This window comes from Andrena cerasifolii, chromosome 9 (genome assembly GCF_050908995.1).
Source record: "Andrena cerasifolii isolate SP2316 chromosome 9, iyAndCera1_principal, whole genome shotgun sequence".
Taxonomy (NCBI): Eukaryota; Metazoa; Arthropoda; class Insecta; order Hymenoptera; family Andrenidae; genus Andrena; species Andrena cerasifolii.
Window position 1 is genome coordinate 13,188,419 of NC_135126.1, and position 103,710 is coordinate 13,292,128.

Genomic DNA, 103,710 nt, shown 5'->3' on the forward strand with positions numbered 1-103,710 from the left:
AAATTTAGAAAATATTGCAGGCGTGATGAGATATTAATGAAATAAGTTTCAGGTTAGGTTGGAATAGCCAGTCGACACATACAGGGTGTCTTTCATGTACTTGGCGTCGAGACGCCACCGCGTCTCTAGATAAACGAATGAACGATTCGAACAGGAGACGCGATATATTGTTAACGGTGATTGGGGCTATCGGGCCTCCACTCTAAAGAAGTTTGCCTCGCGACAAAGTTTGGCCTTTGAAAACGGGTTGGTATAAGGGGTTGCGCGAGGACGTAGTGAGTTTATCGCGTTTGCCGGCAATAACCAGTTAAATTCCACGAAGATCGAGAAGTTCGTTCTCCGGTTTCGGCGACCTGCGCTAATTGCCGTTCTCGAGCGGCGATGATCCATCGCGGAGACGTTAGGAATTCATGACGCACTATAATCCAGAGACAGGAAATGAGTCGACGATCCAGAGAATAATACTTCCTCGAGGTCATTCGCTTAGCAGCGGGATTGGACGGCTCAGAGTTGGGTTGATTAGTAATACAAGAGGCAAGGAAACGAAGCGTTTCGTTTCCCGCTAGCATTTCGCTCTTCGCGTTTCCGAAGCGTCTACATTGTCATCAAGCTAAGCGCCTTAAAGTCTCCTCCGTTATCCCTGATCGTTGTTCGGCGGAATGGTGGCCCTCTTCTTGTATCCTGCCTCAAAGAAACTCTTTTCTCTGCGAGCGATGAACATCATTGGTGCGCTATTGAAGCGAAACTTCTCGATCGTAGGCTTTGCGCGGTCCCCAGGCCCCATTTTCTTAACGATGTCTCAGTTCCTGCGTGAAACTTTTATCTGGTCTTTTACCTTTGACGCCATGGGACTCCAGCAACCTTCCCAATGCTTTAATAGTAATTGACCTTTTACGCGACAGCTTTCGTCGCGTCAGAATCTTCCAAAAACGAGGGAAGCCGGATTTTTGCACAAGGAATTATTAATTTACACTTACTCGCGTTAAGTCAACTGAAAAGAATGTAGGTACAATGTCCATTACAAACGGGGGGGTTGAAAGTACTTTGTCTCAGAGGATTTTTTCCAGTTGACAACGTGTCCGTTTTTGGAAACACCCTTCTTTAAACACCACGTTGGTTCCTCATTTTTATAATTCCGTCTACTCTCCCAACTCAACTTATAGCCCGATCTAGGAGGCCGCAAGTAGGGCAACTGCCCAGAGCGGCAAATTTAGGGGCGACAAAATTAGTAGAAAGAGAAAATTAAAATCTATAAGAACCAATAAAAAAAGTCAAACTTTTTGAAAAAGCGATAAAGAAGTACGTAATACATGTTTGAATTTAGTATCAAACTTATAAATTGTTTTTAATTCCTAATATTACCTAATATTAAAGATCCTAAATATTAATCTTTACAAAAGGCTTTTGTTAATCAACACATGCCTACAAAAAATTTCACTCACTGTCAAAAATGATATTTTAAAATCATAATTCATAATTAAATATAAACGGCGGGAAAAATCATTTTTGACTCAACTATCCAACCAACCCTTGCCAAGACCGACACTTCTTCGACCAGACGCACGCCCTCGTCAGGATCGCAGGGGGGATGTTTATCAAACGGCTGTCAATAATTGCGAAAGATGAAAAGTCAGGCTGGTGTTAGCCCAGGAAGGTTCTCCGGCCGGGCGACAGAAAGCTGGAACGTCACTGCGCCCCATCGAAAAATACGATTGAAAGGGGTACGGGGTTCCTTCGGCACGTGCATACGTTGACAAGGACATATATACATATATATATATATATATATATATATATATATATTTTCTTTTTTATTGCCCGTCCGATCGGGCCCGCAGGGGTGAAGTGGACGAAGAGAATTTCGGTGGGATCTGCGGTTTTGGCACGACCGCGGTCGCGTCTCCCCGCGTTTCACGGCTAAATTGCCGTTTCGCGATTGGCAGGCCGTCAACGATTCGATGCTCCAGCAGATCCGACCACTGTTATCATTATACGTACGCGTACCGGCAGGATGTTTGCGGCTGCCTGGTGCACGACAGTAGACCGCATAAGCCGACGTACGGATTTTTGTCATCGGCAACCGCCAGTGCACATGATCCCCATCTGGAATGACGTTTCGGTTGATGGGTGGCTAAAAGGGGGCGAGCGGTATGCTGCCACGCGATACAGAGATCGACGGAAGCAGATCGGTTACATAGGGTTTCCCGGGTACCACTCTTTTGCTCCTAAGTTTGGGCGTAGCATCGGTGTTAGTGGATCTGGGTTGCAGAGTTCTCTTTCACATTATCGCTACGCAAGTGTTCTATGGTTTTAATCACCCCTAGCAAGACGAATCCCCCAATTCCTGCTCGCCAAACCATCCGATTCTTTCCCACCCGCCTCGAATTACCTCGTCGTAAACGCGAGCGCCCTCTCCCCGACGATCGTCCCTTAACGAGTCACTCTCCCCCGCGGGAAGCAGTTTCGCTATTACGATCGCCTGAAGAGCGATACCCGCGTCCCCTTTAAGAGCAATACTCGCGCCCCTAAAAGATTCATGAAAAGGTCGACGCGCGGCACCGTTCGTCCCTCAGCGAGAGCCGCACCGCGCTATCGCTCTTCCGCGGTCTTGTCTGCGGGGCGACGCGGCGATAAGTCAGCCCCGTGAAGGGAATCGAGCGGCCCTCCAAGGAACGGCGGATCGGGGGAGGCGCAGAATTTAATAACCATAGGTTCTGACGCTGAGAAGGAGGGCTGGGCTACGGTATGGATGTAATCTTGGCGGGGTAACTCGTACGTTAGGAACCGGAGGACACATTCCGCCGTGACTAACAAACGCTGCAGAGCCCCGCGCAAGCCCCGCGACCTGTCTAGCCTCGTCGAACCAGCGACAAGGGGTGGTCGGAGGACCACATAATTCTGATTTTATTGCCGCGGGGGAGATGCGCCTCGCCGGCTGGGTCCTGGCGAACGAGGCGCCGAATTTATGGGCAATTTTTCTTATTAATTTTCCTAAGTTCGACACGCGAACCAGCGGCGCGGAACGACAAAGCCAGGCCGCGCGCGCGCACACCCTCGTCAGCAGCCACCTATTTAGCTGTGTGCGGGGCAACGCGCGTGGAACGCCGCATTCCCCACGACCCTCCGCCACCTTCCTACTCTGAAGGGATTCTACAGGGCGTTCCTAAGCCATTTCGCGAAACTTCGGTGAAGTGTTTTAGTATTCATCGGCAGAGGATCGGCGTAGCTCACTTTGGCACTTGTAAAAGCTCACCGTTCGATGCTGCGCTGCTTTTAGGGTGCTCGTGACTGGGGCAGGGGTATCTGGTACGGCCTGGAGGTACATACACCATGCACGGTGAAATGGTTATGTACTCAAGCAGATCAAGGCTACTGAAAGGTTAATGCTATTATCATTTTCTGTTCCATCGTTTACCACCACTCCGTAGTTAGTAATCCCTTCATAAAAGGAGACCCGAGCCAACCGCCGCGCGGTGGTGGGTTCGATCAGTATTTCCGTTGCGGCAGATAGATTCGCCGCCAGATAGGAAGCAACAGAAACGGAATTGAGCTGGCCGATCTACCCGATGGAGCAGGGTTTCGACTTCAGCCCTGTTATCCCTTTGTTCCCAATAATATCGCGAGACGCAGTGTATCTCGGATCGCACGTGTTGCATCCAGGTCGTCCGTCGACGAGCTGGTATTGCGCTGTCGGCAAGGTCTGCGTCCCCTCATCCATCACCACGAAGAAGAACGTCGGGCTCCAGGATCACGATGGAGGAGGCCTCTAAGCCATTCGAACCTTCTTTTCGACGTCTCGAGCGGTGGTGCGATTTGTATACACATCGCCACGTGGCCCAGAAACAGCCATTCGATCTCACGTGTCCACGTGAAGTTGATGATCGCCGGACATCGTCCCCCACAAATCATCCGAGCCGCGGTTCGCAAAGCTTCCCGCACCCTGTGAGCTACAGGCGTTGCAGCAGTACGACGATCTCTAAAATTAAACCCTGGGATTATGTACAACAGAGCAGCAAATAACTCTAAGTGATTCTATGCTCCACGTTACTGTTTCGAATCGAGTAATCATCCACGTTTCAGCGACGACACCGCGGGGCTGGCTAGTCAGAGGGTGAGTCGCGTTTTAACTTGTATCTAAACGATCCACGTGTAGCAAGTAAAGGAATAAGCAACCCTAACAGATCTTCCTTACACCCCACGGTCTCCCAGCCTATTTTCTTGATAAACTGCCAATGGTATTAGTGGGAAACGTGGGGGCCAGGTAACGATTTCCGGGGTGGCGAGATCTTACGAGGATGGCGTTGAACCAGTGTGGCAGGGGCGGGGTAGTTTTATCGTTGGAAAAGCTGCGAAGCTTGGTTATTATTAATTGCTTCCACTGGGTTTTACAACCTCGGCCCTTTTACGAGCGGCGAACGGGCCCGTTCGTTCGCTTCTCTTCGTACCATCGCGGGGAGCACTCGAAACAGAGCACAGGGACTTCATTTGCATCAGCAAGGTCTGTAAAACGGCTTAATTGCTGATGGCCAGAAAACAACCATCTGCAGATAGGATTTTTAACCGCGGAAAGAGTTTAGAATTCGATGGAGAACGTGTCCTGGTTCCAAGGGTCGACTAATCGATAGATAAGCAGTTTGGCAATCCATTTACGCAGCGTTTAGCTTGAAAATTTTGAGCTTGAAGGGTAAACGAGTCTCTCTTCAAGGATTGTAAACTAGTCGACCCTGTTCGAATGATTTTATCGGAATTAAACCTTCATTTTGTGAAGTTCAGCTGGTGTTTGTTCTGTTGTGTCGTGATCGCTGGGCGGCGAACGACGTTATAAATGTCGACGAAAGTAATTTGCCGTCCGAAAGTTCCGTTTTTCGTAACGAGGGAGCAGGGTCTTCGGCAGGAACAGGCAGAGGAGAGGGAATAAATATCCTGGGAAAGAAGTTCGAAATTGCCAGGCCCTAGGGGAGCACGTAGCCCTGCTCTAGAAACGCTGTCTCTCTGACGGAATATTTCGGATCATTTAACGAATTAACAATTATAATCCCTGATTAGAATTCTCGTCGTTAGCATAAGCGGCAGTGAGCGAATCTAGGAAGTTTCCAAGCAATCGTCCAAACATTCCAAGGGGGGTGTCGCGACTTCGTGCGACTGGTCCGGAATATTAGCCAAAAGCAACCCCCTCGAGTAAGCAGAACGTGGACATTTTCATTGCGTAGAAAATTTATGTTAATTAATTTTACCACTTTCATCTTGAATAGGTACCCTCATTGTTCTGAGGAACTGCGGCGCAGAAAAGAATGACAGAAGCATCTGAAGTGAAATTCGAACACCGGAAGCTCGATTTATCGGGGGACGACCACTATCTGACCTACGGAAATGGGATTTCACCGACCGAGGGTCTACATTACCCGAGGACTCTTTTATCACAGACGAGGTATAGGCACAGACGAGGTATAGGATAGGCTTATCAGCCAATGCAATTTTCTGTCACCGGTTTGAGGGTTCCTAGGACACCCTTACGATTTTAGTGTCGCATGCAACGTTACCGGTGAAGTCTCGAAACAGATTGTAACGCTACGCGTGGTAGGAATAAGAATTCAACACGTGTAAGACCAGGTCATTCGAAACCCGCGATTTACAAATGATTCTGTTATAGTAAGAATAACACAATAAAACAAGAACACATACTCGTTTTTACCTTGCTATTCTATTTGGGTTTGTTTAACACAAAACAAATTTATTTTACAAACAAATTTATGTAAACAACAGTATTATTTGTGAAAGACACAGTTTCATGATGTAACGTGGAAAACCTGGCCAAGGAATTGTAACTTGGTATATTTCAATCAGGTGCTGTCATTTCTAACATGCATAAACTTTCTTTTAAAATTAATATTACACAAAAGAGTTTAGGTGATAAGTCTATCCTATACCTACTTCGTCGATGATTGGATTTATGAAGACTGAAAAGGTATTTACTTGCACATATTTACTTACAATTTAATTTTGCCAAAACCCAATATACTGGACATTAATGAAAAAGAGAAAAAAACTTCGAGTCGAACAGTCTATTTTATTTATCTTTATTTAAATACTTGGAACATGTGTAAAATATGTATATGTATACAGGGTTATCCATTTAACTCAGGACGCGCGCTCGAGAACGGATGCCTTGCGTGGCCTTTTTCAGACTCAGGGGGAAACGACGCAAAAACCCTGCGCATTGGGTTGGTACATCCAAAATCCAATTTCTTCTTTAGGACAGGGACTGACTCAGTACTTACTTGGTCAATTCGTCTGTTCTCGCGTACTCGCTCTGAGTTAAGTGGACAACCCTGTATAATATATACAATATATATATATATATTATAACACAATAATTACAATAGAATGACGACATTCAATCAATTAGGATGTAACTATTGACGAGGTATACGATTTCAATGCCGCAACATTAGTTAGTTTGAGAAACTTAAGTTAGTCTCGAATAATAACCGTGCGAATTCAAATATGTATACGCGCCATTATATCGTCTACGATGCAAAATAATACATGTGTATACATATATATATATATCTTTTAAATATTCATATATGAATATAATAAATATATTTTGAAAGATTTAATAGTTTATACACGAAACCTGAATATAATACAGAGGTACGATGTGACACAGCTTGTTTAACACGTTTAATTAATTTGAACTAGAATAAGGCGTCTGTGACGAAATGCGGTTTGAAGTTCTAGAAATTTTCATTGTACCCTGGAACGTTTACGTATCAGCGCAAATAAACATCCAATAAACTGTAAATATTATACGTAAAATATTATAATACTTATCACACGCATGAAATTCAGTGAAATGCAATTGACATATTTTCCACTTTTAATCGGCGACGGATTTTTTTCGTACAGCAGATAAAAACACCTTACCGAGAAAGAATATCGAGACACTGAGATTTTTAAATTACGCATACAAACTATTCTTCATAATTCTCGTATAAAGTCAACGTTTAACATAATCATTTTGCGCCTGATTTAATAAACAACCAGTCAGTTCCCCAGCGAAATAAACTTATAAAAAACTAGAACTTTACGAAACGTCCGAACAATCGTATTTCAAGAGTTCCTGCTATTGGAAAAATATAAATGTTTGTCTAGGAACTTAGTTTTCATAGTATCTTCGTATCGAACTGAAGAACAGATTTTATGAAACGATTCGCGCAATTATACTTTGATTTCTCTCAAAATAGACCGACAGACGTTTCTTTCATTTATAACAATATGTATCCGGGTGTAACGATCATAACTTCTGCGTTAACGTTAGGAAGAGATAAATATTTTAACGTTATACAATGTGAGGTATAACAGTTTTTAAAAATAATATTTTACGTCAACTTATCTATACATATCCTTGTACACGCTTAAAAATATGGTACCGCTAACAAGTTGTAACAGTAAGAGAAACGAGGTGCCCACCGAAATACCTGCCTTTTCCGAGTAATCTCGAAAAATACGCTTTAGTGAAATCTGATGCTCGATTATAATTGCCTGAAAAATATATGCTTGCTCTAATCTATGCGTACCTATTGTTTACGAGAAAACAATTCATTTTCATCATACTAGGGGCCCAATTACGTTTTCTTTTGCAATTTTTTAAATTTTAATTTGGGATATTTCAAGTAATTTCCTTTTAATTGGCACGTTAATATTTGTTAGTATACATTTAAGAGCCTAACTGTGTCACTGTAAATTAACAACATTAATGTAGTTTTTTTTTAGATAAGGCTGACATACATATATTAGTTGCTAATGAGTGAGAGATACGAGAAAACGTAAATAAGCTATATCTACGTTGTCATTCTGCATGCGGAACCTAATAAAATTAAGAAAATCACCCTCTTAAGGTCGCGTTGTTTTCTTTAACCAAATGTTATACTATGTTTCAGTATTGTAAACGTACATGAAATGACAAATTACATTACAAATTCTTGAGTTCCCAATTAATTATCGCCGTCTCACTGTAAATACGTATATATGTACAAAAAATCCCTAAGGTATCCTTGAAGCGCTCTTGAAAAATTTTGAAAAAAAATTTTCCAGAATGTCATTGAACTCTAAAATCTTGTATCATTTCCTTTTATCTTATTATTCAGAAACATTCTGTATCGGCGTGTGTATCACACGCGAAAAGGTGGTGATTCTTCATGAAGAAAGACAGCAAAATGTAGAATAAATTTTCCTCATTGTAAAATTTAGTTTTGAAAAAATTTGAAATCGTGCAGGACTATCGTATACTATGAGCTTGCATTCAAGTTTTGAGAGTTAACTTTCTCGAAAACTATGTTCCGTATAAAGAAAAATTGTTCTACACCTTCGAATCATTTTCTACACAAGTAATTGCTCTCTTTTCGTTTACGTGTCTAATATAATTTCTCGCGTTACAAGAATAAACATCAATAGCAAATAGCAACGTGCGCTACTGTGTTCGGATGCGTCGAACACTCTACCCTCGCGCTATAAATATACGTTGTTCAAATTTCAAAATGGCATCTTATCTTTCAAGAATTCTATAGCATTAAGTGTTCCACAAAATAAATCGAACTTTTAACATCGTGTCCGATAAAATATAAAAAAGAAAACATATTTTGGGCTCCTAATATCGATTGTCGCGAAGTGAAACGACTGTTTAAACTAATTCTACCGATCGCAGAAATCATCCTGTTCATCCGTTTGTAATTGGATTGCCAGCCCATAGAAACCTGAAATTTCATTTGGCACGAACTGTTATCGGCTTTCGCATTCTTTTTTTTTTCTGTTGCATTCTCTTAAATCCTTTTATCTAACGTGTCTAGCCACCGTGTCTAGTTTTTCTACGGCAATAAAACGCACCCTCCTTGCAGAACTTATTTAAATGCAGTCGGTGTATTCTTGTTACTAAGAGACTCGAAAACTTTAATGTAAATATAAACGAGTTAAATGGTTCTTTGAAAATCGTCAGAATTTATCGTTATGGCCAAAGAGGCCACGTGACACAGAGTGTAATAAGCTTTATGTATTCCGATATGCATCTCCGTAACATGACAAGACCAAAACTGTTACCATCATTTAGTTTTCTTTTCTGGTAACATCGAAATACGACAGTGAAATGTAACACGCGTTTAAGGTTCATTGGAAGGGATACGACGAGAAATTGACGGTAATTCACGTGCTGGAATCACGTCGGAACTGTAGCCACATATTTTGCAGCACAGCGTAACACAGTATTGTAAATGCATATGCATGCTGAACAAATGTACATGTACAGGGTGTCCCAAAATTGAGGGACGTCGCGGAACATGCAATATCCTGAGGCAAAAAGGTATCGAATAGTCCTTTACCGTTTTCAGATTCGAGGATTCATTCTCGAGATATTAGCAGTTGAATGTTAACGGACCAAGTTCCAGGACGCGCAGTTTAAAGCCGAAACAGCTGAGCCCGGAACAGTGACCCCTAGCACGCACTCGCAGGAGGCACGCGTGGATACAGGCCCACGCACACATAGAGCCGGCCGCGCTGGCTCAAACCGTGAAGATAAAACCAGCGCGGTCGACTCTGCTGCATGTGTGAACCTGTATCTACACGCGCCTCCTGCGTGTGCGTGCGAGCGCACACTATCTTGCGCTCAGCAGACAGAGCTTTAAACTGTGCGCCCCGGAACTTGGACCGCTAATATTCAACTGATAATACCATAAACGGTAAAGGACTTTTTGATGTCTTTCAGGATATTGCATGTTCCGGGATGTCCCTGAATTTTGGGACACCCTATATATCAGGAGACAATACTCGCGACGATTTTAATGTTTCGAATATCTGCGTGTTATCTTCGGGTAAAGATCTATAAAATTGTAGTAAAGAACACCTAATAATTTCGAAAATTTAAATCAAAATGTAAACATTACACGTAATCGTGCTGAGATAAAATAATTGTACTAAGTGTATCAATAGCATGTATAGTCTTAAAGCTAACCGAATTATACGCCTTGTCGCGTTAAGATAAACGTATGAACACAACAGTGAGGATGTCACGTATAAAAATAAGAAACAAAGAAATTCTTAATATCAAATTAGAAAAGATTTCTGTTTAATAAAAGAGAATCTAAATTTCTCGATAAATTGACAGCCCTAATAGGCTCTTTGTAGTAGTATTCGATATTTAATGCTAACTCCTGTCGATTTACTTAACGACATATTTTTTATTAGCTCACCATAAACTGATTCTACTCTAAATCATGCTAAATCATAAACTGCTATTTCAGCTGTATATGTTGTGCTTATGAAACAGACCTCATATTTTGTTTCGTTCGTTTTGCATGTTTGTAGGAAGAAATATGTGATTAAAAATATGCCATACGTTTTTGGTTGCATACAGGGTATGGCACTTAAAATGTGAAAAGTTAGTATTTACAAAAATATCGATAATACAAGAAAATCTTATTAGATAGATTTTAAGGATTTCAGGATGGAATTTGTGGAACAAATTCACTGTTTCAAGGTGATTTCAACGTGATTTCAGGGCGATGAAGTTTTGAGTGGTGATAAAGCGTATGTTTTTCAATGTTCGTCAATAATAGTTGTAATAGATAAGTATATCACACATTCGGACGAGTTCAATGAGTATAATCTCTCAAGGTTCGTGAACGTTGCAAGTAGAGAATAAACAATTGTATTGTCCAAATTACGTTTATTTCCGATATTCAGATATTATTCGTTTACTTAGCCATCATCTATTTTATTAAGTGTTTAAGTATTGTTTTCAATGCGAATAGAACACACAAATTATCTAATATCATCTTTCTTCAGAAGGTAATACAATACAGCTTCTTTCTTTAATTCACAACCTTGATTGACTTTGAATAACCATGGTCATTGAGGTCCCCTAATCTGTACCACAATTATGCATATTGAAAAACATGCGATTATGTTTGATAAAAGTCGTTAAAACTTAATCGCGTATTAAGAAGAAAATTGTTTCGCAAAATATGGCCCCTAAAATATTTCGATTTTGCTTAACAGTGCTTTACAATATCATCAACACTTTTGGAGATGTTCTCTCATGGCGCTTTGCAATCCTCACCCTGTGCGTAAAATATGTGATAGATATGTTAAAGACTAAATAGACAAAAGTTCGTCAGAAATGTAGGTGAAACAAAAGTTGAGGTCCTGTTTCCTTCGTTTAGAATCTAAATGTTAGATTGTACTTTGAATGTCTACCAAGAAGACGGTTTTGTTAGAGACAAACATCGTGTGCGCTAAATTGTGCGTTTCCGCCGTTGCTGAACGAAAGGAAAGATTCTGTTCAGTTTCTATTGTTTCTCGGACATGATGCTATGTCATGCACTCAACTCCAGAACGAAATATTAACAATGCGAACCGCATGCGTCGTCGACTTCTATCGACTAATTAAAAGGGAACCAACTAAATGGGCCGGAGAACCTGCATCTTTTGCTAATTGCGAGTAGGTAAATCATTCGATATTCATGATTCGCCTTTGCAAAAATTTGCTGCCATTGTGAAATTATATTGAAAACGAATGGTGGTTTCAATTAGAATTGAGCATTATTCGAATTGTTTCGAATAAATATTCTCGTAAGATAAAATATATATTTTATGCAGACGTATAAATTGGCCGTTATAAAATGCCGTTATTGGAGAATAACGAATAATTTTTAATTCGACTAAAAATTTATTCTAGTCTCTGACTGTTTCCATTATTGACTTTAGCATTTCTAACAAATATACATGTAAAAGAAATCGAATTTGCAAAATCGTCGGGTCCGCGCATGCTTAACTATCTTTCAATATAACTTTTAATTTGTTACTAGGTATATACAACAACATTTGACATTATGATAGATATCTACTGATAAGGCATTTTAACGATTTTAATATTTAATAACCTGCTAACATATTAATTAAAAAAACTATTGGAATTGTCGTCCTGGTTGTCGAATATAAATTGTTGCTGCTTCACGATAATCGAAAGTAACGTTTTGTATCGGGTGCCCTTGCTTCTAAGAACCAGACCAGACATTAACAGTTGTGTCACCAATCGTTGGCCGTTATCTCGAGAAGCGTTCCTCTCATTCTCACGCCGCTTATTAGTCACATTTATTTGACGCTGAGCTTTTTCGGATAACGAATAAATCATTTTTCGAATAAATCTAGCTCGATTAACGCTACAGATTTATTCACAAATAACGGATCATTTTTCGTCGAATAAAATCGTTATTCGTTATTCAAGAATAAATCTTAGGGATTTATTCGTTATTCGAAGTAAACTTTGACCGAATCCGACTAATAATTATTCGTTATTCATATGTAATACATTATCCTACCATGTTATTCGAGTAATTCATAATTATTTAATCGAATAACTTATTCAGAAAGCTTCTCCAAAATTATTGGAACAATGCATCGTTATTCAATTGAATAATTTATTCGGACGACTACGCCAAAATTATTCGAATAATGATAAAAACAACTGCCAACTGTCTGACAACTGTTTTCGCAAATAATAAATGCAAAGTATAGCAATATGGAAATAACAGAAAATGTGGACAACAAATAACGCAAATAATGAATAAATAATTATCCGAATAAAAACGGTTTCGCCTTCTAATGCTGTTCGAATAGATTCTTATTCGATAAAGAACTGATTCGTTGATAACGAATAAAACCTTTTACTCGTTATTCTTATCCGTTCTTCGTCATTCGAATCACATTATATCCGACTCTGGTTTCAATGAAATCTGTTGTGTTATTCTTGTAATCGCGCGATACCTTTGCCCATAGTACGTTAAGATAAACGTTATTATTAATCGAAAAGAAATGATGGAGAGAATTTGAGAAGAGTATCCATCGATCGCGATTTGACCACGCTACAGCAACGGTTTGTTATTCGTGCTGTAGTGTTAAGCGTAAGAAGAGAAGCAATGGCTTTGATGCAGCAGCCTTTAAACAATGTTTAGTTTTTTGGGTTCTCGTACGCGCTCGTGCAACTTTGGGGATCGTTATCATAGAATTGGGGATTGGTGTTTGAGAACGGCGTAACGCCGCTCTTCCGAGCGATGCAGATTTCTCTTACTGATACGACGGACATTTCTGCGAGCGATGCAAGCTCTAAGCAACTTGCTCGTACTTGGCTTTGTTGATGTTGTTGGCTAAGCAACACGCCAAGAAGACGCCTATGAGCGGCAGGAATGCCACGCCGATCGCCGTTCCAGCTACCAGGCCAATGTTGCTGTTTATCAAGTCCAAAACGCGAGTGTAGCAACCCTGAAATTTCGAATTTTGTATATACATAGAAATGGTAACACAGTGCATACAGTTACTCACAAAAGTATCCATCCACCCTATATGTAACATACTTTACATATTAAATCAACTTCACAGTGAAAGTATAACGGAAGAAATTAAAAAAAAAATCATTTACTGTTGTATTTACGATAAGTCAAAGTCACTGAAAAATGACCAAAGTTCGACTATAAAATTATTGAACCTTTTACTCGTAACTCTCCGTTACTACTCGGACTCTTAAAGTAAAGTAATATGTTTTTGACCAAAAAAACGGACGTTTCCAGAATTTGTAATCAACGAATTTATTATTTTGTAATTTATCTGACTTTTGTCAAAATTTTGAATTTGTCTACATTTATATATTTACGATATTGCACCAGAAATATTGCCTTCCATTTAAACAGTACAAAGTATTCTCGGCACAAATGTTTATAAATTTTTAATAACAAATCTTGTCGGTTATTCCTAGTTCTTTAAAGTTCCTTGTTTTGTGTTTTTATGTTGAAAAATTTCTTACCATTTCGCATTAAATCATTTTATGTAGATTTTAAATTACCTCAGTATAAATTTCATTTGTGTCAGTAGTGTCGCAAGTGGCCCTTGACACTTTGCAACAAGACAGAGGAATCTCCTTTTGTGGATACGTATTGAACCAATCGGTGTAGCCCCTATTACCGCAGCACTGCAACTGTAAATTAAATTGATATATTGCTATATTTGGAATAGGCATATAGAAGAATTTCGGAGAAATGTTTTAATCTCTACTGTTAAAATGAAATAGTAATGTGCAATGATTGATGATAAATTACAATTTCAACTTTGAATTTTTATATTATTGCGATTGATGTTTCACGTTAAAAGTCACACATGCAAATCTAACGCAACCATTCGTGTCTGAGAATTCAAAATTGCGATTAGGATATATTTAAACATTCGTGAAACGTAAAGAAGTAGCTTCGTCGATTTCAGAATTTGACGGTGCCTATTATTAATTACTTACAGTAGATTGCATAGTATCAATATGAGTACTCTTCACTTCGTCCTGTCCATAAACAGCCATGCTCTCATTGAGACCCTGATCGAATCTTTCGTCCAAACTGCTACGGTAAGCATAAACGGATGCACCGGCTCCAAGTTCTAATAACGCAACGACTGCTAAGAATGCCCCGTACTGTAAACAGAGTTGTTCCAGAAGTGAGTACTTTCCTTGAAATAAACTTTAATTTTGTCTGCAAACAGAAATTCTCCAATGAGTAATAATTTTTCTTTAAGATAAACTTGACGCGTCTCCTAAGGAAATGCAAAACGTCCTGAAGTTTTCATTTAAATATCAAACACAATCGAGCCTTCCATATCCAAATAAATACCCAGAGTCAGCGGAACGCACTAAGCAGCCTAGGCAAGGCATAGCGACGCTTGATGCCAAGGGCGTCAATGACAGGGGCACATCGCACGCAAAGGACCAATTTTTTAATTTTGATTAAGCGGTTCTTTCAAGATGTCGAGGTATATTGTTTATAAACATCATGAATCAAATCAGTGGTGTTCCGTGCTTTTTTGTGTGAGGTACACCTGACATCGGCCGCAAAAACTGAATTCTTTTTAACTTTTATTAAACGGATCTTCTGAGAAGCCCTGATTCGTTCTCGGGTTGTTCGTTGTCGAGATACATATTAACAGGTGAATATTAGCGGTTCAACTTCGGGGCGGCGAAGTTTAAAGCCGAGACAGCCGCGCGCTCAAAGAGCCGACCGCGCTGGCTCAAACCGCGAAGATGAATCAGCGCGGTCGACTCCACTGTATGTGTGAACCTGTATGTACACGCGCCACATGTGTGTGCGTGCGAGCGTACGCTGTCACGCGCTCAGCTGACACGGCTTTAAATCGCACGCCCCGGAACTTGGGCCGCTAATACTCAAGTGTTAATCTCGTCGAGTTAAAGTCGATATCTCGAGAACGAAGCCTCTGATACCAAAAGGGTAAAGGACTTTTCGATGTCTTTTTGCATCAGGATATTGCATGTTTCAGACAGTCCCAAAATTTCACACTATCAATTTTTTCTGTTCTCGCTTAAAAAAAACAGCTCGACCTGATTTTTCACATGGCTCTGTATTCTACTGTTCTTCAAAATTCTATTTCGTAAATATATTTGATACCTAGTACATTATTGAAATATAAAAAACAGCATAATTTTACGTACCAAATACAAAAGAGCTGGGTGTCCTCGAGCTGTGCAACAGCAAGCAAGCGTTGCCGCCAAAGTCAAAATAGCGCCCAAACTTGCTAGCGCCAATAAGGCCGCTCCTCTGCCCTCCATGCTCATGTCAATGTAGTCTCGAAGTTGAATTCTCATCCAAATGCCGATGCATAGCATTATTATACCAGATACCTAAATAAATTACTCCCAAAAAATATACGAACAAAAACTTACAAAACATTATAATACGAAGGGGGTTTAAACGAAGCCATACAACATTTATTCTTGCTTCTCCCATTAGCCTGAAATTATATGGGTTACGAAGTTTTGAATGACCAATACTACTACGGGCTATGTAAACGACGCAGGTAATTTTTAAACAGTTTTTTCTAAAAAAAATGTTATCGTAAACTTGGAACATATGGTTAAAACACGCATAGATTTCATCCGCACGATGACTATTCAGCTCTGATGACATTTTCTATTTTTTTCGGGGGTTTAAAGGGTAAAAGTTTGGTGAAATTCGCATTACTTTGCTTCGAACCATCGTCATTTTGAAAATTATTTTTCAAATGCAATATACGTGGTTCAAGCGAAAACTACACTTATTTAGATTGTAAATCAATTTTACTTTCCGATTTCTAACCATCCGTTCATTCGATAAGGTGAAAGAAAGGGGGGGGGGGGCACAGGGTCCGATCGCTCAAAATCGATGCAACACTGAACGTTTCCTGGCACGAATATTTATAAACACAAAATGTTTTTTAAAAGTTCAATAAATACTGTTTGTTCGTATACACGCTATTATTTTTCTAACTGTTGAAAAAGCGAAAAAATGTTTCACATAAAAGTTGTTTGATTTGATGGAGGAAACTTAATAGAATATTAGGATTTGCGTTTAAGATATTATTTGCAGAGATTTCGATATCAATGTAATTTTTTTTAAATGGAACTTTATATTTTTATTATTGCCACTTTAGTATGCATATCAAGACACGTTCAACGATGTGTATGAAGCGTATGTGTAAACAATAATTTACCAGACATCTTTATGAATATTGGTGGCAAATTTCAAGTCCGGTTAGTGTATTTTACTCATAACGCGTGATTTACGAAACGAGCAACAATGGAAGTGAGCCACACTGATATGCTTTTATTTATCGGCGCGGCGTGGTACTGCCCGAACCGTGCGATTATAGCGTCTCGCAGCGATTTAGTAATAAAGAAAAGCGTTTCTCCTAACAAGGTAATCTTTAGAGTAAGAGGTGCAGAATATTTAATTATAACGTCATTTACTATTAAAGAGAAAGTGGACAGCCCATATGAAACATCTTTTCGCGTTTTCATTAGTTAGAAAAATAATAGCGTGCATCAGAACAAACCGAACATACTGTATGACACAAAAATTATATTTGCATTTGGGGATTTCAATAAAAGTAGGTACCTACTAAGAAAAATTTGATAACCAAATCTTCACAGAAGATGAAAAATGCGTTTCCAAATAACAAAAAAATTTTAAAAACTTCAATACTTCGAATTATTAACGTTTTCAGTTAGTCACATTTTTCAATCGAATATCAAGTTATTACCTCACGTTCAAATTAATATCGCGTAACAAATTACAGTAGGTAAGGATTGTTATGAGTAACAATACTTCCAGTGTTAAAATCTACTGATGATATTATTATTATTATACGGGAATACCCCCCGAATAAATAATAATAATAATAATATGACAAATCTCAGAAAAGAGCAAAAAACACACATCTCCACTATACTGCTTATTATTACCGAAAAAACATTCGCAAACTATCACTATTTGTGTTTCTATTAATACATACATCCCTCAATTATGTTCTAAACATTTAACAAACACTCCAAAGGATCACCTAGCTTTCTAACAGAAGAAACTCGGTATAAGGTGTGCTCGTATGTTTCCAGAAGTTCAGTAAATAATATTGCGTTACTATCGCGAGAGTTTTCACGGGGAAGAAGGGTGAAATGGCCAACGAAGGGATGAAATTTTGATATCAGTATGACAGCGACGCTATAACGATTTGTGCAACAGTTGGGTGGAAGGTACAGATTCTCGTCCGAGGAATAGGGGATTGCTCGACTCTACGTGTTAAGGGTAGACTACGCCAGATGAACACAGTTCGCTTACCCAGAACACGAAGTTGAACAGCATCAGCAGTGTCTTCATGCAGGCCATCGTGGCCACGGTTTCCAAACGTTTGCTCATCTTTATTCTCCTATGTGTTCCTCTTTTCTGCGGTGTCTGTTAGACTCGAACGAACTGCCGATTAAATTTTGGGGAAAGTACTACGCACTACTCTCCTGTAACGAGTAAGAAGGCGATCGATTTGCAGCGGGATTGCACGAGCTTACGTGTTGCGTGCGTGGCTTGCCCCACCAGTCGGTGCATGCGCGCTGTAGGATCCGCTGGTCCTGTCGGTCAGCTCGTATCAACAAAAAGAACGTGATTTCTCCGTCGATTTTGATAAAACCTATTTACATCGTACTTGCAGAAGCTGGAGCAATTTTTAATTGCCAGCGAACGCTTTATAAATTCATTCAGCCGCAGTAAATTTCCATGTAACACAGTTGTAATCCCATTGGATTAGGATTGTAGTGTAGACGAAGTGGTTGTAAAAAGGGTTGAGGATTTGCGGAGCCGATAGTACTTGTTAAACTGACGATGGCTGAATAGATTGAAGTATGAAGATCGATGGGGTTAGAAGTGATTCTCTTGACCATGGCTTGATACGAGTATTATAATATTATGAAATAAATATAAATATATGCAGTCAATTATTTTTATAATTAACTAGTTTAAACTACTCGGCGTTGCCCCGCTTTTTATATATAGAACATCAGTATTTGTGGAAATGTGAAAGTCAAACATGTATAATATTTTAAAATTAACTGGCGTCTTCATTAATTATTTACATTGATTACGCTTACTTATACAGGATGTTCCAAAGGTAAAGATCAAACTGCACCAGTATGTTCTATGAATAGAAATAAGAAAGAATGTTATATACACATAGGTCCACAAACGCTTTATTATCACGGTACTTTGGAAAAAATTGATTTATATTTCCATTTCAAAATGCCATCCCCCCATTGTAGGGAGATTGAATTTATCTGAATTTCATGTGTACCTTGCTATAGTTCCGTGAATGCATCATTAAGGTCGTCGCTCACTTATCAGTGACCGAGTCAGTTATACAGAATTTAATTGCCTATTTTATTCAAAGTGTTCACAGTTCTTTCACATAGTTATGGTCGAATTTTAACTATTTGTTTGTGTTTGATACTACACTTTGAAAATGGAAATAATTTATCAGTAAAGGAAATGTTACTTGTAACATTATTGCTTAATTTTGAATCAGCCATTTTATTAGTTATTTGATGTGCCTGAATTAATTTATACGTATATATAACTTTCAAGCGCTTACTGAACTACATAAAGTAGTCGATACCGATCGTTATACGTGTAAAAACGACCGAGGGTTATTTTTCAGTGACATTTTTTTAATACAAGGAATCAGTAATCAATCTAACCTGATTATATTGTTTTAGAAATGTACCTTTCTATTTACTTTCTACTGGTTACATCGAAAACCACTGCTAAGGTAACAAAATAGAATGAAACGATTGTTATAAGCTAAGAAATATCCACGCTGCCATTTTATCTTTTATCAAACGTACATATAACGAGTGATTAAATACTTTTGAGCGGTAATGTAAGTCACTGTAGGTATGTACTTACTTTGAAGATTCGAAGAAATACCTTTTTTCTTCTTTTTAGGAAAAGTATAACTGTAGAATTTTATTTAACCTTTTGCGACGTTTTAACGAATGTATAATATTTCATGGAAAGTGAAATTATATTATTACTTATGCGTGATGTAAGGCAATACAGATTAGTGATATAAGAAATGGAGATTAACATAAATTGGATTTCTCTCTGCGTTACGAACGATTGCGTGACGGACATTGTAAAATAATGAAACAACTCGGAATTATGTATTTGAAAATAGATATATTAAAATGACTTTGCTCTGATTAAGAAGAATCATACGTATGTATGACTACATTAATATTTTCAACTTCTTTTTAAACTAAACTAATTAATAATTATAGTATTTAACCCGCAGGGTGCGGACCTCTATCAACTGATACTGACAGAATAAAATTCTTTTTCGGTGATTTTATTTTTTTTTATTATTATTTCGTTTACTTTAAAACTGTTTTTCAGTTTTTACATCAATTAATTATTCTAATTAAGAAGGGAAAAATTACCTACAAAATAGAGTAAAACAGGTTTATCAGAGGTTTGTGCAAAGTATCCTGCTTTGCTGCTTTGATCCTATAATACCTATTATTTATATGTTCAAATCTCTTATACCCGTAAACAAATTTAACACAATTTAACTACATGCAGATTTTACAATCCACTATCCATAATGAATAATTATAAAGGTGTTTAATATAAATGGATTTGTGTTCAGTTAAACAGTGCTACAATGCAGCAAAAATAATTTATACGTACTTCGGAGAGTCACGCATTGCATATATTTCCATTCAGACAATTATTAATTGGTTATCATGTTATACACACCATGAAATCGAATTCAACAAATCCGCACGGTAAATGCATTCGTAAATCTCCTCGCTATTAAAATCTGCAATAATTCCAATAATCTTCACGAAACTAAAAAATGAATTTGTAATCGGTGTCTACTTCTGCGATCTGTAGTAACGATTGGGGGGGACGTGGACGAGTCGATATCCTCCGTGTAATTGAATAAAGCACTTGGCCAAATTACGTCGTTGTCGCCCACGATCGGTGGTTGTTTGGCGCTACCCAATGGTCTTCGTGATCTTCGAGTATCAAGATACCGTCGTAATTTTCTGATTCTTCGATGACACTACCATCCGTGGACACATTGCCCAGCTGTGTTTGATTCTTGAAATTTTCGTGCACCACGAATTCTTCATCCCTTATATAATTATTATTGTTCTCCACTTCGCCCTGAGGCGCCGATAAATCGCTCTCGTTGTTTTGCTCGTCGGTGATTACGTCAGTGGTGTCGTTCTCGTTTATATTGAGCTTGGTAAGGTCCAGGTTGGACCAGGTGACGGAATCGATAACGTCCACGTCTTGCACAGAACTCTCCGAGGAGGTGAATATATCTTTAATATTATCACTGGTAAGTCCGTCCTCCAGCAGCTGATTGGCGATGAAATCAGACACCGAGCTAACGTCCCACTCGACGAGTTCCTCGCTGCTGATGGAAATCCTATCTTCCTGTTCGTTCTTCGTGTCACCAGTGTCCTTCTTGTCGTTCTTGAGGTCGCCGATCGTCTTGAAATAAATACTGTGGTCGTATCTGTACGTCTCCAAGCAGGTGCTGTCCAGGTTGCTGTTCGATTGATAGTTAAAGGTGCCGCAGCAGTTGATTTTGGTTTCCTCTGGGCGGCTCTTTCGCCGGGACTTCTTCAGCGTGTGGAAGCGCGGACTCCACGAGGTGTCATCGATGATCAGCTTGTTCGCGGAGATGCTCCAGCGTGGCTCTTGCCCTCCCTGCATGGTCATCCGCCCTCTGGACAACCTCTGGGACCTGAGACGATTGTAGCCCCTGGCGTACGCAGCCCATCTTTCGATCCTCTGGAAAACGTACTCCGTCTCCTCGGTCCACCATTCGGACAGACCCTTCTGGAGCATGGCGCTCACGTCCTCGGCCATGGCCACGGTTCAGGAGTGAGACACTGCGACGCGAACGACTCCTGCCATCCTCGTTCGAACGGTTCGAATCTGGCCACGAGGAGCCGTTCACGGGGACGAAGGACGCGGATTGAAAAATGGCAAGCAATTGAATTTCCAGGGTGGGCCGCGTTATGATTTATAGGGTGGCTTGGAAGCACCACAGAGACAGAAGCCATAATGGGAAACCGTGTGTAATCCGTGACCGTGGCCTCCTGCGAGCGTACGTCAAATTCGCTTTGCCGCTTCGCCGTCTGTGCAACGTAATATAGATTCAATCTGTATTGATCTCGACCATGGTAGTGGGCGTGAAGAAAATGCTTGGGAACTTAATTGCTCGAGTCGACTTAAACCTGGGGCGTTTGGTGGATTAAAGGTCGCGATACGATGGAAAGTACCTAATTACTTACTCAGACCGTGATGGGTGGATCTCGAATGGTTCTGTAATATTCTGAGGAGGAATAATGAGGTGTATGATTATTCGTGTGTGGGAGCAACAGGGTACGGAGTATCTTTTTACAGCAGGGCGCTCCCTTCCAATCTTCCTCTGGCGCAGCGTGCCTTCCGTTGTCAAGGAGATCGTGCGACGCTACGAAGGCTGCCATGACGGGCTAGCCGGGCTATCGTCTCCGCGGTTAGCGTCGCGTGGCATCCCTGCCAACGCGGACGAGAGTGGGAGAACCCCAAGCTCCCGCGGGAGCGACCTTGGACAGCCCTGTTTTACTGTATTACATAAGTATTATAACATAGGAGAGGGAAGGATGTATTTGTTTCATAATCGAAACGATATAAGCGTTAGGTGAAATATTTTGTTGTATATTTCCTAATATAATAGTACGAAACTTTTTATTGACATTTTTCGGTGAAGAGACAATGCAATTTAAAGAATATCACTATACCTATTGCCTATGTATTGTTAAGGGGACCTTGCGGTCAAAATAGGACCCACCAGGACCCACGAAAATATATATGAAAAAAATCAATTTTCTGATATGTATATGTATTCAGAATATGTATATATTTATTCATATATGATTTTCTAGCTTTTATAAATGATATATATCGTTACTTAAAATTTTGTTTTCTTTGTGTCCGAGTTATTTATTTGTATAGTATTAACTAAGTATTGTATGTGTCGGTGAAAAAAATAAGTATTATTAGCAATAAATGTTTTATTATCAGTAAAATCGAAGCGTCAAGTCGATTGCATTGTAAGATTGCATTGTAAGTTTGTTGCATTTCCGTGTGCAGGTAAAAAACAATTTCAATCATATTTCGTTTCAATTCTAACCGCTATGCGACACAAAAATGGTAATGGATCTGGGTGACAAAAATGACTTCGTCTGCGATTAGATGTTCTATCCATCGTGTACCTCATCCGTAACACGGTAAAGGGTTGCAATTTTTTAACCCCCGACGCAAAAAGGAGAATTGTTATAACTTATAAGTTGGACGCCTATGTATGCATGCGCGTGTGCGCGCGAGTGATCCGATTTTGATGCGTTATTTTTTTTCGTTTTAAAGTGTATATTTACACCAGATCGAAATCAGATATTGCGACGCCTTGTAAGCTTTTTACGCGGCTCAAAGTCACGTAGGCCTGTGGCAAACTTACTTTTGCTCAGAACTATAGGAATAGGTTTCGTAATTCCTAAGTATTGCGTCAGGATAATTAGATTTTGCAAATTGCAAACGGCTCAAATCGCTATACTCTCTATAAAACGCTTCTCCAACTCCAACTGCAATTTCAATTCCGACGCTGAGAAAACGTTCGCTCTAATTATACCCCACTCGCTCCTTGACCGGCCGCCTCGGGTGACCACCGATCTTTCCAGAAGCGTTGCGCTTCGCGAACCCGCTGTTCCCAGGCGGAAACTAGGCATCCGCCTCGGCTCGTGCCGGTTGCTCCTTCCGTCTCCTCGTGGGATCACCACGGGTCCGGTTACGAGACGCGCGCGCAACATACAGGGTCATCCATTTATCTTGCGACCCGCGAGCACGACAAATAATGAAGCCGGCAACACGCACGCATTCTACTACAACCATACGTCGATACTTCCGCCATCTATGAGCTGATGTTGAGAGTTACGATCTTTTAGATGCCAGTAGATGGCGCAGGGCGCTTTTGGCTTTCGTCAGAGGATTTCGGACCCGAGTTTCACGAAATATAAAAATGCTTATAACTGTAAAAATAAGCCTCATTGGACATGTACCAACTTTTCTTATTATCTTGATGAGTAGAACCCACCCCGAAATATTGTCCCACTCTTGCTTCTTTTATTTTCTCCGAGAAATTCTTTCCCCACAAAAACAAATGTATCTGTTTTTGTTTTCTCCAATAAATCTCTCATGGTCTCGCCTACTCCTAGCAAAATGAAAGCTGCCCTTGTTTTCGACTGTGCATGGTGAACCTCAACAAAATACTTGTCAGCATCGCACAGTAACTCCAATAATTTTAATCTGTCCACTGATTCTTCCTCGTCCTTGAGAATAGACGATATTGCCATTCCCGAAGCTGACAGCCCAGAACTAGCTAAATGGGTCTGCATAAAATGCTTCTGTTTTTTTAGACGACTCGTTTAGAGAGGGCATTACATCCGGATTAAAATCGGGCGCCTCTAAACTGCAGTTCCCTTTCCCCTTCTTTGTTTTCGAATCTCTCAAATCTATCGAGTATCGTAGCTAGTGCGTCTCCTGACCTTGTTATACTGTCTTAAAGGGTGGTCAAATACTTCTGCGCGCCACTGTACATATCATTATTTTATTCTTATATTCTTCCGTTTTATTGTGGCTTAATGTGTGCTGCGGAAATCCCCATTACCACAAACATACCTCCGCACGAAAAGTCAATCAAACTGGGAGAATCAATCTTGCAATTCAGAAATTCTCGTACCCAAGGCGCTTCATATGTCGATAAAAGTAGCCTGTATTGTCTTAGAAAGGGAAAAGCGAAGTTAAAACGGTAATACGTTTATTCAAGCTGCCAATCATCAGACACCCTCGTGGAATATTGAATGTTGAACGGTGGTGGCGTCTACGGCCAAGAAAATTGTTTATCAGGCTGCAGCTACGTGAATTAAAATTCAAAGAGCTCAACGTTTCCGCCGGGAATCGGGGGATGACAGAGTTTACGTATAAAAAGCCACGTGGAAACCGTGGACCGCGCATTCTTCTGCCGATTTCCGATCTCAACTATACAGGTGAACAGAATTTTATCTTCACTTTACCTATTTCCCATTCACGGGTCAGGGAACTTAGAGATTTAGAAAAAACTGGGAAATACACTCTGATACTTGGTTTCTCGTACCACACGCAGGTCTGTTAAATTGCAGTACATAATATATGCATTGAAAAGTGTTATCGTTACTTTCCTGGTTTTCCATAGAAATAATTTTTTCAGTTGTCTTTTCGATTATCTGTTAAATAGCGATATGTAGATATGACAGTATTTTATTACTCTTAGGGTTGTTCGTTGAAATTATTTTTTAATTTAGTGTGGATAATTGCTAAGCTTTCTAATTAATTAGCTCATTGTTAACAATAAATTCTTGCTTGCCTTCTAGATATTAATTATTTAGAGAATGATACGTAAGTTAGACAAAGTACTTTGCAATATAGAATTATTAATAATCTTAGGCGTTGGAAAAAGTAAAATTGCAAAATGCAATTAGTAAGGGTCGGATGCGATAAGGGGACTAGCGCTCGAAAATGGGGAACATTATTGTCAAAACGCTAAAAAAGATTTGAAAGTTAAATATTGTTCAACTGTTTTTTAAAAAAATATGATGTTGTAAAGCTCGTCACGACACACATTTTTCCTATTTACACTTTGTTTATCCAATCATTACTGTTCGTGCTAAAAATTATAACAAACAATTTTTCATGAAGAACCTGTTACATCGAATATTATTACTTAAAAAGAGTAAATAAGTACCTTTCATATCTGTATTAAGCATATATTTATCTACTTGAAAATAGAAACCAAGAACTATACATATACTGAAATCATTAATAGTAGGTACCTTTGAGTTCCATTTTTTGGACTTGCATACATATCTACGTAATAGTAAGGTGCCAAAAAGTATTGAATTATCTCGCGCATTCTAAATTTTTTTTCTATACCGAAGAACACAAAAATCATTCATCGTCTTCAAATTTACAAAGGATACTTTTACTCCAATAAAAATGACCCTGGTGTACAGTTGTAAAGTTAACAGTTGACACGTAACAAAGTGGTTTTGTTATCCGAACGAGAAATTTTGTTACCGTCAGGATTCTCCATAAAATTTATCCTGTACTTTACGTCCTTTTCAAACGGGGGCGTTCTATGTATCTCTCGACTGCTATTTCGAATGTATTCATTTGACGAAAATAGTGTTGGTATAAAAAAAATAAATATACTTGAAATAACTGAAATAAATATATTTAAAAATCGTGAGCCACAAAATGTGTCTCGTGTGAAAAGATCCTTGCTGTAAATTAATTAATAATTACCCCAAGTTTTCTGACTAAGTTAACTGAATTGTTTGTCTTCCAGATATGAATTTAACTTCCGCTCTGTCTTGCATGGTGGCCTTCATCTGGTTATTTTGCGGAAAATGCGAAGCGGCTCCAGAACTCGTTAGTAACGTGTATCGCAGATTCCGCAGCCGCCCTTTACCACGAGGGTAATCACTATAACTATTCCTTTGTTTCGCACTGTATTTAACAAAACACTTTACACACACCCTAAAATTTATAAATGTAACAAACCTTAACCCTTAACTGGTATCCTGGGGTCGCTCGTGACCCCAAGCACCCAAAGTTCGATGTACAATTTTCGGTTGTCTAAGTTGGTCAACTGAATTTCTAATTAATTTTAAAATAATAGTTTAACTTTCTACGCTTCTATTATTTTCTACATTACCCAAGAAGAAAATATTCGTAGTGGTTGCTCTACTGTCGACTTTACAAATTTCTATGTCCTTTTTTATTTGGGGTCTGCCACGACCCCAGTATACCAGTCACGTTTGCCAAAAACAGTATACCAGTTAAGGGTTAAATATGCTACAGACATGCAAAAAAAGATGATGTTATATTCTAATTTCCAATATTGTATTCATAAAAAGAAAAGTCCTTTCCTATTTCATAATTTCATTGCAAATTGAACACGTTCTATTCCCATATTTATAGTTCTACATATTTACCGAACGGCCAAACGAGTATCGTACAATTAGTTCGATAGTAAAGTTAGAGTGGAGGGAAAGGCAGTTGAAATTATGAAGCGTTTAACGCATCTGTTATTATTCTATAAACGAATAAAGCAATTTAATTTTGCCATTATTGCTAACGATCCCAGAAAGAATCTGAAATTCTATGGTGTTGAGACTCTCCAACTATATACACACACGCAAATTTACTTACCTATCTTCTAAATGCATTTCGTTTGCAGGTATACTGTGGAGAATCGTTTTGGCGAGGACGATGATTTCGTGGACCTAAACAAACGGCAACGATTCGACGATTACGGGCACATGAGATTTGGAAAACGGGAACAATTCGATGATTACGGTCACATGCGATTCGGCAGGAGTCACGACTAAACAGTGATGATATCGATGACGTAGACGCGATTGTGCAGTGATGTTTAGCTGTCGTTGTCACAAGAGTCGCATTTTATTCTGACTCTAGATGAAATATATTTTACATTGCAAATGTGCGTTTCGTTACTGTGTTCTTTCTTCTCCCATCCACTTTGTCTCTGACCGCGCCTAATTTCCGCAAACAATGTACGTACATCTAAGCGTTCCTTGCTGCGGGAAGCGAGTCATTTTTTGGTTTTTAAATATTTTATAACAATCAGTTGCATTGACCATGTTTAATGTCATGCATAATATAAAAGTAATAAATACATTATACACAAACATTGTAGACGCTATTTTCACACCTGAACAATATTCAAACTTTGTTTTAAATATTTGATATGATAATTCCTTAAGATCTAAAAGACCCCATATTCTTCTTCAATGCATTTATTACTTGTCATTTCAATTACATAAAATTCAAAATTTCTTCCATAACGTCAGTTGCTCTGCAATTTGAACTTATAATAATTGTAGTCACTTATTTAAATGTCAATGGCAACTTGTAGCCAATTGTTGTTTGTCCGTGAAAGAAGAAGTAGGAGGATTTGAAGATTAACTATCTCGAGACGTAATCTCGTGCATTTTATATCTCCTCGATTTCAAATCTGCTATTTTATGGTGAAGGTCCATGTTGTCATCCAAGAAAGTGTGTTGTCCGTGTCTCATTTCCAATTGTTCGAGGCTATAACCAGTGGTTCGTCGATTTAAAAGCCATGGTTCTGGAGGCGGGGGTGGTGGCGGTGATCTTCGTCTTACGGGGTGAGGTAATCGGTAATCAATTTCCATTGTGGTCCTGTAATCCATAGTACGTGCCTCCTCGGGGTCGTATAAAGCATCCACCACTGTCGATTCTTTCTCTTCCTCGGTTCTGTAAAAACATTTCGATTAACAAACCACAGTTAAACGAGATATATTCATTACACTTCTAAAAATGCAATACTTAAGCATGTATTATTTTCATTATGGAGTAATCACTTTAGATCTATAAAATTACGAACGACCACACACCACACAGTTCAACACCTGTCCTATCTGCACGTTCTTTTAGGCTGTACTTCCGAATGGCCCCAGTGGCCGATCGACACGAGGTTTGAGGGAAGAGGTGGGGAGGGTGTGTGGACCCTAAATCTAAAATTGTTGCTTGGGGAATTTATCAGTAAAAATGCACTAAAAACTAAAAAAATTTAGTGCATTTTTAATAAAATCGTTTAACATACATTTTTTTATACGTATTATATTTAAGATTTGCATACGTACACTTCTGATGCAAGAGCCTTCATTTGGAGCAAGGTGCGTTGCGGATAGATCGGTTCGTATAAATGTTTCAGTTCTATCTGGGAGAGCATAGCTTGTGTCTCCGAAACTCCTGTACAAGCAGCTTCTGGACCCAGTCTTCGATACGAGGACTTCTGAAGATTCCCATGAGGTGGGAATATATCTTTGTTATCTCTGGGCTCTGCCAAAGTATGCATTTGCCTGTTAAAATTAGGAATGATTTTTAAGGGGAGTAAGCCAGAGAGTGGAGCACGAAACTGTTATATGTATAATACTATAAATGTTAACTACACGATTTAACCACTTGTTCTCTTTAAAAATTTTTTAAATTATTTTTATGTACTTAAAACTACTAAAACTGTGCTAAAAGAAAATGGAACACGTTAGTAATACTTATATATCTGCTCACTGACAATGAGCTCCAATTATTAAGTCTTTAAACTTCGTAATGCTTTGTATTGTTTTTACATATTAACAGTGGGGAATCGTTTGCTATTACACATACCTACTTGTTTACTTATTTAAATACAGGTCGAGAATCACTTTCCAACTCAACTGTAACTTACAATCCCTGGGAACGCTATAAACAGTTTCGGGAGCGTTGGTGACTTATATGTATACGTTGCTACGTGAAACAGAGAGGGTATTTCACCCTCTTTCGCTCTGATATTAAACAGAGGACTCGTTTTGCTAGGTCGATTATAAGCACCGCAACCAAAATTAATATGTGAAGTGAAATGGGTAAATGTGTTAGTATGCTCACCAATCATGAATTTTAACTTTGTTGTTATAAGTAGCAGGAACGTGAAAAACGATTGGTTCGAGGTCATCGACTTCATCGTCGCAAGATGGAAAAATTGTCTGTAATATGAAGTTTCAAATTTATTAAGGGTGTATTCGCAATTTCAAGGTCCTAAAAATAGATGATTCTTGTGATTTATTTTTTAATAGAAAGAAACACTGTATAACTTGAATGTTTCTACAATGTTTCATTAAGAATGTAACACTTCATCGGGAGAATTCATCAATAAATATGGTACACTCACGGAAGAAATAAATCCTTGCGCAGAAATAAGTCACGATTGCACAGTAATTGATTTTCGAACGAGGCTTTGTTCGCGCGAAAATCGAGTTCGAAGATTCATCGAGCACACGTACGCTAGACCCAAAATCAATTCCAACTTCAAATCCATTTTCTCGAAAACGAAGCTCCATTCAAAGAAACTAATCCTACAATTTCCACTTATTTGTACACGAGCATTCGTTTCATTCGAAGTCGTACTATTTTTATTGATAAATTCTGCTGCTTTCTAGTCAGGTGCACGTGTAGTTAGCACTTTTTTAAAATTGATTTTCTCGAAAACGAAGGCTCATATCAATATATTTTATTCTACATTTTCAATTTGTTTTTGCACAGTGAATAATCCTATGCTCACAATCAGTTAGTAACCTGAACCCACGTCGTTGGTTATCCTGCATAAATATCACAAGTGTACCTTACTTAATACACATAAATATTATTTTATGTAATAGCAATTTTATAATTGCAGACTATCTTCTTATTTGGTATTTGTGATTTTCTTAAATTTTAACTTTAACATGTCCATTTATATTCTTCAATGAAATGTTAAAAAGGGATGAAGCAAATTTAGGTTCAGATTCAAAACATATTCACTTATGTTTATTAGTGGAAGTTATTTTATAAGAATATAACAATATTCTCTATATAAAAATGACTGCTGAAATCTTACATTTATTTTTCCTTTGGCTAGCATTTTGTCTGCTTCTCAAAATCAGTTTCAGTAAAAAAGTATTCAATAACGGTCTGTATTTTAACGATACAGATACTATAGTTCGTCTTTATTCGTGTGAAGGTGATTAGAAAATAAAAAAAGTCTGAATGCGATATTTTCTCTCTTTTCACTATTCATTAATTACTTCAGGACTATTGATAAATAAGTAATATTCCATAGCAGTCTGTAATCTTACTCTATTGGCAGACTTGATAATTAAAATTAATGCCATAAGGAAATTGATTAGAATTGCAATTTACATCGAGTTTGTTTGGGGAAAAAAGATACAAAATATGAACGCTTCTTTGAGAGAACTTATCTTGCAGAAGTGTAGGAAAAGGGTTAGTCGAATAGAATTAAACGATGAAGAAGAGGAAATGTCGGACGCAGAGAACGAAGATATGTTCAATAACTTAGAAGGGAGCGAAATAGTTCAGGAAGAATTACCTTTTGAAGATATTCTCGCCGAAAAACGCCGCACATATAGCATCAAGGAAGAATTCATATTTCTACTTTACAATGATCAGATAAAAACTTTTGTAAAGAAGTAATTAGATTTTCTTCATTGTTCCAATCATATTTAAGTGGTTTCTTTAATATCCTGGTATAAATATAGTAACTGATACTAAAAATTCAATAAACAACTCGCACGTTAATTTAATAATTACGTTGATAAATAAGTAGTCGTGTAATATCATGTTGGACGAAATAGTATTAGCTCTATTAATCTTTAAATATAATTAAATATTTTTCATTTTTCAATTGGTAAACAGAAAAATGAATGACAAAATTAACAAACAGTATTAATAAATTAATAGTGAATGATACACTAGTGAAATAAAATCACTGTAAAATTAACGTACAATAACAAAATTCCATTTTCTGTACAATACTTAAATAGCTCCTATATTATATAACGTGACAATATTTTTAATGTAGTTGGGAAGGAACATTTTTAAGAAAAAAACCCAAGAAAAAAATCGACGATGATTCTGAACAAGATTCCGAAGAAAACGAAAGCATTGAAGGCGTCGAAAATTACGAAGATGCAAATGATTTACCAACGAATGAAAATTATTCCAAGAAATATAATAACAACAAATATAAAACGAATTCCAAAGTGCCTTGGAAATTAACATTGCCCGACGAATTTGCAAATGTAACGTTTATTAATAACAATACATACAGCGGTCGTATCAGTAGAAAAATGATGGAAGGCGATGGCGTATATAGATGGTCAAATGGTGCCCAATATAAAGTAATTATTAAATTTTTTATTTCCTCATCTGTGCATCATAGATTTAGGGGAGGGGGCAATAGAATGATGTTAAGTAATCCAACAGAATCAGTTTGGTTATATACCCGGATAATACGAAAAGCCATCAAAATTACAAGTTCGGGAAATCTAATTTCGAACTTAGGTTCACTTAATTATGGAAAAACGCACATTTATTTATGAAAAATTAATCGTAAACTCTGTGTAAGCTTTGTACTTAAAATGAGAAGCTAGTGTAAATATGCGTTCGTACATGTTTAACCCTTAACTGGTGAGACGGAAATTTTGTTACCTACCCTGATAGCCAGATCTGGGCAGCAGAATCTGACATCAGAACCGTAGTCGTCTGTGTCCGCAGATGGCTGCGTTCTGAGGTGCAGAGCCTGATGTCAGTGCCTGACGTCAGATCGGCAGCAGATTTTGCCGTCTGCTACGGTTCTGACGTCAGACTCTGCGCTCCCATGCCAGAGCCAGACCCTGCTACCAATCTGATGTCAGACTGGAGACAGGTGGTTACCAGGGTATTGTCTGATTTTCGAAAGAAGTCTCCTGAGGCGTGCCCCTCCGCATCGGCCGGCGTATGGCTTGAGGGGAAATCATCAAATCAATGCACGCTACGTATTTCGTGCGACGTTGCTATATTCTGTAGCAGATCGGAGGTCTCTTTCTATCGTCGAGCGTGAAAGTTAAGTAATTTAACAGGGATCATTCGAACAAAATCGCATGCATGGAGGAGGTTTGTTAGAGTGGAACAACGACTGTTGGTACGAGGGCGATTTCAAGAACGGTCTTCGACATGGCAGAGGAACCATGGTGGATGGAGACATACATTACATGTACGCTGGTCAATGGTCTATGGGCCAAAGGCATGGGAAAGGGTAAGCGCCAACAGTACGCGACAGTTACCGGAATATGTATTAGGTAAAGCCAATACAAAGGTAGCAGGACTTACACTGTAATTCTTTTCACTGGTGGATGACCAGCATTCTGTTAACATGTTAGTCACCAGGCACCTCCTTCCCTATCAACTCTTAAACCCTTTAACCGATCCGGACCAAATTTTGCATGATTACGCTCTAGAACCCTGCGGAAAATATAGGCTACCATGAAATCTGGAGGTCACACACCTTCCCCCTTATTTCATCCCCTTGGCACTTTGTGATAATCAAAGTTTTAACCGGGCTTTTACTGGATATTTTAAGATAGACCCCTGTAAAGCGCTAAAGGTCTAAACACACTTATCAGTCCCGTGACGACACAGTGCCGGAGTGTCGGTGATAAGAAAAAGAGGAGCGTAGAGGACCTCTTCTTCTTACCACTAACACGAAACTGACAAGGATCTGATAAGTGTGTTCGGACCTTAACTATTTTGCATCTTTAAATCTGTACTTTCAATAATTCTTATACACGCAGAATAATTCCACACGAACAATATGTTTTCTGCAACAGTTATTGCCGTTACGGTGATAAGAGTTCGTACGACGGTGATTGGATAATGGGGAAAAGGAGTGGTGTCGGATTACAAATTTATTCAAACGGTGCTCGCTACGTGGGCCAATGGAAAAATGGAATTCGTCATGGGATCGGAACTATGGTTTGGGCTAATGGGAATGTTTACCGCGGAGAGTGGAAGTGCGACGCGATGAATGGGTTTGTTAGTCTTCAATTTTAGAGTAGTGTGCTACGAGGAACATGTTTCATTAAAGGAAACAGTGTCAACCAGTGATGAAATATTTCCAGTTACGGAGAATATGTATGGGATGGATTTTTCAATAAAACCTTCACTTGGCCGCAGGAGGCTTCTTACGCGGGTTACTGGCGTAGTGGAAAGCGGCATGGGAAAGGTAAATTTTTATTTCTCTTACATAATGCAACAGTTTATGAGAATTTAAGTAATCATTAGATATTTAATTGTTAATCGATATTTTCCTTAAACAAGTAGGTATGTTATAGTGGAATATTTTATTTAAACGATCCCCAACGTACATGGATCTTATTAAGGGGTGTTTTCCTTCTAACAAGGGAAGATCCCGAATCCGGAAATTCAAAAAATTATGAAACTTTGTGTATATGTAGGGGATTTAAAATATTTTTTTACCAAATGATAGATCTAACTAAAAGAGGTAACTTTTAACTTGAAACTTTTTTTCTATCTCTTAGAGTTCCCGAGTTATAACACAAAATCGGAAAATAGCCGAATTTTAAGGGGTTAATTTTAAAGGGTTAATCAGGAGGAAATTCTCTACATATTCACAAAGTTTCAGAAGTTTTTTAATTTTCGGCTTCGGGATCTTCCCTTGTAAGACCCGAAAATGTTAGACTAATTTTCTAAACTTAGGAAACTGTCTTAGTAATAATCTATAAAGAGTGTTAACGAATTTCTTAACACAGGGGTGTTAAAGTTAAATTCAGTTGGTGGTGCCAGGTATTCCGGGCACTGGAAGGATAACAAAAAGCATGGCCACGGAATAATAATAGGTAAAGTGAACATTTTCGAAGATACACTTAAATTGAGGGTGAAATTGTGTTTTAGTTATTATTTAAAATTATTTTTTTAATAAACTTAAGTGGAAATCGAAGAAAACAGCTAGTTTGCGATTCAAGTAACATATTGCTGGTTAAATTGAAAATACTGCGCGCTAAAATCGGAAACCGTTCTGTATATGACACATGCATATAAACTTATTTTCTTAGAATGACCAGTGCTATGAGCTTTCCTCCTGGAACAGCCTGTATACAAGTCACTTTTATTTTACCCAGGGAATAATGGAGAGAAATTTGAAGCTGACCCATTATTTTTAAACGATATTCTGGTGTCGTACGATATGGCAGGCAATTCTGTAGGAAATGAATCGGACACTAAGAACGGAGATGAATGTGTACGCACAGCGAAAGATATTGAACCATTGTAAGAACGTTTATTTCTATTTTAAAGCTGCTAAGTGTCGTATACTTTGTGAATTCAAACTATTTTCATTTTATTTAAATTAAAATTTATGAATGCATATATTTCAATATGTTAAGCTCGGTTAATATACAAAATGATTTCGGAGGAAATACAAACATCTTGTTAGTGAATTTTAGAGTTGATCTTAAGTGGAAAAATAATTGCATGCATTAAGATGGGGCGTGTGTATATCCGCGTTATAGTAAAAATTTCTATTTCCTCCTCAATTAACCAGCATTTGGATCTTTAAGTGAAAATCGTGTTCTACACGTTCAAAGAACATTCTGTCGATGTTTAGTTTTCTGGAAAAACGGGACCAAATAGGAAAAGCTCCGATAACTCCTATTCTAAAACCAGAACAGTTTCCGTCTCTGTCTTACCACCTGACTCGTTTACTGCATCCAAAAAGCCTGGAACCACCTTTCACACGTTCAGTCCCGTCTGGAAAATGTTACACCTGTGAAAACCAATCTGTTTCCTGTCTGGCACCACATTTGTCTGGTTATCCACTTATATTTCTTATTTCTTACTAACATTTACCCCCTATCTTCTTTCAAGCAGAAAATGTTCGAAATGAAATGATTAATTTGGAGTAGAAACAGGGTGCTCGGCTACACGTGGGAATAAATTTAAGGGGTGATTCTAGACACCATACTAAGACGAAAATCAAAAATAGCGATATTGCGGTTGAGGCTTCGTTTGTTAGTTATGAGCGTTTAAAGATATGCCTAGAAGCAGGCAATCCGCGTGCATGGCTGCACGCGGGTCAAGTCAGCCGAAGGGTTGAGAAGTGGTCGTCAAAGCCACTGTCTCGTGGGGCCACTCACCCCAGAGAAGCTATGCCGAAATTTACCGACAATCGGAATGGCTACACGATTCTGCGAGACTTAATCCAAAATTAAAGGGTTCCTACCTACTCACTGAAATCCATTGTTTTTATTATATCCACTGTTATAATCCATTGTGTTATCGAGACACACGCGCAGAAATCGCACAAAACACAGAATCACACCACCCCCCAAAAAAAGAAAAAATAACTCAACCGCGATATTGTTATTCTTGATTTTCGTCTTATTGTTAGTATGGTGTCTAGAATCCCCCCTTAAATTTATCTCCACGAGTAGCCGAACACCCTGTATATTTCCAGAACCTCCTCGGTTACAGTAATAAATCATGCAGTGGAGAGTGCCATTGAATGTTTTCTTTCAGTCTTCTAATTTCTTGCGTTGGGAATTTCTCTATTAATTTTTAACTTACACATTACAAGGTACTTTGCACAATTGTCACTGTTTTAATGTCTTCCCTATTTTTATTATTTGTACCTGGATTCGTACTTTTGAAAGTATCTACACAACGGAGAATACAAAATCAACTTCGTTTCATTGGAGATACTCACGATTTTTCACAGATACAGTTGTCAGTGACGAGAAAGTTGATACAAAGACAGGTGATCCTGATCCTAATTGGGAGTACGAGGAACGTTGGACGTACAATTGTTTAACGCTACACATGCCCCGTTTGCGACAGATTTACATGGATTATGCTAAGATGTTCACAAGATCGGCTCCAGAATGCAATCTTGCGATGAGCAGATTGAGCTTGTGGCAACTGTGGCGGGACTGTAATATAGACAAAAGGGGATTGAGTCTTATTGAAATTGATAAATATATTGGTAAATATCAATTGTTACTGGATTACTGATAACCTGAAGTACCATATTTTATTATTCATATTTATATTTTTGGTACTGTATCGATATCAAAACAAACAACTCAATTTTTTGTAGACTCAATTTTTAAGTAGAGTTTGTAAATATGATTTAGTGTGGATACATAGGTATACGTATAATGACATTTAATATTATTGTATGTAATATTATGGATACATAAAAGAATAATTTTAGCAAAAGATGAATTCACCCTCGTAAATGACTTGCATCATCCATTCGAAAAAATTGAAATTTGGCAATACCTACTCGCATTGTTAGAGGTTTCTTGGCACTTGTATACTAAATTCAATGACGTGGAAACCGAGGAAATGAATGGAAAACTCGCTGGCGGTTTATATAAATTTCTAAAAAATGATGTATACTCCAATGCTAAAAATCATGTTGGTACGTAATAATATTAGAGTACGTGTGTATCGAATCAAGTCTGAAATTAATTATTTTCGTAAAATACCGCCAAATGAGTAGATATATGTGCATATTTCTTACTTTTAGAAATTTCACGCTGCGATCTTTTTAAAATTATTTAAAATTAGTTATAAACATAAAGTTTTCCACTAAATGATATATATATATATATATATATATATATATATATATATATATTCATAAATAAATTATACTTTTGCAAAACGATTAAGAAATGTTCTTAAACTCGTCCACTTGTAATCTATTGTTAATTAAATTCTGTAATGAAACATTTTATGACAGGCCGTGTATACCAGAATCTGGATTTGTTACCTATGTATTGTGTCTTCAAATTATATAAACAGATTGGATATCCCTGTTCTGCGAAAGATCTTCTTCGAGCTACATGTGTCCTAAAAGGTGCGCTGATTGTTAAATTTATAATGATCTAAATAGTGATTATAATAATCGAAGTAATGATATTCATTTATAACGATTTAAATAATTCAAAGTAAAATAATTCATACTGATTATAAATCATTATAAATTAATTTATTGCTTTTTGTTTATAATGATATGAACTTACAAGTTGTCAAGACAGACTTAATTAATGATTGCGACTCGTCAACTAAACTATAGTTCCTACGACAAATACAGAAATATTTCAAATCTGTAATATTGCCAATTTGCAAGTATTTAAATATTATAAATTTCTTCTGATTTAAAGAAGAAAATCACCAATTATTCTTCTGCAATTTATTTAGATATCGATTGGCCGCGTTAACGTTCCGAGCGTACATGCAAAAAAGAGTGATTCAAATAAGACATACAACTTTAAAGTATTTTATTATTTGTGAACAATTACATTTGTACATTTCACAGTATGCATGCAGAATCGACTTAAGACCTAAACTCTAGAGTAATGGTATTTTTACATTGAGATGTATAAATATTTGAATTATGTAGGTACACAAGATTCACAGTCTTCCTCGATGACTGACGAAGCTGATAAACGTTTCTCCGATGGAATTAATTGCGTAACAATTGGCGAAAAAGTTAGTTATCTGCTGAAAACCGATGAACCTTTTGCGCCACTGCATCGCGCGATCGACATATCGAGGAAATTTGAAAATAATTCGCGTAAGCGTATCGTCATTTGCGAACTATCCTCTAACACTCAATTTTTTTTAATTATTTACTCTCCTCGTTCAAACGATACATCATATATCATAGCTCAAGAATTATCCGCCTTTGGGCATTTGGGAGCACCAAGGATGATAGAAATTATGGCACTAATATGTCATGCAATCAAGGACGCAGATAGTGGCGCAATCACGAATATGGATTACGAGGTATAATCTTACAATTTTAAAGAAATACGATAAAGGTAAAATTTAACGAACATCTTCACTCTCGTTCAGCTTTACATTCAAGTAGTTCATAAAATAATAATCGTTTGGTTGTATGTGCTCCGATTTTTAGAAATGTCTGTAGCGTGATAGGTAAGTACTTGAAGCGTGAATTATGAACTTAGTTTCAGTATTTAATTTGTACTTGTTACAGTAACAATATACGATAAGATTATTCTTTGTTTCTTAAAACCATTGGCTATTGATTTTTCAGGATATTGAATGGTAAATTTGAATAATGAAAAATGAGAGGTAACAATTTGCGATTAGTTGTATCCTATATATTACGCGATACGTGTTAAATGTATTATGATCAGAGTCTCATTTAAAACGGTACTTTCCGAAAATGACGTTTCCCAAAAACATAAGTAATAGGCATAGCATACTTGTTGAAGAAGGTAAAATGCAAATTATGTGGATCCACTGATTTTCGTAGATTTTTTTACTACGTGTCCCTACAAAAGCACCAGTATTCTTATACAGGGTGTTTCAAAAGAGGCCTGCTAGTTTTTAGAACTTATGACTAATTGCATACACTTTTAAATAAGTATGAATTCTTCAAAAATGTACGACGTGATACTTATTACGTATTAATCAGGATTTTTACACGCTAAAAAGATTAGTTTGCTACTTAGGTGACGTGTTTCGTCGTTTTGAAGAAAAAATCAATTTCTCGCAATAGCGAAGAAAATAGTGAAGGGGTAGTTTCTTCAACTTTTTGATCTGAGCTTGTAATTAAAATTTTAAAAATACTTTACTACGCTAGTAAAGTAATCCGTCTAGCTCCTCAAACAAACTCAAATCGTTTGGACCAATTTCGAAAAAGTTGTTCTGTTTTGCAAGGGGTTCGAGTACTTTTAACCCCCACTGAATATTCACTTTTACCTTATCATCACTTTTCAGTCAGTAAAGGGTAAAAGGATACTACTTTTAAAAGGTGCGCTTCTTAATTAAGGGAGTAACAATAATAAACTTCTAAGCAATTATGTATATCCATCATTGACTAAAAATTTACAAGCCTCACAGTTGCAACTATACGACGTCCATCAGAAGATATAATAATTGAGAGTTCTCAGAAAAACTAGAAATAACTACATAGAATTAAACGATACAGCTAACATGACACATCATCCATACTTCATTTTCTATATTTTATTACAGGGCAAAGTTTTAGTAGAATCTTTTCTGTAAGCACAAAAATTTGTAAACACGCCTTCTGAAACGCACTAGGTATTGATAAAAATTTATGACATAAATACTTTCTCTAATTCTTATTTAATGTAGTCCATTACGTAAATAATAGTTTAACAAATAAAAAGTAGCTTAATATCCAATGGTTGTTTGAAGTTACTGCAAAAAGTATGTTACATCTAGCTTAGCTATTCTTCGCCTAAACAAATACAGTTATTGTACATGATATGCGTAGTTTACAATGCAGAATTTCATTGTTGCAGCTAACGTTCCTTGAATTTTACGAAATAATACTAGAAGCGACGAGGCGGTTGCTCTCTCTAAAAGAAATGGCTGACGCAGAAATGCAAGTGACGAAAACCGGGGTGGATGCTGAATCTTTAAAAAACAACAGCCTGGAAGAAGACGAGCCTCCTCAAACCGTTCAACGGCCAGCTCAAAAAGCAAGCAAAGTTAGAAATAAAATTTCAACATAATTTTTCTGTCGGCAGCCTGACTTATTAATTAAACTCCGTAACTACTGTAACTTAATAATTATCGTACTTCGTTGCAAATTAAAATGTCTCATCAATTAATTTTTTTGATTAAAGCAGCAGTAACGAAAGAAGTATGATGTACTAAACTAGAATTATATTAGCGTATTTGTTTTTAAGCGAGAAAAGGTAGAGAAACGCAACATCACTAGATAAGAATGGCGAACGAAACAACGTATAAAGATCCCTCTCCCCTCAATTTAGGGAACATATTTTCTTAATTAAGATCAAATTTATTCATCAACTGCGCGAATAAAAGAATAGAGCTTTTTGCTAAGAGCATCGTTCTATTTGCAACACATACATTCGTGCGTACATAATTAACAAGAAATTAAAATCATTAAAATGCGATAAATAAATTTCATGCATGAACCACCGTTAATTCTCCTTGAAGGCAATACAGTTTTAACGGTCTCCAGCGTAACTTCCAAACATATCCAAGTTCACTCTCCGAGTTTCATAAATAAATCTAACGATAGTTTCACAGAACGAATTCTCAGTGTTTGCCGTTAGTGAACAATCTAAGACAGAGAAATGTAACATTTGAAAAATAAACGCGTGTAACTCTGTTACTTCGAAACACCTGAAGTTTGACTAACGCTACTAGCATTTATGTATAGTACATAGGTACCCGCGAAAAGAGGAAACGAACTTATAATCAGAAAAAAATCAATTGACTGTTCAAAGTTACTATGAAGGGGCTACTCCCGCCATACCGTGAGTTACCAGAGGAATAGCATTCAATTGATTTTGACTCAACCCATAGTAGTAGATATGAAAGAAATTGGTATTCTTAAGGTGAATTCCTCTTACGCCCAAATCGCCCGCGCCAACGACCGTAGGATTTTACGGTTTTTAAACCGTCTTCAAAAGGAGGATGTTACTCAATTCGTCACGTATATTTCATTATGTATGTATGTATGTACGTTCACGCATAACTATCGCATAGGTGCACCGATTTCGATGACTCTCTTTTTATTTGAAAGCGTATGAAGAGCCGGTGGTACCATGCTATTTTTTTTTATTATAGTCTAGATACTGTAGAATTATCTAGAATTCCAGTTTTAATGTATGTTCGCGCATAAACTTTTAACGCGTGGACCGATTTGAATGATTCTTTCGTTGTTATATTATGGAGTATGTTCCCCAATTGGTACCATAATAAATGTTTTTTAACCGACTTCAAACAAAGGTAACTAAAAAATAATAAACTTTTTTAAAAAAATAAAAAAAAACAACTTGAGACGTGCGCTAAAAAGAATAAAATAATTTTTTTTAAGTCGGTGCCAAAATAGAAACAAAATTAAATCAACTTCTAAACCTGTATCAATTATAGTTCATTAGCATACAAACGCCCGGGAATTAGAGGGCGTAAAAATTTAGTGGCACGTCACGCGTCCAGCCGATTTAATTTTGTTTTTATTTTGGCACCGACTTAAAAAAAATTATTTTATTCTTTTTAGCGAACGTTTGAAGTCGGTTAATTTTTACTTTTTTTAAAAAGTTTACTTTTTTATAAATTATATGTTCCTGTTTTCCAGTCGTAATTTATAATTAAAAACCTGTATCTTCCGATAATGGCTCTTTCACAAACTTCTCTCTAATATTTAAAGAGATTTCCATAAGTTTAGGAATATTAACCACGGGCGTTGCGGGCAATTTGGGCATAAGTGGAATTCGCCCAAAGTGTCCAACGCAAACGAAGCTTACTTCGTCTTCGATCTTGGAGTAGGTACAAATAGGAAATCGAATTGAGAAATACGTGACAGTCGGCTCTCATTGCGGCCACGGATAAGACAGACTCAGTCTTCAAGCGAATAATTGCAGAATTGGTGTCGTCGAAACGAACGAAACCATGACGTGTTGTCGCGTAACGATGCGGTGAAACTTGATCGATCTTTGCACGTGTATAGCTGGATACGTTATCGTGAGTATCCCGGGGCTCAGTAAGTCGGAGGAACGAGCAAACGCGACTAGGTCGCTTACAAGGTAGAATCGTTCTGCCTAAAATACAATGGGTACGCGTTACTTCTTGTCCACAGCATCATCGTCTCTTGGCGCCTTACAGAATACATTAACAAACGGACATTGTCGTGAAATTAAAGACTTATTAAAATCTAACATTCCCACGCGTTTCAAAAAGAATAAGAAAAAAGAGAACATTTTTGGAGATTTTAAAGTCTATTGCAACAATATTGTTCAGCCATCACTTTGCGCGTGTCACATTCTCTGTTTCCCTCTTTTTTTTTAATCCATCTACTTTAATTTCCAGCGCACTGTTTTATGATAAACGTCGTTATTCAAGATGCATGGAAAACGACAAGAAGGCGAAGACCCGATAACGTTGGAGCAAATGTTTAAGCGGCTTTCAAAAGCTTACATATAAAAGTACAAAGTTCCATGTTTCCCCACTAAATTGTAACGTACAAGAGGATGTATATACAAAATAATTGCACTCGCGAATTATGGACAATGGGAATAATGCAAGCCGGTGGATGGTACGTCTACTTATTGCGAGAATCGAAAAGCGAACTGAAGCTTCGCGATCGGAACTAAATACGATCAAAGACGAGGACGCTTTAATGAAAGATCTAGAAGTATCGCGTTAGTACGGAACGGCCTAAGCCAGTTCAACAATCTCTATACGTAATTCTAAAATATAAACTATATACCGATGTATGTATACAACTACAGTACAAGACGGTGCAACGCGCTTATACGACGGCAAAGCGCGGCACTGCTGGAATCCTCGATAGCAGACATTTTGCTCAGTCCGCCTGCGTTCAAATAAAAACAGACTAACATTCGATTTTCGTACAAAACAAAGTGTCCGTGTAGCTTCGCTTAGAAATGCTCGCCTTTCTGTACAAATAAAGCAATTTATTCTCAATCGTAGTACGCGCGAAAGACACAAAGAGATGTAAAATATAACGCACGAAGCGGACGTATCGTAAATGTGCAATAGAAAAAATTGTCTAGCGTTTGTTAATGTTAAACTCTCTTCACCTTTTTGGTATTTATGTTCGATACATTTTGTTTTATTACTTGCTATTGATTCATTTACAGATGTGTGTGTCTCTTGAGGCGAACTTGATACGCTATCAATTAAATTGTAAGAAATCATATCATTAATAAATCGACGGTAGAAAAGACTTTGCATAAAAGTATCTACAACCTCTGCTCGAGTCACTCGGTACACGGGACATCTTAGTTTAAGTAACTTGAATGCCATCGAGTGATTGTTACGTTTCACGTCGTTTAATCGGTTATCGGGATACAATGTTGAATGAGCTAACTTCTTTATAATGCAACTAGTATGCGAACAGTAAGTCTCTTTATGAAAATCGATTGGATAATGACTGACAGTACGATTATTAGAACGGGTGCAGCGCGTAATGAGCCCCAGGGCATACAATATCTCTCACGTGAGTAACGTATCGTCTAATTCTTCTATTTTGCCTTCAGGCTGAGATAGAACTTTGCGCAATACTTTGCTGACCACATCCGACAAAGATTCTCTTGCGCCGGCGTCCAGGAAAGCCATGCAACGCTGAAAGACAATGCAATTTCGAAAAATGAATAAACAGAGTTTGGTTTAAGGATATAAATCATTCAACTTATAATCAATATAAAAATGTTACTTGCCAGATGTTCTTCTTCGCCTTGCCTCAGCCTAAGCACCGCTATGAGAGCAAGCTCGCTGTTGGCTTTGACGTAACCATTTTTCTCTTTTGTTCCATTTACCAGCATAGGCAGAAGCGATTTAAGTAATTCCGGTGACATTTTCGCGGGTGGTATGTTACGAGCCAAATGAATGCAAACCCTGGCCAATAATTGCTTCACGTCGTTGCTGTTGTTGTTCATTGACTAAAATCGAATACCACGATGAATCGATTATCGCCACGCCGAATGAATTAATTATTCGTAAAAGAAGGGCAGGATTTTATAAACTTGAGGTTTATATGCGTTTTAAAATACTCGTACCCTCACGAATGGAGATAAGATTTGTTGAGGAATGGGTTGTCCTTCGTTCATGAGATATTGGAACAGATAACCGCAAGCTCGTACACCATTCATGACTATTTGTACTCGATCCGCTGCTAGATACGAAAGTATCACTGAACAAACACGGTCCTTCTCTTTATTATTATACACTGTTGTTGGTGATTCCTTTAGCGCGACGAATAACGTTGAAGAACGTCCATGCCTGAGCATCCAGTCGACATTGGCATCGTTACCTGGAAATTTTTAATTAAACAGTTTGTTCCAACAGTTTGTGTTTGATACAAGAAAGAATAGTTTACATTTACATAATGATAAATGACAAATATGTTGACACTACTCTTTATTGGTATGCGAGTTATACTCATTTAAATGAAAGAAAAATTACGGATGAATTTGAAATAATCGTTGCTACATAAATGATTATATATCATAAAATTCCATTATAATGTTAGGTCCCTAATAAACTTACACAGCACGTGTTCATTAAATGCGATGGCAAGTTGGTCTGGACTAAGCCATCGCACAAGTGCTCCGAAACAACCAGCTACAGCGTTTCTCGTAACGTCTTCGGGGTAACCGAGCATATTACTTAACGTAACGAATACTTGTTTCTTCATGGGCTCTGTCATTTTATCTCCAGCAGGCGTGAGTACGCCTCGCAAAGCTTGTAACATCGTTTCCCTGAACAAAATATTGTTACATTAAAAACTGTTCTTAGGAGCGCACATAAAATGTACACGAAGAATACTGAATCACTCAAGTTACCTAATCGCTGGATCATCGCCAGTTTTTATACCAGTATGGAGTTCCGTGAACAATGGATCGACACGCGTATGGATTACAATGAGATTGCTTAAAGCGTAAGCAGCCTTTAATCTCACTTGTCTATTACTATCGTTCAATGCTCTCAAAAATGTGGTTTGCAATTGTGGCAAGAATTGCTTTAACATCACCCCAACCTACCAAACAACACATGATTAATAATTCTTTGACTGTTCCACCACTGTTTGCTTATACATATTACTCTGGTAATTTAACTTACTTTCCCCAGTAAAATTGCAAGCGTTTCTAAAACTGCTGCTTTAACGCTCCAATTGAAACGATCTCCCAAAATTCGAATCAGTGGCCCAGTAATGTGCACAACGCTCGGTTGTAGGGCTGTCGCGCTGGTTAATTTTATAACTTCTCCAAGTCCTTGTGCCGCTTGCTCCTTCGCCTCTGGCAAACCATTCAGTATGGCTTCCCTGAATATGGGAAGAATCGGCGTAATTCCCTTGGGTAAACAGAATCCAGGTAATAAGTCCTGCCCCTTCAAATCGGACACCGCAAAACGAACGGCTTGCCTAATGTCTTGTACGTGTGCAATCTGTTGGTCAGATGCTAAAGCCTGAAGATAAAAATATAACACGTAAGCGTTAGTGTTCTTCAATGAACATTTGATTTAAAATCAAATCAATTATAATGCAGTAACCATACAACTCTAGTGAATAGAAAAAGTAATTTTACCTTAGTCACAGCTGTAAGCGCTTCCCAACTCATTTGCAGTACATCCTTATCGTCATCCGTAAATAAGTGAATAAGTCCACGCAACAATTGTGGAACGTATTGACTATAATCAGCGCGAGTGTCTCTGCAGAAAGCGCATAACAAAGTCGCAGCGCTTCGGCGTCTAGACGGATCTTCTGCTTTCGTAGCGTCCATCAGCTGATCCATGACTGTTCTAACACCGACCTCATCAGTGATAGATAAAATCACTGCTTGGCAATATTCTAATTCTTGAACCTCGTTCGGCGTTCCCTGAGCACTAGAGAGAGCAGTCAGTAACGCTGGTAAGATCTTGTGAAGGAACCTTGTCAGTGCTTCACCCGCAACGCTAGCCAAAATTGACAATGCTTTTGTATTAACGGGTGGACTGGTTAGTTGAGGTACCAGGTAGGGTAAAACAACGCGAGATTTGATCGCCATTACTTGGCGTAAACCATCCAAAGTATTCTCTGCTTCTGCTTGATCCGGCGAGTTTAATTGTGTTAACATTGCTGGCAGTATGTCATCCAGTGCTCTAACACCTACAGTTGAGTGCAAACCGTCGAAAGTTTTCGCTGCTGCTTGTCGAACCTCTGGCAGTGGATCGCACAAGGCTTTTCTAAAAGCAAATAAATTTTTCTCATTCTCCTTACCACCAATTCGTGTAATAAATTGTAGAGAAACTCACCTCACTGTAGGAACTAAACTGATGACAAAAGTTAACACCATATCCTTGTTCGTGCTTGCCATAATTTCTGACAGTCCAATGCATACACCTTGGCGTTGATCAGCTTGGTCACTTTGCAGACCTTTCTCTAAAATAGGTATAATCTCCGGTAATACCCTTTCGCCCAGCTTTCTAACGAGATCGCCCAAAGTTCGCGCTGCCACTTGTCTTTTATCGTAACTTGTACTAGCCAGACAGCCGAGTAGAAGCGTAAATAGCGTGGGTAATATCTCTCTCAATGTTCGCGGAGTATTCGTTACGACAACTTTCCATACATGAAGCGCAGCTTGGCGCACCATTAATGCAACGTCTGATCTACCCATATACAGTCCAGCTAAAACGCGATTTCTCCTTTCCCCGCCAAGAGCATTAATAATGGCATAGTGCGATTGCTCGGTTCCGAAATTATCATCTTCGCTGGCTGTCTCTGTTGACATCTTGCCCGAGACACCGGAGATTCTATATAGTAAATCTCCAAGTAATTGTACAGACGAATACCTAATACGCCAATTATCATCGAAAAGACCTTTTTCCAATTCGGGTAACAACAGCATAATAGCCGAGTCAGCGTATAGAGTAACGATACGCTGTCCTGCCCTAAGCGCAGTCTCGCGAACATATTCATTCTCATCAGCCAAAGCTTTTAAAATAGGATTAATGATCTGTCCGATGTAAGGTGTGAATTCTGTAGTAAATGCGCTGGGCATGTAAATAAACATCATAATGTAACCGTCTTTAACGTGAGGAGCTATGTCTGTCCTTTCAGCCGTACTAATGATCTCAGGCATAAGTTTATGAAGTTTCTCAACGCCGAGTCCCCTTACAACTTCCGACAGACCCTGTGCAGCTCCTGACCTGTCAACGCTACTTGTTTCAGATGTAAGTGTTTGCATTAACCAAGGAAGCAGATCTTCGAAACTGGATTCACCCATTCCTCTCACCATGGCACCTAACGCTCTCGCAGACACACTCCGTACTTCTGGCACAGGATCCAACAAACTTGTTTTCAAGCCAGGAATGATGGTTGGCAAGTATGGAGTTAAATCCTTCTGATCGGTTAACGAATACATGTTACCAATTATTTGAGCAGCCATTTTTCTGGTTTCAGTCGAACGATCTAAAAACGCCCTTTGCACTACTGGCATAATGAGAGCTAATGACGGAGCATCAATGAAATGTACAAACTGTGTATCCAACAGAGTTTGGAGACATGTCGCCGTCTTGTGGGACGGATCTTGCAAAGCTTTCAGCAAAACTGGTACAATGGCTTGAATCTCTGGATTACGGATTACACTCCCGATAACTTTCAGAGCTACTGCACCAGCCTCTTGGACCTTAGTGTGCGAATCGCTGAGTACTTCGATGAGCTTTGGAACTATACTGGGTAAACAACTGCTTAGTTGTTTTGGTGCGCAATATGCCATTGCACCCAACAGTTCGACGGATCCTTAGAAAATAAAAGAATTATGTAATTTTTATAGCATAGGCGGTACGCTAAGTAACGCATATCAGCTTTTATAAATAACTTACCAGTCTTGGTTCTCCAGGAGTCTTCCTCCAGGGCTGCTAATAAACTCGGTAGAACAAGTTTTACTCCATGAGCAGAAAGCTTACTCATAACTACACGAGCTGTGTCATCGGTAGCCGTTCTGACATACTGACTGGAATCTCCAAAACACAGCAGCAAATGCGGTAATACATGAACGATATAAGGTTCGAACAATCTGCCGAGCATCGTACATAACATTTCAAAAGCGAACAACGCTCCTTCTCGATGCCTATAGTTTTTCTTATCCTGAATGGCATTAGTTAATGTGGTCATAATATCAAGTTGTTTTAACGCGAGTATGCCCATGCCCTTGATTATACCTGCTAAACCGTAAGCCGCGCCTTTACGCTCTCCGTATTTGTCTGATTTTAACAACTGATCCATTAAATTGTCCACAATTTTTGGGGCATCTTCCTTGATAGAAGGTACAAGATGTGGCAAGCAATTGGCAACAGCCTCTTGTACTTGTTGCGACGGAGTGGAGAGGGCAGCGATCAAGCGCATAACTATTGGCTTTATGCGCGGATCATCCTTATCCAAATGTCTAGCCAGTGACCCCATAAGGATAACCACTGACTGTTTAATCGAATCGAAACTGCCAATTTTTGGAGCCTTATCCATAAACTCTTCGAAAACAGGCAACAAAGAAGTTATGTTCGCTTTACCGTGAAGATCAACAACAGCCAGAGCAGCGGTTAACATTTCCGTGCGGACAGTTTGATTTCTATCCCCTAAGCCGGTTGAAACGAAAAACTGCACAAGCTTAAGTACCGTTTCAGCGGTGAGAAGAGGAGCTAGTTGAGCCAATGCAAGTGCAACACCATGACGCGGAACATAAGTATCGATAGGTTGTTCAACCACACGACCAAAATCGTTCAGTTTCGGTGGAATCATAGCTAATTTCTCCTGATAAAGCTGCAATAATTCGTCCAAAAGTGATGGTACCAATTGGGGAATGTTGGTCAAACACTGTGCCAAAGCGCAAGCAGCAGCTTGTTGTACTGGTTCTACAGGATGCGGAATATCTTGGATAAGTTCTTGGGCAAGAACATCTGCATGCGCTACTAAATCTGCTGCGTTCCATAATTCATTAGCCAAAATTTTATTCTCATCGCAAACGTCAAACCTGGCAATCCATATTCTCCTAACAAGGTGACAAAATCCTGAATAATCTTCCTCTTGAGATGGAAAGGCTTGTCTCACGACTGTTAAGGCCCTTAAGGCTGCATCTCTTATCGTGGGTAATGAATTCTGTAAAGCTCCAATTAAGGAACCTATATCTTCGCTAGTTGCTAGCGCAGTACCTGATTGCCCACTACTAGATTGAGCAACATCTAATAAGGTTGCAACTGCATGCGTCTGCACTCTTCCAGTTGTAATCTCCATTAATTCGATTAACAGATCGTACATGTGCTTATGTGGGAGCAATCGAGGATGTCTCACACCTCTCACATCAGAAGGATTTCCTCTTTGTTTAGCGTGCTCCTGTATTATCTGTAGCCCCTGCACGATCATCGTATCATCCTTATAAGTTAATAAAGTTTTCTTTATAAATGGAAAAATGTAACAAAGTGCGGGAGCAGTGAATAATTTTTTTTGTTTGATTGTAGTCGTATATAAAAGATTTAATGTCCTTTTCACGGCAGCATCGGTGTTTTCTTCCTCCCAAGCTTGATCTAAGTCACACTGTGGTTGTAATTGTCTCAGTGTAACATGCGCTACTAAATCACCCAAAATTGGATTGCTGCCTATTTCCACTACTTTCTTTAGACGGATGTAAAGATCAGACATTGCAGGAGCAGCTAATGGCGACGCCAAGTTTTTTAAAATCGGAGGTAAGAGATCCTTCAGATAAAACGAAAGCTCTTGCCCATTCCCATTCATTGCACAGATGACAAGGGATACAGCATTATCTATTCTACATTTCAAGTCGGTCAGTCTTTTACGGATTGCACTTTCCTTTGCGATTTGTGTCTTAAGAATCTCTTCTTGTTTAGGTGTCAATTTCGGCTCTTTTATTTTCCCCTCCCTTTTTTTCTTTTCATACAATTCTCGCCTAAGCTGAAGTTCCTCTTGCTGTTCTTTAAAGGAATACGCTTTACTCTCTCTTTTCATATTCATTGAATTGAGAATATCATTTTCATCGTTTGTTGGCAGCACACTTTTATCATACAACTCTCCGTCTGGACTCAGGTAAGTAAAGTACTCGTCTTTAGTGATTTTTAAGATTTCGGGATCGTTAAGTTTGCTTTTAACATTTGATACTATTGCAGGCAATATAATATCTGGTACAATTGACACCACTCTTGTCAGGGCATTCTCGTAACTGGCAATAGGTTTGAAGTTTTGCACGAGAACTTTTTTTATTTCGTTATTGAAAGAGCATAAAAAATGTTTCGGCACAAGTTTGTAATTCTTTGCGATTTTGAACCATAAATTTGGCACTGCTTTATAGATTATAGGGTGATGAGATGGTATCAATGCATCTCTCGCCATTTGCATAGTAGATAATTCAAACTGACAAGAGCTTGAGCAAATAGCAAGCAGTCCATCTGCGAGGCATCTACCAGTTAATTCACCAGTAGAAGATTCTTCTTTATTTTCTTTATCAGTTTCTGATTTAATCTTTACGTTCTCTAAGAACCTATTGTATTCCATCAGCAATTCTTGAGGTGGTGCATACGTGCTCAAACCTCTGACAATCTTCTTAATTAATGGGAAACAGCGTTTCCTTGTATTAGACTTCGGAGCTGTCGCACATGTTATAATTGCTCTGTGAATACCATTTAAAGCTTTTTCATTCAATCTATCAGCAAATTCTGTTATAAGTTTGTCGCAAAGTAACATCAGATGATATAAAATGTCATCTGGGCATGTCGACAAGAACTTTTCTGAGAAGAATATTTGATCATCGATAGCATTCCATAATATAGTTTGTTTGTCATTTTCCACTTGATTAGCGAGAACAAATTTCAGCAGCAGGTAAGAAGCTACTAAACCTTCCGTCACTGCAGCTGCTTGAGTACTTTGCTGCATAGCTCTTGTCATTGCTTGTATGAGTAATGGTGTTATCGTTCCAGAATAAGAAACTACTGGTGAGGAGAAGAAGAGCCTAATGTAAGCAGTTCGCACCGCGGCAGTTGAAGTCTTAGCAGTCATACCGTTTTTAAATGCACCTACTACACCTTTCGGAACATTGTTTGTAAATTTATTGGTCCATAAGGCCATCATTTCAAGAGCATGAATTAAGGTTTTCTCGTGAACTTCGCTTTCAAGAACCTTAATAAAATGTTCGCAAGCCGTTTCAGCCAACCTTTGAACGCTGCTTCCCGAAGCTGCATTATAACTAAGATTACCAGCACCTTGTAAAACAGAAATCTTGTGAGTCGCAACCGTGAGTTTCCCTTCGGATCCATGAAATATGGCAAACACAGATGACAGTAAGTTTTCCAAGGCAGTGGTATCCGAACATTGTAGAGCCAGTCTGCGGCAAGCTGCAACAGCCTCATCTCGAACTAAATCCTCTTTAGAATGCAGGTTTGCAAATAATCCTTTGCTTATATCTTGGCTGTACTGGCTCAAATCAAGGCATAAGCCACTTAGAATATGACCAACAGATTCGATAATTATTTCTGGATTTCTTAACATTGCTTTTTGCAAAGCTGGCAGTAACTGACTCTTGAATTCATCGTGAGATATTCTACGAAGCAAAGGTACAGCAGTGTCAACGACATATAGATCTGGTTTCTTCTTGCAACTAATAGCCACTTTTATAAAAAAGTCTACGACATTTGTCTGTAAAAAGAAGAAATTGATTTGATAAAATCTGTTATACGGTAACGGAAAATATTAATCTCGCATTCAATGTAAATTTACCTTCAGTTTCCCCACCAAATCGCTTTTCTTTGTACTTACTAAATATCTAGTAAGTAAACTAGCAAGAACAATTACACCATTTCCAATTTCCAATTTTGTCAGTGTGTCTAGATATATAATCTCTATGTTTTCGACACTTGACCATTCATATGCCAATAAGACGTATACTTTTTCTGCCAATTTTTTATTCATGGGTGCCAAAGCTGCTGCACTTAGGTTTGCTTGTGCTTCGATGAGTTTTGGTAATTCTATTCTGATATTTGAGTTGCTCTTATATCCATAGAGAATAATCAATGTTGACCATTTCAAAGCGATGTCAGCAGTTAAAGCAGTGTTGAAACTGTAAATCAATAAAGATTTGTTAAGCGTCAACGTATCATTTAAAGTTCAACGTTCTTGAGACAAAGATGCTCTTTACGGTATTTATGTAATTACATACGTAGGAACTACATTTTTATGCCAAATAGATTGTTCTATTATCACATTTGTCATATGTTTTACAGTAGCTTCTGGTTGTTTCTTTAACAATTCCACAATCAGATTTTTCACGTAAGATTGGGAAGCTGTATCCTTATATCGATGTAAAGTAAGAGATATGGTTTTACAAATTCCACTGACAATCTTCTCATTAATGCCTAAAATGTGGAAACAAAAGTTTTGTATAAAATACCATAGTTTATATGGCAACATTCAACATTAACTAGAATATAAAATTAAGATACAAAAAGTACTTCTTCCAATAAATATTTTAATACACGCTTGTACTGTGCCCTATTTTAAATAACTTCTGGTGCTAATTCTTTTAACTTTTACTTTTTATCACATTATCTGAATTTTAATTAATTATTATTGCAAATAAAAATAGATACACTATGTTATATTTTGTTTCTGTTTCACATATACAATATAATAACAAGTATTCCGTATTCTATCATATATTACAGCAGTTAAACAAGTATATAATATAAATCATGAACTCATATAGAGAAATAAATAGGGGAATCATTTATTCAGATTAATCAAATACTTAATATAAAAATAATAATTTTGGAAATCGACAACAGAATTATATATTTATAATATTCATAGTTGCTTGGAGAATATTTAATGTAAATATGTATGGATAACAGGTGAACAGTCATTGTTTAATATTATGTTACCTTAAAAAAATAAAAATATTAGTTTGTTAAGCAAAACATTTAATACATTATATACCAAACTGATCCATTTTACTTTATTATTATATATTTATATATTTAGACAATAAATATTCTTCACGATCGATACTAATATTTAAGAGATTGAAAATTATAAAACCTACACGTGCGAATAAAGTAGATATTATAAATGTTGTAATTCTAAAACAATATTGTACAATCATCATACTTTAGTTTGAATTGTCGTCATATACAATCCTAGTTTTCTTAATTTTCCATGTACATTTTGATAATAAATTATAGGAGAAAACACAATCTTTCTCCGACGCTGACAAACATTTTTAATTTATGAAATTATATGTTTCTATCAAAAGTAAATCTGCGATCGTTCCTTACCAGGGTTTGACAACACATTGACGACATTTTGCAGAACCTCTCGCCGCTCGTTTTTACTGGCGGTTTGAACTCGGTTTGGCAAATCTTTCAATGCTTTCGTTAACTACAACAAAATCAATAATAAATAATCGGTAATTATATGACAATAATACGGTTTCTCAAGTTCCACGTGACAGACTCACCTCAACATCCGCCATATTTCTTCAAAAACCGGACTGCGTTAAAGCGCCACCCTGCACAAAATTGTTGCTCCTTCGAATACGCATCGTTATCAAATCAAGCCATACATATGTTTTTGATATATGCATAAATAGATAGGATAAATAAATATATATATATTTATATATACGATATATGTATATATATACACATTGTATATACATAAATGTGAGTGTAGATCTCTATATAGTTTTCGTTACTTTAATAATAATAATAACGAATAATCAATATTATTATTTTACTTTAGCCGAAAAATCGCTACAATAAGTGATGCAAATAATTCATTGAGAATAGAAATTTTATATTAAACGGTAAAAAATATATATCGCACAGGTAACTTTATGTCTATAATTGTTATATATTTCATGCACAAAGTAAAAACTGAACATACAAATTTTTCTTACATCATCAACATTGGTCTAAATAGATTTTAAAGATACTGATTTTTTTTATGAAAAGTAATGAAATGTACTGTTTTTCCAAACATTGTTAAATGTGATCGAGATAGAAATTTCATTTCCATAAAATAAGTATACCGCCAGAAAGTCTGCAAAATTTAATAATAAATTTAATATTTAATTATCAGAATTTTCTGCTGGAAGGCATTTATGAATGAATAAAATGAAATTCCGAATGCCCATATTCCAAATATAAGTTTATGTAGGGAAGTTTTTGAAAATATGTTAAGATAAATAAATTGCATATGCGTATCAAAAATAATAATTTCACTGCTGAACTGAAACCTTGTCAACCCCACTCCTGCCTCCCGACACACGCTACGGAAAACGGCATTCCCATCTATGACACGAGGATTCATGGCGCGGACCACAGCGCCCATGGACCTGAAGTAAGTAGTGCTGCGCGCGCGATAGTTATCGATAACTGTACATATCGATATTTGCCTGTTGATATTTCAAACACTAATAATTACAGGTATCGATAATTTTGGTCAAAATATCGATAATTTCGACTGCTAAAAAAACTATATTATCTATATTAACTAAATTATCAATATCGATACTTTTGGAACAATATATTTCATATATTGATATTGATCGAAAAAATGTTGGAAGACCAATAAATATCGCACATCACTTTTTTTACTTTACCAACTCTACTACAGTAGTGCATTGAATCATTTATGGATGTTGAGTTGCATAATATTTTAACATCAGTACTGTATTTTAAGAAATCTTCAATAATTGGCAAATATCCTTTCTGAAAGATGGGTGACCACCTGTCTCCCGGTGCGTCGCTGCTGCTGGGAGCCGAAGGAGAGAGGAGGGAAAAAGGAAAAAATGACTATCGTTCGTTGGGCAGTATAAGCGAAATGCTTGAAACGCCATCCTGTGTGTTAGGAACACACAGGAAAACAAAAAATACAAATACAAATACTATATCCTTTCTGAACAGCAGCCTGCAGTAATTTAGAATTATTTTGATGTTCAGGGTTGACACTAATACCATATCGAAGCAAATTTATTAAAAGTAGTTTAGAAACCTGTGTATGCTTATTCTTAAGAGCATCGTGAAGTAAAACATATCCATCTGCCTATGCTTGTGAGTAAGATAGATTAAAAGATTTAAGTAGCTTTCTTACTCTTTCTACTCTTCCTTCAACTTGTACGATACTGATCTGCTAGCATTTTTCTTTAATAAATTTATTCTTGACTAGCTGACAAACCCGAATTTTATATTGTCATATAAAATATAAAGATATTTTATGTACAGTCAGTCGAATCTGCTGTGCCGGTTGCGCAGTAGATTCAGTACGGTGTCGACCATGCGACAATGCGTAATTAATTGCAAATCAGTGGAACAATATCAAAGTCAGTTACCTATTTTTAATTATGTTATTATTGTGATTATTTACAAAAATTGTATTAAACGTGCTCGAGCGATGTTCTTTCGTAAAAGTGAGAAGCTAATTCCAGTAACCACTCTGGTTGTATCACAGTTATATCCTTCATGTAGGTTTTATTTGTCTGTAAAACTTCGCAGAAGAGTAACCTTGAAGAAAAATAAAGAATTAGATAGTCGAACGTACATGTAAATTTCATACAAAAATGAAAACTATCGAAATTTATATACAAACCATTGGGGTTGTTGTAATGTATATAAACAACTGTTTGGATGTATGTACAAATCCCTATTACCACGCACTGTTTTATATACGCCAGTATAATGTAAATACGCCGCTTTCGGAAAAAGTCCAGCCGTTATACATTTTAAAATTTGTTGTACATTTCCTAAAAGGGTCAAAGAAGAATTGTCACTGTAAGATTCTTTTATGATTCATAATACATGTGAGCAGTATAATCTTCAACCTAATTTACCGTTACAAGAAACCAGTGGTATTTGTAATCTTTTCATCATGCGATGCATCTGTGTTCGAATTTCGGTGGCCCTTCGTAACGCTTTGTAATTAAGAAACTGTTTCTGGCACCAACTAGACGTTTTATTTTTCTCATAAGCAGTATACACATTGAGCATTGTCAAAAGATCTCCTTCTTCGACTTCGAATTTCCTATGCGCCACTCTTGCCTTTACAAGAGCCTGACCTCCAGCTGGCCTTATGAAAACGTTCTGCACTTGAAGCATAGCCAGAATCGTTGATAATTCTTCTGAACATCCCATTTCACCTACATTCAAAAGGGTAATTAATCAATCATTCGTTGCAATTAAAACAATGAAATAGCGTTCTATGACACCGAGCCCTAACCGCCAAATTAGTGCGAGCGCCGAAAAGTAATTTTACAGTAGAAGGTATTTTTGCTGTCATACTGCAAGGCACCAATAACGTACGGCAAATTCATTTTTGCATCGCACAATTTGCGAGCTGGTGCGTGGTACACAGAGGTCATCGTTTTGCATCAAAAGCGGAAAATCGAAAAAAATGTCGTTTACACTAATCTGGCGGTTAGGGCTCGAGATAATAACACTACCTGATACTATAACGGATTTCGCGAAAACAGGTTCTAAAGGCATCTCCGCCATTGTGATACCCAATGGTGTCGTTAATTCTCCATTACTGTCAATTGCACCTAATGCGTACAGTAACTCTAGTCCTGTGAGAAGGTTTTTGCTCGGTGGAGCGGAAGGGAAATTGAATCTCAGTACGTTATCGATGCCTAGAGCTTTCAATTGTAAAATGGCTGGTGCTAAATCGGAGCGCTGCATTTCTGGTGGGGTTGCATCGAACAGCTCAGAATATGCTTCCTCTGTGTACAACCTACGGTGAACGTTAGCTGAGACTTTGAATACGAACAATTTTTAATTAACTTCCTTTCAGTTACATACCTATATGCCTTTCCTGTTCGAACGCGACCAGCTCGACCAGCACGTTGATTAGCGGAAGCTTTCGATACAGGCACGATTATAAGAGAGTTTGTCTGAGTTTCCGCCTCGAACCAGGGAACTTTGACGAAGCCGCAATCGATTACTAGATTGAAATTAAAAAACGAATCTCACTTTGGTCTTTTGTTTAAACGGTGGGATATTGCTATACATAACGATGTGTTTTGTCTCTACCATAGACGATGTTTGGAATAGTGATCGATGTTTCTGCTATGTTCGTCGCTACGATGACTTTGCGAGTGTCTTTGGCAGCCCTCCAAAATACTTTAAGTTGCTCCGAGTTTGGAAGGGAGCCGTACATAGCCAAGGGTAGAAGTTTCACTAAGAAAGAATGACGAAAAATAAGAAACAAAATCTGTGAGTCTATCTTAAGCGATTACGTAACGCCAAAGAAGCAACGAGAGCATTATTCTAAACCCTACGTACGTTTGCCTTCTTTTATAAGTTTCGCGTGCTCTGATAAGAGGGAAACTGCTTGGTCCACTTCATCCAGACCCGTGAGAAAGGCTAAAATATCGCCAGGTTCTTCCTTCTCGTGGATTTTCAAAACGGTGTCTACCACGCTGGTGACGTAATTTGCTACTGGCTCTGGAACATATTGCACGCAATTTACATTAAGCACTTAGTTTCTACTTTCATACATGTCAATATAATTATACTTAAAGAGAAATGGGTCGAATACAAGTAGCATAGCATCAAGAGAGGTATAAGCTAAGTCGAACTAGATTTCACTCGGTGGGATTGTTTTTTTCAAAAACTTCATTGTTCCGAGTTAATCAGGGGGTTCTCATCTTTCTAGTACACCCTGTATACCAGTGATTCTCAACCGGTGGTTCGGGAAGTGTTTTCTGGGGCGTCGCCACGGTTTTTGGTTTTTGTTTACTATTATTAAGTTAGAATTTTATTTTGAAATACCTATTTTCAATGTGTTTTCTTTACCTCGTTAAATTTACTTTACCTTATATGGGGCGGAGGCAGATTATTTGAATATTATAAAAGGGGGTCTCGACTTAAAAAAGGTTGGGAAACGCTGCTGTATACCTTTTACAAAGAACGTATCTACTGGATAAAGTCGACCCTCGACAGTTAATATGACCGCGGTATCTTTCGCCGAGTCTTTCGTGGTATTCGTATTAAAAAAATCACGAAGTTGTTCCGCGTCGACCGTAGCTGAGCAAACGACAACTCTTAAACTCCTTCGTTTCTGAAACAGAGAATATTGATTTACAATATCCAATACATCAGTCTCACTTAGATTTGCTTATGCAGAATTTATGTAATTTCATTTACCCGAAGTATCTTTTTCAGAAGTCCCATAATGATATCCGTGAGAAGAGTCCTCTCATGCACTTCGTCCACGACGACGACGGAATAACTCGTCAGCAAGGGATCGCTCATTAATTCACGAAGGAGAATTCCCTCAGTCATGTACTGTGAAAAAAATAAGAATTATCGATTCGACCAGGGTGTATTAACACGTGAAAAAGTACCTTGATCCTTGTTGTCTCGTCCGTATAATTATCGAAACGTATAGAATAACCGACTTCGGTGCCCAAGACGCAGTTGCGTTCATCAGCGACACGATTGGCCAGCGAGGTGGCTGCAACCCTTCTTGGTTCCGTGATACAGATCATTTTCCCGTCTGTACACCATCCTGCCTCGACAAGGTACTATAATTACAAAAAGTAAGGGTGATATAGCTATCTGTATTTTCTGAATATCGAATTACATAATGTAATCCATTGTCTATATATTTCGATGTTAAATATATTCATTAATTTCGATAACAGGGCGAAGCGCAAGTGTCCACGTGTGCATTTACACTTGTGACGTTACTACGAACCTGAACCGAGAGTAGATAAAAATCCTTCAGGGTGCCCAAGCATATACATACGTAGTTAAAAAATAGGCGATTAAGTTTTGTTTTCGCCCGGTTCGTGGCGTATTTTACAATTGGGTGTGCAGTTAGGTATGACAAATAATAGTGAGCTCTGCAATGTACATGTTTAAATAGAAGAAAACTCTACAGCCCACACTCTGTGGGAACAACGATGATTAGATGCAAAGTTTGATAGGCCAACTAGCACTGAGGCATTATTATTGGATAACTTGGGAAGAATCCTCTTTTCTTAGCTCTCCCTACGAAGCTCACCATTGCTTAGTATACTCTATTACGGTCTCTTTAGATAGAGGCTATACATTTTTAAGATTGTTAGACCGTTGAACACACAGGGTCTGCAAAATTTTGCAATACGAACCTGTGGTACCTAACAAGGGAAATTCAAAAAATTCTGAAACTTCGTGAATATGTAGGGAATTTCCCTCTGATTACAACGCAATTTTTGTTTGCTGCCAAAATTCACTCTAAGGGGGTGTAATTGACCCCTGAAAATCCGGTTATTTTCCGATTTTCTGTTACAACTCGTGAACTGTAAAATAATTTCTTCACCAAATGATAGATCTAATTAAAAGAAGTAACTTTTGTCTCGAAAGTTTTTTTCTATCTCTTACAGTTCGCGAGTTATAACACAAAATCGGAAAATAGCCGATTTTTCGGGGGTTAATTTCACCCCCTTTGAGTGAATTTGGGCAGCAAACAAAATTGCGTTGTAATCAGGAGGAAATCCCCTACAGATTCACAAAGTTTCAGAATTTTTTGAATTTTCGGGTTCGGGATCTTCCCTTGTAAGCTAGTTAAAAAATAATGCAATAAGATCGTGAGAGTTTTGACGTGAGAGTAACGGTAATATCCATTGACAACAAGGCAAAAAAACACAGCAAATAGTTGATATCCAAGGCTGTAACTATATATACATACGGTGTTCGAAAATTAAGAAAATGATTATTTACGATACATCAAGTAATCACGGTGCATAAATCATCGTGTATATTTCCTTTTGGCTAACTAGTATCTTTCTGTAAATATAACAATTACATATGGGTATATCATTTTTCTTGGAAGCGGAAAATGCAAGTACTATAATTTTTTAGAAACTAATGTTACTAATGCTGCCAAAGCTGGCGACATTGTGATATGAAATAGATAAGAGTGATATTGAAATAAAAAAGAACGATAATTTACTTACACAAACGATAATATATGATAAAAGCGCGCAAAAAACCTACACGCTATCTCTAAAGGCTAAAAAGTGTTGACACTGCGCTATTATACTTGATAATACGATTCCTTTTTGCCGTGGGGCCATGATATTGTGGAGCAGGCATACCTATCTATGTATAATAGGCCGTGCAAAAACGACGAATAAAAAAAAAATAACCGCGTTTCGCGATGCGCTTAAAATATATAAACTTGTAAATAAGTTTATATGTACTGTCTTCCATAGGAGATCGCGTACGTTGCCGGGAGTGAATATAACTTTTATCGTGGATTGGGGCGAGGCCAATTGAATTAACGACATATGTCAGTTCAGTAGAGATTATATTTCACATTAACTTGATTAGTGTATTGTTAGCTGCACTCATTGGTTTCCAAGTTGTACACGAAGCTTTATACTTTCAGATACAGCTGCCGGCTGCAATTTTCGCGTAGATAATCCGATAACGATCGAGTATTACATGTATGCATTACGCCTTCGTGGTTTAATGTCATATTTATATTGGATTTTATCAAAAGCTCGTTATAACGGCTTATGTATGTTAAAAGTCGGCCATGTGACGTCGGCAGACTTACAAGTGCCACAAGTATGTAGGTGAATCTCAGACTCTGGATTACAATTAAGATGTGCAAGTAAAGGCAAGAGATCATTAATTATTACTAGTAAAAAATAGAAAATTAGACTAAATAGGGCGCACTTAGCATTACGAATATCACATAGAAACATATATTACCCAGCCGGTATGTTTAACACAAATATATATCTATACGTGCGGATAATACATATAACACATATATTATTGTTCTGATTGAATACATAAATCAACAAATGCAATAGTTTTATTCTAACATTTAATGCTGAACAACAGACACGAGGAATATACTAAAAGAAAGAGAGAGAAAGAACTTAGGTAATGGCTAATCGTGAATCCATGGTCAATGCGAAACATTTTTCACTATGTATATGCTGCTTATTATTATAAATTTACACATTAACCCCTTAAATAAAACAGGAATCAAATAACTATTTCATATTTTATCAAAGATCACAGACATAGAGCATTTAAAAGATCGAATGTATCTGACACTCGTGTTAAGCAGATTAAATATCTAAAGTATACATACTATGTAAGTACTTACCAAGGAAGATAAATGTGTCAAATATTTGGCAATCTACGTCTGTATGAAGATCTGATACTTTGGTTCGAAAAGGCAATTTTATAGGATAATAGTCATTAGAACTTGAAAATCACCTAACAAAATCTTCTTAGAAACTTACACCAACAGTACGAACTTAACATCATATAAATACCGTATTAATGTTAACTTAGAATCCAGACCGAAATAAAATATCACCAGCTAAGCATTTAAGGGGTTGTATACATATTTTTTCATACATATCAGTCTGCCATTTAGGTATACTTGGTATACAAAATACATGCAGAAAAATATTAATGTACAAAACACTTTATTGACACACTACCTTTGTAGACAAACGACTTTGCACATTTCAATGTGGAAGTGTTATTCTAATTGCCATGTATCACCAGTAATTAATAAATATAGAAAAGACGTTTTTCAAAGAATCGTATTGTCATCCTTGGGTGAAAACATCGGACGAAGATATCTCTTCGTCGATAAACGATGGTACACCTTGTACATACGTATAGGCCCGTAGAAAGTGAAATTCGGTTACATATACAAGTAGCAAAACAACTACATACGAAGACCACCTTATGAGTCTAATGTATTCCCGCATTCGATCGAAGAATATTGCTAGGAGTATATAATCCATGACTGCGTGAAAATTTATGAATTTCCAGCAGAGACCTATTACCCAAAATGACAAGCTTCTGAATATAGTTGTTTGTCTAGCGTAAAGGTGTTCTCTACTAATCGACAGTGTCCTATATTCAGTCTCAAGAAGATCTTGGTATAAAGCTATATATCGATTCCAGGCAGCGCTGGTCAGGAACAAATGGACGGTCATAAGTAATATGTTGCGGAGCGCTGCGTTCAAGGTTTTCGAAGTTACGTTCCCCGGTTCAACGATCGACGAAACAGGTAATTGTGCCAGCTTATCGTATCCTCCACGTCTGCTCGAGTTGCGGGCAAGAAATTGATATAGGCCGATGAGTAACGCGAGGCAGCCTAAAGCGTCGCAAACACCATCGATGATATAACCACTCGAACCGAAATCTGATCGTTCACCATAGATGTTTGCCCTTTTTCTAGCAACATGCCCATCCAGATCGTCCAACCACGTCCTCGCTTGAAAGAGTACGACGCCTAGCCGCCTGTGAGACAACGAGTCACTGGAAACACATTTACCAGCAGCCACTGCTATTAACACATGGAAACAACTGATCGCATTTGGCGTTACCCATGTCCATGAGTTGCTTATTTGTAACAGATTGTCCATAACAGCTGCTAGAGGACTCAGCAGAAAGTGATTTGGATGATCTAGTAGTAATCCTTTCACAGTCACTGTGCATAATGGATTAAAATCACAAGGTATGATCGAAGCGTAACGCGTACCATTGCTTGTTGGTCTTACGTCATAATTTTGTATTCTAGAATAAAGCAGTATGTCCATTCCAAGAAAGTATAATGTCAATAATATCAAAATTGTTATAAAGGACCTGCTTATCAGTGTAGTTGTACCGAACATTTTGTTCGTAATTTTGGCACTTTTTGGTGTTACTATATCTGCTTTACTATATACCCCATACTGCACTTCTCATTCTGTATTACTAGGTTCTTCCTTTTCTAAAATGGAATTTATAGCAATCACTTCGCCGGCCATGTACGTTTCATTTCCTCATGTGCATGTTTTTAACCATATACGAATGGAAAGAAACGTCGAGCGTATTTTTTTCATTCACCATTATCTCGAAGTTATCTACTGTATTATTGTATGTTGAATATTTGTTTGTAATGGACAGGTGACAGGCGGCGTACTTCGAACGTACATCATCGAACTTCGTGCGGTACCACTTCACTTGGACTGTCTTTGCGTTTATGGTATATTATGTCATAGGTCTTCAGCCATGCTAATAAAACCCTTATAATTAGTAGGATTAGTTGACTTCGTAGCGACGGATGTTGCGGAATTCAGGAATATCTTGGCGTGGCGCGTCTCCACATGGTTACATGGGGTCTTGCAGATTTCACTTATACCATTTTGATCGATTAATAACACGTCGGTACACGTACGCGATAATTCTTCTTCTTATTTTCTTCTAATATCTTCTTTAAGCAATATTCTACATCGCTTCTTTCATCCGCGGTTTATTATTATCGGAATAACGTGGAATTTTGTATCGTCGTGAAACTACAGTCGCACTTCCGTCACATAATCTTTCTTCTTAAGCGTTCGATAACGGAACAATTGATAAGGAAAGTGGTTTCGTGATATTCTTTTTTATGAATCATGACTGCTCACTAAATTATGCGGTACGATTTTATAAAAGTCAGAGCTACTAGCACGTTGTACTAACATATATTACGCTCCGAACAGCCACGAAGCACTGGCGAAACGTGTTAGTGCCTTCGATAGAATGGCTATATGTACACTATATTGTAAACTTCTATTTATGTGCGCGTGCGTGCTTTACGTTCTAACTGCAGCTACGTTTGCACGCGATGCTTATCGTATTTATGCGTGCATGTCCTGATTGTGAAGATAAACATTCATAAAAGAAAGGATAAATAGAATTGTAAAGAATTAAAAAGATTTATAAACGTGACTGCTTTGACGCGTGACGCGTTTTGTGTTCTAATAAAATTTTAGGTTTTTGGTGGGATCTTAAAATGTGGATCAAAAGAATTGAACTGACGTATTTAAATATAAAAAAATAACAATTATGTTAACATTTTTATAAGATTGGCTTCTGTTTTTTCTGTAATTTTCATATGAAATTAAAAAAGAATCTTATTTATTTGATCGAACTTTCACTACTGATAAATATTGTAGGTCAGGGTTGACTAACTGGAGGCTCGCAAGCCACCGGGGGCATCTCCGCCTTGCTGCTATGCTGAACGGCGTCCCTCCATAGCTACCAGACTTTGACGATCGCAGTCAAAAAGAGAAGGACAGAAGGAGCAATCGACTGCGATCGTCAGAGTCTGGGAGATATGGAAGGGGCCGTTCAGCGTGGTAGCAAGGCGGAGGTGCCCCCGGTGGCTCGCGAGCCACCAGTCAACCCTGTTGTAGGTTATTGACCCACACAGTATGCATGAAAGTCCAGGGATGGGCAAAAAATTATTTCAAATAAAAATTTGAGTTCGAATAAAAGACAAAAATTTTATTCGAGACTCGTCTAATGAAAATAACACGAGTCCATTTTTATTTGAAGCGCCACGGATGAATCGATTTCTTATTTGTGGATCAAATTGGCCCCAAAAATGATATAATTTGGACCATAATTAAGGAAATCATATGAAAAATTTATTTGCAGAATTGAAAGCCCGTTTCGTTCAAAGTAGTCCGATTTAAATTATTTTCTGTCAATTTAATCGGGAGAATGCAAGGAATCCATTGGTGTCACTTTCATATTTATACGATGATGAAAAATAAAGAAATTCGGTTTCTGTATAATCGATGACGCATCGCCGAGCAACTCCAAAGGGCAGTTTATATGCTCTCACTAGGTACTGCCTGTGCACGCGATTGATCGTAGCGCTTTCTCTGCCGATTTCCTACTAATCAACAGCCTCCCCAGAGTCATCGTTGCGCGGAACGAGTTTACTCTTAAGTGGAATTCAATATTGGCAAAGGAAACTACCACCGCGGGAATGGTGGCGCTAGTGTGGCATAACAAATATGGACGACATAGGTATACATTATTAACCGATAAAAAAAGAATACACACTGGTCGAATCTATAATCTCCTCCTTTTTGAAGTCGGTTAAAAATTATTTGTGGCCGGCGGATGAATTCTTGCCGAATAAACTGATTCATCCATGGTGCTTCAAATTGACTTGAGTTATTTCTATTCGGGACAAATAAACATGAACTCTCTTTTATTTGATACGTTATTTCAATAATGTTTTATTTAAATAATGTCCATCTCTGTATGAAACGTGTTAATAGAATTCATGAAGGAAGCAAAAGTTGTAACACATAACTCTGTAAATTAATTATTTTTCATATTATCTTAATATTGTTAAGTTTACATTTGTAGAAACATAAGGAGCCATTTGAAGAAGTCAAAACGAAAGCACAATCTTTAGTTAACACTCCCAGAAACACTTACAGACATAACATATGTAACCCCATTGTGAGGCCGAAAGGCAAGAAATAAATCTGTTTACTACTACATAAGGAGCCATTTTATATTAACACAGAGGTTAAAGGAAAATTAAAGAAAACAGTTAATAATGACAAACAATAGAAAATATGAATTTATATCTGGAGAGAATCTCTATACCACCCAAATTAGACGAAACTAGTAATCGTACAAAGAACTATTAACTTATGCCCTAAAAAACTGATTATGTGAGAAACTATTACGTGGAAATCTGTACTTATAAAGTCCTTTGCTATGGTACCTAAAACCTGGTTAAAAAGTCTGCATGCAACACAAGTGTGCATGGTGCTTAACAACTTACAGCCTCGAAAAAAGCATTGCATAGCAGATTTGCATTTTGTATTTTACATTACGATTTAAATATTTTATTTGCATATAAAATAATATTGTCACTTGCAATGAATTTTTCATATAGCTAGCATAACTTATTTGAATTCTACCTAATCGTATAAAAGGGAATTGGCTTTATGAAACCAAACCATGAGAATAAGCGTAGAAACATACCTGAGGTAACTGTGTACTCTTCCCACATCCAGTTTCTCCAATCAGAACTAATGTTTGATACTTTTCTAATAAATAAATAATATGACTTTTGTATTTGAATGTCGGCAATCGTTGGCGTTGCATATCAAGTGCAAGGGAATGATGCGCATTATATACAAATTGTGTGGACGAATGGGCATCTATATCTGGTTTATCTTCCTGCCACATACTATCTCCTGTAACATTAAAAGTTGTTAAATCAGTTTAGAGAGTATTACATGTTAAACACGTTTAATAGCGCCGGTAGGTTATGTTGTATAATATCACAATCAGAAGAGCATCTTATACGATGCAATATGTGCGTAACAGCACGTTAAAGAATAACATTAAAAAATAACATTAAAGCTGTATGTATAAAGATTTGCTTGTACAGCAAATTTGGTATCACTTTACTTACCAGGTTTGAAGAAAATTGGTTTCGTACTCATTTTGTAAGCTTGTATGAATATCACAATCAGAAGAAATGTGTTTCCAAGTATGTCACTTAATTACAAAGGTTTAAACTTAAATACTAGTCACATAATTTAAATAAACGCAATGTAGCGCCTATAGGCACTCTCGCATCCGTCATCAGTTTTTCAAAATTTTCCGTACCTCCTATAAATAGATGATAGATGACACTGATGTTGAGGAATACTTGAAACCTTAAATTTTAAGTTTTTAATGTATCAAACAATAATTGCAGGCTTTAATCATCTTTATTTATACGTTAATTAACGTAAGCATATTTCTAAAAATAAGAAAAATATAGTTGATTAATTTTTAAACGTTTCCTTCCGTTTGTTTACGTTTGATTTCGACCAATCACATTTAAATATCACGAGAGTCGTGAAATAGCATTGCATATTACAGTTTTAGAAGAAATTTGACATCAACTGCAATGAAAAAGGTCTGAATTATTGAGGTAATAATAATTCGAAAAAGTTTTCTACGTTAAATGAATTAAAATAACAAATCTATGTATATAGACTCCATCCAATGAGGAAAATTTGCTTTTCGTTAGATATTCAATATCGATATAGTTTAAAGAATCAATTGTAACAATCTGAATTTATTATTACGCTAGCTATTGAGTTTTGGGATTTTGTTAAAATAACTCAAAACAGATTTGTATTATTCTTTATATATCAATCTGCAGAATGAGTAGAATTCTGTTTCATTATTCTCCGCGATTTTGTACATGAAACAGAAATTTAACGTAAATACATTAATATTGTTTTTAGATCGAGTTTATCTGGTCATTGAACACGTTACAGTATAATCTTATACATTTTTTTTACATTGTATATAGTATTTATTACAGAAAAAATAATATTACACGATGATTCTGATTGTACGACGATACCTTATTAGTAAGAAAATAATTTGTACTAGATATAAACAAATAAGACTTCCATCAAAATAGTAGTTATATACGTGCAGCGTTTATAAGCCAATTGTTCATTTACTATGGTATATACTAAATTGCTTTTTTCACCTGTTATATTCTTTATAAACGCATATAATTGCCTTATTTATTCACATATGCATTTGAAGATTTTGATATGCAACGTTTCATTAAAATCACCAACGCAGCATTCTTTTTATTGCTGTTATCATCTGAAATTTAATATTAAATGTTTCTGCTCACCAACATTTCTATACATACAAGTTATTACAGATTGTCAAAATAGTTTGTTAAAAGTCACTTCTGCATTGCATTTTAAACTATTACAATAAAAGAATAGTAGAAAGATGCAACAAAGATTTTTGATGACTAAAGAATAAATTTTTCTTTTATTAACTATATTTTAATTGGTAAACTGTTTAAATTATATATCGCATTAATATTAACGCACCCAACACATGATAATACATCTACGTTTTTTTTTTGTTTAACTTCGGTCGATAGTTAAGTTGTACGCGAGTACAAAGTAGTAAAACAGGTGTGTTTGATATCAGAGTCTACAAATAGAATTCGTTATATAATTTTCGTCGGGAAATGTTAACAATCATTGGGTGAGCTTCATTGTGTTTTAGGAATGTATTTTGATTTGCAGAAAAATATTGTTTCTTCTATCTCCGATATAAGGTGTCTATGTGTATTGTATACTCATGTCTGTGCATCAGAAAGAATGAGAACTGCGTATGGAATATTTCCATAAATATCTTTCTCAAGCACCACACCATCATCTTCACAAATCAGAAATATATTATTTCTAATATTACATCTTCCTTATTTTACAAATCTAGTACAAGGTGAATACATACAATATGGACGCTAGTATGGAAAACGTAGGAAATATGAATGGTAGTAATTTGAGATAGAAGTATATGATGATGTTGTGGATACATGTAATGCTATTGCCAATCAGACTCACAAAAATGGTTGCAATAAACACACATATGTCTGAACACAAAAAGTCATTAATATAATGTTAAAGTTTTTGCTTTTAATGCTCGTCTATCTTGACGATGCACAGATAACAAATTTTTGTCAGTTCTGACTTTTCAGTTAGTTGTTAAAATTGCATCTATAGATAAAGTCTGCGATAAACATAAAAAAATATTAGGCCGTAGCTTCTGCTTCTCCATTGCTTTCCGTTTCAGCGCACTTCTCTTCCACTTTTGTCTTCTTCTCAGGACTCGCACCATCAGTGGCAGTATCTTCCGTTGCGTCGTTTAAAGTTGTCGACTTCCTCTTTATACAGCAACTATCAACGGGGGCATCTATAAACAGGAACCGTGTTGTCTGATCATTTTTAGAAACGTGAGTTAAAAATCTATTCGACATTATTTGTATTATTTTATGCGATACTTTCTATATTTCTCCGATAATAATCTGTATTTACAGGATACAAAATTCGTAAATTTTGTGACTTAACTTTATGTTCTATTTTATCATATTGGTTTGGTAATATTACCTGTAGAGTCGCCATTTTCCGTTGATTCTGGCTCTTTCTCCTCTGACTCTTTCTCTTCGTTAGAGCCATTTTCTTTGGTTTCTTTCGAGTCTCCATTTTCAGATGCTTTCGAGTCCTCGTCGACCTCTTGAACTGCTTTCTTCTCCTCCTCTACAACCTTCTTTTCCGGAGTTGTAGCGACTTTAGTCTCCCTAAACACGAATACACGAACTCGATTATTTTTACAAATAATTTACGGATAGTGATGTAGAATGCAGAATATAAAGTAAACATAGTAGAAACGTATCCTTTCTACACAATAACAATAGTGGCTTGTGTTTGTAGGAATACGTACAGTGTTTTTGTAACAGTGCGGAAAAAGAGATGGTAAAAAAAGCTTGCGAAATTACAGTAAAAACCAGACACTGTAAATACTATCTGATTTTCTTTGGCCTGTTCAGTTTATACTTTACGGCTATAGACAGAGGCAGAAAGAGGAGGAAAGGAAATAGAGATAGGACGCCAACCGTGGCGGCACCTAGCGATGTTGATATTATCCTGTTTTCATCTCCCCTTCTCACAACCTCCTCGCACTCACACTCTCTTTCTCTCACCTCTTACGGGCACACGTATCGCCATATAGGCAACGTAAACCACACATATACAGAATGTTTCGGCGCGGCAAATCGTGGATGCTCGTGGACCGTAAATATACATCGATGTAACGTATATACATCTGTTCCCATAGTATCGGGAACTTAAATAAGTCTAGGCAGCGTCGATACTCTTCATTAGTAACTCGATATACTTCCTTTAGAAAATACGGGGCGAAACACGAAAATAATCGTGGTTTCGACATGTAGTCGGTAAAGGAGAGCAGATCGATACGTTGTCCATTTTCTTTTTAAGGCGATGCGCGTACAATCATCCGTGAAATATTTCCAGTACTTTCTACGTATAGAATCGATACCTTTATCGCATCTGGGATATTTATATTACGATTGATGGTCGAAGGGATCCCGCGCAACGGAATATTTAATTAACTATGTTGGTTTGTTGCTTAGATTAGATGCCACGTGATTTACGAGCAAGGAATATAATATTCTGCCGAGTGATTTGGAGGATATTAACGGGAACAGTACTAGGACGATAAATATGAATAGTAAACACTCGGTGGACACGCGTTGTGCCACTTTACCGTTGTCCCACGTACGCGAAGCTACAACAAGTGGGAAAAATAAACGGGTAAACGATGCCGCCAGAACAGCGACTCTGGTAAGTGGAGCACGTATCGTGGCAAAAGCAGGTAATCCTGAGAACGTAACGCGTCTTACGAATCAAGCTGAGAATATCACGTAGAGAGGGCATACCCCCCTCCCCCCCTCTCCCACCCCCGTTGTGTCCCTTTCTCGTGGCCGTGCTCTTACAAAACTACGTACGCTTTCAAAACTGTACACAATACAGCGCCGATGCAAACAGAATTGTGAAAGCAAGAAAAGCTGCAATCGATCCTAAGAAATCAGGGGCGAACGAACGAGGAAGAGAGTTTTAAAACGACGGGATCGTTAGCCCGCCGTTGCGCTATTCGGTAACGAAACATAACAGAAGCGTTCGGTGAAAACGTGTTGCACTATTGCGATGAATCAATAGAAAAATCGTTCGTACTTACTTGGCTTCTGTGTCTGCCATGCTGATCGATTTAATCGTGAGGTCGATAAAGTACTTAGCTACGAGACCCACTTAATAAGGCCTGCGTTTTCTACGCACCGGTAAGCACACGTAGAATTCTGGTATCACTACTGCCGCGTAGTCGCGTACCGACGCGCAAATGGCAGAGAGACTCGTACACTGATTCGCCCGAGACCCGAGTTACTCGGCCCGGCCGGCAGGCCGGCGGCCTTCAAACACTTTTCTTTCCCGCTCGTTTACAGATGGCGCGTCGATCGCCTCCTCATTATGTCGGTCGCTGTAAATTACATTTTAAAACGCCTGAAAAGTGTTAACAGAGTTCCTTCATACGAACCGACACGTCTTTCTCAGCCACTACCGAGAAAGTCGATCAACGATGCCTATCCTCTTGAATTTATTCCACAAGGAAAATTGCCTCGAAACGTGTATAAATTTGCCGCTAAATTTTAACCACGATCACAGAGGAGTCCAATGACGTTACTCCGTGAAATTTATTAGAGGGAAGAAAAATGCGTAGTGCACACGACGCGTCACGCTTTTAATTCTGCTTCATTCCGAATAAATAATATCGCGTATCCAGGTTGTAACGGATTTAATTAAAGCTACCAATAGTTATGTGGTTTCAGGCTCGTGGTAGTGGTTGCTTCATCACTATTGCTTTGTTGATGCCCCTCCAAGGAGCGCGTCGACCAATTGGATTCCGCCTTGTGAAACTCGTAAAAAATCCCCGCGCTTCCGGCGCTAGCAACGCACCGTTTGAGAAACCTGTAATGCATATTTTGTTCCGCATTGCCTACAAAGTATTGTTACCGTTCGATCCTGCGTACGATTTAAAACGCTGGTTAGATTCTAGTGAAATTTGATGTACGCGGAGGCTAGCATGCGAGACGTAAACGGAAGCAGCGGCTCGGAAAGTTCTAGAAGTTTCGCGCACGGCCCCGTTTCCGGTGTATATTAAAAGGTGCGCGATGCTTTCAGGTTGATCCGCGCACCGACCGAAAGGCTCCGCTGCATTCACGTCCATGTTACAGGTTGCCTTTACTGCGAAACAGTAAAATATCACTTCCTCTACATTACAATATCGCCTCGCTGTGGCGTTAGGCTTAGACGAAACAGAATGCTTCGTAGACAGTTACGTCTGCAATAAATGTAGTATCCACCGCGATTCATTAACGTTCTCTTGGTACTGTTTCCTGGATTTCTAATATATTTTGTTTCACATTCAAACTCGATGTATCTTTCACAGGTGGAAAAAATATTATAATTATTATACTTCTGAAATTGTATACGTGGTACAGTAGAACCCAAATGTAACCTTTGTTTCTGCGCAAATAATAGGGGAATGGGATATATGTATATTGCATAGAATTCTAAAATTTATTTCATCATTATTGAAAATTTGTATACAGTTTGTGCCTAAATATTTGTAATTGTTTTGCAGTAATTTCGAAAAGTAGAGGCGAATATTGCTCTGAGACGATTCCGAGCACAGAAAGGAATGTGAAGTGGATTATGAATTTTCGTGTCCGCGAAAATCATGCGAACGTGTCACTTTAGCCTGCTCACAAATATATTTTTTGCTCTACCGTGTACATATACGCCACGTGCCAGAAACCTACGTAAGCACGAAGATAACACCGAGCAGCTGCTGTGCACGGTGCAGGTGAAGACGTGCAAAGCAGATGCTTCTTTTTGAATATCCTTTACACGGCGAAACACTGAACAACGCACATTCATGGGCAGATCAAGTTGGAATTTGAATGAAACTTTCCACTGGGGAGGTGATACGCACGTTTACCGTTTCTAGCGCATTTCTATTTATGATATCCACGGGACGAATAAACACGCGACATTTATACAGGGGAAATAACAAATATTCTATTTCGCTTTTTTTACGTAGAATAGAACCCACTGTTTAGTTATTGTCTTTCAATCAACTATTTTTGGGCGATTATTTTAATAAACTTGCGTAACGTGTGCTGGTAATTAATATAAAATCTCCGTGTTATTTAAGTTACATTATAATTGGAAGTAGCCAGAAATTGGTTGACGGAAAGCTTTGCTTGATAAAATTAAATTTCGTTTTAGTAGGTCAGTGGAAGTGTTCAGCCCCAAGCTATTTCGATGACAGTAACCTATATTTCCACTGGCTTTGCAGTGTCAAACTAAAGATAGCATCACGCATCTAAATTTTCATTTCGCTGGACTAAATTCCCACTTTTCTCAATACGCTCTTATTTGCCACAGTACAGCCTGTTACACTTGTTGTTACTTTTTTCCATTAGAAAGCGTCGGAATAAATAAATATACAAAACAACACTCGTACTTTAACAATTTCGGTGCTATTATTACGTTTGGAAATGTAACGAGCCACGAATAATCGTTTCTCATATTAACATATTAACAAGTAATATTCTGTACGTTTCACCTCTCGGTCATAATACTCGATTACCGAACCATTTTTACGATGGGGTTTTGTGTCATTAGCGATCTAAATTTATCGGAACGTGGGGCTTACAAAATTTCCCGAGAGGAATATTTAAGGAACGGGTGATGCAAGTAAATAGTCGATTCTACTTTCCTTCGACAAATTGGCACACCGCTTTCAGCGTCAGGTCATGGAATCAATAGAGCGCGTGGTCGCGCGCATCCCATAGGGTAGAAACAAACCGATTGTGAGATTGATGCAAGGAAAACACATCCGAACGTAACCTCGGTAGAAACGTCTTTTGCCAGCTTTACCTAGTCTGGCGTGCAATGTGCCGGGACTACACACAAAAATACAGTGTGTATCCGAAAGGCCTGACCTGGTCCGTACCTTTTTGACTCGGTGGTAACCGGTTCGTCCCGTCCTCCATCGGCTCCGCCTAGCTTTCTCGACCGTATCTGCCGCTCTAAAATTGTGCCTATATGCCTGTCTACAGTTAGAAACTAATCGCCAAAGGATTATCACAGGTCAGCGGGTGTTCAACCTTCCGTGTACGTACCACGGTTCAATACCACAAAACAGGTCGATTATTATTAATAGCAATGAGACTACCAAATTGATGATAAACTCAGCGTGGGATTAACTTTCTAACAAAATAATTTCAACAAAGTCGCCTGACAGCACAGAATTCTCGTCTCGACATCGCAACGAAACGATTTCATAACCTTTTAACTCGCCGTCGACTGTCAGGAATTTCGTTCGAATCGAGGGGCTAAGAATACTGCAAGACATGTAACGAAAGCAACTGATATCATGGAAAGTATTAAGTAATTTATAGAAATAATTTAATTAAATTTCTTGATGTACGTATTAAAGTTTATCGATCGAACTGTTCGGTACTACGAACCCGAAAGACGAATTGTTTCTTTGAACTATGATTAGAAGTAATAAGTTAGAAGCTCCTTTAGTTTCTTCTTCGGTTATTAAAGTCAACAACATCCTTTATTGTTCTTGATGAATGAGCCTCGACCTCAAACCCAACGAGATGTTCACAACACGCCGTAATTTTTTTTTTCTGCCGGATGACTCACGGGGAGCCACATATTCCATTGCAACGGTGACACGAAACAGTCGTACGAAACGTTTCACGATTCCATCCGAAAACCTTGGCGATTCGTAAGCGAACAGCTCTACTTTAAATTTCAAGTACGTGGACGCTCTCGCCTGGTGGCAGCACCCATCGAGGAAGCGGCGAAACCCTGCGGTGCTACATCTGTCGGCGACAAGCTGAAGCAATAGCCGATCCGTGCGGCACAGTATCTCTCTCGCTTCCCGAAGCGACACTTCGTCATTTTTGCATCCGTGCGAAATCCCGAACGAACGAGCGGAGAGAGCCGCGTCGCCATCTTTAGGAACGGTACCGACTGTCTCCGCTATCGCCGCCTGCTTTGTTCGAACGCTAGCTAAAAGTCAGTTCGCGAGTACAGTAAAACGATTGGTGTTGTTCCCAGTGCGAAAGCGCGTACTTTGCTTCCCTGTGGCTAGCAGACGCGGTGCACATAACCGTTCGCGATGTTCATTTAACACGTATCCGAGTGTAGAAGTTGCGGTGTTGCGTGCGGTGTAGCAAGTCGAGCAGACGACGTTTCGTAAGCGCACCGAGGGTTGAGAACGATCGAAATCTAACGTCGTTCTTGTTGCCTCGTTCGACCCTCGTTCGACCCTCGTTTAAACTGTCGTCTTCTTTAGCCTGCCGATTCTGTCGCTCGGTACGTTCCACTGTGAATCAACCAGTGTGTTGCAGTAGTGTTTTGATTCGTCGAGCAAGTGGGAGACGGGCACGTCAACGGGCGTCGTTGCAAGTGCTCGGTAGGCACGGGTGTTGGAGAGGACAGGAATAAAACGTGCGGCAGAGGAAGGGAAGGATCGAGAGACACGAAGCACCTAGTGAACGACAACGAGACGGGCTAGTACAATTGACAGGAAAGATGGCGCGAGGTGCGGACGAGGATTAAATGCTGACCCATTTTCTCCGCGCGAAATCGCTCGGTCTCGCTTTTGTCGTGCGATTAACGGACCACGAAGGTTCGAGCCGGCCGCGGCGGGTCTGTTCCCGATCGAGTGAATCGAACTGAAGGAAAGGGGAAGGGATAGTACGCGGAAAAGAGTGTATCCACCGTGTGCGGTGCGCGCGTGTGCCCTGTTCTTGCGTAAGTGTGAGTGCCCTCTCTGACGTCGTGTGGTGGGTCTCGTAAGGGCCAAGCATTGGCGAGCGTCGTGTTGTACGGGTTGCGGTGCTTCGTGGACGGTACGCATAGGACGATAGAGGAAGAGGGACGGTTATCGGTAGGACCGGTGCAGGGGGTAGCGCGTAAAAGTACGCGGACCTTCTGCAAAAATTCTGAAGAGGCCGGAGGTTGACGGGGCCTTGGTAGGCTCGGCAGCGGGCGAGGATAAACGAAGACGAAGAAGCAGTCTTCTGGAACTTCTCGAGCTGCGTAGGGCCGTGGCTGGCTCTGGAACGAGCGCCGCAGCTAAGATGGGCAACAATGCCGCGACCGCGAACGCGAACAAAAAGGTTGACGCCGCCGAGAGCGTCAAGGAGTTCCTCGACAAGGCGAAGAAGGAGTTCGAGGACAAGTGGAAAAAGAACCCGACCAACACCGCCGCACTCGACGACTTCGACCGGATCAAGACCCTGGGCACCGGCTCGTTCGGCCGTGTCATGATAGTGCAGCACAAGCCGACCAAGGAGTATTACGCCATGAAGATACTGGACAAGCAGAAGGTGGTGAAGCTGAAGCAGGTGGAGCACACCCTGAACGAGAAGAAGATACTGCAGGCGATCAGCTTCCCGTTCCTGGTGTCGTTGCGGTTTCACTTCAAGGACAACTCGTACCTTTACATGGTGCTGGAATACGTGCCCGGTGGCGAGATGTTCAGCCATCTGCGGAAGATCGGCCGTTTCTCGGAGCCGCACTCGCGCTTTTACGCGGCACAGATCGTACTGGCGTTCGAGTATCTTCACTACCTCGACTTAATCTATAGGGACCTGAAGCCGGAGAATCTGCTGATCGATTCTCAGGGCTACCTGAAAGTCACCGACTTCGGCTTCGCCAAGAAGGTGCAGGGCAGAACATGGACCTTGTGCGGAACCCCGGAGTACCTCGCGCCCGAGATTATTCTCAGCAAGGGCTACAACAAGGCGGTGGACTGGTGGGCGCTCGGTGTCCTCGTCTACGAGATGGCCGCCGGTTACCCGCCGTTCTTCGCCGACCAGCCGATCCAGATCTACGAGAAGATCGTGGGCGGGAAGCTACGGTTCCCCTCGCATTTCGGCTCCGACCTGAAAGACCTGCTGCGTAACCTGCTGCAGATCGACCTCACCAAGAGGTACGGCAACCTGAAGGCGGGTGTGAACGACATCAAGGGTCACAAGTGGTTCGCCAGTACCGATTGGATAGCAGTCTTCCAAAAGAAAATCGAGGCCCCGTTCATACCGAAGTGCAAGGGGCCCGGGGATACCAGTAACTTCGACGACTACGACGAGGAGACGCTGAGGATCTCGCTGACGGAGAAGTGCGCCAAGGAGTTCGCCGAGTTCTGAATGCCCGCACGGATATGGGGACAGATGCACGTGTCGCGTGTCTGTTCGTACGCGATGATGGTTCATCCACTCGTTGGTCACTTTTTTTCGAGCGAGAAAAAAAGATAGATGAAGTAAGATGGATTATTGGGTTAGAGAGAATGGCGGGCGGGGAGTGCGAAGGGGCGGCCCAGGGGGTGGTTGGGTTGGGTTGAGCGGTAGACCGAAAGGGCGAGAACGAAGGTGTAAGAAAGGATGCATGTATGCAAGTGGAGAGGAGGGAATATGGGTACGCGTATGTGTGTCTCTGCGTGCGTGCATCATTTTGTGTGCTGGCGGGGAAGCTCCAGAGCAAAGTTAACTGAGAACGCAACGGGATTATGGGATTGGAAGGAAGGAAGGAAGGAAGGAAGGAAGGATAAAGAAGATAGTATATCGTATAGCAAATGGCAGATTCTGCGGTTTGTTATATTTTGTGTCCGAACTTCTTGAGGAAGAGAATATACGAAGGGAGGATGAGTAATGGCGCGCGCGAGAGAATAAGATAGAGAGGAAGGAAGAACGAAAGAAAGAAGCAGAGAGAGAGAGAGAGAGAGAGAGAGAGAAACTGATATATACTATATTAATGAAACTACCTTTCGGTTGTTGCATACACAGATATATCATGATACACCAAACCATCACCGTATCACCACCACCATGTCACTACTTTTTACATGTGAGAATCGTTTTGTTTCTCGAGTCAAAGTAACTGACAAGCATATTCACGTATGAGAAGGACGATACGTATATATGTATATATATACATACATATGTATATATACACAGATAGATAGATAGATATACGTACATGTGTGTGTCCCCGAAGATGGCTTTATTAATCCGGTTCCACGGAGAAGGCTTGTGTAAAGTTTGCTCTCGATAATTCTTATTAACATCGGAGACATCACCTTGTCCGGAGTTATTTTGTACATAAAAATAGCGTATCCGCATCATATATATACGTATATATATATATCTACATATGAATGTTTCCCAAAGGTGCCCCCCCCCCTCTCTAGACCGCGCCCCTCCTCTTCTTCATTGTCCTGCCTCTTTTAGCGCATACTATATATGTTTGAAAAAAAGAGCAAGACTCGCCGCGAGGGAGGGTACGTTAGTACGCTATACGCCAACACGCAGCAATCAGTTCGCATCAGTTGTCCTTACAAGCATCTACTTTCGTCGCCGTGAAAGAGGGGTTTCCTCGCCGCGAAGCAGACTCGTATTTCTAATTCGCTAGTCGTGTGTGTCAGTCACACAGATTATTCCGCTGGAGTAACATTTATATACATACGACTCGTTTTTCATCGATCGCTCGCTGTGGACAACATCCAAGAAACGGGGAGAGGTAGAGAGAGAGAGAGAGAGAGAGAGAGAGAGCGAGAGAGAGAGGGAGAGAAAGTTTAGAGTGTATGCGCGCGTGTGTCTGAGGGAGAACGCAAGAGAGGGAGAAATCTTTATTATAGTATATTGTGAATCTTATAAAAAAAATACTCGTTATATACTGGCTACAGATGCTCGTTGTTGAATTATTGTACTTCACGTAAATGGTGAAAAGGTACAGAAAGGGAAAAAGAGAGAGGAGGAGAAGAGGCTACGGGAGGGCGGGGTGGGGGGGGTTCAAGAAGGCAAAAGAGTATTTAGGAGATACGATTGACGGAGTACGAGCGAGCGAGGATTCGTTTTTCGAACGTTTTTAAATAAAGGACCACCGGCGTTCGTACATAGGTACATTGTAAGAGTATTCATCGCTTTTAAGTTGCTGCACGCAGAAGGAGCAACGTTATCTTTTATATAGAGCTGCACTTTTAGTACGGAATGTAAACATACGGACAATCCTGATGAACGTTGTACAAGCTGAAAGAATAGAGATAGAGTGTACAGTCGCACTGTCGAGAAATGGCCAAAGGAGAATCATTCGAGCACACGTTCACGCGTGAAAACGGGGCGTTTCGTCGAACGATAGAGACACGTCAGATCGAAATCGTTGGAAGACTGTTTCCCTGTGTGGAAAGGTGATAACGAAAAATAGAGAGAGAGAGAGAGGGAGAGAGAGAGAGAGAGAGAGTGCATGCGTGCGTGTTTGAGAGAGTGAGAGAGAAACAATCAGCGACAGCAGCAGTAGCAGCAGCGATATGGAACGTTGCCTAGAGATGCGCTTGTCCATTTCTGTTCCCTTCGTTTCTTAGATGAAATGTTCCTTCAAGATCGTACACGGGACACGGCATCATTCTCCGGTACACTTACATCCCGGCGGTACGGTAGAATTCAATGACCATTAAGGAAACAACGCTAATTAAGGGAATACATCAACGACCCTGGCAACCCTGAGCGGCGATGATTGCACGCGCGTCGATCGTGTAACGAGCAATCGATTCAACGACGAAGTAGACACGGCGCGTCCAACGCGGACGTTCGAAGTAGTACGTACACATGGGGCGTTACGAAACTCACCGTTGTCTCTCATGCGATCGACAGCGAAGGGCTGCTCGATTATAAATACACGGCAGGGAATTCGCGCGGTTGAATGCTGGCGCGAGGTGGTTAGGGAGGAAGCGTCGTTTCCATTCGATTTTTACCGGCTCGGTCAAGGCTTCGGTCAATCATTCGATTGTTGATAGGGTTGGCGGGGAAGAGGGCGGGGTGGGCTAGGGGAAGGGATAAATGTATGGGTGCAGGTTGCGGTAAAATCAGTCGGCTACCGCGGTTCCCACTCTCGTCCAGCTTCGCCCCCTTTCCAAACGAGACGAGACTTTAACGATCGAAGCTGCAGCTAAAAAGAGAAAGGATGGACGGGGGAGGGGGAAAGAGAAAACGCGGCGAGGAGTACAAGTAAAATCACATTGCGAGACTCACTTTTCCGCGTAATAAGTGGCCACGTGTCTACAAGCTGTGCCGTAATTCGTGGTAACAGTGAAAACGGAGTGATTCCTCCACAGAGAATGTGCCCAGAGTGCAGCGGGAGCCTTTGTTCGTAGGAGGCTTCGGATTTGAAAGGATCACCCAGCTGTACGCTTGTTAATCTCATTCGAGTTCCGATTAAATGGGCCTCACTGTGGACTTCCCATTCGCTTCTATCGTTGAATATTATTCTACTTGGTATTTGCTTGTGAAATGAAAACCTTCTGTGTGCATAGGTCATCGATGAGCTAAAGGTGGAACATTTTTTTTTATTAAATCTACACGTATCAAGCATCAGATGCAAATCTATATGGACACAGGGAACACAGTGGTCTGTACTCGGGCTCGATTTAATTGATTAGAGTCAATTTAGTTGAAACGCAGTTCGGATCATCGGAACCTTTTTTGTTCACAGCCGAGGCTCGTACGAAGAAATCGTATTCCACAAGTTGCAGTTATTTTTAAACGACGAATCACTTGTTTTTCGCGCGCACCATGGAGCATCCTGTACACCATTAATCTTGCAATCACGGAGACAACGTGCTTCTGCTAGCAGGGGCGTTGGAAGCGATCTTTTTAGAACGTTACATAAGCGATTTTATAGATTCTTTTCGAAGGCCTCCTGGTTGCACAGGTCGCCAAAATCTCAGGCTTGGGAGGCAGAGTTATGTCACTCTGATCGCGACACAGGCGCAGATTGTCAAGCGAAACAGCGACGTCTATTCTTTTCGTCGCGTTTACATCCTCCGCCGATGTCTATACCTCTTTCCTGCCATGCGCGCTCCTCGTTTGCGCACGCTGCGATGCTACAAAAACAAAGAGGACGATTGGCTAGGCCGGGAAGCCAGACAAAGAGACGCGAAATTCTTGGCAAGCTATTACGCGGCCAAGAGGATTATCCTTAGTGATCGCCAAATCTTGGCTAACATTCTACCTGCATGCCTACGTAACGGCGTGACGTTTGTGTCGGTATCGGCGATACGACAGCACCACGGTCGCTTCCCCTTCCGTCGTTAATCTCCTTGAAATTGCATTCTGGAAAAAGGCGAGTTGATTCGGTGTCGCGGATCCTCCCTCAATTACGAGACGCATGCAGGATCGTCGCGCGGGTGGTTCTCCGCATCTGAGCAGGCTTCCTCGTGCAAGGATTTCGTTCTGCTCTGTACCAAAGATCTAATTTTAGTTCCGTAAGAATCTTTCTTGTCCAGTATGTTTCATACTTGACTGAATTCCGCTGGTCTCGGACGCAGTAGGCGGGGCATTGAAACTCGAAGGTAGTCGGTGTCTGTTGGAGCAGGTTGAAGCGAACTTCGACACGCTCTGCTCGTGACACGAGCCGGACATTTCAATGGTCTTCGATATTCCCGGTGATCTTAACTGCTCGATAATGAAGGTCTTGGTCTTCTTTAAAGTCCCTCAGTGGAGATGTGTCTATAGTGTCGTGGTTAAGCGAACCTTTTAATTAATCCCTCTGTGCGAGAGCTGATTGGTTCGGCGAGGTGTTTGATATCTATCGATTCATGAAATTATTTCTTTATTTTTCACTTTGCACCAGCTGCAAGATTCTTCTTATGAAACCGAGCATGCGGTAATGTGGGAAAGGTTTGCGCGTTACTCTCTTACGCCAACCCACCTTCCGTCGGTACCTCTGAAAGGGGAAGCGTTTGATTCCTCTGAAATTACCTGCAATTCAATCTTATCGGGGTAATAAGATTTCCATTGAATATCCAAGTGATTCATTTGGCATTGCGTTGTACGCTTCGAAGCTGTTAAAGACATTTACGATCTACATTAAGATTTCATTCATGGAAGTTTCGCTTTATCTCGGGCGTATATCATAGCGCCTGGATGTGCTAAATTTAGCGAGTATTGCACTGCCTTAGGTACACTTGGATCCGCGTAAAAGCATAGTTGCATCTCCTATTGACTTCCACCGCGGTTCGTTTCGCGACTGGAGCGGTATTAACGCAAAGATTATCCCTCCGTACTGTTCCCCTGATTTATAGGTCTTCGATGCGAGACAATTGCCTGTACCTAAAGGTTGTTTCGCGCAGTGGGTCACATCTCGATTACGATTATTCGTAACTGCCCTAGGACATCCACGAGCCTATCGTCTGAGTGTTATCAATAGATAAGACATTTGTCTTGTTAATTTCTGTGGACACGGTGGTCGTTCCTCTTCGAGTGGTTACCTGTTGTGAATTCTAAAAACGTACTATCACTGTTCTCGAGCACTATGTACGCCGGAGACTAATCAGTGTTCAGACATACATACATATCTGTGTACAAACGATCGAAGATGGTTTCACTTGATTTCGATGGCAAGCGATTTAGGCGTCGAGTGGACAGAGATTTTTCTTGTAAATATTAGTCGTAAGTAATCGTTTGCACTGTGCTTATAGCGTTACCATATTGTTTAGAGTAGCAACAGTCGAGTAAGTTCTTATCGTGAATCTCGCACAGGACGTTTTCGATCACGTACCCGCATAGACGATCTTCTTTCAGTTCGATTCCACTTCGCCGCATTACGTACCACTGTTCCATTCGATAAGTAGCTTATCTGCCGGTTCACCGATCGGTCGTTACCCAATCGTTACTCATCCACGCCATTATGAATTTAAATATTCGCGCGTGTAAATACTTACGTAACGTCGTATCAAAATCATCTTCGCTGGAGTTCGCATCGTAAGTGGTAAATTGCATCCGTTACGAACGTATGCATGCTGGTAATAACGCGTTGTTTCTCTTTGTGTTTAGTGCATTACGTTTGCCTTTTGTCTGCCAGCTCTGTAGACGGTCGTGTTCGTCGCCGCGGGGAGCATCTATTTTATGCTCCTCTATTACCCGCGAAGGAGCCTCCTTTTTCCTTCCTCGAGAGATTCTTTCGTAGAGTAGGTTCTAAGAATTTCTCAGTTCAGGCTTAATTTATAACGGAGTGGGTGCACTGTCAATCGAAGTTTCTGAACTCGCGACTGCTATTAAGATTAATTTATAACGGAGTAGGTACACTATCAATCGAAGTTTCTGAACTCGTCACTACTATTAAGATTCAGATCAATGAAACGAAAATCAACCACTTTACGAAGGTTTAATAGCTCCTACGCAGGACTCGTTGAGAGATGCGAAGATTTTGTTGTTTTCTTTTTCGAGTGTACAAGTGTCTACCTTTGCCCTGAAACGTATCGATCAAGACGGCGTTGCGGCGAGACTCGAGTCCGATAGAGCCTCCAAGACTCTGCAAATATTATAAGCCTGCATCTGTTCTTAATTACAATACCAAGCTTCGTCATTCACAAACACCAGTTTCTTTGATATCAATTTATCGGGAAAGCAGCGGCAGCTCGTCTCGAAACGCCACTCCTCCATTATGACACCGTTGCCACACCAAGGTTTCATTCCTGGCTTACAGCATTTCGTTTAATCGCGTAGCTGAAAGTGTAAAATGCACAAAGAATTTCACGCGACAACTGTTGGGTCAATTACCGTAAAACAATTTTCGGATTATTGTCCACGAGCAGATAAATGATAGCGTGGCGATAGTGGCGAAGAAGATGGTTTCGAGACCACGGCCAGCGGCCACTTTCCGCCTGTCGCTTTTAAGTTCTCGAATTGGAATTAATTATTTATCGAACACAGATCAAGTGCAATTCCGCTCATGGAAATCGGTCAATTGCGTTATTTTATTGTCCCATCCATTGTCATGCGACGCTTCGCCTTCAGCGTCCATTAATGCCGTTGCACAGAATAGAACGGCCGTAACGTTCTCGCTGCCATGGCTGCATTTTATTCAGACACTGCGCAGGAAGCGAACCTAGCCCAATACTAGCAATTAATCCTGCGAAGCAGTGGCGTTTGATAATTGTTTTGGGGGGTAAACTCTGACACTTATACATTGGAATTAATTCTACGAGTAAATATGTGACGATTCGATTAATTCCATTTAATAATTTGTATCGTACGCGAATCAGCTAATTGGTTGAGTAATAATAATTCTTTGAATTTAAAGCACTGGTACTTTCGTGGAAAGGTTTTAAAATTGTGTCTACTGAGGGGGTTAACGTACTACTTAGTAGAGTTTATTAGATTAACGGCGCGTGTAACGATTACTTTGAAAGTATCTTGAATATTTATTTGCGCCAGGTCTGAGATAGAAGAATTATTGCGATTATTTTAGCTCCATAGTTTTTTATAAGATAGCATTTTGAACTACTGTTGAGCGGTAATACGAGACACTTGAGTTGACTTTGTGTCTTAAAAATAGCTAGGTATCTGAAAAACTCCTAGAGCGTAGAGTATTCCAAATTTAAAGCATAGTTTGACCCAAATTATAGAGACCCATTTGCTCTCAATATCATGTGTCAACACTTGACAGCAATTATCGTTACCCTAATTTTTCTCCTTGCTTCTATGCTACTGCTTTATAAAACTTTCCACTTCTGTGCCAATTTCTGAGAATCTTTCTTAAAGCGATCCAATGTCTCTCCCAACCAAGTTCCACAACGGACGGTTATCATTTTCCTCATTCATGGCGGAGATTTACTTTTTTTTATTTAAAATTTCTTCGCGAACATAGAGAATAATTTCATCCTGTTAGTCACTGGAAAGTTCGTCCATCGTGAAGTAATGTTCGAGATAGGGGACAGAACGGCCATCGCCGCGACGTTTTAACGAGATTACGGGTACTCGATAATATCGAACAGCAACTATATAGAACAGCGAATATGCGGACTTGGAAATTTTCCTCTCATCATAGTTTTATCAACTACCGAACACAACGGCAGTTGATATTACCTTTGTTCTTTCTTCTGACGAGGGCCCCTATCGAAAATCGATGGGCGTTGCGCTTTCTACCCGTTAAATCCGCAATAATAAAGAGCCGACTATTATGATGGATCAGGGATTCATGGTTAATTTACATTTAGAATTCCAGCTACTCTCTCGAGCGTTTGCATTGTCCTTTCGATTAATTTCGAAGTTTGTCGCTAAAATACCTTGGGCGCATTCTTTTCGAATCTTACTAATTTACTTTTCCTCTGGTATCTTCAATGGAATACGAGTTTCATCTGTTTTATTACTTGTTGTTCTCATATTGTTGTCGACGAGATTTTTTAGGCGAATTTCCATATCCTTTAGGAATAATATATGAAACTTGCAACTATCCTTGGCAATTTTTCTTTATTATCTAACTTGTTAACTGGGGGAAACCATCTCTTCTCAAGAAATCTCTTCTCTTTGGCAGAGACTAGTTCTTCCGTCACGAACATTTCAAAATTTCAATAAATAATGCAGTAAATCATGCCTCGCATTTAATACAAACAGAATTAATTCGCCTGAAATTATTTTGAGATATAAATTTTCAATGCAGTCAAGGTGTCTCTGTTCGAGAAGCGACCTAGTTAAATAAATAGTGCTCGTTATTTCAGTTCGTATTTCTTCTGCCACTATCGGGAATGCCACTTAAAAGCTACGTTCGGCCAGATGTTGTGATCGTAAATGTCGTTTTGTACCAGGGGGAGGCAATTACCGAACGCGTCGATTCATAATGAAGTAAATGTGAGCGGAACGAGAGAGCAGGACGTGTAAAGTAAATCAAAGTCTCTATGAAGAGAAGGAACGAACGACGAGACAGAATTAAAGAGAATAATGATCTTGACGGTACAGCGGTATAAGTGACATAAGACGTTCTATGTCGACTACGGTCGTAAAAGTTACGATTGGGCTATTAACGATCAATTTACTTTGAGACAAGACGAGCACGACAGTTACAGCGATGGTCTTCAGAAATAACTGGCAGTGTGCGAAGGATTCTTCTAAAGATTCCGCGGTCGATGATTGTTATCGCGTCGGACGTGGCGCGGAAAAATTCAAGAGAAGCTTAATAAACAGTGCAGAATATCATTACCACCTGGTAACACTTGGAACAAATATAATACGAATCGTGTTGGCTAAAAGGTCCTTCCTTTAGGTATTGAAATGTCGGGTAGCTAATTGTGCTCTCATTAATTAGCGTAAGGAAGAAACTGACACACAATTCGGAACCTATTATACGCAACACCAACCAAGATCAATCTTTTAATAAATTAATTATACGCTTGGAAGCTCATTTTTGTTGTGCCCACGCACGGCTGTGGGGATCTGGCGGGCTGATTAGCACTTCAAGGATGAGCTTATGCTACTGAAGATCACCGAGGTTGGCTAAGGAACAAAGTTGCGGTGAATAGATCCACAAATGCAAGGAATAGAGTAATATCGAGTACGATCTGCTGATTGCAAGTAAAAGGGGAATAATGAAAAGAATCGTCAATATCAGTGTTGATTGTTCGGTTGTAATAGGATAGAAGGGACACAAGGGGAGCTGGTAATCTCGTGTCTAGGGATGCCACGTTAGAAATAACCCCAAGTTATCCTCATCGTCGTCCACGTCTGTCCCATAAGGGGATCTCTGAGGAGTCTGCATTATCCCAAGCTTAAAGATTGGACAGCAGTGCTAACACTCCCCACACATTAAGTGGTATCCCAGCTTGGCCCTGGACACCTTTTCCACGCTGGACGTGCTGGTTCAGGTGTCCAAGTGCCGCTGTAACATGGGATATGTCCACAGCACTGTCGACCAGGTCCACCTCTTCTGTTTCTTGATTTTCCACAGACTGGGAGGCACGCCTATATACAGTTCTAGCATCCTCGATGTTAACCGAGTTTGTCATGATCCATATTTCGATCGAGGTAGACACACTACCCGCCAGACGTCCACGACAGCTATTAACTCTGACGGCAACCATTTGTACCATATAGGTGTGCTCATACCCGTGTCAGGATGATTTAACAGCCGCTGTTGTAATGCCATTTGCTTAACATGCTCCACCATTCGCTTGAAATGCAATCTCTCTCTGTGCACGGTGCCAGTGTATCAGCTTGAAAGATTTCCTTAATCCACTCTGGATCCGGTCCCTGCACTCTTAGAGTTTTTCTCCAAGAAGCGCGAACCCAGCCACGAAGCTTAAAACTGCTGTTGCTGATTACAGCCACGAATTCCTCATCCTCGCCCATGCAATTAACTCAGCGGCCATAACCCAGACATCTTCTGTCTGCGCGCAGATCTCGTTTGATGTCCGCCGTGTGTCATCTGCTAGGTTCAAAGTGGCTGCGCATTGTGTACATGTTCCTCGCCGTTTACCACCGGTAACCAACAAACACTTGGTCAGGGCCGAATGCTCGTTTGACGTAAGTGGAGATGTACGCGAGGTCATCGTGTTTTGCCAGCAGCCGGAATCCTTTCGTCTTCGTTAGGAATATTATCCGCTGTTTGGCTTGGGGTCTCGGTTTCTGGACGGGGCTGGAAGCTCTAATGACGCCAGCAGGGCACGGAGTTTCTAGATGGTCACGCGGTTGAACTTCGCTGATCAAATGTTCTGCGTTGGCAGAACTGTTGGCGGAGTGGTGGGACTTGTTCCGTCGTGGCTGGTTAACACTGTACCCTGGACGTTGGGTACTATTCCAGACATCTTGTAGCGCCAAACTTGGGGCAATCTTTCCTGGCGGATGCCATTTTGGCGTAGGATTAGGGCTGTCGCAAACAGGACACGGCGACTTGTTATAAATTCGCTTTTATTGCTCGGCTCTTGGCGCAAACGGATCATAAAATTAGCTGCGCACCGTGTAATCGTGTGGGATTTTTCCGACCACGCGCAACACTCGAATTATCGAGCGTTCTTTTATATTTTGCTGGGTACTTTTTCTCGATGTCGTCAAAGGCTCGCGTGTTTCTTGGTTATGCAATCTTTCGAAAGTTGCTGGTTGTCGTTACGAACGATTTTTATTCCCCCTCTTTGCGCCCAGTTGGCAGGGCACCTCGTATTTTCCACAGCCGGGCGGACTATTTTCCTCCGCTTGCTGTTTCTTTGCCTCCTTCAGTTCGGTAGTTAAATAAATGATCGAATACGAAAGGAATCCAGCAGGAATGAGTTCGCGAAACGAACGAAACTCCTTTCTGCTGCATGATGCGATCGAGAGGAAAACTTCATTCAGAACTAGGAATTGCCTGGAGTGTGATTCTGTTTAGCATTCGCCATTACGCAATGCAGCGTGCAACGTTGATAAAAAGATTTCACACGGCGTCGTGTTCCAATTAATTCACCTGTAACGCGAAGCATATTTTGCATTGTAATAGAGATAGTCGTAGTATCAAGATTATGGTTCGCACACTGCAGTATTCACAGTGCGCCTTATATTGCACGAGATGTTTCGATGATTTTATATTCTTGGGCTGGACGGAAATAGTGTTTATCCTTTTACCATTGCTGAGCGTTTGAAATTTCTGTTGCAAATTTCAATCAAGTAGCTAAAGACACAAAGAAGAGTCGCATGCCTATACATCAGATTTTCATTAACTTTTCCATTTCTAGTGGAACAAATATTTCACTTCAATATCTGACAATGAAATTTAGTATATTTTTTACCTTATAAAATAATAAAGTTCATGGAAAGAGCTTATACGAAAGCTTATTACAAAAATAGAAATAAGCTTCTTGTCTCTGTATGACTTCTTTCGGCCGTCCTACCCTGACACGTGGCTGCCATGTTCCACTAGAGCGCTGGTCCAGTTCTTTGTGGTTCAAAAAAAGAATCTAACCACGGCAGAATTTAAAAACTGAGTGGATGAGGTTAGATATAGTGGCTGAAAAAAATCAATGCAGTTGCTGCTTAGTTCGCTGTTTGCACACTCGAGGCATGTGTTCTCGATGGAAACTTGCCTTTCTTCGTGTCAAGTGTGAAGTGATTTAATCTCGGTTGAAAAGTAATTCCGACTCGTACGATTAGTGCCGTTAAAGCGCGCAAGAAGGGGCGTGATTAGTGAATTAACTCGGCTAGATCCTCCCAGCCGACGTTCCTCGTCGGTGGCTGTGCTCCCGATAGTCGCTCTCAGGAGAGGCATTCAGATGTCTTCCGATTGCTTTGGTTTTCGGGTATGCTTTATTTTGGCCTGTTTGCATATTTAGGGGGTGAAGTCACTCCTCAAAGTTCATAAGAACAGGTACAAAAGTTCCTATTATTAGGTTAAAGAATATTATAACATTGTGTTCAATAAAACTTTATATAAATTTCATTTGCCTCATAACTTGCTGTATGGGCGATGTTCTTGTCGTCAGACACCCTTATCAGGTGGTGAACTGCCCGTAATCGTTTAAACATGCATTTAAGGGACTTGAACTTTTACTTGATAAAATTCTCTAGGAAACCTTAGACCATAAATTATTTTATGACAGATTAGTGGCTTTATGACCTCTCGTCACTTCTGAGGGTGAACCACCCCTAATTAGGCAACTACGTCTGCGTACTAGGGGCTTATAGAATTCAAGCAAAGACTACTTCGCGATCCTGCTCAATGAGAAAGTAGCCTTCACGAACCCAGTTACATTATTGTAAGTAATAAATATTCCATTAGTCCTTTTTAACTTGAATTTTTACTTCGAATTTTTTACAAGATTTATACAGTTCACGAAACGATTCCCTTAATATACATGTATGTATATTACCGGAGACCTTACGGTTCATATTTGTCACAAAAGTGGTAGGTATTCATGAAAAATATATACGTTTCGCACAAAAGAAAACTTCTGAAAAATTCATTGGCACTTGGCTTTCTCAAATTTTTACATTTTCTTCCCCATAATTTAATTTTAGCTTATTGAATTTTAAACAATGATTGAATTTCATTTTTTTTCCTCTATCAAATGAGGAAGCAAAAGTCATTGGCTTTTCAAATATTGTTTATACGCTCAAGAGGATGCAATAGTAATAAACTGGCGCTATATGTTGAAAATTCAAAACATAAATGATTCCGTTATAAATTATTCATCGTTGTTAGAAATATTCCCAGCAGTTTGAAAGGGCGGATTTCTCATTGAGGGTAGTTGTAATAATGGTGGCAATTTAGAGCTGTATCTGAAGTATTATTTAACTGAATTTTCTTTGCATTCGTTCAAAGTTTGATTAACCACTAATCAGTCATCATAAAATGATTTATCTCTGAGGTTTCTTAAGAATTTTATTAAGACGCAAATGAAATTTGAATCAGGTTTTGTTCAACACACTGTTACAGTAGTCTTTAAACTAACAATAGTAACTTTGTACCTCTTCTTGTGAACTTTGGGGGGTGGTTTCCCCTCCTAAAAATGCAAACCGTCTAAAACAAAAGAACACGTATTTGTTATTTTGGTCCTCTAAAACATATCCGACAACCAGAGCAACCGGAGGCGGACAGAAAACCTCTGCCAGATGTTATCATCGGCACTCGTCCCGACATAACAGATAACCGCTCTCGTCGTCTTTCGACGAGAACAAATCCCGTTATCTCATACATTGCCCGCGCTTTCCTCTCGTGCACTCGAGTACGCAACCCCGCGAACGTCTCTTGAAAATGGTAATCGTCGGTTGGTTCCGGTATCTCGATCATCCTCGCGATCACAGAGTCGAGTGGAGCGAGCCGCCTGCGCTCGGCAGGTGCCACGTTAATCAATATCGCTGATTACCTTTCGAAAATCTACACGATCGATACGTGACGCATGAAACGAGCGATCGGTAGGTGCAAAGGACAAACGTGTCCCCTGATTAACGTTAAATATTTAATTAGGAAATTAAACATTTGAATGGGATGACACGGTTGTTTAGTCTGGACAAAACTTTCGGTTAGGGTTCCAGTCGCATGAGGATTTTCCAAAATTATTTATTTTATTTCAACGAGAACTTTGTTTATCGAGGAGTTCTGTGGATCTCTTTGCTTCGCTTTTGAGCGCTGTTGGGAATATTTGTGGGAATACGGGAGGTTTGTGTAGCTACAGTGAACTGCTTATCGATGAACTTTGTCCGATTTCGTAGATGTTATTAAATTTTATAATAACAGTTTACACTTCGTAAACTATCGTCTTGATTCTAGAGTACACACAGATATGAAGTGCAGAAAGATACTGAAATACTCTGACATTAATGAACACGATTTCATTCTAAATCCCAGCTGATCCTTATCTTCTTTCTTCGTTACGATTGTACAGTTACTGTCGCTTATCAAATGTTTCTTTTCCCTATCTCGGTGCGATTGTGTAATAAGTAAGCCTGGATAAGTAGCGTAGGGAATTCACAGGGGAAGGTAAACAGAATTGATCAACCATAATTTAGGTACGCATAATTCCAATAAATTTGCAATAAATTTCTCCCCAAATTTCTACATCACGTAATTTTCAAATTTCAGCATCACATGCTGTAAGATAAGCGAAGGAATTCGCACATCAGCGCTCCTAAAAAAGAGTAGACAAATATTCAGCCAAAGGTCGTTAATCGCACTCGGATCATTTGCTCGCTCGAACTTAACCCTTAACTGGTATCCTGGGGTCAGTCATGACCCCAAGCACGCAAGGTTCGCTGCAAAACACTTGGCTGTCTAAGTTTGTAAACTGAATTTCTAATTAATTTGATCATAACAGTCTAACTTTCTACGTATCTATTATTTTATACATTACCTACGAACAAAATAGGTATTCATAGAGGTTGATCTAATGTCGACTTTACAAATCTCTGTGTCCTTTTTTATTTGGGGTCTGCCACGACCCCAAGATAACAGTTACGTTTGAAAAAACAGTGTACCAGTTAAGGGTTAAAAAGTTCCTCTCCCCAGGCAAGTCCCAGTTCGTCCACCAATTCCTCTCTCAGAAGTACAATTACAAGCCTGCGTTTCAAGCGGACCACGCCCTGCGTCTTAGCAATGATTATCGATCCATGCTTGCTTGATTCGTAACGATTTCCACCGGAGTATACGACCCAGGAGGATCCTCCATCTTTGGCGGGATGCAAGTGTTATTACACAAAGGAATAGTCTCCTCGGATGCTAAGACGCTCCTCGGTCATGAAACGCCCGGGGGATAATGAGTATCCAAGCGAGCTAACGTTTACCGTGGCAAACTAACGATCATCCCAGCAAGCTAACGATCCTGCGGAAAAAAAATGCTGTTGCCTGCGATAACTCAACGCAATAGTAAGGACGCTCTCTATCTGTCGAACACTCAATTGACGTATCGCGTAATTTTAGTACGGTGATGCAACTTAAGCAGCGACTATCTGCTGCGCACGGCTTCGACTCGAAGCCAAGGCGGTTCGTGTTCTATCTGCCAGGGAATGGGATCGCGAGCGTGGAATATTCTCCCGTTCGAGCAACCCAGAAATTCCCCAGCGAACGGGATCGAATCAACGGAGTTCCCGAATTTGCCCGTCGAATTGTTCCGCGCGGACGCCTGGTCGCGAGTTTCCCTGGCTGCCCCCTAACCGCGCGTGGTCATTTTCCACTCCATTTGTAAGGAACGCTCCTCCCCCCAACGGCGGGCTCGTGAATTACGAGCTACATATCGTGCTAGACATTTCATTAAATTATAGACGAGGCGTTCGACGAACGTGAAACGATGGAGGCAGGATATTTCCCACGTATCATTTCGGGTTCTTAGGGTACGAATTAAGGTGTATGATGGCAATACTAATTGGGGATGAATAGCTTGTTCCCGTGGGTGGGTGGGTGGCGCGTTTGAACACTTGGGAGGGTCGATGCTACAGGCTCTTTGTCTTTCGCGTTCCAGTTAACGCGTGTCTGGAGGCAATATCGTCGTATGTACCTACGTACCGAACTGGTAGCGTGTTGTTTGTTGCGTCGCGCTTGGTGTGCACACGAGTCGATCCCCTCGGAACAGAGACGCGTTCCGATGAACGAAGCGCAAGGTAGGCGAGAGACTTTCGTGGCTTGCGTCCACGCGGGCGAAGCAGTTTGCCTTGACGAAGTTCGTTGCTTTGGCGAACACAATGGCTCGACCTCTGAAGGCTACCTGCATTCATTAGGCGGCGGAGTCGCCCGCAGGATTTTTCGTCGCCACCGAGACGACCGTCGGTTTCACTGGCCTCGTTAATCTTCCCTCCCAAATGCGGGGACAGGAGCGTGGGCAGCGCCATCGATCATCGATATCTGTGTGGATGCTTCGCTCCTGAGCCGGGGAACGATCGGAATTTCTCTCGGGATTTGAGGAGCCGTGTGCAATTACGATGGGACATATTGACAGTCACTTAGGAACGGTTTAGGAGAGGTTTCACCTCCTGTATGCGGATATCTTCTGTCGCAGAGTCGTCTTTCCGCGCAAGGATCGCGGCGAAATAGAGAAGAATTCTGATATTTCTTTGCAATTGCAGCCTACTCTTCTCAGAATAAAAACAGAGGCTTTTTAGCTGCGGTACTTGGGTAGTCACAGGTGATATTCCGAATGTACTCGCTTGGTAGAAACGGCACGGGTTAAGAGAAACTATAAATTCTGCGAATATATTCGAAATATCAGTCGTGGACCAGAAAAATGTCTGCCCTGAAATGGCTCTTACATTCAGGACCTGAAACAAGGAGAATCGTTTCGGTTTCTTGCCAAGTGCTCCAGTACCCGGCCATGCAACTTTGATTGTACGTAAAAGGAGATTCGTCGTCTCCGTAGTGGCCATGGAGAATGCCATGCCCCTAATTGGGACCGTGTTTTTGGTTCCAAAGTCGCCTTTCCTCCAGTCAACTGTGCAAATAATTAGTCGAATCGAGTAAGGGAGACCGGGGTAGATTGTAGGAAAAAAGTTTTCACGGTTTTTTTCTCGAAAATGTTCTCCTCAATCAGGAAATAATTTGCGTGACTTACTACTTACGTATGTGGCGAACTCATTCAGTGTAAGTACGTGACAAAATCTTGGACGCTCAGACATCTAGCTTCATCTTAAACAAATCTGAAACTTTGTTACAATTCCAGGGTGAAAAGTAACAGCAGGTGGGGTAAATTGTAACACATCTGTTTCACTTATTAAATACAAATATCAACACAAATAAAAACGTTTCTAAAAAAAATATAAATGAAAACACAGATCATTATTAAACATTTGATATACATAAGTTAATCAATAACTGCTTATTCATCTGATTCTATCAAAATCTTCTTCGCTTTCTTTACTTTTGCCTTCATAAATTTTTTCTACTTTTTGCATTCTCGATTGTTCTGTTGTTCGTCCGGAGCAGCTTTTTCCGGTGTGCCAGCAAATAGCATATTTGCTTTATCACCATTTAGAGCGGAGTAAGTAGTGAGATTTTACAATTTACTCCGAGCTTGAATTTTTGCGTTTTATCTCAGCGAACGAGAAACTAAACATCAAATTACTAAAACGTGTACACACTATAATAAACCAGTGTGCACTGATTCGTTTGCGGCAAAGAAGCAAAAATTCAAACGGTTTTTAACGACGGTTAATTGAAGACAAAATTTACTTACGCGCTCTACATACTAAAATTCTGGGCTATAACCACAAAATGAATACATAACGCTCGTTTGTGTCACTAAAATCGACGGTGCTAATATCGTGAAACAGCTCTCGCCAGGACCGGCGCGAGGATGGTTGGCGCCCTTATGCAAGAAAATTTTTGCGCCCCCAAATTTTAGCACCGGTTTTCTATTTAATATGTTTTTCCTTTACGGAGTACAATATAAAAAAAAATTACATTTACATTTTGTTTATGTGGGAGTTGGATTCTTTTATTACTAAGTAGTTTTTTTAGCGCCCCCTTCAGCTGGCGCCCTTTTGCGTTGGCGCCCTACAACTTGCATAATGGGTTCCTCTCGCCCTGGCTCTCGCATGCTGTGGGATACCAGATTTGTCGTTGAAAAGATTTTACTTGTGTTACAATTTACCCCGCGTAACAACCTATCCCGGTCTCCCCTACCTATTACCGAAATTATATTGTCTCATAACTCCTTTATCGACACGAACCGCGGCAGCAAGAAATTGCCAACCTCCGCGTTGAAATACGTTCGATACGCATTAGAACATTTATTATCAATATCCTCGGTGTTCCGCTGTGAATACCCTCGGACGATTACCGAGAACAGGATCGAAATTGATTCCGTTCGGCGGTATAATTGACGACGTACACCTCGCCGGTTGATACCGATACGTTCTACGTTAATTACACGCTACTAACTCGAGCAATAGCCACGGCGCGCCGCGCCGTCGTTTGTCTTTATACTCAGTCGCATCGACGTAGTGTCTGGTCTCCAGATGCGGCACTCGGCACCGAACGACTGTCGCGTAATTATGCAGCAGCTTTCGATATTGGCTCTTGCGCGTTTTAGTCCACCGATCGATCCATCGACACTTTGCATAGAGTGGCCCGCGACGTCTAGCAGCTTCGCCCGAGTCGTCTAGCGATAAATCAATTACGGCCAGCATCCGACGTACGACGTTAAGCCTGCAATTTTCTAGTTAATTGCTGTTAACTCTCGAACGACTTCCGGGGGGACGTTCGATTTATTTCTGTAGTCAGTCACCCGTCCGAAGTCTTCTTCGCGTAAAACGTTCCACGGTGCGCGATCTTTGATTATTCGGCACACCGAAACTCGGCCTGGCGGGAATGGATACTGGGTACATTTTTACTGGTGTAAGAGCTTATCTGGGGAATTGTGTGGACGACATGTTGACCCGGTGCTGGTGTCATCGTAGACATACATAGACGGAGCAGAAGCTGGGACTATGGGACGGTAGGCTTGGAGGGGAAAAGACAGAGGTCAGATGCAGGCACGTCGGGTTAGCTTCGGAAGCATTCGGCATGCATATCCACTGCGTTACCCGATTTGCCTGTATCGCTCTCCTTACCGCGAATCTCACACCCCTCTCAGCTTACGCTCCGTCTATAGTATATGTCTATGGGTGTCATGGACTGTCAAGTTATCCGCTTCGAGGGGTTAACTTTGGGCAGGTTTGATAGGATGGATTTCATTCGCCAATCGCGTAAAGGCGTTCGTGGGTATGAAGTAATCGAAGGTCGCCCGATTGTGGAAGCTCCGTAATCGGTTGTCGAACGAAGCCGTGCGTGCTCGGCGAACGTGCGTTGCTCGTATATGGTCCGTTGCCCGGTTACCTCCGGCAAAACGTACGTGTACTTAAAACGCTTGGACTTTCTGTGGGTGATCGCTTCAACATGAACGGGACAATTCATTGAGGCCCACCGCGGTGTCTTATTTGCTGTGGCACACTTGTATTTACACCCGCCTGGTCGTCTTATACCTTACCGTCGACTTTGTTCCAACGCTTCTGCGGTCCCTGGTGGTTTGCATTGAAAACTCGTTTCTCACCTTCATCCGCGCCTCGCGGGCCTGGTGCGTTTGCCTTTCTTTCCTGGCCCCGACGCGCGTTATCGTGGAAATATTACCGAGAATCTCGAGGGGACACGATGGTAAGAACCTCCTGCCGCCTGCAGCCAGGATTTAATTTAGATAAACGAGCGTTGCCGATTCCTCATCGCGAATTCGCGAGACACTCGTCATCATTTGTTCCACGCTTTTTCGAATTCGCAGCGCTTGGTAAGGTTGCGAATAAATGGTAGAATTGCAATTCTTTATGCGCTCGTGGTGTGTTTATGGCAGAGTTGTCCGAGTGTTTAAAATGGTCGAGTATTCGAAATTTCAGTGAAACTTTTGTTATTAAATAAAACTTGTATTCTTTGCCGCATTGAAAGGAGTGATTGTGATGCTTAGTTGAACGCAGTGTCTCTTGTACCACATTTCTTCTCTTCAAGAACAATTTCTTAAATTCAAATAATACTATTTCGTTCTTTTATATTAGATTCTGCTTTTTGTCGAAGACACTGCTTCCAGTCGCTTCAAATATTCAGATGCAAATTTTCAGTTGGATTCTTATATTATTTCAAGTACTCGAACATACCGAATGTTTGTCAGCCTTACCGAAATATTCGAGCACTCATATTTCACCATTTCCCCGCTTACTCGGACGGCTCCAATTCATACTAGGCAATTCTCCATCGATCCTCGACAGACCCTTAATAGATCTGACAGAAAAACGTTCGACTCGCCCAAAATCGCCATGGAAATCACCATCTTGCCCCCCCAGTAATCTCCACCGTTCGTGGACTTGCGTTTCTACCAAAAACCTTACTACGTGAGACGAGAATCTTCAGCGACAGCACCAAATAGTTCTTTAATCGGTTTCACCCTATCTACTTCCCTGCGTTTCTAATGCATACACACGCGCGCGTACGTATAGGCGATGCACCTAGCATAATACTAAACACATAACACTAAAATGGAGGGGGAACTCTTTATCGCACTTGATTCTAGTCGTGGCGGGATGTTAAGGGTCGGTTAGAGCCTCGAGAGCCTCGAATAGGCGTAACGCGTATCTGTAGGAAATTACGATGATCTTCGGAGAGGATTTCACCGTCCAAGGATCTTCCGAGAATTTAATTCAGGACTAATACGACGAACCGATGCGACACTCGTGGGAAGCGTGGCTCGGAAGGAAATTGGTCGCATAATATTCTCTGTGTCGCTCCATCTGAGAACCGATAATGGTGCTTGAACGTTCCACATTATTCGTCGCCTGGTTTCGTACTAAATACTCTGAAATTCTATAGGAATCCTCGGAGCTTTCAGCGAATTATGTAATCCGTACGTTGCTTGGTGCTACCTGTTCGAGGAAAATCATCGCGTTTGTCCGAGGTGTTTGTCCGTCGCTAACGAGACACGAATTAGGAGCACGTTTCGAGTGTTGCACCAGGAGAATTAAGTCGGCAATGCGAGAGGAACGGACGACAGTGACGCGCGCGCCTCACTGTCACAGTACCCGTGGCCGCGTGGAAAACAACACGATTGTCCGAAATATTTGCATCTACGTAACGCGAAGTGCGTAGGGTACGATATATAGAAGATGCATTCCTGAGAGCTTCTGTCGCCGCCCGGCGGTAATTATTCCTTGTTTTTTGTTTTCGCCATCGGCAACGTGCGCCGGATATGCGGCTCGATCGTTAACGAGCACAGTGACGTAACCAGACGATAAAAGTCTCTTTGGAGTCCTCCAGCATTGTTTGGCGATAAAATTCAGACGCCTCAACAGGTGGGTGACTTCTGAGGACACCTTTGCCATGAACACAAAGGGAAAGAGTCGCAGAGGCTCAGAAATTTCTCCGCACAAATTAAGAGTAATTACGGGAGCGCCACTATCTTGCTTCTAGGTCGACGTCACTTGACCGGCGATTTTAATACGAGAAATAAGATTACAGGCGCAATGGCGTTCGAGCGAACGGCTTTTCGTGGACAAATCTCTGAGCGACTGTATACCTGTTCAAAGATCGATCGTTTAATAATCGTCTTTGAAAGGGTATTTTCCAGGGAACCTCCTCGAAGTAGATCACTCTCACAGTGTCATAGAACTGTTTAGTAAAATGCGACAGTTCACCTGGGTAACGTTGCCGGAGGATTCCAGGATCGTGTGCCCGAAACTCGTGGCCGAGCGCCCAATTATTCGGGGACCTGTTAATTAGCCGTTCTCCCACGAAGATTAATCACGAACGTTCGAGGGGAATTAATTAACTCGAACGGATGTATCCCGTAACTGGAGCATCATCTGGTTGTGTCGTTGCGCGTGTATCGAGCGCCCCGCTGGCTCGCGCGCACCCCGAAACACCCTTTAACGCAGCATGCCGTATGCTTGGTCATCGGCGGAGCCCCTGTAGTTCAAGCAGAAAAGAAAGAACAACGGAATAATCCATGACTCGAGGGCCCGAGCATTTATTGGACTATGCACAGGTTCGCGCTCGCGCCTCTCGCGGCGAGCAAGGGTCGTTGCGCGCCGTGCCTCAACGCCAGGTCGTACGACGCCGCGATGATCGTCTTGAAAACTATAGAACGAGAGAAAAGGAACGGTGTTATTTATCGGGAGGCGCTCGGGAACGTCGCGGTTCCACCGTTCCGTTCGATAGTTTTCATTCGGCTCGATCAGGCGGGCGAGCGCGAGGAGAAAAAGAACGCGAGCCGTGTCGCCTCAGCCAGGAAACGAACGAAATGCTAGGAAATAGCCGCGGCTGTATTGATTTTACGCGACCGCGTGTGCGAGAGAGGAGTGCCGTTCACCCGCCGCCGCTTCCGGGGAATTCGGGGGCCGCCGATACGTTACCGATAATTTCGAAATTTGCGCCGACAGATTTGGACGCCGCTCGGCCGCGGCAATTTGCCGGGATTCCCCGCGCTTCCGTCGCGGAAATTCTCGGGGTAATTCGCGCGAAATCGGCCTGTGCGTGGACCTATTGGATGGGGATCGATCACCATCGACTTCACGCCTCCGCTCGTCGCGACTTCGAAGCTGTCGCCCTCGCAGGTACGCGCGCACGGTTCTCCCTTTCGCGATGCCGACAGTTTCGAGGCTCTGCGACGGCTGAGTAGCAGCGAGCTTTATTTGTACTCTGTCCGCGGATTAAGCGAGGCTGACGCTGAGGATTAATATCGGTGGTCGATTCGCTGGGATGCAGCCGACGATCCTGACGAATTGAATCTCGCCGGGGAAAGTCGAAGCGCCCGGTGTCGCCGGTCGAGGGTCCCGCGCAAGGTCCGCGCGCCGAGCGGGGTTCGCCCGGTGGCGAACGGGGCCCTGGCTACGCTGGCAGAGGCACGCCAAATCGAATCTCCAGGTACCTATAAGTAGGCTAAAGCGATTCGTGTGCCGAGAGCACGTGAGTCTGGCTACGTACCGGACGGTCACGCGAAAGGCTTTAACGCCGTGTGAAGCAGCAATTTAGCTGCGTGCCGAGGGGGCAGGGGCGGCGATCGTTGGAACGGTGAGTTTAGTAATTGTTCGCTGATCAAATTGTTGCGCCAAAGTACGTACGAGTGAAGTATTTATCTGTACGTGTAAAATAGGGACACGATAGGAATCTCTTTGTGAGTATAAAGATAAATTAAGGGAGAGCGAGGGATGGGGAGAGTGGGCGACTGAGAGTGAGAGTGAAAGAGAGAGTGTGCGTGTGTGTGTTTGCCTGCGCGCGCGAGAGGAGAGATGAATATTATCACTATTTTGCATCGGGAGTATTGTGAAACTGAGAAACGTCTTTTCTCGCCTTTGTGATTATTATGTTTGTAAATTGTAGCCGATTACGATTCCTATATCTACGATCTATGTAGACACACTTCGAGAACGGACTCTTGTATCATTTGATCTATATAGTGCTCGATGAGTTTACGAATTTAATTGAATAGACATACCACACTCTCATTTTTTGTAAATATTAATTTAAAATAAATCCTATTGTAAAGATTGTATAATTTAAATGTCGTTCAGTTTCACTGGCTTTCATTTTAGCACCACGATTGGGACCGTCGAACGAGACCGTTTTGTTATGTACGCGTTCCTACGATCCTCCCTCCTCGTCACTCGCGATTCCTCCGCAGCCACTGGATGGTGCATGAAATTCTTCCATTCCTCTCGTACTTTGCACGCGAAAAACGACGGCTCGCTGTTCGAGAGCCACCCCTGTTTACTCGTACCTACCTATACACGTTTCTTTTGCAAATAGCCGTGGACGCGTTTCTGCGCGAAGAAAAATGGCCGGCCGTGCGCGAGATAAATCTGATTCGCGCAAACAACCGTAAAAGTTTCGCAGCTTCGATCTGCTTTAATTAAAACGTAGCGGAACATCTTTTTTGCACGACCCTTTTCCTTTTATTTCGATAGAAGAAAAGGAGGAAATATGCGCGCATCGTTTATTCGGTTTTCGCGTGATTATATGTATTTCGCAACGAAATGAAGTTCTTGAGGCGAGAACGGGTACTTTTAGCTCTGTAATTAATGGATTTGTTGCTGAAATCTTGATTTTTAACAGATCTTGGTTAATGAACCAAAGGTGAAGCTGAAGAAGTTCTTGTTTAATGGTATTTAATGAGTCGAGTTTAACTTGTTTGGAAACTGGGTCATTTTTATCCGATACGAACGATTAGCGTGATTAGTAGCGTACCATAAATATTTATTACTCGATGATGAAGCAGAAATGTTCGGGAAGGAATGACTCGATCTCATCCAGCTGTTTCAATGCTATCGTCCAAGAATATTAATGCTGGCGCTCTCTTTATTAATATTCTGTGATAATTTTTATAATAATTATTTCTGCCCGTAGGAAGCACAGTAATTGGGGGGAACCCAGAATTCTGAAGTCTAAATTGAATTAGAAGAGAGATTATTTATTTGAAGATATCCTCCCCTTCCGTATGTAAACACTTTTCGTTAGAAGCACAGTTTTGCAAACATTTTTGGCAAGTTCGTAGAGTTGTAAAATTAGCCGAAATATTTATATACCTATCGTTTTAAAGAAATTATTTGGAACAGCAATTTCTCCATTTTCAGTTGCCAATTTCGAAAACCAGTCAGCACGTTCATTCTGCTAATAATTTTTTGGCAGCTGTATCTAGTAGGCACTTGTTATGATTCGTATCTACGTCCTTTCCGCAAGAAACTATTTTAATAATCTGCCAGGAGTGATTAATGCAATGCAAATGTATGGGAGTAATCCAAGGATCAGTGGTGAAAAAAACTAATCCATATTAAATTGTATGAATATTTTTATTGAATGTCTCTTTTACACAGCACAGTGGGGCTGCAGCTTTCTGAAAAATAGCAATTCGAGGAAGTAATCGTGCAATTATCTTATGCAACGTACAAAAATCAAGCGACAATTCCCGAGTTTTCAATTGAATTCTATTTAAAGGACTTCGCAAATATCCAGCCACCGCGTCAACCAACAGTTACCCGGCTGCTTCTGCGGGCGTTTTGCAATCGTCCAATGTTATAATATTTTTTTTCACGCGCTCGTTTGTCGATCGGGAGTTACACAAGCCCTCGTAAAACGTAAGCAAGTGTATTGAAAGTTGCATAATCCACGTAATACCGTTATCCCATCCCAACTTCAGATATCGGAGCTACCCTTAGTTTGCGACGGTCAATATCGATTCTTCCTTTTTCTTTCCTGCAACTGGAAACCGACTCCCCGCAGAATCCAAAGTATCGCATCTTTTAAATTTGCACGCTGAAGCGCTCCTTGCGCCCGTCACTGCTGTGAAATATCTCCCGTTGCGAAAATGCAGAGTCGAGCTATGAGTCAAAGCCGCAATTGCAGCTACTTATAGACCGCCCATTGAGTTCGCTGTGTGAGTCATTTTTGATCAATAGCGATCGGACCAATACCATTAAGCTGCGGTTACTATTGATATCGGCTGCTAGGTCTTGGCTTTCCGCGATCTCTATCGGTATCGCGATTAGTCGGTACACTGCCAGTGGCAGCCGAACTGGCGATGGAACTCTGCTGGACGGAATTAACTCTCTTGGCGTCATCGTTATTTAAATAACGATAATCCCTCGTTTATAAAGACAGGAGCGCGTACGGAGGCTCGTGGAAAGGTGGAAAGCCGACCTGTATCGAAATCCATGGATCTGCGTCAAGTCCGGGCTCTATTCGAACTGGGTGCACTGCAACGCACTTCGAAAGCCGAGCTTCCCTATTTTTCCTAGAGCAAATGGTATTCCGCGATTTAAATGACACCTTGCGTCGAGTCCCTCTATTTTAACCCTGAGTTATAAACTGGATTGCTATCGTGAAAACCCCTCGAGATTGGTTAGGCTGCAACTGTTGCTCGCGTTTTCATTAAAGCAACGCTACTGTGCACGGTCGCAGACGCATTTGCGCGAAGCAATGTTGCAACCGCAGTCGCGTCCAAAGATTACACCTGGCACAATGTAGAGGCATCGTGCGTTTGTGTGCGTGCGTACGTGTGCGTGTCTGTGTGCTTAGTGCCATAAATCCGAATTGATGGCGCCAGTGTATTAGGGCGGTGTAATGATGACTGCTCGTGGCGGGGCGATAAATTTTAGAAAATCCTCGAAATAGAATGGCGGTCGAGAGGAGCGGCTAGCCTGTGTGAAAAAGCCAACGGCGCAACCTTGGCTCATCTATAGATTGTTGCTGCGTCTAAATCCGTACCACTCCGGCGTGCACGGACAATCATAATATTACCGCAACGATACATCGTCCACTGATGCCACGGAAACCCGAGCAAGTGCTTTTAAATAACCCCCCTCGTTTTTATCGCGAAGCCATCCCAGGCTGTCGCAATGAGGAGCACTGCAATCTCGCTTCGTAACTGTCGTAATTATGAATTTTATACGTACATCGGATCAGTCCAGTTTCGGGCAATTAAAAATGCGGCTGAGAAGGGATTGACCAGTGATTCCGAGAAATTCGAATTTGCGAAGTAAATGGGGGAGGAAATTAGTCACAGGTCAGATTAATGTAGATTAATGCTACTATGTAGATTTTCGGCGGTGATCAAAAGGAAGCTTAAAATTTCAAGCATAACAAAAATATCATAATTCGATGAGAAGTTAGCTCTGTTGCTGTATACATCACATACAATATTATCGAGGGTTTATACACTTTCTACCAGCATGGCAAGCAAATCTCAGCATCGAGGTTACTTATGCATAGGTACATATGTGTATTAAGTCGACGCAAAAGTTCGCTCCTTTATTGAACCAGTGTTTTTATTAAAAGTAAAAATATATTACTTTGTAACTTCTGTCACTCTTACTAGTGACCTTTTAAAAGAAATTTTAAGTTGAATGATTTTATTTAATTTGATCAAAAGTGCAGTAAAAACTAAAATGTAATTAGTTTCTTGCGTTACAATTACGATGGTGATATGCGATATGTCACTTTAAATAAAATCGTGGAGCAGGGTGTTTCATCGCTTTTCATCGCTCATTTGGACGCTTGTTTCTGTGTTAAATTGATTCATATCCTGTTTTGAAATATCCTGCCCCACGATTTTATTTAAAGTGACATATCACCATCGTAGGTAATCGTAGCACAAGAAAAAAAAATTGTTTCTTAGTTTTTACTGCATTTTCGACCAAATTAATTAAATTTTTTTATTATTCACTTTGTAGCGTTTGAAATTCGCAACTAAAAAAGCATGAAAAATTGAACTATTCACGGAAATCGCTGTGCTACTACGCAACGCAGCGACTTTTTATCGTTTTCGAGAAAAACGCAAGAGGCTGATTTCAAGTCGATTGAATTTGAATTTGGGGGATGCAATTTTAAAAAAAAAATATATTGTCATAATTACGTACGCCTGCAGTTTCAAGTCTATTCGATTGGTGAACGTGGATTAAAATTGAGTTACAAGATTTGAACCAAACAAACAAGCGGACAGAGGAGTGAAGCTAAATAAAATCGATTAAAAAACATTTCTATACACCTAAGAGTGAATGACCGAACTCTTGCACCGATCTGTTAAATACAAAAGTATCATTTCCAGACTTTCTTTCAATCACTACTGTATAAAAATCTGTAGGAGGAAAAGGGAGCCCATAGCGCGTTTGAAGATCATCGCTGAGAGATTGAAGAGAGATAAAACTCCACAAACGACGCGATAAATCCCCCGTTTACCTACGCTAGTTCCCAAGAAAGGGGTGGTCTATTTGGCGGAGAAAATTGAAAGACAAAAATTCCCAGACGGACTATCGTCTCGGGCAAACATCACCCGCTGAGAAGATCGATGTCAGGGTATATGTATTTCGCTGCGTCTGCTGCTGTCGCCTGTAGTTTCGTTAAATTCTGTCGACTCCGTTATGAAATAGCGTATCGTGTTCCTACATGAGAAACGAAACGTTACACGACACTGATCCCGGGCAGGCGACTCGAGACAGGTAAACCGTGCGTCTAACTAAATAATGTATCGCAACACGTATTCCATTAGCTCGATTAAGCACGCGTATGCGTCCGCCTGCTTAGCTAATAACAGTTCAGCGTGATCCCGAAGTTCCCGGTGCCCGTGCAGCCCACGAAAGTTGGTTCACGCGCGTCCGTCAACTCGCAGGGGGTTGAGGGGAGCATCTCCCGCAACTGTTATCGCACTCGAGCCTCGGATGGTGGGAACTTCTTGGTACAGAGATGTCGCCGTGGACCATGTTATCGCGTGAATTTGCATTATCGCAGGCGCGCATAATATTTGCTCGGCGATTCATACTTTCCCC

At 40.0% G+C, this 103,710-nt stretch overlaps 10 protein-coding genes across 13 annotated transcripts; 3 read left to right on the forward strand and 7 right to left on the reverse strand.

Moving 5' to 3' along the window:
* Positions 1-6,047: 6,047 nt before the first annotated feature.
* On the reverse strand, positions 6,048-17,926 carry LOC143372869 (tetraspanin-7). 3 transcript variants are annotated; one of them, XR_013086380.1, is made up of 6 exons: positions 17,694-17,924; positions 15,533-15,721; positions 14,333-14,503; positions 13,889-14,020; positions 10,927-13,311; positions 6,048-10,657 (listed from the first exon to the last, which is right to left on the reverse strand). XR_013086380.1 is itself a non-coding variant. In XM_076819486.1 (6 exons), the coding sequence occupies exons 1-6, from the start codon at positions 17,769-17,771 to the stop codon at positions 8,720-8,722; spliced, it is 744 nt and encodes a 247-aa protein (XP_076675601.1). In that variant the 5' UTR covers positions 17,772-17,926; the 3' UTR covers positions 6,048-8,719. The 3 variants fall into 3 exon arrangements, 2 of the variants coding, with proteins under 2 accessions (XP_076675601.1, XP_076675602.1); XM_076819486.1 differs by having other exon boundaries at positions 6,048-8,756; positions 13,175-13,311; positions 17,694-17,926; XM_076819487.1 differs by having other exon boundaries at positions 6,048-13,311.
* A 1,631-nt stretch (positions 17,927-19,557) lies between these two features.
* Positions 19,558-21,421, reverse strand: LOC143372983 (uncharacterized). The gene is given in 2 exon segments (XM_076819699.1): positions 19,558-20,468; positions 20,471-21,421. Coding segments are annotated over 2 exon segments (1,041 nt in total). The 5' UTR covers positions 21,285-21,421; the 3' UTR covers positions 19,558-20,241.
* A 2,921-nt stretch (positions 21,422-24,342) lies between these two features.
* Dsk (Drosulfakinin) lies at positions 24,343-26,986 on the forward strand. The gene is made up of 3 exons (XM_076819831.1): positions 24,343-24,502; positions 25,840-25,969; positions 26,734-26,986. Exons 1-3 carry the CDS (start codon positions 24,421-24,423, stop codon positions 26,882-26,884), a joined length of 363 nt encoding a protein of 120 aa, XP_076675946.1. The 5' UTR covers positions 24,343-24,420; the 3' UTR covers positions 26,885-26,986.
* Positions 26,987-27,295: 309 nt separating this feature from the next.
* LOC143373419 (uncharacterized) lies at positions 27,296-29,059 on the reverse strand. Its single transcript, XM_076820665.1, has 3 exons — positions 28,965-29,059; positions 28,184-28,402; positions 27,296-27,794 (listed from the first exon to the last, which is right to left on the reverse strand). The coding sequence occupies exons 2-3, from the start codon at positions 28,396-28,398 to the stop codon at positions 27,479-27,481; spliced, it is 531 nt and encodes a 176-aa protein (XP_076676780.1). The 5' UTR covers positions 28,399-28,402; positions 28,965-29,059; the 3' UTR covers positions 27,296-27,478.
* Positions 29,060-31,201: 2,142 nt separating this feature from the next.
* On the forward strand, positions 31,202-35,918 carry LOC143373200 (uncharacterized). Its single transcript, XM_076820189.1, has 8 exons — positions 31,202-31,252; positions 31,973-32,148; positions 32,720-32,920; positions 33,011-33,114; positions 33,662-33,748; positions 34,031-34,178; positions 34,516-34,718; positions 35,626-35,918. Exons 1-8 carry the CDS (start codon positions 31,202-31,204, stop codon positions 35,916-35,918), a joined length of 1,263 nt encoding a protein of 420 aa, XP_076676304.1.
* Positions 35,919-39,696: 3,778 nt separating this feature from the next.
* Positions 39,697-53,015, reverse strand: L(3)80fj (lethal (3) 80Fj). The gene is made up of 13 exons (XM_076820886.1): positions 52,901-53,015; positions 52,719-52,821; positions 51,605-51,800; positions 51,166-51,505; positions 47,271-51,084; positions 45,702-47,187; positions 44,996-45,632; positions 44,532-44,876; positions 44,255-44,448; positions 43,959-44,170; positions 43,469-43,722; positions 43,130-43,351; positions 39,697-43,034 (listed from the first exon to the last, which is right to left on the reverse strand). The coding sequence occupies exons 1-13, from the start codon at positions 52,913-52,915 to the stop codon at positions 42,906-42,908; spliced, it is 7,947 nt and encodes a 2,648-aa protein (XP_076677001.1). The 5' UTR covers positions 52,916-53,015; the 3' UTR covers positions 39,697-42,905.
* Positions 53,016-54,761: 1,746 nt separating this feature from the next.
* On the reverse strand, positions 54,762-65,869 carry LOC143373014 (putative ATP-dependent RNA helicase DHX35). Of its 2 annotated transcripts, none has more exons than XM_076819767.1 (12): positions 65,673-65,869; positions 65,226-65,454; positions 57,785-57,964; positions 57,585-57,725; positions 57,336-57,498; positions 56,721-56,882; positions 56,469-56,615; positions 56,238-56,379; positions 55,883-56,169; positions 55,274-55,579; positions 55,033-55,186; positions 54,762-54,947 (listed from the first exon to the last, which is right to left on the reverse strand). In XM_076819767.1, the coding sequence occupies exons 1-12, from the start codon at positions 65,690-65,692 to the stop codon at positions 54,821-54,823; spliced, it is 2,058 nt and encodes a 685-aa protein (XP_076675882.1). In that variant the 5' UTR covers positions 65,693-65,869; the 3' UTR covers positions 54,762-54,820. The 2 variants fall into 2 exon arrangements, with proteins under 2 accessions (XP_076675882.1, XP_076675883.1); XM_076819768.1 differs by having other exon boundaries at positions 65,226-65,440; positions 65,662-65,869.
* LOC143373016 (ceramide phosphoethanolamine synthase-like) lies at positions 59,717-63,251 on the reverse strand. Its single transcript, XM_076819772.1, has one exon. The coding sequence runs from the start codon at positions 62,078-62,080 to the stop codon at positions 61,004-61,006; it is 1,077 nt and encodes a 358-aa protein (XP_076675887.1). The 5' UTR covers positions 62,081-63,251; the 3' UTR covers positions 59,717-61,003.
* A 985-nt stretch (positions 65,870-66,854) lies between the features above and the next one.
* Positions 66,855-70,019, reverse strand: LOC143373018 (uncharacterized). Its single transcript, XM_076819774.1, has 3 exons — positions 69,816-70,019; positions 68,168-68,358; positions 66,855-67,973 (listed from the first exon to the last, which is right to left on the reverse strand). Exons 1-3 carry the CDS (start codon positions 69,833-69,835, stop codon positions 67,813-67,815), a joined length of 372 nt encoding a protein of 123 aa, XP_076675889.1. The 5' UTR covers positions 69,836-70,019; the 3' UTR covers positions 66,855-67,812.
* Positions 70,020-73,584: 3,565 nt separating this feature from the next.
* On the forward strand, positions 73,585-98,954 carry Pka-c1 (Protein kinase, cAMP-dependent, catalytic subunit 1). The gene is made up of 2 exons (XM_076819773.1): positions 73,585-77,239; positions 77,280-98,954. Exon 1 carries the CDS (start codon positions 74,803-74,805, stop codon positions 75,868-75,870), a length of 1,068 nt encoding a protein of 355 aa, XP_076675888.1. The 5' UTR covers positions 73,585-74,802; the 3' UTR covers positions 75,871-77,239; positions 77,280-98,954.
* The last annotated feature ends 4,756 nt before the right edge of the window (positions 98,955-103,710 follow it).

What these genes read in the sequence shown, in the direction of transcription:
- LOC143373200 (XM_076820189.1), top strand. Translation starts at nt 31,202, where the DNA reads ATGATGGAAGGCGATGGCGTATATAGATGGTCAAATGGTGCCCAATAT. An exon ending in TGGAAAGCGGCATGGGAAAG is followed by an intron (nt 33,115 to 33,661) that starts GTAAATTTTTAT and finishes TTCTTAACACAG; the next exon opens with GGGTGTTAAAGTTAAATTCA. An exon ending in GCGAAAGATATTGAACCATT is followed by an intron (nt 34,179 to 34,515) that starts GTAAGAACGTTT and finishes GTCGATGTTTAG; the next exon opens with TTTTCTGGAAAAACGGGACC.
- LOC143373018 (XM_076819774.1), bottom strand. Translation starts at nt 69,835, where the DNA reads ATGGCAGACACAGAAGCCAA. An exon ending in ATGGCAGACACAGAAGCCAA is followed by an intron (nt 68,359 to 69,815) that starts GTAAGTACGAAC and finishes ATTCGTGTTTAG; the next exon opens with GGAGACTAAAGTCGCTACAA. An exon ending in GGAAAATGGCGACTCTACAG is followed by an intron (nt 67,974 to 68,167) that starts GTAATATTACCA and finishes TCCTGTTTATAG; the next exon opens with ATGCCCCCGTTGATAGTTGC.
- Dsk (XM_076819831.1), top strand. Translation starts at nt 24,421, where the DNA reads ATGACAGAGTTTACGTATAAAAAGCCACGTGGAAACCGTGGACCGCGC. An exon ending in TTCCGATCTCAACTATACAG is followed by an intron (nt 24,503 to 25,839) that starts GTGAACAGAATT and finishes TTTGTCTTCCAG; the next exon opens with ATATGAATTTAACTTCCGCT. An exon ending in AGCCGCCCTTTACCACGAGG is followed by an intron (nt 25,970 to 26,733) that starts GTAATCACTATA and finishes TTTCGTTTGCAG; the next exon opens with GTATACTGTGGAGAATCGTT.
- LOC143373014 (XM_076819767.1), bottom strand. Translation starts at nt 65,692, where the DNA reads ATGAGTACGAAACCAATTTT. An exon ending in TTCTGAAAAAGATACTTCGG is followed by an intron (nt 57,499 to 57,584) that starts GTAAATGAAATT and finishes TCTCTGTTTCAG; the next exon opens with AAACGAAGGAGTTTAAGAGT. An exon ending in ACCACTGGTTTCTTGTAACG is followed by an intron (nt 55,187 to 55,273) that starts GTAAATTAGGTT and finishes TGACCCTTTTAG; the next exon opens with GAAATGTACAACAAATTTTA.
- LOC143373016 (XM_076819772.1), bottom strand. Translation starts at nt 62,080, where the DNA reads ATGTTCGGTACAACTACACTGATAAGCAGGTCCTTTATAACAATTTTG.
- LOC143373419 (XM_076820665.1), bottom strand. Translation starts at nt 28,398, where the DNA reads ATGCATACTTTGGCAGAGCCCAGAGATAACAAAGATATATTCCCACCT. An exon ending in AAGGCTCTTGCATCAGAAGT is followed by an intron (nt 27,795 to 28,183) that starts GTACGTATGCAA and finishes ATGTTTTTACAG; the next exon opens with AACCGAGGAAGAGAAAGAAT.
- LOC143372869 (XM_076819486.1), bottom strand. Translation starts at nt 17,771, where the DNA reads ATGAGCAAACGTTTGGAAACCGTGGCCACGATGGCCTGCATGAAGACA. An exon ending in CAAATGAAATTTATACTGAG is followed by an intron (nt 13,312 to 13,888) that starts GTAATTTAAAAT and finishes TCGAAATTTCAG; the next exon opens with GGTTGCTACACTCGCGTTTT. An exon ending in AACAACATCAACAAAGCCAA is followed by an intron (nt 8,757 to 13,174) that starts GTACGAGCAAGT and finishes ATGAAATTTCAG; the next exon opens with GTTTCTATGGGCTGGCAATC.
- Pka-c1 (XM_076819773.1), top strand. Translation starts at nt 74,803, where the DNA reads ATGGGCAACAATGCCGCGACCGCGAACGCGAACAAAAAGGTTGACGCC.